The sequence below is a fragment of the Spea bombifrons genome, chromosome 7, assembly GCF_027358695.1.
Source record: "Spea bombifrons isolate aSpeBom1 chromosome 7, aSpeBom1.2.pri, whole genome shotgun sequence".
NCBI lineage: Eukaryota > Metazoa > Chordata > Amphibia > Anura > Pelobatidae > Spea > Spea bombifrons.
The window spans coordinates 46,724,758-46,868,936 of NC_071093.1; the positions used below are offsets into that span (position 1 = coordinate 46,724,758).

Sequence of the window (144,179 nt, forward strand, 5' to 3'; positions counted from 1 at the left end):
TCACTGATCCGGCTCCTGTCTAGATAACATTCATGCGACTTCTGGATTGTGTGAGCAGAAGGGTCGCTAGATCGGAGGGTCTCCTGTGACAGCCTCCATCAGCTCATCTGCTTTAACACAGGATTTACACCAATGCGTAAAGCAGGGAATCTTCGCTGTCGGAAATAATTACTCAAACCATAAGGTGTAAAAGCTGCCAAATCTTATTGGAAATAGCGTTCAGCGAGGGGGTCTGGGGTAACCACTAGACATGCCCACAGGAGCAAAATCGGTTTGGATGAAAGTTTTTTTAGTTTTTGCCGCATTTGTTTTCATTTCAGATGAAATTCAGAGGTCTTTTTTTATTCCAAAATGGAGGGGTCCCCAAGGAGGTGCAGCAGCAGTAGTAGCAGGGCACCGGGCCTGGGCAGGCATACTAAATATAATAATGCCTGGATTTGTCACCAATATTTACTTATCAATGGAGAATAATAGATGATATGATAGAAAGGTTATAGGTTAGGGGTAAATGGCCGACGGTCTTCATCAACTAGGAACAGGGATAAAATGTCTTCCGCAGCCCCTGTAATACATTACAGCGATCACTACAGCTTCTCCAATCCACTGTACAACAGGCGTCCTCCACACTAAAATAACCTCTTCATTAACGAGCATCAATCTCTGCCTCTGCTAAGCAGTCACTGTCTCACACTGCAAGTCCCATCAGCCTGTAACGGCTGCTATTCACAAGTTAAAATGGCGTCCGCACACATATATCTAACGCTTGTCCCCGCCCCTTATAAATGCCGATTGGCCAGAGTGAAGAAAGTAAGGGAAATACTCCCATAGGTTGTTGGACCCATCAATCACAGCCATAACATTTTGGTCACTTTTGGAATTCGTTTGTGTCAGTTTCGTGGGGGATCGCCCTCGTTTTCCTTGATTTCTACGAACGCACAAAACAGGCAATTTTTCTTAAAAATAAAGTTCGTATAAAAACGCAAAAAAAGTCTAATAACTGCAACATTTCTAATAAATCTTTGTAACCCCTACGTTAAACCGACGCGTTTTATCTGTTATAGAAAATTACAAAGTTGAACTAGAACTCCGCAGCCGGGTGTTGGCGCCCTTGAGGCCGCGTTGAAGGTGCTTCTTCAGGAAGCAAGTTGGGGAGCACTGGGAGGATAGATTGTCAGCTTCTATGAACAGGCTGCAGTTCGCGAGCATTTAAATAAGTAGATGAGAGTCTAGGAGGACGGGCAGGAAGCTCAGTACGGGTAACATCCGTAAAATTGTTAAAGCCAACCACTTACCTAACCGTTAACTACACCGAACCAGCTGGCACAGGCGTAAAACCGTAACACGGTAGAGACCACCGGCGTCTGATGCACGGCAGCCCTTGTCACGACTGTATTCACCAAGGCACAAGCCCACGGAGTGTCCTGCACTTAGGCCGAGGGGCTGTGCACAAGTTAAACCACTAAAGGTGGTTAACCTTTGCTCCATGCCAGCCCAAGAACCAAACGCCAAAGCCAGGGAGCGTGACCACCTTGCACCTCACTGGCACCCACCACAGCCAAGCACGCTCCAAACCAGACTGGACATTAAACAAACCAAATGTCCAAGCCAACAAAATACGAAACCCTCCCGAAAACCATCACCCCACAAGGCAGCAGACGCTCAATCGGGATACCTAATCAGCCAGGACTGCATCGACCCCAGGCGTTTCGGAGTCTCCCCTCTTTGCACCATCAGTGTGCTTGCCCCTTTTTTAGCGCTTTGAGTACTTGGACAACGGGTGGAATCCACTGCAGCCGTAACACTCGTGTTTAAAATGGCAGAGGGAACCCCACTTTCATTGACCTTCATTATATCTCCATCAGTAACCTTTTGGCATCCCAGCCAGCGACCCGGAGGCTGCGGTGGTGCCGGCTGTACCTGAGAATGACTGAGAATGTAGACGACCGGGAGCCATAACACACAACCACAGAGCAATGTCCTTATGATCCCAACAAAGCCCCTGCCTACGAGCCATCCTCTGCCTAAACTGCTTGTCATAATGCAGCCATGAGTGACCCCCAAATATACCATAAGGTTCCCCAATACAGTCCAGATAACAAAAGAGGCCGGAACGACGTTCAGGAGCTTTTTGGCCTATCACGCTAGCCAGTATAGCAAACGCCTGCAACCAATTTGCTGTCTTCCCCTTTAGAAGGCCGATCCAAGTAAAATTTCTCCAAAGGAAGCAGGGAAAAATCTCCACGTACTCCCCTCGGCAAATCTTTTCCCGAACCCCCTGCTTTAAATAAGTACCCAAAGACACCCCCACTGGGTGAAATCCCCCATCCAGAGCGATTCCCATTCTGAAAGCCAAGCCACCGAAGGCTTAACCGCAGCAGAGGAACCCACCCGCGACTCAGCAGAACCAGGAGGTCGAGCCCACCAAGCACCGCACCAACCTCCCTAGGGCCCCCACCTGGCTGGGTCCCTTGCACTACCTGGTGCAGAAACAGCAGACTGGTATAACCCCCATGCTCCCGCCGCAGCAGCCTCTCAAAACCTGGCGCCTGAATTTGCCCAGCAACTTCCCAAAGCCAGCCAACAGCTGAGAAAAAAACTGACGTAGAACCTACCAACGCACCAGCAGTGCCCCCAGAAACACAGATAGCATTCCCAAAAGACGGGACCGCGTGGCGCGGGGTTCCTCCTCTTCGTGTTGCAGCTGAGCACCGCTCACGAAGCCACTCGTCACTGCAACCACCGGACAGGGACCTCAGATCCATCAAGTCCATCAAGTTCAACCCTTCTACCTAACCTTCTTGATCCAAAAGAAGGAAAAAACCCCTAATTAAGCTTCTTCGAATTCTGTCATCAGAGGAGAAAAATTCCTTCTTGACTCCAAGAGGCAATCGGATTTCTCCTTGGATCAAGAAGCTCTAAAATATTAATATTATTCTATTTATAGCCCTGTATATCATGCCTTTCTAAGAAAATATCCAGACCCCTTTTGAAGGCATCTAATGTATTTGATAACCACCTCCCTTGGCAGTGGATTCCGTACCTTTACTGCCCTCCCTTTGTCGTCTATGAAATCCATGCTGGGAACCGCCATCACAGGAGTCTCAGGACCAGCAACACAACGCAGATGAAAAACTCCAAAAGCTGAGGTAAGTAAAATAAGACGAATGCTGACCAAGGCCAATTTTATTTATGACCTAGGTGGGGTGGGTTCACATATATGTAATATCAACCACCCCCTAAGGTTACAGGGAAGTTGACATGCTGCCCCTACCTACCACCCACTAGCTCAGGCTGTCAATCACTCCCCGAGGAACAGACCTCACACTCCCTTAAATTTGGGCTAGTTAGGGAGAGATCCGATTGGCACCCCCGCAAGTGCGGAAACACTGAGAGTGCCGGAAAAATCTCCCAAATCCCAGGAAAAACGGGACACAAATTGAATGTCACTATGCCAAGTGTGGCTGGAGTGATGTAAAGCCACCTCCACTGGGCTCTGGAGCGGGGGAAACATGTTCCCTGGAGTAAAGGATCGCGCTTCACTATCTGGAAGGCTGATGGACGGATCTGAGTTTGGTGGATGCCAGGAGAGCGCTCCCCATCGGCACACATGCCGTCTGCTGTAAAGCTTGGTAGGGGGGGTAACAGTCTGGGGCTGTTTTTCAGGGTTTGGGCCCCTTAGTTCCAGTGAAGGGTAACGTTAATGACACAGCAAAGGCATGGAGACAATTGTATGTTTCTGCAGTGTTACAAATCCAGTTTATCATTTCCTGCTGCCACCATGTGAGGGTAGCAGATAAGCGGAAAAGCCTCCCAGCAGAAGTGGTCGAGGCTAATAAAGTGAAGGAACGCATTCACATTTTCTATTACACTGGCACATTTTATGTTTTACTGACTACCTGATAATAAAATACTGGCAATGTGTCAGCCCCATACACATGACACAGAGCAGGAAAGCAGGGAATGGGATTTCAGGGAGACGCAGGACGCAGGGCCCAGGGGCCACAGCCGGATCAATCAGGAGCCTGGAGAGTTCTGTGGCTGTGAAAGTGAAAGTGAAATCCGGCAGTATTTCCAGGAAACGCCGCCGTGCTTCTTATAAATGGCCTGAGAATTGTTTATTGCCCCGCACCCAGCTTCAGCGAACACAGGGGGGGGGGAGGGGATATTTATATCCTTTCAATTTCTGGCGCATGCCGGGAGTGATCCAGATCCTGATCTAACACAACCAGACATTAACACACGCAATAACACACACTGACACAACCAGACACTCAACACTAAAACACATGCACACAGACACACACACTAACATCACCAAACACCCAGACACTCACACTAACATACCCACACACAAACACACACACTGACACAACCAGACACACACACAAACATCACCAAACACCCAGACACACGCTAACATATCAATATTAACAATCACACACTGCCAGACTTTCACACTAACATACCTAAACACTCATGCTATCACATATCAATCCAGACACTCACAAACAAACACACTCACATACTCATCCTGACACACGCACAGTCACACACTAACATACCCAGAGACACACACAGTCACACACTAACATACCCAGACACACAGTCACACACTAACATACCCAGAGACACACACAGTCACACACTAACATACCCAGACACACAGTCACACACTAACATACCCATACACACAGTCACACACTAACATACCCAGACACACAGTCACACACTAACATACCCAGACACACAGTCACACACTAACATACCCAGAGACACACACAGTCACACACTAACATACCCAGACACACAGTCACACACTAACATACCCAGAGACACAGTCACACACTAACATACCAAGACACGCACACAGTCACACACTAACATACCCAGACACACACAGTCACACACTCACAGTCACACACTAACATACCCAGACACACACAGTCACACACTAACATACCCAGACACACAGTCACACACTAACATACCCAGAGACACACACAGTCACACACTAACATACCCAGAGACACACACAGTCACACACTAACATACCCAGAGACACACACAGTCACACACTAACATACCCAGAGACACACACAGTCACACACTAACATACCCAGAGACACAGTCACACACTAACATACCCAGAGACACACACAGTCACACACTAACATACCCAGAGACACACACAGTCACACACTAACATACCCAGACACACACAGTCACACACTAACATACCCAGACACACAGTCACACACTAACATACCCAGACACACAGTCACACACTAACATACCCAGAGACACACACAGTCACACACTAACATACCCAGAGACACACACAGTCACACACTAACATACCCAGACACACAGTCACACACTAACATACCCAGACACACACACAGTCACACACTAACATACCCAGACACACAGTCACACACTTACATACCCAGACACACAGTCACACACTAACATACCCAGAGACACACACAGTCACACACTAACATACCCAGACACACAGTCACACACTAACATACCCAGACACACACAGTCACACACTAACATACCAAGACACACAGTCACACACTAACATACCCATACACACAGTCACACACTAACATACCCAGACACACAGTCACACACTAACATACCCAGACACACAGTCACACACTAACATACCCAGACACACAGTCACACACTAACATACCCAGAGACACACACAGTCACACACTAACATACCCAGACACACAGTCACACACTAACATACCCAGACACACAGTCACACACTAACATACCCAGAGACACACACAGTCACACACTAACATACCCAGACACACAGTCACACACTAACATACCCAGAGACACACACAGTCACACACTAACATACCAAGACACACACAGTCACACACTAACATACCCAGACACTCAGTCACACACTAACATACCCAGACACACAGTCACACACTCACAGTCACACACTAACATACCCAGACACACACAGTCACACACTAACATACCTAGACACACAGTCACACACTAACATACCCAGACACACAGTCACACACTCACAGTCACACACTAACATACCCAGACACACACAGTCACACACTAACATACCCAGACACACAGTCACACACTAACATACCCAGAGACACACACAGTCACACACTAACATACCCAGAGACACACACAGTCACACACTAACATACCCAGAGACACAGTCACACACTAACATACCCAGAGACACACACAGTCACACACTAACATACCCAGAGACACACACAGTCACACACTAACATACCCAGACACACACAGTCACACACTAACATACCCAGACACACAGTCACACACTAACATACCCAGAGACACACACAGTCACACACTAACATACCCAGAGACACACACAGTCACACACTAACATACCCAGAGACACAGTCACACACTAACATACCCAGAGACACACACAGTCACACACTAACATACCCAGAGACACACACAGTCACACACTAACATACCCAGACACACACAGTCACACACTAACATACCCAGAGACACACACAGTCACACACTAACATACCCAGACACACAGTCACACACTAACATACCCAGACACACAGTCACACACTAACATACCCAGAGACACAGTCACACACTAACATACCCAGACACACAGTCACACACTAACATACCCAGACACACACACAGTCACACACTAACATACCCAGACACACAATCACACAGTAACATACCCAGACACACACACAGTCACACACTAACATACCCATACACACAGTCACACACTAACATACCCAGACACACAGTCACACACTAACATACCCAGACACACAGTCACACACTAACATACCCAGACACACAGTCACACACTAACATACCCAGACACACAGTCACACACTAACATACCCAGAGACACACACAGTCACACACTAACATACACAAACAAGATGAAGCTCCAGAGCCCAGCATTGTTCATGTGACTGTACTTCATACAATGAACATACATGATATGACTACAACGGCCTCAAAATGATATAAAGGAAAATGTGTGTCTTCAGTAGCTGGAGGCTGATGTAAGAAGGACTTTTGTATCGTCTCCCCTGAAAACATTTCATAAAAAGCCACTTTTACTTCAGCGACGTGGACGATAATTAGATGATCTTTTTGTAATTTTTGAGGCACTTTTTTGCGCCTGCTTTGTTCAAAATGTAGCGCTATTATTATTTATTGTTTCATATAGCGCCATGAAATTCCGTAGCGCTGTACAATGGGTAGACAGGGCATAACAAGTAGCATGTAACATAACAAATTGACTAACAGAGACAACAGGTGAGGAGGGAGCTCAGCCAGCACGGTCAGCCTTTGTGCTGAATTCATACTCGGTGTAGATGCTGCCTTTGAACGGCCGTTTCAGTTTCATTTTTACTCAAAGAAGAAAAATGCAACCCCCCCATCCAAAAGCATTTATATAAACGAGTGAAGGCTCTGATCTCCGTACTGCACTCAGGGAGCCGAGGAGGTGAGTAGAGTCCGTGCAGAGCCGGCATAAAAAAATAAGCAATAGTTCCATTATTTATTTGATGATGTTATCTGTCTATCTTCTTTAATAAGTTAATATTTTGGTTAAATTTACTGACTGTGCCTTCAACATAAAACAGCATTTTCTGTAACCTGACTTTTTTTGTTCAAAAAAACTGAAAAATATTTGTTTATTATTCACTAAAGAAATGGCTTTGCTGTAAATAGCTCTTTTCTCGACACACATCCCGAGACGTGGTTTTGCCCCTGGTGGAGTCACCGGTTGGGGGGTAATTTCCCGGCTCTGGGGTCAGTTTGTTATAAATCCCCCCAGAGCTTGTGGAAGTGATGAAGTTGTTGCTGGTTTATCTCTCTCCGCAGATATCTGTACATCAGCTTCACCAAGATGGACCTTGAACAGCAAAAGAGCTTAATTCAAAATTTCAGCCTCGATAACTGCAAGCTCGGGAATCAGGGCTATCGGCGGGTGCTTCTGCAGCTCTTCGGTCTGCCGGGAAACGGCAAGTCGTCCTTCATCAACTCCTGCAAGTTTGTCTTAGAGGGGAAATACGAGCAGCACGCGGAGGCGAGGGCGACAGACGGTGGGTGCACCACAAGCAGAATCCCTCACAAGCTCACGGAAGTCATATTGATGGTGGATAATCGGGGCTGCCCGAAGCTCGACAGCTACGAGAGAGGAGAGATCTTCGCTCAGCTCGGTGAGTCAGGGAGATTTTCATTCAAAGTCCGGCGTCTTTCTGAGCTCCGATAGCTTAGGAAAAATTCCAAAAAATCCGGGTGGAAAAGGGAAGAAAATAATCATTAACTGAATTTTAAATACAAAAATAAAAAAATAATAATAATAAAAAAAATGTGGCTATTAAAATACAACTTCAAAGGTTTGTTGTCATTTCTGGAGCATTAAATGCGGATTTGGTTTATAATTTGAATAAAAAAGATTCAGCCGTCGTTACCTTACAGTAGCGTCAAAAACCTGACTCCGCAAATGACACAAAACCCCCTCAAAATGTGTCTTTTTAACTCTACATGAACTTATACACAGACAAAAGGGACAATTAATAACTGCCACGCAATAAATACTACATAGACCCTGGAACTTTCCTTCGACCGACAGAAGAATTTTAAGATTTTCTAAAAAAGAAAACAAATTGAAGAACAATTAAAGGTCAATTTTAATATTTCTAGAGCCTAGAATGCAGGAATTCTAGAAAACATGCATTTAATTTGTTGATAAAACTCTTTCTGGTTATTCTCAGGGAACTTGCTACCGCTCAACGAGGAGGTGAAATGGGTAAAAGATTTTAAGGAAAATACAAACCGACTGATTGTGGAAGCCTCAAAAGCCAATTATACGGATTTCATCGTCCCGATCTTTGTGCACAGGTGGGTGGTAGAGTGACAGACGCGCGTTATTTCCCCCAAAAATGAAATAAATATTATTATTATAATTAAAGATTCGTCAGGATATCTCCTTTAATAAACATTTTCATTTGTTGATCGTAAATGCTGTGACATTACATTGGTTTAATATTATTATCATTATTATTATTACTTTAATAATATGAATATACTCGTATCCTTTAACCTGCCCAAAGCTGTAAATGCATAATTTCTAAATGTGAAATAAATAATAACTTGAATCTCTCTTCATTCAGTATAAAAAATTCAATTGGCCAATGTGAAATAAAAACATATAGAGATTTTCTGGACAACGCAAGAAAAGTAACAGGTAAAAGTGCGGACTTGCTATTTTTCTGGAGGGGTGGGGGTGTTTGTTGTTTGGCGAAGGAAGGTGGTTGAGGTGGAGGACAGGGAGACGCAGGAAGAAAGAGGCGACAGAGAAGAAAAGGAGGGCAGGGAAGGGGTTGTAGAAGAGGTAGTCAGTGGGAGGGAAGTGACATGCTGGTGTGTGTGGGGGGGTAATTTTAATGACTTAAAGGACCAGCTTGACATGATGGGTGTGAGAAAATGTGTATTTAGGGCTCCTGGAGGGGCTAAATTATACTTAGCCCCTCCAGGGTAGGTATTCGTGACATTATATCCCCCAGGTTAAGTTAATTACCATCAACCCTCCATGGATGGGGGAACATTGTCATCCCCTCCCTTGGTTAATAGGGAGTCCTGGGGACCCACTTTTCTTTAAAGTACCTTTGTGTATGTTGGGGGGGGGTGTAATTTTGCTGGTGTACCTGCCCTCACCTGCAACTCACCGAATGTCACGTTACCTGCCCCGGCAACTTTATGTATACTTTTCACACTTCCAGGGATCAATCCTATTGCTGTCCTCACACATAAATCCTCCGGTAACCTGACCAGCTTGCAAAGCACAATGAAAGACATCGGATTGGATAAGATCTACGCAATCGAAAACTACACCGCGGAGGATCACCAGAAGGTGTTAGGGAAACACCAAGAAATCCTCAGCTTTCTCTGCCAAATTCTACAAGAAGTCAATTTCTGCATGGAAAGCGAGCGCAATCCAGAACGCGAACGCAATGAGCGCACTAAATTTGTCGTCAATTATCTTAAATCTGCAGACGACGAGATACGTCAACAAGAAATCGAGGAAAGAAATCGAGAAGTAAGAAGACTTGAAGAGAGATTGAAGAAGGAGAACGAAAGAGGCTTTCTTTCACGTTTGTTCAATTTCTAATGTAACCATTATATGCCGGCTGTCTTTAGGGCTTTATGCATTTTGTAAGAATAACCTTAAGCTTCATTGATTGGTGCTTTATGTGTGAGATGGCAGCCACACTGCTTAATGTGATAAGATATAAAGCCACTAAAATAATGACACCATTGTTATATATATATCCAATTAAAGACAAGAAAATCTCTCAAAACCAATTCATTTATTGAAAATGTATTAAAAACATAAGAAAAAAATCTGAAAAATAATAGTAAAAAAAACGTCCACAATGATCTGATTCTCCCCGTGTGTGAAATCGTTAGAAGTCAAACATAAATGCCCACGAAAGATACCGCGAGCTACATGGCATCGTCCAGGCACGACGCGGAGAAAGGATCTCCTGGCGTGTTACATGCATAATGACGCACTTTATCAGAGGCGACAGAGACATAATGTGGCCAATGAAATAGGCTGTCGCCGAATAATGAATTCATTAAACATAACAGATAAACATACATTAACACATACACAACACATACACATTAACACATACATAACACACATAACACATACATTAACACATATACAACATATATATACAATAACACATACATTAACACATATATACAATAACACATACATAACACATAAATTAACACATATATACAATAACACATACATATATATATATTACCACATACACAAGACATTTTTATTATTATTAATGTTTATATAGCATTGTGATCCCGCACTCACACAGGGCACCAAACAGCGCGGTCCTCTAGGGTATTAAAGCCACATCTCGGTGAGGTAATCAACCACCATTTATTTGTAATCCACGTATTCAGATTTTAACAGCATATACAGAACACAAATTCCTTATATAATTCCCTATAACGCCTCGCTCGACTGAGCACTTACTACATAGTCCTGCTGCTTCCAAACAAAACTCTCTCTCCTCTGTCCACCAGGTCAGGCTTTATTGCAGTCGGTGCAGCTGATCACTTGCAGCTGACCGGTGCATTGGAGTCAGCCTGAACACCAGCCCGCCCTACTCTCCACCCCAGGGGCCCATATAGAAACATATAATCTGGCGCAACCCCCCCAGGGGATATATATCATACAAAACCCTGCAAAATCGAGGGGTTCCACAACCCCCTGCACCTTGTTACACGCCCATCAGATTCCGTAGCGCTGTACAATGGGTGTCTACATTAACACATACACAAAACATACACATGTGTGTTTGTGTCTGAGTGTGTGTGCGTTATTGTGTTAGTGTGAGTGTCTGGGTGTTTGGTGATGTTAGTGTGTGTCTGTGTGCATGTGTTTTAGTGTTGAGTGTCTGGTTGTGTCAGTGTGTGTTATTGTGTGTGTTAATGTCTGGTTGTGTTAGATCAAAAATTAAAAGGATATAAATATCCCCTCCCCCCTGTGTTCGCTGAAGCTGGGTGCGGGGCAATAAACAATTCTCAGATCATTTATAAGAAGCACGGCGGCGTTTCCTGGAAATACTGCCGGGTTTCACTTTCACTTTTGCAGCCACAGAACTCTCCGGGCTCCAGACTGATCCGGCTGTGGCCCCTGGCCCCTGGGTCTCCCTGAATTCCTGTCACTCTGTGTCATGTGTATGGGGCTGACACATTGCCAGTATTTTGCCAGCAAGCCGGTAAAAGAATGATCAGGGAGTCAGTAAAACATTAAATGTGCCAGTGTAATAGAAAACGTGAATGCGTTCCATCACTTTATTATCCTCTACCACTTCTGCTGGGAGGCTTTTCCACTTATCTGCTACCCTCACATGGTGGCAGCAGGAAATGATAAACTGGATTTGTAACACTGCAGAAACATACAATTGTCTCAATGCCTTTGCTGTGTCATTAACGTTACCCTTCACTGAAACGGCCCCAGAATGTTACCCCCCTACCAAACTTTACAGCAGATGGCATGTGTGCCGATGGGGAGCCTTCTCCTGGCATCGGCCAAACCCAGATCCATCCAGACAGTGAAGGGCGATACGGGAGCCAAAAGGTCAAATCCAGGAATAATCGTTAGCGGAGAGAGTAAAGGTAACAGCAACAAAGTATGTAGATGACTCTTTAGAAGCACGCGGTTACCAATGAAATAGAATACATGGAGCCCAAATTCCATAGAGGGCAGAATTATCATTAATACCACATCTGACTGTACCCCTAAAACCAGCGCCCCTCTATGGCCGTATGAAACGTTCAGGGTGCGGGGCTGTTCACAATAAACATGCATTGTCTGCTTTCACTTTCATTATGACCCATGTAGAGAGAGGAGGGGAGCTGTCAAAAGAGACAGAAAATAAGAGAGAGAGAGACAGGCTAGGGGCGAAGAGCAGGAAAAGAGAAAAGACTGCAACCCCCCAAAAATCCGGTAAGTAGCCGTAGACCGGTACCTGAGATCGGGCACGCAGAGCCCCGGCGGTGAATTGAGAATTGCAGGAAAAATAGTTTATGTAAAGTGGCGGGAAACGGCGCCAGCGGCTGTCAGTAAAGAATAAAGGAGGAATAGGTGGTGGTTTTGTTATGAAAGATATCAGGCAGGTGCTCGTCATGTTATGGCTGATTGGTGTTCTGCCCCCGGCCGGAAAATGTCTTTTATTCTGTCAAAATTCCAGTACCGTTAGAAAAACGGTAATTCCGGAAATGTGGGTGATTATGGTAATAATAACATCACAAAATCTTTTATTGGAACGTTCTAGATGGTTCTCCAAGTCTTTAAGGCAATGGGTAATTTTTTTCTCATTCAGTTCGATATTACATTAAAACGTAAGAAGTTTAAATCCATAATAGAATTAGATCTCACCGGATCGTGTAACATTATCGCTGCAGGTGACCATGGACCCTGTCCCGAGGATGGTCAGTCCTGTCTGTCTGATCAAGAACGAGGAAGGGAAGACGTTGCAGGTGAACCCAGAAGCTGAGAGGATCCTGAAGAACATCTCCCAGCCATTGGTGGTGATATCCATTGCAGGACCTTATCGTTCTGGGAAGTCCTACCTGATGAACAAATTAGCCGGAGCATGCGGCGGTGAGAGCACTAATTCTGTGGCTCTAGTCCACGTGGAAGACAAACCCAGGCCTGGGACGTGGAGAGAGCGCTTATAAAGAATTAATAATGGAAAAAAATATTCCGAATAAAATAAGGGACCAGTAACCCTAGGCTCCCCTACCTGAGACCAATGAAAGCGCTCTATCTCTATGGTGACTCCATATATTATAACCCAATGTTTTCATACCTTAGGTGGGTTTTGCGTGGGGGACACGGTGGAGGCCAAGACTAAAGGGATCTGGATGTGGTGCATCCCCCATCCTGAAAAGAGAGACCACACGTTGGTTTTACTGGACACCGAGGGACTCGGGGATGTGATGAAGGTAAATTCATGGATGTGTTATAGCACTAAACCCAAATAAGGGTGCTGTGTAAACCCAACGACACCCCCAAAAATACACAACAAACAGTTTGTGGACATTTTACATTTTTTCCATTCATTTAAGATTATTTAGTTTATTTCTTCTATTGCACCAAACGCCCTTTGTGGCTGCCTACCCGGTACTAGTATGCGTCTCTCTTTCTATGGGGTATCTTCATTGACCCTGCAACCTGTGTTTCTTTTCAGATTGAGAAACAGAGTGAATTATCAATTCTGACCCTATCCGTGCTAATCAGCAGCACCATGATCTACAACAGCAAGGGGGTAATTGGCCAGGAGGACCTGGAGAAGCTGTAGTATCCTTCTCTGTGATTACAGATGGGCCGAACCAAGACATCTCAGTGTCAGACGGGTCATATTAATTATTTAGCAGTCATTAAGTATTGTATTGGTGGGATTGGTCCCTGGAGCTTAATGGTACCTAACTGCCCCCTATTCTCCAAAACAGCAGCTTTGAGGTGTTAAACTTAATTATTACTTCAAGACACAGATCATGACATCATCAGACCTCTGGCAAACAGAGAGCCAAACAGTATTTTGAATATTCTTGACCTATCTGGCTACTTTCTTTCTGTCATTCAGCGTCCGCTCTTCATTACTTTCCTTTTTAGAGCCTGGAGATGGTGGCAGAGGATCTACGCATAATTTTGAGCTTATAAAACGTGTTTCTAGAGTAATAACCACGTTTGTCTACATGGCTTCAGAAAGGCCACGGAACTTCCAGGCACCCTGGATACTAACTTTGGGTTTCTAGTCAGCATTGGAGTTATCTTGTGGTAGATCCTAAATATCCACCATTAGTGCAGCCTTTACTATGTTCCTTATATAATATTATAGCGCAGTTTCTGAGTACAGGGAATACCTGATGGACAGAGAGTCGAAGAACACCCAGGAAGATGGAGAAGGGGTAGAGCCTGAGGTGATCCCCCTTTTCATCTGGGTTTTGCGAGATTTTTCTCTGCAGCTGGAAATTAATGGCCGACCTTTCACTGAAGATGAATACTTGGAGAACTGCTTGAAGGACATACCAAGTACGCAGCGTTTGTTATAATATCCTGTCCCTATTCTGCCTTTTAGCATCATTTGCTTGTACCTACAAACTTTAAATGGAGAGGCCAGAAAACCTATACCAATTCCCATACAATACCTGATCCAAATATTTGGAAAGACGTTACAGCCGCCAAATTCTTGGGGAGCAAATCCCACATTCAGTGATTCTAGTTGGACCAAAGTTGCCATCCTAACCCCCAAACAGCCTGTGCCATCTTTGCCCTCAGCTTGACAGTGCCCCCAAACACCTGATCTGAGCCATCATTGACCTTAAAAAGGCTGTATTTGCCATCATTGCCCAAAACAACGTGTCTGTATCTTCTTTGCCCTCTTGCCCTCCTTCCAAAATATACCCTGACACACATATGTAAACACGCTTACACAAATTATACACATTTACTCATATTCACATTCATTCTAACACAGACTCCATCTCACCCCACTTAATGCAGCCTTGCTTTCACCAAGTGGTCACGTGACGTAACAGGATCCCGATACGTTCCTGTCTTCCCGTGCAAGTTCAAAATAGTTTAGAAAGGGCCCTACTGGCCTGGACTAAAGTGGTCCAGGTGGGAAAGCCCCTTTAGAGGGTCCCCTGTAGTTATGTCACTGAACACAGCATTTCTGGATTTTCATTTTCTTAAAAAAAATTAAATTGCTCATTTTGCAAGTTGCTGTCAGTGTGACTTCTCCTGGGAGGCTGCTCTACTTATCTACCACCATCTATTAGTAAACATATAAGTTGCCGGTGAGTGTTAAGATGTGAGGGCATGCAACGTCACTCGAGTCTGGTCCATCGAGTTAAACCTTAGCTTAACTGACCACTCCATGTTTGAGTGAATCAACCGCTTAATGAATTTACCCAGTATTTGGTGAACAGAGTCTGGTTTTAAAACAAAATCTAAAGGCCAAACCAGTGGAGGGTTTTAAATACAAGTGTCTGATCGCGCTTTGTTACGTTTAAACCGGTAATCTGTTAGAATGTAGAAGACAAGTGAAGGGTTTGGTGAAATGTCTCCCATATTTTGATGATATTTTTTATAAAGGGAGCTGCTGATATGTCCCAGGTAAAGAAAGACCCAAGCATTCAGAATAATCTATTTTGCCTCTCTATCCCCTGTAGACGCAAAATCTTTAAAGATGCAACAAAAAAACATGATCAGACAGTGTATCAGGGCGATGTTCCCGACACGTAAATGCTTCATCTTTGGGTCACCACCTCCGAGCAACCAGACCACTGAGCTTCGGCCTCCGAGGGACCTTAATGAGCAATTTACAAGAAAAACAGAGGAATTCTGTCAGTACATCTATGATAACGTCGAGGCCAAAACGCTTCAAGGAGGTCAAACTGTCACCGGATCGAGTGAGTCCAGAGACAAGATCAGCTGGCAGTTGGTGGGACCCAGCCTGGGTTCCTCATCGGGGTGATAAGGCGCTTGACCCAGGCACGTGCCTGGAAGCCATTTGGGTTAAAAATTTTGTATCTTCACCAAATTATGCCCCAAAACATTTTTTGCCACGTGTGAACTGTCCATGGGAAGTCATTAATATTCCAAAGGGTAAGAATTCATAAAAATGTTTGAGTGTCCCGAGAGTGAAAGATCACAATTTCTATTTTCTTGCATTTATAGAAACACGCATGGCTTCCCAGGGCAGTGAAACAAAAATGCATTGGCTCAGGGAACTCGTAACCCGGCCATCTACCGTACGCCTCACTTTATATGGTTATAATAAGCAGAAAAGTAAAGCCAATAGGATTCAGGAGATAAGCAGAAACGGTACATTGTAAGTTACTTTTTTCTGTTCCAGTTCTTTGGAAGCTGCTCCCGAAGTACATCAAAGCTGTAAAGAGCGGAGATTTCACTGCTTTGGAGACTTCTATAAGCTACTTGGCTGCAGAAAAAAATGAGAAGTGCATTAAATCGGCCACGAATCTATACGAGGAGAAGATGAAATCTAAGTCCGTCCACATGGAGAGTGAATTCCAGGAGCTTCATGACATCTGCATGAAGGAGGCCCTTCAGACCTTCCAGAGAACTTATTTTAAGCATAAAAAAGAGGAAAACAGAAAATATGAGGACGCTCTTAAGGTATGTATCCGATACTTTTACACCATATCCCCGGTGCCCAATACCAAGGTAAACTGATACGATGGGGCAAAATTATCTTTACAAGAACAATCTATCACATGCCATTGGAAAGTCTCTAATGTTCCGCCAGTCTCCAGTCATCAGGCCTCAGTCTGAACATTCAGTTGGTACAGTTTATTTTATAAAGGTGCTACAAACATCAAGTGGGGGGGTATAGCCCCAAGTACCAAAAAGCTGGGCCTCATCTCCTGTTCAGAGGCTAAAGGTTTAAAATTTACACAAAATACTCCCTGGGAGTCACAGACCAGATCCCCTCCCATCGACTGAATGACAAATAACCCTGAGGACATCTATGACCGTCTCCACCATCTGTCCCTTGATGTAAAGGTGGTTAGAGTGCTGAATAAACACTTTGGAGAGGTAGAGACCTCATCCCTCACGCTTGCAGCTCAGAGGTTAATGAACGATCTCACATCCACTCATCTCTTCTGTACTCGAGTGCATGCAAAGACTGATTTTTCAAATGCGATGTTGTGCGTCTGTGAACTGCACTTCTCCAATTTGTGTAAATTTAGTGCTTCAAAAATTGCATTTTTAGACAGTTCTCATGCACTCAGTTAACTGAATAGACCCCTAAAACCATGTGTTAATGCACCGCCTGGGGTCTTTCTGTTAGGCTGCTAAATGGTAAATAATTGAATGATGATTGAGATATCTTGATATGGCAAACATGCCCGTATTAAACACAGGTTAAATTTCATTATGGGTTGGGATAGTCTTTTAGTGCCATTTCATAAGTCCTTGTGGTTGCTTCGTTATTTGGCAGGCCATATTGATGGAGAAGAAAAACTCATTCTGGAAGCTGTGCGAAGAATCTTCATTAAAAGTCTGCAGTGATCTCATCCAACAACTGGCAAAACCACTGGAAAAAGCCTTACATGAAAACAAATACCATGTGGTGGGAGGACACGGTGCCTTCACTGAGGAGAAGAACAAATTTGTTTCCCGATATAACCAGGAATGTGGCAAACATGTTAAGGTACAAGGGATATGTATGAGTAATAATTCTAGTGACCAACTTTCACGCCACGTCAGCCTCCCAGACTTCAGGCCATCTCTTCCTGTATGCGAACACAAGGTCCACTGAAAGGTTTTGCAAACCTCTCCTTTCTTCTCTGGGACGAGTGGGATTAATTTCTGTCTTAAGGAGCACGTTGGCTAATTCAGTTTCAGGGTGGCCAATTGTTTCACGCTCAGGGGGTTTAAAAAAAATAACCCATTATGTCTGCTTTAACAGCATCATCTCCTTATTTCTCTTGATTTACAGGCCGAAGATGTTCTCCAAGCCTACCTGAAGACCATGGACAACGTGGAAAAGATCATTCATCAAACCGATACAAAGCTGTCAGGTGAAAGGGAGCATATGGCTTTTCATTTCTAGTTGTCTGTTGCACCAACATCACTAGGTGGCCACTGGTCTTAAAGTTCCAGAGTCGCCCCACCATTGTCAGTCTGGCGTTCTTTTGTTAAAATAGTCATGAGAGCGACTCCGTAGCATTAACTCCAAATCACTTTTAGTTTTTTTTCACAAACAAAAAACCTAATGATGATTTTGTGTTGTTTACAAAAATACACTTAAATCTACACTTATTCCATAAAAATATACTCAGGGGATCCTATAGTTCTAAAAAAACCCCATATTTATTGGAATCAGCTTCAGGTATTTCGATCACTCCAGAGACAAAGAAGAGAAAATACAAAGTGGACGATGTGGGAGACAGCGGCCAGCTCACAGACTACATCCGCAGCTACCAGCTGGAGAGCAAGACCCATCAGCGACTTCTCATCCAAGTCATTGGTTTTACCGGCCATGGGAAGTCGTCCTTTGTGAATTCCTGTCTGTACACGGTGCACTCCAAGAGCTTTGAGAACCATGCAGCCGAATGTTCGACTACTTTAAACAGAAGAGGCTACCAGCTGACGGAGAGCATCACTATAGCAGACAATCGGGGCTTCCACCCCATGGACTCCTCTGTGATGAACGAGATTTATGCTCAACTCGGTAATTTGGCTTTTTCATCCTTTCTCATTAAAGGGACATTCCAGCCATCGTGTGACCTTTGATGCATTTGCATGCCTGGGAGATTGAGCCCCTTGTTCTGGGATGCGGGTAGGAGAGTCCGCTGACATTGGTTGGCGGTCTCGCTAATGTCGGTGGGCAGTCTCACTGATGTTGGTGGGCAGTCCTGCAGACATCAGTGGGTGGTCCCTCCTCAGGACCCAGAGTTTCCCCGTATTCACACAGAGACATGGAGAATTATTGGATAATTGTAGGCTTCATGGACGGGGGTTGGGATTCTACGTTCATTAAAGGTAAGTGCTTGTTGTCATTTTAAAGAACGCTCACTCGTAAGGTACTTTAATACGCATTTTTCTTTGGCGAGGATGGCTGGCGCATTAAGCCGCCCCTTTGGCGCTGCTGTTTCTTTGCTAAGCTTTTTACAATTATTTAAACTATAAGTTCACAAACGCACGTTTAATGTATTCTTGAGGTTTCTTTGCTTTATATTTGCAGGTGGTTTTGTGCCACTGAATCAGCCCGTGATATGGGGTGAGAATAAACATTTGCCATTAACTTGGGCAAACAGCTCCGTACCTGACTTAGTGGTGCCCGTCCTCATCTGCAGGTAATTTCTTGTCTCCGTGTCTTATCTTTGTAACTAAGGACATTCAAGAGACTTAAGACTTGCATTTTTTGTAACATTCCAGAGCAACGTATTGTTTCAATAACAAAGAATTCCAAGAAATGAAACAATTCCTTAAAGACAGTCAGAAGATTACAAGTAAGTAGAGCCGAGAATTCTGTTCTCCATCACTGTTTCTTCTGTGTTAGACCTTCACGCAGCTCCTCGTCCAGTGGCAGATTATCCCCTGGGCACAGTGGGCACGTTCTTAGGGCATCGGAGGGAGGTAGTAATCTGTTCTCTATTGATCAGACTGTCTTGTGCACGCGGCCTAATGAGTTACCCAGGTGAAGCTATAGATGCAACAGTTTTAGTCTCTCTCTCTTCGTAACTAAGCTCTTCCAAACCCCTTATTCATTTTGTGGCCCTCGTTTGCACTTTTTCTAGTTCCATAATGTCCTTTGTATGGACCGATACCCAGAATTGCATATTCAAGGTGAGGTCTCACTACTGACTTCAGGAGGCAGATGATATCCTCCCCTCCCCCATTTTATACATACCGATATCTTATTGGCCTTGCGGCTGCTGACTGGCATTGTGCACTGCTGCCATGTCTGTTGTCTACAATTATTCTTAAATCCTTCTTCCCAGGGAGATACCATTTAAAGCGTATGTCGCATCGTTAGTATTTTTCCATAATGCATTCCTTTACGTTTATCTGTATTGAACTTAATTTTCCACGTGCCTGCCCAGTTCCCTCACCTGCCTGCCCAGTTCCCTCACATGCCTGCCCAGTTCCCTCACGTGCCTGCCCAGTTCCCTCACGTGCCTGCCCAGTTCCCTCACCTGCCTGCCCAGTTCCCTCACGTGCCTGCCCAGTTCCCTCACCTGCCTGCCCAGTTCCCTCACGTGCCTGCCCAGTTCCCTCACGTTCCCTCAGTTTATATAAGACTTATATAAGTCCTCCTGCAGAGAAAAAACCTCAGGGTTAGACTGCGTTAGCCTAGCTAATTTTGTGTGATCAGCAAACACTGAAATACGGCTCCCCATGCAATATAGGAGATCATTAATAAAGAAATTAAAAAGAAGAGGACCCGGGACAGACCCCCGAGGACTCTGCTTAATACCTGGGTCCAGAGAATTTTCTATTTACTCTTTGCATTGTTTCCATTCCACGTACATACATTTTCCCTGACAATTTATACAGTGGACGCAGATCCAGCGAAGGAATTTAAACATGCACAGGATAGGCATCGGGCTCCTGAATCTTGATAAGTGGATCAGCCTCCCAGCAGAGGTGGTAGAGGGTAATACAGTGAGGGGATTTAAACATGCATGGGATAGGCATGCGGCTCCTGAATCTTGATAAGTGGAACAGCCTCCCAGTAGAGGTGGTAGAGGGTAATACAGTGAGGGTATTAAACATGCATGGGATAGACATACGGCTTTTGAATCTAAGAAGACTGATTAAGGTCTTTACAGCAGAAGAAGAAACGGGCGACTTGACGGGATCTTGGTTTCTAAATCCCGCATAGTTGCATCCCTCTTATGCATAATGGAATCACAGGGAATCCCACACGCAAGAAACATATCTTTGCTGTATGGCCACCAGCAGTGTATCCGTTTTTTCCCAGCGGTACCTTGCGTTCCTAAAATTTCCTGTCCTCTTCCTTTCTGTCTCCCGTAATTCCCTCAATCCTCTCTGAGGCTCTGATGTCATCGTTTTTAGAGATCCTGCCATTTGTGGTTATAACCAATAAGCTGAGCGGAAGCAGTGACTACTTGGAGGGGCAGTTTTTCCAGATGGGAATAGAGAAAATTTACGCTCTGGAGAACTATACCGTCCAGGACCACGATCGCGTGCGGCAGAAACACCTGGTTTTCCTGAAGTTCCTCTATGATGTCCTGCAAACGGTGGATTTTATTTTTAAGTAGGATCCCCAAGAAAAGACAGAATAATGCGGTCACCCGATAATATACGTGTCATGGGAGCAAAGTTTTCAAAATGTGTCAACTAAAAACTGTATTCTCTGTTAATTGGGAGGACAACTACCCCCCCCATCGTGGGTGGGAGGTAATATATATATATATTGTGAGCTGGGATCATGTAACCACACAGTCTTAAGGTTTGATATACCACATAAGGCTAAATTATTTGTAGAATTGTAGTCCTTTTTATTAAAAGGTCTGTAAACAAACATAAATAAAACAAACAAAAAGAAAAGCCTTGCTCTCTGAGCACTTACTGACAAACAGCAACTAACTATCGTTGGACGGCTTACCCGCTACCAACAAAAACATTTAGCACAGACCTTTTTCGTTTAGGAACCGTTCAGCAGATTTGTTAGGAGAAAATGCAGTCTCACTCACTGCTTGTATGTTTCTCACCTGAATAACTCACAGGGCTCCTTTTTGTAGCAGCCCCCTGCTGCTCATTGGTAACAGGTGAGTAACAATCTGAGAGAACCAGAACTCCTGGACTGGCTTCATCACCTGCTGCAAGTAAACTGTGGAGTGGAGCACTGGCCCTCCCTTCTCTCCAAATGCTCCACCCCAGGGACCCAAACATAACTACAACATTACCATTATTTTGTTGGTAACAAAACATTCTCCCTGGGGTTATCGAACACATTGCACTGCAGTATTTTGTGGGAAATGTACATGTTATCCACCACCATGCCCTGTTCCCTGTCACAATATATATATATATATATATATATATATATACATGGTATATATATATATAATAGGCTGGGCAGCATGCATCCCATCCACACAACCCCCCCTTCCCTGTAAAGTAAAAAAAGAAAACCAAAAACAGAAGTGTCGAGTTAAACAAAAATGCAAATAATAATTAAACATTTTTAAATTCTATGTTGTTTCCATTATTTTTCACTGCAGTATTGTCAATACACATTCCCACTCGTCTAAAATAATGCTGGACTGCAATAGAGATGATGGAAAAAAACAGGCAACATACAGATTTATTAACCAATGAGTTGCAGAGTTGTATGGAGCGGCCCTAAGCGGTCAGAGGATGCATAACACCGTTCACGACTTGAATAGAAGTCTAACACTACTTGTGCAATGCTCCCTCTCACCACTTGGGGCCGCTGCTGCACAACAGTAAATAAACGCGTTTATCCAGTGAGCGTTTCATAATCACGTTCTCACAAATAACTGTTATGGCAACAGCTTATCAGTACCTGCTTTTGTGTCACATGACATTTGAGTGCTTCTGAGAAAATGGAACGGACAAAGAATGTCTTCACCTGATATCGAGCTCTTTCCTTTTAATTCATTGAAGGTAGTTCTTGTAGAATTTAGGGCCACCCCACAGCAGCTGTCCACTGGGGGTCCTCAACAGCTGCCACAGCCTTTCCGTTAACAATGCCAGTCTTGTGGCCTGCGCATGACCTGCGTGTCCTCACATCCCTTCACTCAGCAGCCGACAGGGGGTAGACTACAAATGGAGGAAGTGTTAGGGGACCTTCACCTCAGTCGCACATCAGGTGTTTGGGGGGACTGAGGGTCTCATGGTGGGAGGCTTGCACTGAGCCCCATTATGTGGAGCTAGCCCTGGTGATAACAGAGAAATGTTAAGGGCTTAGTTTTGGTAAGCAGAGAAGACAAAGGCCAACCAAATGGAAAAAAGGTGCAACAGAACAAAGTAGCCCTAGGACTTTCGCGGTGGTCACAAGATGAGACAAGCAGAGCCACAGAAAGGACGAACATCATTAAAGAATACGCGAGAACCAGAACAGTCTCCAGAATGTCCGAATGTTACACAGGAGGAAGCAAAGAGACACAACCTTCAAATTTCCCCAACGAGATAACAAGGTTAAAATCCAAAATAACGTCTATGAAAAAAATAAAGATAGTTTTATGGGATTAAGGATAAAAAATCTGGACAAAGTCTGCATTTTATGCAAAACAGGTTTGTCCGTCTGAACCTACAGCTCATTGAACACCTCAGCCTTGTCAATCTCCTGCGACAGTTAATCATTTTTATGATTTTATGTTACATTTTGTAGCTGTACCAGCACGGCTAAAAGGATCATTGAGCACTGTGCACGGCCTGGGGCCTTGATGGCACCTTTTTGTTTTGCGCTCTGCAATGTTTTCTTGCAGTTTCACTTTATTTTGAGAGGCTTGGCGGAGTTTCTTCACAGACATGCACTCACTGGAAAGGCCGGCTCCCAAACACTCGGCTTTTTGGTGGAGCGCGTAGGTTGAGCTTTTGGCTCCAGCGACTTCTCGCGTTTTCTCTTGGTTTTGCCAGGGAGGGATGGAAAAGGCTACGTAATATTTTGGGGGAGCAGAAGGGAAAGACAGGGTCCCGGTGTCTCCCAGGGCCGTCCCACTAACAAGAGAAAGCCAAGAGACATCTCAGGTTTTTACGATTAGATCGTGCCTGCGCTAACTTTCCTCTATGTAAAAATACTTACTTTCCTTTCCTCTTTTAGATTAAATCTTTAGACGCGTTACCATCGACAGCCGTTACTCTGCGTTATAAATAATATGCCGTTCAGCTGACCCGCTCCATAACATCTAATTATACACGTTAATCCGATACACCGTACACGCATAAACCGATTGTCATCACATTTATCCCGTTTATGAGGGCAATGAGGAACTAGTTGGGGAATAATGTAAACCTTTACAACGTTGGGCTTTAAAAGGAGGACTTTTATTTTCTTGTTGCTGAAGGCAGAGAACGGAGCTCCCCAGACATGAATTCTGTAAAGCCCGTGTCGGCCATGGAGGAGTTAGACGAGATGAAAAGTCAGATTTCCAACTTTAGTTTTGAAACTTGTAGTCGGGGATCTCAGGGTTTTACTCATCTGCAGATCCAACTTTTTGGCTTTTTGGGTCACGGAAAGTCGTCCTTTATTAACACTTGTAAGTACGTCTGGGAAGACGGGCTCTTCGTGAACTATACAAATGCAAAGATTTCCCAAGGAGGAGACACCAAGGCCAGGTTCTCGTATCCGGTCACGGACTCCATCACTCTGGTGGATAATCGTGGTTGTGCCACCATGGACGATTATGAGACGGGGGAAATTTATGCACAACTTGGTAAGTAAAGGTGGCGGTGAAGCCTTAAAGGGTTTTCATGAACACATGATCTAATTTATTAATCTGGATTTATTAAAAACACCTTTTGCAGCCTTTTTTATTACATTCATTTCATCTTCCTTTTTTTCGCACTTGGGATCCACCGGTAACACCAGTAATGCTTCCAAATTAACCCAACGGATCCAGATTTAGAGCAAATCTTCTTTTGTCTGAACTATCAATCCTTTTTTTTAGAATAATTTCCACGCTCCAGTTATTGCTCTAATGCTGGGGTTCATCACTTAGTGAACACGTCTTTTATATAAAGAGAGTCCATCGGATTAAAAATCATTGAAAGCCCCCCCCCCTTCTTGGTGAATCTCCAGCTGAATAAAAATCCCTTTTGTTCCAGGAAATTTGTTGCCATTTAATGACGAGGTTGAATGGAACAAAGGATTTGGAGTCGTGGAAAGGATTATCGATGCGGAAGATAAAATAAGCAAGTCGGACTTCATTTTCCCGGTGCTCGTGTACTCGTAAGAGAGTCGTTTTTGTTCTGTTTATCCTGGAGAGAAAGCTCCATATCTATCCAGGGAAATCCGAGGAACTCTATTCCTAATTCTTTACATTTTTATAGATCAGCCTCAGCGTTCTCTGAAGTTTTCTCTTCTCGCATTTTATAAAGAACGTCCCGGCCGCCCCGTCTAACTTTTTTTATTTTTACATTTTTTGGGGGGATTTTTATCTTTTTTCTCAATTACCAGATATACAAAATCTTCCTGTTTCTTTTCTTAGGGTTTCATCGTTGGACACATAATTCCAACGATGAAGAATGTAATACACTGAGACAGCTGCTTAAAAATGCCAGAGACCTGACAGGTAAATGTTTCTGACTCTTAATATCAACAATAAATGTAAATCGTAATTATCCCGGGAACCTCTGATTCTATAAAACAAATGTGGTCAGTTGGGTTAACTCTACGAGTTGCTGCTTCCCCTTCCATGTAATGGATGGAGAATGAAACTGAAATAATTACCCCTATGGTAGGCACAGAGCCCCTCTCATGCCTCCATTCATGCCTTGTAGGAGGGTGGCGTTCAATTATAATTAAATAAAGCCCACCTCTGCCCTCTCACCCCATCACTTGCCCCTCCCGCTAGGGGCACAGAAATGCTCAATACTCCCCAACCCAAGGGTTAATAATTTAATTACCCTCTACCCCACTGCACACAGAGGAAGAGGGATGACTACCTCCCTTGGGTAATATGGGGCCTAGGGGACTGTACTTGTTTTCTGCAACTACCCAGGGTAGAGTCCAACGACCAACTCACTTGACCCTTGATCACACATATAATCTACCTCTACAGCGTATGTCCCTTCTCACACTCTATCTAAAGCAGGATGTAATTCAGATGAAGAATGATGTCATAACGCACATTTTGTCTCCATAGGGATTTTTCCTATTATCGTTCTCACCCATAAGACAAGAGGAAATATAGCTGAGAAGGAGAGACTGTTCGAGGGCATGGGGGCAGAACGGATCTTTGCCTTTGAGAACTACACCCCACAGGATCATTTTAAAACACGAGGAAAACATGAAGACGTCTTGAAGTTTTTACTTGAAGTCATTAGGGATGTCCAGTTCCGAATGTTCCAGCCACGAGATCCAATCAACGAATGTAAAGTTCGGAAGCAATTTGTGTTAAAGCACGTGCATGCGCGTGAAATCAGAAACAAGGAACAAGAGATAGAAATTCAGAAGCAGTTGAATGAACAGAAAATTTACCAAGAACAGGAAAAACTTAAAAAGGCGCAAGAGGAACATCGACGCGAAATGCAGAAACAACGCATGCTGGAGCTACAGAGGCAAATGTTAATAAATACCGAAAACCAACCACAAGCAGTAAATGTGCCAAAAAGGAAAGCCAAAGGAACGAAAAACCAATGTAATTCGCAATAAACCCATCGACGGTCCGGCGGCGCTGCCAGAATCTGCCGCTCCCATTCGTTCAGTGTCTTTTTTCATTATGAGCTAAAAAATGTTGACTAAGCCTGCGCAATAAAGTCGTGATTTTATTTTTGTACACTTTGCAGGTGTTATTTTTCCTGAGAAAACCACGAGTGTCCAATCATTAGTGAGGCCCTGACGAATTTAAACGTTGGTGACGCTCCCTCGGGGAGTCTGGGGATCTGGCTCCAGCACGGCCATTTTCAGCGATTAAAAATACTAATAAGACCAGTGAAAAAAACCGGTGTGGATAAAAAATGGTGCCAGTCACAATAACGGAGTGAAAAAAGCTTGTTTTCATGAAAACAGCTGAGTGACCCCAAACTTTTGAATGGTCGTGTATTTATACCTAGCAGCCGGCCGTCGTTACAAGGAAGGCAGACGCAGCGGCCAGAGACGTCCCGCTACCCCCGCTGGTTCCTTTAACCTGAACCGACTCGGGTCGGGTTTGTAAATCCATTTTTCTCTTACTTTCAGAAGTTTCAGGCTCCAGATTTAGTGAGAGGGACCCCAAAACTATCCATCCCCTTTTTCCCACGTATTTAAAGGACCATTTTTTTAGTTATTAACGGTATCGCATCACAGTTTGTTAGTTACATATTGTTTATTGTAAAATAATCCTGATTCTGTAAAAAAAAGTATTTGATTTTGTTCGGCTTTTGCTTTTTTCGATTACAAAGACTTTCGCTGTTTTTTGGACCAAACGTTGTTAAAAACAAAGAAAAGAAAGCGAGGAATTTGTCTGTCGTGGCTCATAGATGTAGAATCTGAAATTCATTCCGAATTCATGCGCAGTCTTCGGTCTGAAAGAATTGTAGAATAATGAGAAGCAGAAACCTCTATCATTCGCTGTAGTTCCAGCTGTTTGATCTTTTTTTATTCCCACTTTGGCCAGAATGTCTCTTTCCTCCCCATCATCTCCTCACCTGCCCTCTACAGGCTGCTTACAGAATAGCTGTTACTCTCCTCCCAGAACTCGACTAATGAGATCATAACACTAAAAAAAATAAAGGTTTCGGGAAATTTGTTTCCTAGTAATTTCCACGGTCACCTTCCAGACCATCACACTGGCGCTCAAATAAGTCACTATGTTACAAAAAAAGTTCCTCCATGCGCAAATCTCTCACCCTGGTTCCTGGGTTATAGTTATCTCGGGACATGATGTTAATCTGAATCCCACCATCAGCCCTGAAATCAATGAGATTTCCTGTTGGATTAAAACCAGGGATCTAAGTAGCTACTGAATTGCACATGGGGTGCGGCCCCAGAGCGCGGCCCCAGAACGCGCTCTGGGGCCGCACTTAGCGATGTTTTCAGTTACAAGAGGTAGATGAGTTTCTCTCAGTCGCCAGAGATGTGTGGGGGGCAGAAAGCTGGGGCATATAGAATGTTAAACCCCTCTAAATCTTTGTGCATTGGGCTGTCTTTGGGGTAGAACACAATAAAATGATGTCATTTTTCTGCAGTGGGGGTAAAGAACTGGCCTCGGTGCAGCATATCGGTAGCAAATGTCCACCTCTGGCACATGGTTTACATCATGTCATCACACTCTGGCACTGAAAAGGTAACTGAAAACATACACAAGGCTTCACTGGATCCAGTCTGCTGGGAAGAGAGGCTGCACTGGATCCAGTCTGCCGGGAGGAGAGGCTGCACTGAATCCAGTCTGCTGGGTGGGGAGGCTTCACTGGATCCAGTCTGCTGGGAGGAGAGGCTGCACTGGATCCAGTCTGCTGGGAGGAGAGGCTGCACTGGACCCAGTCTGCTGGGAGGAGAGGCTGCACTGGACCCAGTCTGCTGGGAGGAGAGGCTGCACTGGATCCAGTCTGCTGGGAGGAGAGGCTGCACTGGATCCAGTCTGCCGGGAGGAGAGGCTGCACTGGACCCAGTCTGCTGGGAGGAGAGGCTGCACTGGATCCAGTCTGCCGGGAGGAGAGGCTGCACTGGATCCAGTCTGCTGGGTGGGGAGGCTTCACTGGACCCAGTCTGCTGGGAGGAGAGGCCGCACTGGATCCAGTCTGCTGGGAGGAGAGGCTGCACTGGATCCAGTCTGCCGGGAGGAGAGGCTGCACTGGATCCAGTCTGCTGGGTGGGGAGGCTTCACTGGATCCAGTCTGCTGGGAGGAGAGGCTTCACTGGATCCAGTCTGCTGGGAGGAGAGGCTGCACTGGATCCAGTCTGCTGGGTGGGGAGGCTTCACTGGATCCAGTCTGCTGGGAGGAGAGGCTGCACTGGATCCAGTCTGCTGGGAGGAGAGGCTGCACTGGATCCAGTCTGCTGGGAGGAGAGGCTGCACTGGATCCAGTCTGCTGGGAGGAGAGGCTGCACTGGACCCAGTCTGCAGGGAGGAGAGGCTGCACTGGACCCAGTCTGCTGGGAGGAGAGGCTGCACTGGACCCAGTCTGCTGTGAGGAGAGGCTGCACTGGACCCAGTCTGCTGGGAGGCTGCTAGCCCGGCTGGAGCACACTATGCTGTAGAGAAGCCCCAGCTGTCAAAACAGAACCATCTCTCTGTACAATGGGTCCGAATATCTGACCACAGAAGAACTGGCATGTAGGTCAGAGACACTCAGTGACCCCCAACACATAACAAGCGATACAATAAAGCACAGAATCTGTACAGAGGCAAAATTATTTGCAGCAATATCCTCACCGTGCGGGTGAATGAGGGTTAAAATCTTTTCCTTTTGTAAAATCTCCTGCCAACAACCACCCCAAATACGGCAGCCATGCCGGCAGCCAGCAACACGGACATCTTTTGTTTCTGTGGGAAACAAGAAAATGAAAGCGTATAAAGGGATTTCCGTAACGTCTTCTCCGTGATGTGAAAATTTGAGTAAGGGGTAGAAATGTTTCCAGGATCAGTGATCTCGTGTACTTACCCACTGGACCTGGGGGAGCTGGTTCTGTGCTGCGAAGGAAAAAGGGCCCTTTTAACACACGAAGGACAATAAAACCAGAGAATAAAGAGGCGAGGAAACGAGGGATTTGGGTCTCATTCACCCAAATCCACATTACGTGTCCTGGATAGGCAGGCTGCTCAATACACCCATTCATTTACAATCCATGTTTCAGGTGAGGGCATGGGAGTCCCCATTACCCCAAAAAGGCTCTGAAGGCCATTTAAAAACTGAATGAAAAAGAGAAACTTTGGAGGCTATGCATGTTATTTTGGTACCGGCATGGAAGGAGTCTAGCAGGACAAGTTGCTTGGATTCAGGTATTGGGTCTTTCTCTGTGTTGGAGAAGAGCAGGAGGTTACTGGCCCATAGGGAGATTTTGGGCTGATTCTGCAGGATTCGGTCTCTCTCCTCGTCATCGCTCTTCTCCAGGTCATCAACCACCACGATGACATTGGGCTTACCTTAGAAAAGAGAAACCTTTAGGTATCAGCTCAGCCCTAGGTCTGAAAGATTAAAGCGCACAATGCCTTTTAGGGTACCGGAGATCCGACCGCAGAGGCGGAGGGCGACTCGGGGACGCTGTCCTAGGTCTGCCCCAAAGGTAAACATACGCCGCTGACAGTGGACGTGATACGTACAAAATAAACATGGTGTCCGTAAACATTTCCAAAATGAACATTATTACAACCAAAAATCCTTGCAATGTTACTGTGAATGTCCAATCGTTTCTAACTCTTTTGGCTCTTGTTTGTGGGACTGATACTTGGTATTAATATATATTCACACGACGGATAAACGCTCAGCAAGCCCCCTTTTACCTAGTTCCTCGGAGAGGTGCTTCAGCTCCCTGTCATACAAGGAATCTGCCACGTCCGTGATATTTATGCGCCCAAAGCACTTTGTGTGGTAGAGTATCCCAAATGATGCATTTGCCACACGCGACTTCCATTCCCTGCCATTGCTGTTGGAAATGGGCAAGTAGGTGGCGCTCCCTACAAGCCCCCGGTAACGGTGGGACCGCAGGTGCTTTAGGAACCAGGCTGCGTGGCTCTCACACGCTCTAGATGTCACCAGGACGTCCAGCTTGTCTCTCGTCATAGTGATCCCTGGAAGAAAGGAGCAAGCGGAGAGCCGAGGATATTGAGGTGAAACGTCTCGTTCTTTGGGGGTTCCGGTGGAGCCGGCCGAGTCTCCCCAGATTTGGAGAAGACACTTTGAGTTTTATTGAGATTTTAGGTCAATGAAAGAAATCTTGTCGCCATAATCTTGGTTTATCACCCCAAATTACAGCTAACCCTAAAGTTACCCTAAACCTGCAAATGACCCCAAACTGAAGAGGACGTCAATCAAATGGCTCTAATATTGGTCATCATGGAAACCTTGACTTGTCATTGTTTAAAGATACACTTAATTGAGTCACCTGCTTTCAAGCAGTGATATCAACCATAACATATTGTGAGCCTTCTATATGATAACAGCGGAGGAGAATTGGAAGGGGGAAGACTGTGTGACCCTGAGAATCTGCCCCTTCACTGTGACATTGGGGCAAACCCTGAGAGTTGCCAGGCTCGGGGGGTCTTTACTTACCTCCTACCCTCTTTCCTGCTCTGTAAATGTTAGCGTTAGTAAAGCTGAAAGTGAAAGTCTTCTGGGGACATGGCGGGGATTAACTCTTCTGTTTCCTAAAGCTGCTGGTAAGACTCAGTCTGAGACCCCCTACCTCACAGTATCATGTTAGCGTAACATGGTGCTATTCCAGGAGGGGGTTTATATTTCACAGCACCGTGTACACTGTGTGCACCTATCTCTGTATTACACAGCACTGTGTACAATGCAACCCTGGGGCAGTGAAAGAGTTAGTGGGGCTGTACACACCCTTCGTTCCTGAACCAACCCTGTGAGTAACAATGAAAGTGAAAGCTGCACCGACACGGGGCAGAAAGCAGGCAAAAGGGACTAGCGAGACAGACAGAGAGAGTGAGGGAGCAAGACTGTCATTGGCCAAGACAGACATATTGGGACCAACCAGCAAAGAGAGAGAGAGACATAAACAGAGCGGGACGGATCCAACAAGGAGACGGATAAACTGAGAAAGAGACAGACAGAGACAAACTCGGGATTGGAGAGAACAGAATACCGAGAGACCTGCTGCCCTGACAATCAGCTGGATGTCTAGACGGTGAGGATTATTGATTGTATTTACTCAGAGCGCGGAGGCGTCACTCGGCTATGGCCGCGATGTCAAGTCGTGATGCGGTGTACAGGGACTCGCGTGAGTTAGCTCTTTGCTCAGTAGAGTATGTCACACAAACACCCCCCCAGAACGCATCCCCCCAAAATACCCCCTGCATTCTCCACGCACAGCACACACGTGTTACATACACACCAGGGCCCTTTGCATGATGTTTGCCTGAAAACATTGATCTCCTCAAACCTTCCTAAATTAACTCAGGGATCTTGCCCCATTAGCCCCACTGATGACTGTGACGTGGAACGGTCTTTTACTTACAGGGAAGAAGTGGATCCGCTGGGGATCAGCGTGGGGATCATCTCCCGCTCGCCTCACACTCACTTCCAGTGGTTGATGGATCTGCTCAGGTGGGGACCTTTCCAAATGATTGTGAGGGACGTGAAATATCTTACGATTACGGAACATAGCAGAGATGAGTGGGTGCATGAAGCCGGCCGGTGCTCCGTGGGAATCCTGTACCACAGTAACCGCCACAGGAGGACTAACATCACGCATGTGGATGGCGCATTATATGAGAAGGAGCTCAGACTTCTGTCCACCTGCTTAGGTGAGACTCATTCTGACTGATTTAAGTTTGTCTTTAGATTTCTTCAGATTTCGTATTTGCTAAAATGTGTTCACTAATCGGCCTGCTTTGGCGGCCACAGGTCCCGCGAGGGTTGTGGTCATGTTGGATGACGTGGATCTCACCAACGACGTGGAGAAGCAGAGAATCTTGAGAGATCAGCCAAGCATCAGAACCCTGGCCAGAGATCTCCTCCTCATCCCTAAAACTGGGAAAGAAGAAGCCATAATCCAGGAACTGAGAGAATTCTGCGCAGGCTTTAAAGGAGGTAACGCGCTCATTTTATCAAATTGTACACTTTGTTCTAATGAACCCGTTACGAAATAATAACCTTGGGGTACATCACCAGCATGAGCGTGCGCTCAATAACATACGGAGACGGAGGCGAAGTCCAACTCCCATGTGCATTAGCGTGAATTAGCATGTGCCGGGTTGAGTCACGTGACAGCGGATTCTACGGTGCCTTAAGCTTTTCCCTGGTTGAGTTAACTCTGACCACTTGAGTTAATGACTGATCACACAACTCCTTAGTGAATAGGCCTTAGAGAGACCGGCTACAGATACGGCGCATCTCTCAGTCCATGGTGACTGCGGTTGGAGTCAGAAGCCCAAAATCTTTCTGAAAATAGCTTAAGTTAAAACTCATAGTGAAAAAAAAACATTTTGCTCGATGGCTTCTTCAGCGGTGATCTGTTTTATTTCTGCTTCCAGGCTCTAATTTAAACCAGTTCCAAACACTCTTAGAGCAAGTAAATGTCCTGATACCAGAACGCACGAGACAACTGAACTCTCAGCCATCTGCATCAACGGTAGGTCCATCTCAGAGCGCAAACACTTTACATCATCCTTTCTTAACCAATAACCAATTCGTGTCAATGAGATTGTAGAAAAACACATTGTGAACTCGCGGGCCAGCTGAGGTTGGCACTCCTAGCATTCACAATTAGGAGATAATGGAAAGACAAGGGTCCACATGCTCAAGGATTCCAGGGGCTCATTTTCTTTGTTGCTGATTAATTCCACCCTAACAGTCTACAGGAGATTAGACAGTGTAAGGAAGGCAACTGCTGGTTCTTGGGTCAAGGATCCTTGAGAATTCTCTGAAATGTTTGCAGTTTCTTGATTTTGTTGATGATGAGCAGCTCTCCCGATGGGGCTGATCCAAGAAGCCATTAACCGGCATCCGGTGGATTCTGGTGTCCGGTAATATCCCTTATATCAGGACAAAACAATATTTATCTCCAGAGCTTTACTAGAAGTGTAGAGGTACAAAACAAAATGGAGGCTGAGGTCATGTGACTGTCCCAGCAGGCGAGGCTAAGAGGTTACAAAAACATGGACACCGGAGTAAAACTGGCTGATATGGGGCAATAACAGAAACAAACTCAACCCTAGCGTTACCCATCATCTGTATTTCATGGTAAATGGAATTTTCTTGAAATTCTTGCAGACGAGGACCTCTAAAGAAACATCTCCATCCTCTCAAAAGCACAGAATCAGCATATTTTCAAGATGCTGCGAGAGCCATTATCAGTGGTTGGCGGACAGACTACTGGGCACAGAATTTGAAGACGTGGTGGGGAATGTCCGCGCCGTCTACATTTCTAACAACTACTCAGAGTTTCTCAAAGAGCTCTCGCATTGCACATTGGCTATTTTGTATCACACGCTCCATTGGGGCCGCATTAATGTCACAGATGTCACCGATTCCTTATACGATAGGGAGCTGAAAGCCTTATCTCAGCGTCTTGGTAAGTAATAATGAAAACATAGCCTAATAAACCCAAACTTTAATGGCACTTTATACCAACAGCTACCAAGCAAGATGGTGGAGCCACCAGATTCAGAATTACTTACTAAGCATTCATTAAAATCCATCTGCCCTCGATATGGGGTCATATATAAAAAATATTCTTGATTCAAGCGTCTTTATGATTGTGAGATGCTTTCAGGCATTGCATAGCAATAAACATCTAACGACACAAGGAGAAGAGATGTTTGAGTTTTCTCGTCTTTGGGGTCTCTGTAGGTAAGGGGAACGTCATTGTGGTCATCGATCACCTGATGGACGTTAGCCCGGCAGAGAAGGACCGAATTCTACAGAACCAGCCGAGCATCGCAAGGTTTGCCAAGGAACTCTTCATCTTCCATGAGACGAAAGCTAGTAAACCTGAAAATTTGGAGGGACTGAGAGAAAGTCTGCAGGACAAAGGTTTGTTTAGAAGTTTTGGGGAATTTTTTAGGCCCAGTGATAATGTATAATATTCATTGGTCGATGCTTAAGAAGAATCAACTTCTAGAACTGAAATCATCTACAGTAAAGTATGTATGATTAATGAAAGTAAAGCCAATGAAGCAAAGGAAATATTTTGGAAATATATCATTTTTGTTTTATTTTACTATTATTATTTTTTTGGATAACCCTCTCACTCCCACATGGCGCACACCTTTCCGGCGTCAGGGGGAAGTCCTTTTGATATCTTGAGTAGGACCTTAAGCATTGGGTAGTAGGTGACCACTAAGGGGACCCGGTCGTTCCTCTGTGGCTCTTTGTATTTCGGGGGTTCCTCTCGCTGCATATTTCTTGCTCTCTGGTTCTTCCTACTGATGCACCTGATTTCCTCCATAGAACGGATACAAAATGACGATTTTATGGCCACTGAGAATCCAGATCAGGTCTCGATGATGGACGTGGAGATAAATCCAAGTCAGACTCTTAAAGGAAGAAAAGATTATACGGATCACGCGGCAGCGGAAGCCAAAAGCAAACGGGAGAGATCCGGTGAAAGCGAAGCGGAGCCAGCGGATAAATGTAAAGATCTCATTGAATTCACACAGAGGCTGATCGCCGGACACCGGGAGGAATGCTCTTTATTTATGGAGAAAAGTTTGGAAACGCAGCGGCAATTAGAAAGTGTATTGCGACAGCTCCGCGAGATCGATGCAGCGACGCAACAACACAACCAGGCAATGCAGCAGGGATACGCAACACACCCGATACAGAGAGAGGACAGCGCAATACAGGAGCAGAACGACACAATACAGAGACAGGGCTGCGCAATAAATTAGCTGAACAACACAATGCAGAGACAGGACCGCACAATAGAGAGACAGGACCGCACAATAGAGAGACAGGACCGCACAATAAGAGGAGCGGAGACACAGGATACATGAAGAGGGATCCAACGTGTAAAGAAGTGGACCGTGTGTGCAGCATATGAACAGAAATGTGTTTTTTTATATAAAGATCATATTGAGTTTTTAAGCGGCACTCAGCAGAGTACACATCATGCCGAACGTACACCGAGAAATCCACGAGAACAGAAATGTTTAATATCTGCAATGAACCCCCCCCCCGCAGGAATCTTCCAGACACCTAGTTATGCATCCTATCCAAAGTACTAAAAACAACTCCCATCACTTCCTATTCAACATGAGCTCAACAGCTGAAAAATAAATGGATTCGAATAAAATAACTTGCAGACTGTTTTTATTTTATTCTTTCTTTTTAATTCTAATTGGGTGAATTGCTTTTATTGGGGGGGGGGGCATTTGTGACCTCACAACCTCTGATCCAAGCATACTAGCAGGAAGCAGTGTGTTTTAGCAGCATGCTGAACGCAGTAGATCAGATGGCAGCAGGCTGGCACTTCAAATCTCTCGGGTCTGTTACCATGGTAATGTAACCCCTTTTTGGCACAGCTTGGTAGGGCTTCCAGGACAGACCACCATTTGGACTAGTTGTTGGCACTCAGTAACGGGGAATTGGTAAAACAACAGAAGTCCCTGGCTGCTGCAGCGCAGGTTCAGCAGCGTCACACAGTCCTAACATATATAACTAGTAACCCCAGCTCTCCCTCCGGGAAGCCGGTGCTCCCCCTGTCCAGGTACCTCCTGTGTCTCTGTGTCGGGGCCCTTGATGCAGGTAGCGCTACCCAGGAAAGAGAGTGTAACTGCTGGGGTATAGGTTAATGAGGTACCTCTCTTTAGTGTCTTCAGGCAGACCTGGAATGCTGTCTCTTTATTCTCCAGGCTGGGACTGATGCTTCTCCCCTTACAGATGTCTCTCTGGTATCACCTCACTGATGCTGTCTTCCCTCGCAGATGTCTCTCTGCAGCTCTGCGATCACCTCGCAGATGTCTCTCTGCTCTCCCCTCACAGATGTCTCTCTGCTCTCCCCTCCCAGATGTCTCTCTGCTCTTCCCTTAGAGATGTCTCTGTGCTCTTCTTTCACAGATGTCTCTGTGCTCTCCTTTCACAGATGTCTCTCTGACTGTAGGCCTGGAACTTGGGCCCTCTGCAGGTAACCTCAGCTCCTTCAGACTCACTCAGGATACTTTGGAGTGCAGCAGCTTGCTGACCGCCATGAGTTCAGAGCCAACAGGCTGCATTCAGGGCCTGTGAGCAGGAAGAGCCGCCTCAGGCCGCTGCCCTCCTCACTCCCAGCGCGGTTCTGGCCCTGTCCTTCCTGTTCTGGAAACTTCTATGGGGTTCCTCTCCTCTCACAGCAATCACACAGGAGACTGGCAGCTGCCGGAGACAACTTCTGATTGGCTCAGAGAAGTCCAATGACTGAGCTGGAGAAAAGGTCAGTGTCCATGACAACCCAGCTGCAGAGCGACCAGACAGAAGAATCTCAGCACCGGGTGAGAGTAACGCCGAGCGGCCGATCGCTGCCCGCGCTATAAGGCAGGTTGTGCGAATGTTTCTGATCTGAGCCTCAGGGTGATTAACCTTTTGTCTTTTAACCAAAAAAGCCTATTCTTACCCCCAGAAGAAGCCGAGTCAGCAACACTTTATATTTAATTTACACACTTTATATGCCATTTACACACTTTATATGTCATTTACAAACTTTATATTTAATTGTCACACTTTATATGTCATTTATACACTCTATATGTCATTTACACACTTAAAATTTAATTTACACACTTTATATGTCATTTATACACTTTATATGTCATTTACACACTTTATATTTAATTTACACACTTTATATGTCATTTACACACTTTATATTTAATTTACACACTTTATATGTCATTTACACACTTTATATGTCATTTATACACTTTAAATTTAATTTACACACTTTATATGTCATTTACACACTTTATATGTAATTTATACACTTTATATTTAATTTACACACTTTATATGTCATTTACACACTTTAAATTTAATTTACACACTTTAGGTGTCATTTAAACACTTTATATTTAATTTACACACTTTATATGTCATTTACACATTTTATATTTAATTTACACACTTTATATGTCATTTACACACTTTATATGTCATTTATACACTTTAAATTTAATTTACACACTTTATATGTCATTTACACACTTTATATGTCATTTATACACTTTATATTTAATTTACACACTTTATATGTCATTTACACACTTTATATTTAATTTACACACTTTATATGTCATTTACACACTTTAAATTTAATTTACACACTGTATATGTCATTTACACACTTTAATTTACACACTTTATATTTAATTTACACACTTTAATTTACACACTTTATATGTCATTTATACACTTTATATGTCATTTACACACTTTATATTTAATTTACACACTTTATATGTCATTTATACACAGATAATATCCAGTTGACTTTGATGTTCAGGACCGTTTATAAAGAGCGTATCTGATGAAGCCTTGAGCGAAACGCGTTACATGTGCTGACATACATGAGAGGAAGGACGAGTGTCTTATTGCTCCGAATACACGTCCGCATCCCAGTCACGGCAGAACGCGGGACGCCGCGAATCCGGAGATCGGAGATACACTGGACACTTTTTATTTTATTATTTTATTGATTCCATTGAGAAGATAAAATATATCATTTTCACCACCTCCGACTCTCATCTGGTATTTGGAACCTTACGGACCTGTTTATGAGAAGACTCCAAGGGGTTAACTGCAGGAAATAGGAAAGCTTCCTGGCTCCGGTCTATACGGATATACACGGGCTTTGGTGAAGCCCCACCGAATGTAAGAGTCCATTTCTAAGTTAGTTTTTTTTACATATTACGCTATTTTTGTTTATTCCATTTAATTTTCATGTGTGACCCCGACATACCGTTTGGAGCTTCTGACGTTACATCTTGCTGGCAGTATTATTACCATTTTTATTTCGCACTCATTGGGTGACGCTGGTGTTTTTTGTATAGTTTTATTCGTGAGAGCGTTCGCTTCCGGAGACGGAGCCGCTAGATATATACGAATACATGGATGGGCCGATTATTTACTCCTTCTCAAGTATAGGAAATACGCACAAGACTGGCCCTGACGGACAGGTGACCTTCTTCTTATCTTATTATTATTATTATTTATTGTTTTATATAGCGCCATCAAATCCCGTAGCATCTGCTGGGGCACTGAGCTGGTGGGGGCACGGCTGCCAGGTCTTCTGCTATGTTGGGAAGCCTTTATGTGTTTATGAGAATTTACACAGTGACTGGATCATTTCTGTGCTTCCACGCAACATTTTCTTTCTGTTGGACAGAACTGAATAGCGCACATTAAGTGTGTTCCGTGTTACTTTATTTCTGTGCTGGACTTGCCCCCCTGGGGTGGATGTTACCTGCTCCCCAAACCGTCCACACATAAGGGTTTAGAGCCAGGAGGTGAGGTAGGGGTGGAAGCCTTTAATCCAGAACTTCTGCCCTTAACGTGAGAAGAAGTTGTTTAAACACAGACTGCGGCGAATTCATGGAAAAGTCTAGAATTCCTTCCGTGAATTTTATTGTGAATTCAGAACAAAAAAAGAATTATAATTTTCAGTTAAACTATGAAATACTCACCTTATACCAGGTAAGAATACCGACAGCGTTCAAATTCTGACCTACCAGTCCCACATAAGTCTCTTTCTGTAGGGTAACCGCTACGGGTTCTTCTTCCTTCCACCACTGGACTAGGAGTCAAATCCAGCAGAACCTTTCTTTGGGAGACTGTTGGGTCGGTGAAGGGTTAACTCGGCCCAATTCATTCCCTTCCAATCAGTCCCATTTTAGTGAACCACCTCCCCTCTTTATGGGTTTCTCTGTCCCTTTCCTCCCCTCTTTATCCTTTTCAAGAACTTCTACATTTTCTGTTGGGGGGTCTCCTTAACCCACTACCCTACCTTCTTCCCCATTCCCCATATGCTGCTCCCTCTCCTCTGTCCCCAGGTCTATGCCTCTTGTTAGTGACCCATTGGTCACTATCCTTGGTCTGAGATCCGCCATCCTCGTCACCCTCGTCATCTTATCAAACCAGACCCTCCTGAGCTATGAAACACACTGACTGCTTACAGCGTACCTCACAAAACCAGTTCCCCTAAAATGCTGCATCTCTGTCTCATCTCATTTTATATCCAATAACGAGGCATTGGATGGGGGGTCCGGCTTAGGACAAGTCTGGTTCTCTCCCACGGGCTGATGGTGGCTACTACCCCTCCTCTTACCCCTGCCTGCTGCTTGTCTGAGCTCCTCAGCTCCATGGGATGCTCACCAACCAGTACCAGCAATGGGCATTTCCGGGGCATCTTGGATACTTAAGTCCAATAGACATCCAAGATTTTTTTATAATTTAAAAAACACACTTTATTATGTAATTATACCAATTAATTAATTTACGCACAACTATTCTCTGCAGCAAGTTTATTGAAACTTTTTCCGAACACACAGACTACTATACGGCACCCTTACTGTCTACATCAGGATTTCCCAGCTTAAAGAGGTGAGCGATGTCATACATTGCGTGTTACACGCTGGGTACCAATAATCACGATGATTCGTTTACTGCTTTACAGTTACTTTAGGTCTGAGACCCCGATTTTAATACTAATTACATCTATTCATTTATAGATATCAGTAAGCACCGGACACGTAACCTGATGCCCCGAGAGGGTAAAAAAACATTAATAAACCTCCATCTGTTTTTGCCTTCGTCTTATTACATCGATTTTATTAGGAGATGGTCAGAAGCATGGTCAGTAAAGTTGCCCCCATACAGGGCTGCAGGGTACGTGTGCTTATGGCCCAGTCTGCCAGGTTGCCGGTCCAAGTCTGCCCCCCATGTTCTCTTGACTTCATGTCTAGCAACACTGTGGCTTATTTTCTCCTAGAAACCAAGCGTAGGGCTGTCTTGATCTCTTGATTTCTCAGGGCATATATGATAGGGTTTACAGTCGGCGTCACCACTGTGTAGAGCAGCGAGAGGGTCTTGTTTACCAGCAGTAGATGGTCACTGGCAGGAACCACGTACACCATGATCATAGTAGCATAATATGTGGAAACAACCCCCAGGTGTGAGCTACAGGTGGAGAAGGCTTTCTCCTTGCCCCTGGCTGATGGTATTCTGAGGATACATTGGATTATACATCCATATGTAATAATAATGAAGAGAAATGGAAACAGGGTGGCTGCAGATGAGAGAAACGAGACGACTATCTTAATGGTGGTGGTATCAGAGCACGAAAGCTCCAAAATGGGGGCAAAGTCACAAAAGAAGTGATTAATAACATCACGTCTGCAAAAATGTAACCTCAATAGAAATCCCAACGTGACGGACATGATAATGAAGGCTCCGATCCAGCACATCAGCGCCAAGAGCTGGCAGTGCCAGGAGTCCATGATGGAGGTGTAATGTAACGGGTTGCAAATGGCCAAGAATCGGTCATAAGACATCACTGTCAGAAGGAAACTCTCCGTCACTGCGAGAGACCCGAACATATAAAATTGCATGAAGCAGCCAAGGATAGACATGGTGGCCCCGCGATTGAGCAGCACGTGAAGCATGTTGGGAGCAATGTTTGTGGTGAACAAGATTTCATTCAAAGAGAGATTGCCGAGGAAGAAATACATAGGAGAATGGAGGATCTTGCAAGACAGGACGAGGAGAAAGATCAGGAGATTTCCAGACAACGTCAGAATGTAGACTAAAAGGAAGACGGTAAACAGGACGGCTCTCATGTTATCAATGTCTCCAAATCCAAGGATAAAAACTTCATCCAGGTCCGTGAGATTTTGGGAGCCAAGCCATGGTAGCGGGGAGGGGACCATGATTCTCAGGATCTAAACTATTATGTCTGGACGGCCAGTAACATCTACTAGGCTTGGTCATTCAGACTTCCGAGAGCCTCCACTTACTGGCTGCAGTCTTTGTCACCCATTTCAGAGCCGGAATGACGGGGTGAGGATGTCGGATGCACTGAAGCCACAGACCCCCTTGGTTATTCATATGGTTTTGTTATCTTCCATAGATCTAAAAGGACAATTCACACAGTCATTTGTTAATTATTTTATTTAAATATGGGGAATGTCTATTTATCATTATTTTTTATTTCAATGATCAGACTCTGGACCCGTGCAGCTGCCGTCCGTCGCAGACACATGAGAGATCCCGGCCACTTCTCTAGCCTTAAAGTGGCATTGATTGGGATACATTGAAGCCCAAATCATAGGGAACCGAAGGTCTCTGATCAGACCTATGATAGAGGAGACGTTCCGTTTAATCGCGTTACTGCGTGTTCACAATGAAAAGGACAAAAGCGTGCACACTCTGATTCGTTTGCACATTCGCTACTTTATATAGAGCATCGAGCCAACGTGGCACCGAAGGAATAAAAGATCTCCAGTCCAAGCCAGTGGATATATTAAAATGCAACAAACGGATTTGTGAATCAATATGGACGCTTCCCTGACACAGCAGCAGACAGCATGGGAGAAGATGTAATGTAAGGAAGTTTACTGAGAGGGTGGTAAATAAGTGGAACAGCCTCCCAGCAGAAGTGGTAGAGGGTAATACAGTGAGGGTATTAAACATGCATGGGATAGACATACGGCTCCCGAATGTAAGACAAGACCAACAACGGATTCTTTTTTGAGTCTTCAGGGACCATGCGGTCCGAATGGGGCCGATCTGCCGGCAGAGTCCGAGTTTCTATGATTCTAAAGCGCTGGATTCAGTCAGTTACTGGACCTGAACTATTCGAATCCTGTTTCGTGTTATAAATTCTCCTTCTTAATTCTTATTTTTTTTCAGAAGCCATATTTTTTCATCTGATTGTATCAGCTGGAAGTCTAATTATTGTAAATGTACGATTCCTCCCCATCTGTATATTACGGGTTTCAACCTCAAATAGCAACTCTTACCAGGGGGTAACATGTAATTCCCCAGTAAAGTGCCCCGGCCCCCGGGAAGATAAGCAGACGGACCGAGCAATATTCACAAAAAATCTATATTTTATTCATAGGTTTTTACTGCTGAAGATAGAAATCAAACTGTTTTCAAGAACCAGGAGGAATCATTAATTTCAGGAATTACTGAAAAATCGCCGATGTTATAAAATGACAGCTTTTCAGACAAAAGAGGGATCTGTTTTCAGGAAACATAAAATGTATTAATTTTTATTTCATGTATAATTATTAACATTGCATCACAAATCATTGCCAAAAAAAGAATGAAATACAGCTCTAAAAAATACCGTAAATTCCTAATACTAATCATGTTAGGCATTTAATTTATTGAAGGGAAAAATTGTATCAGTAATTTTAAAAGAAGATTTGTGTAAAATATGAATAACTTAAAAGTATTAATATACAAAGAGATTAGTACCGAATTCCGAGGATTTCAGAAAATAAAATAAGAATCTGCGGAGAATTGGGTTTCCGTCATTTCTAATAATAATTCTAGAATTACCTTCGTTCCATTTAAGACGTTTTCCGGCAGCCGAAGACAGAGAGGACGTCGGAATAATATCTAAAGTCAGACAAACGCCAGCAAACACTCGAGGGTCACCCTTTTTATTCGTTACTGCGGTCTAATCGCTGATTTACGGTCTCAGTAATGAGAGTTTTTCACAAAATCCTGAGAGGTTTCCAGACAGCGTTCCCAGTGGGGATCGTTCCAGCTCCTGCCCCATCCCATGTAATGAAACTACACACACACACAGTAACACACCCTTTCCATCACTCACACCGGCACTCACACTAACCTTGCCTGGAGCCTTGAACAGCTCTGTTTAGAGAATTTTAGGGAAAGGGTAAAAGTGAAAGGCTCAGCACAGGGCTACCATATTGAGTCACAATAAAGAATATGGAGATGAGAGATGTTAATGTTCTGTCTAATCCACCTTCGCCCCCCCAAACCAATTGAACCCTGTCGTTGGTGGCCCACATCACCAATGACCACACTCTCCATCCACTGGTGACCTTCACTCCGTCAGCTCCTTAGACCTTCCATAACACCTTTATGAAGCATGAAGGTAGCCCAATTCCACGGGTGGTACAGAGGCTGCAGTGGCCCACACTAAACCACCGAACAAAGAAGTAGGAAGAAGAAAAAAAAGAAGAGGCACAGATATGAGGGAAGAGGGAGAATGCAAACAAAAAAAAGAGGCACCTTCATCCCGAGTCATTCTCCGAGTCCAGTACATGAGGAGAAGGGCCAAGGTCATCGATCGGCTCCTCCCTGGGCAGTCCCGTTCTAGTCAAATCTAAGCATGGCGTCCAGATTGCCAAGTATTTGTGCATCCGGCCTGTCGATGGGTGGATCATTTCATCTGTCACCCTGACCCTCTCCACCCTTTCGGCTTTCGGGTCTCTTTTTTGTCCATCCTTACACAAACCACAATGTGTCTGGGTTGCCCCGGTTTAATACACGGTTTCATTTATGTTAGGCTGTTTGCTAGTTTATTTTGTCTTCTGTCAGGACCCGCTGTATAATATAAGTATATATTTTAGAAATATGTGTTTTTAATAACTTTTCAGTGGATTCAAAATGAGCTTCCGGAGAGCCTTCTTCATGTCCGTGTTCCTTAGACTATAGATCAGAGGATTGAGGGCTGGTATTATGATGCAATAGAATAAAGCCAACATCATATCATTAACTGGGGACAGGTCTGACCCTAAACGGAGATGAACAAACATGGACGTCCCATAGAAGAGAAAAACAGAGGTGAGATGTGAGCCACACGTAGACAGAGCTTTGTGACGTCCTTCAGCGGAGTGGATGAGCATGATGGAGGACAGGATGTTAATGTATGAGCAAAGAATGAGAAGGAATGGGATTGCAGCCCCAACAACACAGACAACTAAGATAAAGAGTTCAAATTTGAAGGTGTCACCACAGATCAGGTTAAGCACAGGAGAAGCATCGCAGAAGAAGTGAGCGACCAGGTTAGAGCCGCAGTAGGGGAGGCTGAAAATATAGCATGTGTTCCCAAAAGACACCAAGAACCCAATCATCCATGATCCAGCCGTCAACTGCACGCAAATGTTTGGGTTCATCACATACATGTACCTCAGGGGGTGGCAGATGGCCATATATCGGTCAAAGGCCATCAGAGCGAGGAAAACACATTCAGATATTGCGATAGCAAAGAAAACAAACATCTGAGCAGCACAACCAACAAAGGAGATGGACCTCGTCTCAGACAGCAAGTCGTCCAGAACCTTAGGAACCGTGACAGTGGTGAAGAAGAGTTCAAGGAATGAGAGGTTCCTCAGGAAGAAGTACATAGGGGTGTGAAGACCATGGTCTAATGTAACAGTGAGAATGATGAGACCGTTTCCAAACAACGTGAGAACGTAGCCAAAGAGAAAGAAGGTGAAGAGAACGTTCTGAAGGAAAGGAGAAAACCCGGAGAATCCCAGAAGGATGAACTCAGTCACGTTGGTGTAAAAGATTCTTCCCATCTCCTGCTTCCCCCTTCCTCTGCGTCTTGATAATATGAAGGCTGCAGAGAGGACGGAATTCTTTACCGTAAACTAATTAGTTACACAGGATTTGCAGGTTTCATTGAAAAAAAGGAAAAATCAGGCTATACAAAAGAGGCCAGTAAATCCACATTTTTCTGGAATTATAAAACATTTCTGTTTTTCTGGATTTCAAAGTGGCAAAAAAATAATGAGGATAATTGTGAGAAAAACTATTTACAGAATTCACAGACAAACGGCCGTGTAACAGATTTCTAATCTTAAAGAATAAAATGTAAACAAAACCTGCTTTTATGCATTCTGTAAAGCTGAGCTAAATTTTCTATGTATTTCATCCTATTGCAAGTTTTTTTTTTATTTAAAATTAAACTATTTCTAACTCCAAATCATTTTCTATAAACGTTAAAATTATACAAAAAAAAGTAAGGATTTATGAAAACAAACGAAGAAATCCAAGCCATCTTATAATATAATTGTTACAAGAATGCGATGTAAGAATTATCTAGAAAATCAACTCACTCATATAATCTATATTATTAGAAGAGTCTTGGCTTTGAGGAGCCGGGCACGGTAGGTGCGGTGGGCACGGTGGGCACCTCTGGCGCACGGCCCGCGACGCTTGCAGGATCCCACCTTATATACCTGATTTATGGCGAAATATCGGCTTTGTTTTCTCCGTAATGAGAAGATTTTGCCGGATTCTCAGGAGGCGCGAACGTCAGGAGATTGACCCGTTTTACGAGTCCTCTGAAAATAACTGACAGTCTTTAAGGACAATAAAGTCCCAATCCACACAGGAGCCTTTTTTCCTCTAAAATAGTCTGAAAATAGCAGAATTTATAAGAAAAAATATAAAGATATGCAAAAATATAGTATGTTCATGATGTCTCCGGACATAAAGTATGGAAACATTATCCTTTATTCATCTTAAAAATCATATAATCCTATCTTCCTTTCAAATGCATGGATTTCGAATCTGATGAATTTATAAAAATGTCAAATATTTGTAAACAATCAGATCAAATGAAATGAAACCAACCCGCTTGTTTAACGTTTTAAATAGATGCCTTTTATATATATAGATAAATATATGTCTTATATATATATAGATATATAGATAGATATTATCAGACAATTACAAGGTGTCATCATTAGAAAAACCTCGCTTTTCGGGCAGAATTACCATTTTTAATGAAGTATGATTATTCTAAAAAGTAAATGTAATACAGCTTAAGCTTGATTAATGGAGATCTCCCGGCTCCTGCAATAAATCCTCGCGGTAATTCGCTGGACGCCTCCCGGCGGCTTTATCCCTCCCGGCGGCTTTATTCCTCCCGGCGGCTTTATCCCTCCCGGCGGCTTTATCCCTCCCGGCGGCTTTATTCCTCCCGGCGGCTTTATCCCTCCCGGCGGCTTTATCTCTCCCGACAGCTTTATCCCTCCCGGCGGCTTTATCCCTCCCGGCGGCTTTATTCCTCCCGGCGGCTTTATCCCTCCCGGCGGCTTTATCTCTCCCGACAGCTTTATCCCTCCCGGCGGCTTTATCTCTCCCGGCGGCTTTATCTCTCCCGGCGGCTTTATCCCTCCCGGCGGCTTTATCCCTCCCGGCGGCTTTATCTCTCCCGACAGCTTTATCCCTCCCGGCGGCTTTATTCCTCCCGGCGGCTTTGTCCCTCCCGGGTGCTTTATTCCTCCCGGCGGCTTTATTCCTTGTGGGCTGTCCTGAAAATACGCGGATAATTCTCAGAAACCAAGTCTCTGCGGTTTGCACATGCGCGGTGCGTGATTACACGGTTTGCACATGCGCGGTGCGTGATTACACGGTTTGCACATGCGCGGTGCGTGATTACACTGTTTGCACATGCACGGTGCGTGATTACACAGTTTGCACTTGCGCGGTGTGTGATTACGTGGTTTGCACATGCGCGGGGTGTGATTACACGGTATGTGCGGGGCGTGATTAAACAGTTTGCACATGCGCGGGGCGTGATTACACGGTTTGCACATGGCGTGATTACGCGGTCTCCACATGCACGGGGCGTGATTACACGGTTTGCACATGCGCAGGGCGTGATTACACAGTTTGCACTTGCGCGGTGTGTGATTACACGGTATGCGCAGTGCATGATTACATGGTTTGCACATGCGCGGGACGTGATTACGCGGTCTGCACATGTGCGGTTTATTTATTACGATTTATTTGTGTTGGGGGCAGGAAGAGAGGGGCCCTTTTCGGATAATTTCTCCGGGGCCCCGGCCTCTGTATGTCATAACGACTCGTTATGATTATTTTACTCACTTATCTTTTATTTATTTCATGCGTTATTCCCACCGCCTGCCTGTAGGGGCCGCCCTCCTAAACGGCGCGGATACTGCATGTTTTCATAAAATAAATAAATACATATACATATAAAAAACTTTATACACCGTATATTCCTCATACCAAAAACTACAAAAAATAATAATAATTCAAATTCAGAGATTTTAGATTCTTATGTATTTTCTCATCATGTCACGAAAATGCAGAAATAATGTAAATAATATCCTATAATATATTCAACAAAATAATCAAACTTAAGACATAATAATAATAATAATAAGTATAACATATCCGCTTCCAGGAACAGGGCCCCTCAATAAAGCAGCAAAGTCAATGTTTACATTTTTTATTTTCAATGGAATTTAGTACAAGAATTTCACTTTTTCACACTAAATTTTGTCCAAGCGAAAGCCCTCGTTCCCTCCCAGCGGTTTCACGACGAGCTTCACGAGCGCTCTCTTCATGTCCTTGTTTCTCAGGCTGTAAATCAAAGGGTTAATGGCGGGTATTACCATGCAGTAGAACAGAGTTATCGGCCTGTCGTTGCCGGTAGGCCGGCGGGACCCTAAGCGCAGATACATAAACATGGCGGTCCCGTAGAAGAGGATGACGGAGGCGAGGTGGGAGCCGCACGTAGACAGAGCTTTGTGACGACCCTCGGCGGAGCGGATGAGCGTGATGGAGGACAGGATGCGCACGTACGAGCAGAGGATGAGCACGAATGGGATGGTGGCCCCGGTGAGACACGCCATGAAGACGGAAAGCTGGTTGATGAAGGTGTTGGAGCAGGCCACGCTCAGCAGAGGGGGGATATCGCAGAAGAAATGCTCTAAGTGGTTGGAGGCGCAGTAAGGCAGGGTGAAGATGAAGGTGGTTTGTCCCAAAGACACCAGAAGTCCCGTAAGCCAAGACCCGACGGTCAGTTTATAACACAGCTTTCTGCTCATCACAGACAAGTATCTCAGGGGGCGGCAGATGGCCATATATCGGTCAAAGGCCATCACGGCGAGGAAGACACATTCAGTGACCCCGACGGCGAAAAACACAAACATCTGCGTGGCACAGCCGTAGAACGAGATGGACCTTTTCTGGGATCTGAAGTCACTCAGGACCTTGGGGATGGTGACGGTGGTGAAGAAGAGTTCAATGAACGAGAGGTTCCTCAGGAAGAAATACATGGGGGTGTGAAGGCCGCGGTCTAATGTGACGGTGAAAAGGATGAGACCGTTTCCAAACAACGTGAGAAGGTAGGCGGAGAGCAAGAAGGTGAAGAGAACGGCTTGAAGGGATTGAGAGAGGTCAGAGAAACCCAGGAGGACGAACTCGGTCACGTTGGTGCGAAGGACTCTTTCCATGTCTGAAGTCTCCTGAGCTCTCTCTTTAGTCACCCCGAGCATCGGTAAAAGTTACCGAACAGAAAGCGATTAGAGCAGCGAAAGCGAGCGTCACCGGAGCAGCGGGCCTGTGTTACCCCAACAAAAAACATTAAATACAAGCATTAGGATAAGGAAATCATATTGTCTCCTTCCCCCGCGGCCCCCGGGCCCCCGCGGCCCCTGTGACACGGAGCCGCTCTGTTTTACTGAATGTGACAGCCTCAGACTCAGATTATTTTAGGGCCGCACATTTTTAGATTTATGATAACGACACAAATACCCCGGCTGGCCAAAAGTCAGGAGAAGGTCCTCGCTGCGGAGATCCTGGAGGGTGAGGAGGGGGATGAATGGAGACGATCGACAGATTCCCCGCGCCGATGACTTCATAGAGTATAATATATTGTATTATCTCACAGCTGTACATGCGCATGCACGGGGGGCTTAGAGATAACTCCCTGCTTTAAGCCGCTCAGCGGAGGGGGTTGTTGTAATTTAGCGATTTGTACGAGCCGGGGCTCCTCTTTATTATTTTGGGGCGTCACGTAAGTATTTTAGGGATGTATAGAGACCTCTGATTAACCCTTTTTACTTGAATTAAATTACACAAATTATTTCATCTGAAAACCCCAAAATAATTAAATCCGCATTTCTAAGAAATCATTTGTTTCCTTCGCTTCGTTTTTTCTGGAATTCACAGATCACAGACTGTCACGGATCACAGACTGTCACGGATCACAGACTGTCACGGATCACAGACTGTCACAGGTATAACGGTCACGGATCACAGACTGTCACGGATCACAGACTGTAACGGGTATAACAGTCACAGATCACACACGGTCACGGATCACAGACGGTCACGGATCACAGACTGTCACGGGTATAACGGTCACGGATCACAGACTGTCACGGATCACAGACTGTCACAGATCACAGACTGTCACGGATCACAGACTGTCACGGGTATAACAGTCACCGATCACAGACGGTCACGGATCACAGACTGTCACGGGTATAACAGTCACGGATCACAGACGGTCACGGATCACAGACGGTCACGGATCACAGACTGTCACGGGTATAACAGTCACGGATCACAGACGGTCACGGATCACAGACGGTCACGGATCACAGACTGTCACGGGTATAACGTTCACGGATCACAGACTGTCACAGATCACAGACTGTCACGGATCACAGACTGTCACGGGTATAACGGTCACGGATCACAGACTGTCACAGATCACAGACTGTCATGGATCACAGACTGTCACGGGTATAACAGTCACGGATCACAGACGGTCACGGATCACAGACTGTCACGGGTATAACAGTCACGGATCACAGACGGTCACGGATCACAGACTGTCACGGGTATAACGGTCACGGATCACAGACTGTCACAGATCACAGACTGTCACGGATCACAGACTGTCACGGATCACAGACTGTCACGGGTATAACGGTCACGGATCACAGACTGTCACAGATCACAGACTGTCACGGGTATAACGGTCACGGATCACAGACTGTCACAGATCACAGACTGTCACGGATATAACGGTCTCGGATATAACGGTCACGGATTGCGGATGGTTATAGATTAAAGGTCACGGATTGCGGATGGTTATAGATTAAAGGTCAGAGGTTACGGACGGTCATTTCATTGGCCGGTACCTGTTATGGACGATGAGGTCGCAGATGGACAGCCTCGGATCTCACCGGGTGCGGACCGGTTTAGGCAAACTGATTGTTTTAACGGCGGAAGCTTCCAGGTGGACTCCGTGTCCTGCGGCTATAAACACAAAAATGTAATCGACTCAGAGCTCGTTCCAGCACCGAGTACATCGGGGGGACCGAGTACACCAAGCACACCGAGGGCACAGAGTACACAGAGTGCACCGAGGGCACAGAGTACACCGAGGGCACAGAGTACACCGAGGGCACAGAGTACACTGAGGGCACAGAGTACACCGAGGGCACAGAGTACACCGAGGGCACAGAGTACACCGAGCATCCTGACACCAACTATCAGCCCCCCCGACACACACGGCTCCGTCCTGGAGTACCACTTCCACCCATACCTGCCACACAGCCCACTCCCACTCACAGACACGGTTACCTACACCACAGGCTGCACGACGCAGCTCTCCCGCACACTGGGTGAGGTGTCCCCTGTATATCCTCCGGTGTCCCCCAGGGGCCAACTCCCAGGAACAAGGCAGGGCCCCAGCCCTTTACCCTTTCACTCCCAGGTCTTTTCTACAATAAGCGCTCTGTATGATTTAGGGATCGTTTCCGAGACGCAAACCCCCCGATAATCTGCCCCATGCCGGGGGCGACTTCATTTCACTTTTCTGTAAAAAGGAATACAAACGCCCACGCGCAGCTCACACTCCGTTCTACTTCCTGTCGCAGGCTCACACTCCATTCTACTTCCTGTCGGAGGAAACGTCTTACGAGGCGTCCGCTTCCTGTTCCTCTTAACGTGAATCTCTTATGGACCGGAGAATATTTACAGCTTTTGATTTTATTAAAAAACAAAACAAATTCATTTAACCCCTGATATATCCTGAGCAGGGGGCAGCAGTCTACCCCCATTAAACCGGGCCGGTTACAGGAGAGAGCTCTGATTGGTCCACTCACACGATGGAGTCGGCACAGCTTCCATAGAGTAAAAGGTGCTGCATGGAGGGGTCGGCTGGGGTGGCCCCCGGGTCAGACCTAGGGCAGCGCAGAGGGCAGATGCACATTATTTACCCCTGAACTAAAATTCAACATTTAAATATTGGAAGTTAGACTGCTGGAATCACAGATATCGGGATTATCCGTCAGAAAAAAACCTCAATGAAACTTTAAAAAAATCTTCAGGTTTTTGTCCGTATTTCACGTATTTTCTCTTAGTTCTCTCTCCAGTTTGTAGATCGTTTCTGATCCGAGCCGCAGTTATAAGTCAGACACAGAAAGGTGGAATCAGAGAAAGTTTACTGAAAAATCAGGCAAATTTAGACCAACCGGAGTCTACTTTCAGCTGGCGGCATTAACAGAGGGATCAGTGGCACGGCCTCCCAGCAGAGGTGGTAGAGGGTAATACAGTGAGGGTATTAAACATGCATGGGATAGACATACGGCTCCTGAATCTAAGACGAGACCAACGACTGATTAAGGTTTGAGTCGTTACAGCAGGAGAAACCGGACGGGGGCCGCCAGGGGCCGATCTGCCAGCAGGTTCCATGTTTCGGTGGGATGGAGTCGCTGGCCCTTTTTTCTTTTTTCTTTACAAAGTAGCAACAATCACGATGAACGCGATGAGCAGAATCCCGCCAATGACTCCAATAATGAGAAAGACGGCCTGTGAATCAAACGAGACGCTTAGCGATTGGTCCGCTTTCTGCCTCAGACTAAGGAGAGTCGTCTGCGGCTGAGTGTGCGAGACGCCGATAAGTTAAGTGAATACTCAATGTTGAGCTCGCAATCAGAGTGAAGACGATGGGGATGGAAACTTTATTTATCCCCCCTCGGCCGGGTCTCAGAATAAAGACCCCACATATAGTGGTTAATAAACCAGGAGCTGGCCTCAACGGTCTTCTTTTTAATCCCTTTATATTATTTCTCTTGTTTCGGATTCAATGATTCTTTGGGAATAATAAGAAAAGTTAAAGTTCCTTCTTTCCGGTTTTCATGTTAATTCTGCCGGCAGCCAGTAGCCGGACCTCGTTGGCGTCTAAGTTGATGGAGAACGTCGGGGCCGGTTTGGGGCCGATGTTTCTTATGGCTGGCATTTCAGAGACTTTGCAGTTATTTCTAAATGTATTAATTACCTTGTTGCTGAGATTTAATATCTTTCTCCGTTTTGGTGCCGCGGGCCCCTTGGAGTCGATGGGAATCACCTGCCTCTGAGACCAAAGAAAGGGAGAGTTAAATATGGAGAGCTAAAAGATCACGTGCGATGGACTTAAACCATTAATTGCCCTGCCGGTAGAGGATCTCAATATGCTCCTGCTTTACATGTCCCAGGAGTTTAAGGCCACCGATGAAGGACCTCAAAGGGCCACCAGACAAGTCTTTACCTCGGGCAACAGTTTTTTGTCTGGAGCAAGTAGCTTTATCTATATGGTTCTTACCTCTCTGAGGGCTTCTGAATCATCTGAAAACAAAATAACAGAAACATCTTAAGATGCCGAGAACTGAATTCAGCCTTTTTAACATCATTTGTCAGACGCAGGCTGTTGCTGGAACTAGAAATGAGGCTCTTCAGGCGGAGGATATTGGGGGAAGAGTCAGGAATATTACAGTTCTTTAGAAATAAAAGTTAAAAAGGTCTCTGGATAATGCTCCAGCTTGGTGGTCACGTAAGGAGGTTCTTCTTACCAATAGGGTGGAGGCCAGGAGATGTGTTGATAAGCAGCGGCTGATCAACCGTTCCTTGACCTGAAACGGAGAGGAACAGTAAATATTTTGTCCTCAAAAACCTCTGTAAAGGACGCGCCACAAACCTGCGTCCTTCCGCTGCTGGGATCTCCCAGAGCCGATTGCTGGCAGCCGGTGAAATGACTTCAGATATCAAATATTCAGATATTTTCGAGTCTGAGGCACCAAACACGTTAGGGTCCCAGGGCTTGAGACAATCGTGTTTATTGAGAATCGTGTTCGTGCTTCTTTTGGGGAGGAATTTGACTCCTAGAGAGTTAACGGATTCATAACCAGGATCAGATCCCGTTATCTCCACAGCCTTACCTTGTGCCCAGGACCCAGAAGACAGAGTGTCGGTTTGGGGACAATTATCAGAAAAGCTTCTTTCTGAAACTAGAAATACATAAAAGATGAAAGATGATGCCCCCCCCGATCCAGGCCCACCGACTCCTTCAGTCACCATCAGTTCTCCTAAACATGGGTTTTCAAAAAGGAAAGTATTTGTTTTCTCTTAAATGGATTGATGGGCGCCACTCATCGACATTTTCTCTACTAAACTACATTTAGAGAAGCAAAAGAAATTTAAACTCCGAGTCCCAATCAATGAAGTCCTATAATCAGGAATGTGCTCCTCACTCATGGTCCATGGACATTAGGTGGACTCCATCCCTCTGCCTTACCTCTTCTTCCATGGCTGTTAAATGTCGATGTTGTGATTTGGGAATCATCATCTGAAAAGTCTCCTAGATTTCAAGAAACATCATGATAAAAAAAAAAGCCAAATTCCAACATCTGTTGTTTCTCACCAACATTTGAAGCCAAAATCACAAAAACAAGATGTAGATGATACAAAGAATTTGCTGTGTTTTTTCAGGAATGCCATCCAAATATTCATTCACGTTCTTCATAACATTATTGGGAATTTACCTTTCTGGTCGGGGGAAATGATGTCCCTGATCTGTTTCCTCTTGCTCCGTATACTCAGATATTCGCCTTGCAGCTGCGGTGAAGTGGGGCGCTTGCTCCATCTTGGGTCGGAGCCGTACAAGTTACACGACTTCTTCTCCAAAGTGCTGATCAGGAAGAGCTCGCAGGCCTTGGTTAGAATGTCGTACTGCGTATTTAATATGTCCATCCTTTTGGCCTGGCTGCTGTCCTCCAAGTCATCCAACAAGACAATGACATTTTCCCTCCCTTTAAACGAGACCATAAGTGTTAATAAAGCCAAGGTACACCGGCCGGCAGGAATACGTTTACATCACGAGAAGACAACCCTTCAGTGGTGGGATCGATTTTAAGAGTAATTTTGAGGCAAAGTTCTAAAGGTTGAGCATGGAAACCATTGGGAGATTGTCCTACTGACTGCTCAACGTAGATACTTCTGCCATGATAGCTCTTCATATCTATGGCTCAATCCCTGAAAACCACAGCAGGACACCGAATGTTTCTTGGCCAAACCTCAAGATGGCCCCAAGAGTAGCAAAACCATTTGAAAACATCTGAGGTGAAGAAATATACAGAAGCTTCCGGAATAATGCTCCCCAAAACATCAACATCCACCTGAAAGCACCGGTTCAAAGAAAGCAATCTGCAATTTCAGACGCTACTAATTATTGAGATACCAAAACGACAGCATCGTAAAAAACGTTCTAGACTATGGACATTTCTGCTGCACGAAACATGTGTCTGCTCTGCACCGTCTACCCAAGCGCGACACGGAGGTCTGCGTCTCACCGAGAAGCCTGCACATTTTGTCTAATTCGTCATCGTACAGGGCATCGGCCACGTTGGCCACGTTCAGCCTGCCCCTGTGCTGCGTGTGGTACAGGATGGCGAAGGTGCAGCCAGACAGCTCACTCAGAAACTTGCTTTGGTTGTTGGTTATGGTGACGGCGCGGACCTCTTTAACCACATTGTGGAAAAAGGAGGACCTTAGCTGGCTGACCAGCCACCGGTAGCTGACTTCGTTGTCTCTCGAGAAAATCCCAACAGTTTTCTTCGTTCCCGTCATGTTCCTGCCTGAGAAAACGGGAAAATTCACCTTAAACAAACACAAATCCATCAACCGCATTCTCCTGACGTCCCCAATTTAAAAGCCCCCGTCTGAGGATTGGGGGTCCCGTCGCGCTCTATGCCTATACATTGCGAGTCCGGTCTCCAAGGAGCTGAATCAGTGGGACCCCCCAACGAGGCCCCCGTGCAAAGCAGACACATTCACACTGCGAGGGGCAACAATTGCCATTGGGGTACTTTGATGTAGTGGGGGGGGCTATACATGGCCCTATAGTGTGAGAAAACTCTGGCTTTGTTGTATGTACATGTTGGACATTTCAGCAGCGCCCCGGAACCTGTATAAGTCTCCAATTTACGGGGAAAATACTCTTGTTCTTCTTTTGGGACAGAAGTATTCATTCTGATTAGTTGAGTCGGTCAGGAGCTGGTTAACATTCGGTTAGTGATGAGAGTGATGGGAGTTGAAAAGTTCCCCGCCTTGTCCCAGGAGGTTTCAGGAATTTAGGTTAAACATTAATGACCTGATATTTAGTTGGGTTTAGAAGTTTATTAGAAACATAAAAGACCCATCTGGCCCCCGCCGGCCCCCGTTGGGTCGCCCTTTTCTCCTGCTGTAAAAACTCAAACCTTAATCAGGTCTTGTCTTAGATTCAGGAACCATATTCTAAACCTATGCTGTATTACCCTCTACCACTTCTGCTGGGAGGCTGTTCCATATTTGCTTTAACTCCTTCAGAGCAGCATGGGATTGGTCTGTGTGATACGCGCTGTCTCATGTTATAACGCTCCCCGACCGTCTCTCTGCTCGCAGTTTCTAGGAAGTCTCGGGGACAGACCTTTTCTTTCTTGCCGGATTTCCTTTCCATAGCTACCAGCTGTCTGGGATCTGCAGGAAGGAGTATTAAATCGGGACCCTCCCCATCTACTCGCGGTGCGGAGCTGGTGGGACGAGCGGCTTCCTATGACCCCAATCAGTTTATGGGTCGGCTCTGTACCTGAACCCCCCTCCTGGCCGAATTACTCGCTGTGGTTGCAGTCTGGATATTGTGACTCCGCTCCTGACCCGTCCATCGGATCGCTCTGCCGCGCGCAGCGTAGAGTAATGCCGAGTACTCCTTACCTGCCCGACCTCATCACCAGCGAGAGTCTCGATACGAACTTTGTTCCCTTCACACCCAGAGCTTCCCGGCGCAGCGAGCAGGAAATAAAACACTCTCTACATACCCCACGCTCTGCCTCGTTACCCCTCCTCCTCCTGCAATAACCCTCCGTCCCGATTCAGGGCCACGGAATCACCTCAGTGATACAGCGATCACCACGGTTACTGCCCTCCATGAAGCTCTATAGCATATGAGTGGGTCGGATGGAGCGCTCTGTGCATGCGCAGCTCACCTTTTCATAAACATCACATTCGCTTTTTCAATGACGCTGTGGTGAACCCCCCAGTAGGTCTGAGATACGGGGCCGCTGTAAGTCGGACCCCCATGGAAGGACTTTTTATCCTGTGTCGGGGATTCATCCGCCTTGACTGGAATCTCTCTGCCCAGAGAGCGCTCTTATCTCAGAGACACGAGAAGCCATTCCTCGTACATTTCCAAGACCTTCGAATAAAACGTATCGTCACCGAGCGCGCGCCACGCTTCCGATCAGAAAACTGTCAAGCGCTTTTATTTTAAAAATGTTACTTAAAACTTAGCACCTGCCAGCAGATCGGCCCCCGGCGGCCCCCGGCTAGTCGCCCCTTTTTCCTGCTGTAACGACTCAAACCTTAATCAGTCGTTGGTCTCGTCTTAGATTCAGGAGTCGTATGTCTATCCCATGCATGTTTAATCCCCTCACTGTATTACCCTCTACCACCTCTGCTGAGAGGCTGTTAAATTTGTCTAATTAAGTGGATCTCTGATACCCGCAGTTCTCACTGAGCAGGCTGGCCAGGGATCCGAGGTCGCGCATACATTTAGAGTCCAGAAAACAACTCTGAAAAATATTGTGTTTTATTGATTCATTAAACCAATAGGTCCCCATCGAGGCAGTGCATGAGACGCAAGGGGTTAATATTAATGGCGCAGTCACCGGTCCTGGATCCCTCTCGCTCGGTTTCAGATGGTTCCTGGTCAGCGCGTGTACTCTGGCTCCATCTAGAGGAGCTCAGCGCTTCTCCCACCACTGACAGCGACAAAAAAACTGCTGTCCTCAGCGCTTTGCAAAAAGAAATAAGTAATAGGAACAGTTATGATGTCATAAATGGGCTTATCATAATTAATGAAACGCGTCACATTCCTCCAGATTGGTTTGTTAGGGGCCCCGAGGATGTACAGGGGCCAAAGCAGCTGCTTAGTCTGAGTATGTGGCACCAGCTCCGCTCAAATACCCAACAGTCTGCCGCGGGCCCCTGTGCATTCTGGGGATTTCTCTCTCTATTTACAGGAAGTGAAGCCCTTCCGATGTCCGTCCACCAAACTGGGGGGTTTACTTTATATAAATAGATCTCAGAGGCTCTCTGTCCACACATCACCATTGAAGGTCTTCTTGCTACCTCCACTCTTCTGTTTGTGACGCCGTCTCTAAGCGCCGGGTGTCTTTGGCACGCTGAATCCGTAAGATTTGGCAAAAAGTTTTGAGATGACGCTCAGATATTCTTGGCACAGCTGATCGAGAAGGCAAATATTCTAGATTTGGTGACCAAAACTTTTTTAACAAAAAGTATTTTGGTTTGAAAAAGACCAAAGTCCATCAAGTTCCTCCCTGGTGTTCATCGAGAAGAAGCAAAAACCACGCATTGACGCAATTTCCAATTGTGCCTCAAAAATGGAAAAATTCCATCCTAACTCCAGAACGGCGTCTGATTTCTCACCGGAAAGTAAACACAGGTTACGGGGAGAGGGGTATGAAGCTCAGCCACAAATCTAAATTAAGGTTTCTTTGGCCAAATATCTGAAATGTATAAAGAGATCTAGCAAGGTTCCTAACAGCCTCTGGTCTGCAGAACCAACCTCCATTGTTACATTCCTCCAAGCCATATTTACTGTCCTCGCAGAGCCTGGCAGATCCTGAGAGTTGGGTTTGGTGCGGAATGATGTTTCTTATCTAAATTTTACTATTTTTACTATAAAAGCCACGGAATTGATAGAAGACAAAAGGCGTCCTTTATCTACGTGCAACAAATATCCTCCGCACGGCTCTTTTCAGAGCAGATTTCAGTTCCTGGTTTCTCAGACTATAGATCAGAGGGTTTAACAGAGGGATAATCACCGTGTAAAACACAGACACCAGCCTGTCCTGCGCAAAACGATAGCTGGTGTCGGGGCGGAAGTAATTATAGACCAGGGTGCCATAAAATATGAAGACCACCGTCAGGTGGGAGGTGCAGGTGGAGAACACTTTAAGTCTCTTGTCCTTGGCTGGTATCTTAAAGACAGTGGTAAATATGCTGACGTATGGAAAGAAAGTCATCACCAATGTGGCCAATCCTAAAAGGCCACCGACGAGAAAAATGGCCATGATATTGATGAACGTGTCCGTGCAAGAGAGCTGCAGCAGCTGGGGGAGATCACAAAAGAAGCTCTGAAGGATATTTGGCCCACAAAATGTCAGCCTCAGTAGGCAAAGGGTTTGCACTAAAGAACAACCCAACCCAAGGAACCCGGCGCCGGAGGCCAACTGGACACACACTTTCTGGTTCATTATTTGCATGTAATGTAAAGGGTGGCATACGGCAATGTACCTGTCGTAGGACATCATGGCCAGGAGGAAGACCTCTGAGATGGCAAAAAAGAGGAAAAAAAAGAACTGGGTAATGCACTCTGCGACGGAAATGAGTCTTCTCTTGGTGAGTAAATCAAAGAGCATTCGAGGGACGGTGGTGGAGGAAGAGCAGAGATCCAGACAAGCCAGGTTTCCAAGGAAGAAGTACATGGGGGTGTGAAGGTGACCATCGGTGAAGATCAGGTAAAGGATGAGGAGATTCCCAGAAAACGTCATCAAGTAAAAAAATAGAAAGAGCAGGAAGAGCGGAAGCTGGGCCTTCGGCAGATTGGAAAGTCCAGAAAGATAGAACTTGGACACCGTGGTTTGGTTCTCCATCCAATCTCCGACGTTTATTTGCCTGAAATGGGAAATCAAGCAATGGCAGATTGAGAAACCCCGCACTCAGTATCAGATACACATCAGAGGAGCAATTCAATAACAGAAAAGGAAGCACGGCGCGGGGGTATATCGAGGGGCATTAGCAACGGGAAAACTCGGTTCTGCCCCTTTAGAGATAGACTCGTGAGGACAGTTCTGGAGACACCATCTGCGGAGAGTTCAGAGGAGGCCACTAAATCGGGGAACAGTTTGCAGGATAAAAATGATCAGGAAAGGCTGAGGGGTCTCAATATGTCCAGCTTGGGGGAGAGAAGAGAGACAAAGACGAAGGAGAGAAGAGAAAGAAAGGGGGTGGGAGAGAGAGAGAGAGAGAGAGAGAGAGGGAGAGGAGAGTGACCTTTAAATACATAGTGATTTAACAAAGGACAGGAGGAACGTTCATTTCAAAGGCTCAGAAATGTTACAATCAGAGACCAGAATCTAACATTCGAGGGTCGGAGGCTGAGATGGAATGGAAGGGAGTTTTACTTACTGAGAAGGTGGTGGATAAGTGGAACAGCCTCCCAGCAGAAGTGGTAGAGGCTAATAAAAGTGAGGGAATGTAAAAGTGAAAGGCATAGGCATAAGTGGCTAGACAGGCTGACGGGGCTCATATGCCAGTGGGTTCTGGGTTTCTATCCAGAAAAGGTGCCAGGGATGAGAACATGCGCCGAATGACAAATAAACATAACAAGTTTTGGAAATGTCATTTTAATTCCAGGTTAAATCTGTGGCCTAAACATGTATATGACAGAACTACATTGCTGGGCCAGACACAGACCCCCCCCCCCCAGACTCTTGGCCACATTCAGCCTGGGCGTTCGGGCCATGGTTACTCCTGTGGGGGAAGTGTGGGGGTCACTTTGGGGGTCACTCGTAAAAATGCAGGTTGAAATGTACCAAGACTATCTGCTCACACCACGGGAGGCCCAAGAAGTGATGCTGACCGCTGCTGGAAGTGATTTCGGGGACAGGAGGATCCTGGGTGATCTCTGGGAGCGACTACAGCTCTTGGCGAAGCCGTTACAACGTAAACCAAAAACAGCTGAAAGTTTTATCGAAAAGGGCGAAAAGCAAATTATTAAAAAAAGAGGACATAAAAAATAATAATAAATAATATTAATAATTAATAAAATATAATGAATAACAATAAATAATAAAATAATAATAATAATTAATAAAATATAATGAATAACAATAAATAATAAATTAATAATAATAATTAATAAAATATAATGAATAACAATAAATAATAAATAAAATAATAATAATTAATAAAATATAATGAATAACAATAAATAATAAATTAATAATAATGCTGATAAATTGTTTGGCCAAAGAAAGAAGAACGTTCTGCATGAACACCGGATTTATTGAAATAATTATTAAAAGCGCAGGCTCTGGATTCGCTTCCGGTCCCCGTCGTGGCTGTGCCGGCCGCTGACAGAATGCGACACGGGATGGAGGGGCTTTAACGGGGGCAGCACGGCAGGAAATAACGGAACCGGGGGGATTTCCGTTGCAGTCGTGTTCCGGGTGTCCCCTGATTTCCGATCCTTCGTGGTCGCCGATGTTTATTTTATGTGAACGATGACCCCGATTCCACCGATATGACCACAATAAATACGCCCTTTGATCACTCACCTGTCATACTAACGCATGCGGGCACGCAGCTCCCACGCAGCTCCCACGCAGCCACCACGCAGCTCCCACGCCTGCACAAACACGCAGCGGCTCCAGGAAAATCCTAACATTTATATATTTAGGGAAAACCTAAAGGGATTTATTTCAGCGGAATCGCCCAGCTGTGAAATAAGACGTTTATAATCCTCAGAGAGAATCCCACTCAGGGACTCCTTCTGTCCGCTAACCGGAGACAGAAAACGGGGAAGTCTATTCACTAAAGTGCAAGAGCGTGCGAGACGGGAAAAATGGGAGGCCAGGCAGCCAATTCACTGAGGTTGTTGAAGACAAAGTGACTCAGAAGTCCCCCCCTTACATAAACATTAAAACAGCTTTGGATGGACCTCATGTCCCTACCTGGGGGAATTAGATAAAGAGGGGTAGGGTTTTTTTTAACTTTACCCCCCATCCCATAGGCCAGGAAGAAGGGGGTCAGAGACGCACAGGATGGTCTCTGCTTTCCTCTAGGGAAGCCCCCTATTCGGGATATCAGTTTATCATTCTTAACATTCTTATCATTCGGGGGCGTTTCTAATTTGGGAAGGGAATTTGTTGCCCGGTGCCCACATTCACGCACACTCTCTCTCTAGCGCTCTCTATAGGCACCGACCACTTCAGCTTTCGCATTTTATTCTTCATCGTCTTCTATCTTTTATCTTCTCTCTTCTGTCTTCTTCTTCATCTCCGCGAACATAACCCGGAGGTAACTTCCGCCATTTCACTTGAAATCAGGGCAATAGAAACATAGACAGTGACGGCAGATAAGAACCAGTCGGCCCGACCTCTGAGTTCTTTCCTTTAGTACCGGCCCTAATCCTATATCTAGCTTGGCCTTCATCACGCTAGGTATGGTAATATGACGGTGCATCTGGGGACATCTTCTGGGGATCATCGCAAGCACCGACATATCACCCTGAGTTCAAGTGACGGTGAAATGAAGGCTTTTAGGTGACATCCTTTACCCATTTCTGAAATGCCATCTGTATTCAAGCAGGGATACCATCTGTGATATAGCAGGGAGAAATGCACCGTCCTGGATGCTCAGCTATTATTATATCAGGGGAGAATATGAAGGAGTCGGCTCGAGACTGTGTGGCCCCGAGAATCTGCCCATTTACCCCGAGACCCTGTGATTGGGGTAAAAACCCTGAGAATTCCTTCACACGTTTACGCATACGTCAGTGAGATGGTTGCTGATTAAGTGCTCCAGGAGGCCAGGGTAATCCAGCAGATTACTGGGAGAAGCAGATCCCCGGAGAAAGAAGAATGGAGAGGTAGAGAACAAAAGAAAAAGAAGGTGGTAGACACTGAGAGAGCGTGAGGGAGCCTGAGAGAGGGTGAGGGAGTCTGAGAGAGAGTGAGGGAGCCTGAGAGAGAGTGAGGGAGCCTGAGAGAGGGTGAGGGAGTCTGAGAAAGGGAGAGACAGTCTGATAGAGTGTGAGGGAGCCTGAGAGAGGGTGAGAGAGCCTGAGAAAGGGAGAGACGGTCTGAGAAAGGGAGAGACAATGTAAGAGAGAGTGAGAGAGCCTGAGAGAGGGTGAGAGCCTGAGAAAGGGATAGACAGTCTGAGAGAGGGTGAGGGAGCCTGAGAGAGTGTGAGGGAGCCCGAGAGAGAGTGAGGGAGCCTGAGAGAGGGTGAGAGAGCCTGCGAAAGGGAGAGATGGTCTGAGAAAGGGAGAGACAATGTAAGAGAGAGAGCCTGAGAGAGGGTGGCAAAGAATGAGTGAGAAACAAAATTGTAATTCAACTAAAAATTCAGAGCTTTCAGCTTGGTTTCCATTTGTTTTTACGGGAATTAGGAGCTGAGTGCCTTATTGTATAACGTGGCTCCTTCGCAAAAGGCAGACAAACTTTGGGACCCAATCCATGCAAAAAAAAAAACATTAAAGAGCGGGAAACGATCTAAAGACACAAAGAACGGCACAGAAAGATTCTATACTTTTAATTGTTGCATTTCGCAGAGATGTTTGAGGTATATAATAAAAATACTAATAATAATGATAATAATACTACTACAAATAATAATGATAATAATAATGATAATAATGATAATAATAATAACGATAATAATAATAATGATAATAATAATGATAATAATAATGATAATGATAATAATGATAATACTAATAATGATAATAATAATGATAATAATGATAATAATAATGATAATAATAATGATAATAATAACGAAGGCATCTCATTAAAGCTTTGTTTGATTTTTAACAAGCAGGGACCTGCGGCAAAAGAGTCACAAGATGGCCCCAGAATTACTAGAAATGTACACTTATAAAACACCTTGGTCGAGAAAGATTTAGTGATAATTCCACAGGGCCCCCGGGGCCCCCGCATGTAGAGAGGGGCAGAGAACAGCATCCTGAAGCTAGGGATCATAGGACAACTGCCCCTCTGATCTAGTTGTTACCCCAGATTCTGGGTACAGGGGGCAGATAACGATTGTGGATTTCTTTAGTGGAAGGCTCTGCACCGTATTCCCAGATCTACAGATGGACCCGTTCTCACACCGGCGATCAGCCCCTCGGTTTGGCTTCATGGTCCATCCTCTGATCAGATGGTATGGACTTCGTACTGATCCTTACACATGGCATTTTATGCAAGGCTTTCCCCAGGGCTTCCTTCAGATCTTTATTCCTCAAACTGTAAATAAGGGGGTTTAACAGAGGCGTAAGGATGGTGTACACAACGGACACCAGCCGGTCGTCTGAAAATGAACTTGGGGCAGGACGAAGGTAGGTAAAGATAAGGGTACCGTAGAAAATAAAAACCACCATCAGATGCGAGGTACACGTGGAAAATGCCTTCAGCTTGCCCTTTATGCTCTTTATTCCACTAATGGTTCTGAAAATATGAATATACGGAACAAACGTGATTCCCAGAGCCCCCGATCCCATCAGTATACCGACCGCAAACATCACCAGCACGTTGATAAAAGTACTGGTGCAAGAAAGCAAAAACAGCTGCGGCAAGTCACAGAAGAAGCCGTTAATGGAGTTTGGCCCACAAAAGGTTAATCTCTTGGTGCAAAGGGTATGAATCAGAGATGTGAGGAAGCCAGTAGTCCACGCTGCGGACGCCATCTGGCCACAGAACTTGGGGTGCATTATTTGAATGTAATGCAAAGGCTGGCAGATGGCGACGTATCGGTCGTAGGACATCGCAGCCAACAAGTAAAGCTCAATGCAGACAAAGGAGAAGAAGAAGAAGAACTGGGTGATGCAGGCGGACAGGGCGATGGTCCTTTTCTTAGAGAAGAAGTCTGCAAGCATTCGAGGAGAAGTGACAGATGAGTATAAGACATCTATACAAGCAAGATTACTCAGGAACCAATACATGGGCGTGTGGAGCCGAGGGTCACTGAAGATCAGGAAGATGATGAGGACGTTCCCCACCAGGGTCATCAGATAAACCAGGAGAAAGAGCACAAACAGGGGGATCCGAGACCCCGAGGCTTCAAACAATCCCAGGAACAGAAATTCAAACTCCTTGCTCTGGTTCACCGACCACATGGTGTCTTTATATCTGCCGCAGAAAACAGGAGCAACCCAGACAGAGATGTTAGGAGACTATGAGCCGGACACGTTCATGCATCGGTTTAGAGAGAATATAATCCCTCGTCTAAAGAAGGTGCGCACAGTTAGTGTCTTATATGTGCCATGCTAGATAAGTATGGATTACATGACAAATCCACCTTAAAGGATGAAAAACACAATGAAAACTTTAAGTTTAGGAAATGCCGTGGTTTCGGAGCCGGTATATCCAGCGGGATCTTTTATAAGAGAAGGATCGGTTACGTTAAAAATGCTGATATAACCGGGTGGAGAACGTCCAACACACAGACCACAATACACCAAATAAAATGAAGTCATGAGCACCATCTGTTCCACAACGACACACTTTCATCTACCCCAGAAATGAGGAGATATTGGAATACGGGTGGTTTTTAGCGTGTTTACCCCAGCCCGGACACACCTGCCCCAACAATGATACAACTGGGCCGAAACATCTCTCCTGGTCACCCCTGAGAAAGTGTGCAGGTATAAAGAACGATTGGTAAGGGGCTTTTATGAACAGGACTCAGTGGACAAAGGTTTGTGGGGAGAAAATGGAAACTCCGGGTGAACTGTATGAAAACTCACCTGCGATTTAAGGATTTATGTTCCGAGAGTCTCTGGCCTTTGATCCTGGTTTTAAATCTAGAATAGTTTTTAGAACTCTACCTATGATAAATGTCTTTATTTTTTATACTATTTCCCTGTATTTAGAGACAGGAGATGTGTTGGTGTCTGACCTTTGGTGGCTTTGGTACTTTTGTTTTCCGGAACTTGCTGATTCAGGGAGGGAACCTCAGATATAAATGAAAGACGTCTCTTCAAGTGATTTGGAATTCAGCATCTGTTTAATCGACCGATTTCAAGCCACCTTTTAAATGCTGTCACCAGCCCGGCCCAGGGGCCTCATTAAGGCAATGTATGATTAGATACAATCTAAGCCTCCGAGGCGTCCGGTCTCAGGGGGTTCCTGCTATTTATGTTGTTCCTGGAACGTGCTTGCATCCAAATGGATTTTAGAGACTAAAATGAAGCCTTGTGATTGCTTACGGTCTCAAGGGGACCGTTCTACGGGGATCTATGGCTCGAGTTTGCGATACTTTACCATTGGTTTCATGAAATGTCCACTCTTTGTGTTATAATAGCTGGAGGTCTTGAGATGAATCCGAATCCTCTTCAGCTTGTGTTTTGCCCAATGTCAGGCTGTAGCTTTAAAGGAAAGAGTGAACATTTACCTTATAATTATCATTCCTTTGTGAGCAGACGGCCCCGCATATCCAGCCATCCACCACACTCAGTCAGACGGCCTCTGGTCTTAAAGTGCATGGGCCACCTGGTCATTGCCAGTCTGGCTGTGAAGGATTTTATGCGGGATTTTCTTTGTAGGAATGCACAACCCTCAACATTTCTGGTGCCCAAATCAAGGAGTTACATAGATGAGTTTGGGGAGTAAGGAGCCCAGAGTGTGGTTCTTATAGAAGAAAGTGAGGTTCTACAGGAGATACCTGGGACTGTCAGGGGCCTTCAGAGAGCCAATAATGTTCAGTCTGGGTTTTTGGAACAGAGAAAGGAAATCAGGGAAAAAGCAGAAAGTTACAAATCTGTCTTAAGAAACCTAGGAACGTTTCTACAACGTGCCTTTTTTCAGAAGACATTCCCGCTAAAAAGTAAAGATGCTGTAAGACGAGGGCACAGGGCGGCACAGAGGCTACATGCCCCTCATTTAGTGGTTTTTAATCACGGGTTGGGGATGGAAGCTGGGGGTGTATAAGTTCCATACCCCACCAAAGCCATTTTACCCCCAGTGCACACAGGGCAAAAGAAAAGCGAGACAATTGGATGGTAGGTGGTGAAATCATCAGCTTCTTGCTTTTTAAACCGGTATCAGCTCAGCTTCTCCCAGGGGCGTACCTAGAGTATTTGGCACCCGGGGCGGATCCTGTATGTGGCACCCCCCCCACACTTTAAAACTACCTGGCCGAAACTGAATATGACCCCCCCACACACACCATAAAAAAATCTAACACTTTTATTTAAAGTAAGTAACACACCAAAATAGGACAAAACAATTAAATAACTATATATATATATATATATATATATATATATACATATAATTGTTAACAGCAATCACATTCCTATCATGCCCAGGTATACCCAGATTCCAGGAGGCACTCGCAGACTTGGCATGATAGGAGTATGATTGCCCTATCTACCCCTTCTCGCTCCCTTCTGCCCTATCTACCCCTTCTCACTCCCTTCTGCCCTATCTACCCCTTCTCACTCCCTTCTCCCTATCTACCCCTCCTAACTATCTACCCTCTCCCTCTTTGAAGTTCACTTACCTTTCAGGAGTCCTGCGGTGGGGTCCAAGGCCTCTGTCTCCCAGCTCTGCCACTGTATGGAACAGTATAGAGTGATGGGAGTTATGATGTACTTTAGAGCATAATTATATAATGAAAAATACATTGGAAATGGTACAGCATAACACCCATCACTCTCACACACTTACCAATCCACACATACCAATCCACACATACCAATCCACAAACACATACCAATCCACACACATACACCAATCCACACATACCAATCCACACACATACCAATCCACACACATACCAATCCACACACATACCAATCCACACACATACCAATCCACACATACCAATCCACACACACATACCAATCCACACACACATACCAATCCACACACATACACCAATCCACACACATACACCAATCCACACACATACTAATCCACACACATACCAATCCACACACATACACCAATCCACACACATACACCAATCCACAAACATACACCAATCCACACACATACCAATCCACACACATACACCAATCCACACACATACTAATCCACACACATACACCAATCCACACACATACACCAATCCACACACATACCAATCCACACACATACACCAATCCACACATACCAATCCACACATACCAATCCACACACACATACCAATCCACACACATACACCAATCCACACACATACCAATCCACACACATACACCAATCCACACACATACACCAATCCACACACATACTAATCCACACACATAGCAATCCACACATATACTAATCCACACACATACCAATCCACACACATACCAATCCACACACATACACCAATCCACACACATACACCAATCCACACACATACACCAATCCACACATATACCAATCCACACACATACACCAATCCACACACATACACCAATCCACACACATACCAATCCACACACACATACACCAATCCACACACATACACCAATCCACACACATACACCAATCCACTCTCACTGTATGCTTTCCTACCTTTCCTCTTTTCTCCTTACAGCTCCTTTTCCTTCTCTTCGCTCCTCTTCTTCAGTTCTTCTGTCTTCTCTATCTTCTTCCGGGTCAGAGGGCATGGACAGCGGTGGGCGCGGCTTCAGTGTTGTGCGCCGGAATCTAACAACAAACCCCGGCGCACAACAGCTGTTGCCGCGCGGATCGCAAGGGAGCGGTATCGGAGGTCTTTAACAGACCTCCGGCTCCCTTGAGTGATTTTAAGCCGGGTTCAAGGAAAATCCTTGAACCGGCTTAAAATCACTCAAGGGAGCCGGTGGTCTGTTAAAGACCTCCGATACCGCTCCCTTGCAAGCCTGCTCCTCCAGCGGCGGACATTACTGTCCGTCTCTGGAGGGGTGCCGGGTGCCGGCAAGTTGGCACCCCCTGATGAGCGGCACCCGGTGCGGACCGCCCCCCCCGCCCCCCGCTAGGTAGGCTACTGGCTGCTCCTGGCCTCCAGAGGTAGTTTAGTGAATAGCCCTAATCGCAGGACGCATGCACCGCCGGACACGTTCCCGCAGACTGGACGGGACATTTCTCTCGCGCTCTCACCAGGCGCTGGCGCTCTCACAGCCGTTTAGGTTACAATCGTTTTATTGGGCTTTAATCTATTTTTTTTTCATTGTTCTGTCTCTTTTGACCAGAATTCCTTTAGTAGCAATTATAAATATTATTTCTTTCTGTTAAGATAACAAATAGTAAAACCTCCGGAATAAATCCTGAAAAATAAATGTAGAGTTCAAAAAGATTGTTACAGAAATCAGAGCTAAAGTGAAAATAATTACAGTCCCCGCGAGCGCATCTCAATTATTAACGAAGAAAACACAAAATGTATGATTTGGAAAAAAGGTTAAGAAAATGAGCAAAAAAATGAGGTAAATGGACGGGACAGTGAATATGGCGTCCAAGAAGGATGAGAGATCTACGCCTGAATCCTATTATTATTTATTAATCCTATCGATTTCATTTTTTTATTATTATAATGATTTGATTATTTATTATTCCTATTGATTTTATTATTATTATTATTATTACTACCAACAAATGATGAAGCGCTGTACAAATTAATTGAGGCAGTTAAGACACATAACAAATATACATTAATACATACAGACACATCAGGAGTTATTATTACTGATATGATTTTATTGTTATTATTTGATTATTATTATTCGTCCGTCTCTTTGTGCAGTCAGTACAGACGCGCTTAATTCTTATGAAGTTATTGTAGAAAACATCGGGTTATTCCCAAACCAATTCCCCCCGGCGCTCCCAGCTTCTGAGTCAAAAGTTCTAAAAGTTCTATTAAGCGATTCCCACTTGCATCATTCTGCGAGCCGCGGTAATGGGTCCCACCTCACGGCCCGCCGCGTTCCACTGGGACGGACTGGTAATGAGCTGGCGGACTGGAAACCCTCTGCTGATAATTAATGTCGTCTCTGAACAACGACATGGAAGCCGAGGAATTATTTTATTGTCAAAAATGTGACATAAATGTCATGACGCGGAAATCATAACCAGCTGCAGACACTTTGGACAATAAGATAAACAATAAGATACATAAAGAAGGACAAATACAGGATGAGAAGACAGTCCAACTCCTGGGAGCGTGCACTCTGTTGGGAGGTTAAGGAGGGATAATGTGAGTGTAGTGAGAGGGATGTAGAGAAGTCAGGGGCCGGAGATCTCAAGGGTGAGGAGGATGGATGGTTCCTGGCTGAAGGTATTAGGAGGGTAGACTGTAAGCCATTTAATGTAACACTAAACCCCATAAGCCCACAGGGCCCGGCAGGGGCCAATACTGAGAGTGGGGTACTTTATCTCTAGGAAGCCACGTGTCTGTCTGCCATTAGGAGCCACGTTTAGGACTTTGCCTTACGAGTTACATGCAGTCTTTACCTGTAGATGTGTGGGGCACATTCTATGTGAAGAGAGAACTTGGGGTAAATACTAGACTTCGTATTTGGGCGAACATGAAAAAGAACACAAAGGGTGCATTTTCTATTGGTCGCTCGTACAGACCTTTGACTCCTGGAGCGAGGAGACCAGTAGTTTCCCCAGGCCGAGTTTCGGCACCAGTATTTTCAAGGTCCGTACGAGCGACTCTATTGGTTACCAGCAGGGGGCTCGTCCATAATCAACCAGTGAAGAGCAGACCTTTACAATCCTGGTGCCAAAGCTGCTGTGTATAGTCACCAGGTTAACCCCGTATTAACCTCTTCTAAAAAATAAAAAAAACGGCAAAAAACGAACACGAAGAATCTCGCTTTTCTGGGAAGGTTTTCTGTAAGTTGCCCGTTTCTAGTCGTGTCGTCAGAGGGGCTCCCGCCGTGCGAAGGACCTGTTAGTTACTGTGTCTGTAGGACTCTCTGCTGGTTGCACAAGTCCTCTCACTGACACGGTTGGCTCATCTCCAGCGGATGAGTCACGTTACTAGTGTTCGTGGCTCGGATATTTGGAACGCGTGTCACGAGTGACGTTCAATTAATATTATGTAAAAAAAAAAAAACAAGTTCTTCAAGTTCCTCCATACGGACAAGTCCTAAAAATGCTCTAAAGGAACATCTGCTTTACATCAAGTAACGTATCCATTCATCACAAAATTACTAGTAAGGACGTAAAAAACAAACTATATACTGTTGGATGTTTAATCATCAAATGACCAACGCAGAAACATTCGTTTAACAAATAAAAGTCCACCTTTCATTCTTTCTTCATCCACCAGACCAACGACGTAGAGGAGGGGCATCCACTAGTACCGTGCAAGTAATAGTCCAATCACCTCGCTGGGGTAAATGCACCTCCAGAGAACGAAAATATCTAGAAATACATAACACAGTTTGACAACCAAAGTCCCAAATGAATCACAAATGTACTTGTTTTAGAAATGTTGAGATTTGAGGACAAACTATTTTATCTTCTCAGATGCAGAAATGCCACTTTAAGCAACAGGAGAACTGATGGGGGACACTTTCACTCACTGTGCATTTTCTATAATGTTTATGAATGTCCTTGGCATTTTAAGAGTTAACCAGTGGTTAAACATAGCTCACTTGACCTCTCAATTTCCTCTTTGAAGACTCCATGCAAGGCCAGTTTCATGCTAGATCTGTTCCTCCATCGCCCTACCAAGATGTAGATGTACGGGTTGAAGCATGAGTTGACAGCTGAGCAAAGAGAAACCACAAAGTAGGTGAGGACCTTAATGGGTCCTGTGGGGATAATTACAAAGAAAAACAATAACCTCATTAGTCTCGCTGGCACTAGCGAGACGAGGAACAAGATAACAGCAGCTATGATAGCGATGTAGAGTCTTACAGGTCTGTTGATTGAGGAAGACCTGCAGATCTCCCACAGAAGGACGGAACTGGTCATGATCATTATGATGGTCACTATAACGTACAACACAGACGTGATTATGTAGATGGTAGATCGATAGTCCTCAAACACAAATTTCTCCAGTACTGTTATGAGAAGAGACAGTGTCCACATTACCACGCACACTACAGCGGACAGGTGCCTGGGACGCCGACACCTGTACCAGATGGGGTAGTAACCGGAAAGACATCTTTCGGTGCTGAGAGTGGCGAGCAGGAAGAGGCTTGCGTTAAATCCGAAATTATTCACCAGATCCATCAAAATAGAGAAGACTTTGTCAGCTTCGTCTGCTGTCTGCACCCCGTTCAATAAGCAGAGAAGGTAGACAGCGACCGAGCCGCATCCAACCAGAAAAATGAAGTCCGCCACAGCCAGGTTGAGTATGTAGACAGTGGACTTGTTCCTATTTGCGCGACGGCAGAGGTAGCTAATGATGATCCCATTTCCAAACAAGCCAATGACACTGATCAGGACAGAAAGGAGACTGAGGGCTATCCTTGTATTTTTAGTGTTAAGTTTGGAGGCATCGGTATGTGGTGGCGGCTCAGTTGTGTTTAGAGACATGTTGAAGGACATCGTGTAACTCTCCAGATGTTGCTCTCACCCTGTATAATGGGAGCAGATAAATGAAAGTGTTAACAAATGGATCCAAGTTTACTCAATAATTTACAGGCAGCGATGGGGAAACAAACCAAGAATGTCTGCACCAATCCCATCAGTGGTTCTACAGGAATTCCGTGTAAAGTGCATCATGTAAACCAGTTAGGTTCTAAACAATAACCAAGGAAGAGAAAATTCTCCTAACAGAGATCTGAATGTGTCTCTGATGGTGCCACTTACCCTCGTGTCACAAAGACTGGAAAGTGGGCACAGTAATTCCATTAAATCTGCATCTCGGTATATGTTGGGCACACCTTGACCATCCAAGCTCTGTCTCTGACCCTCCATGGGACACAGAATCCTTCAACAGCTGAGTCGAGACAGAGAAAGCTTATGACGAGATGAGTGGGAGAAGTTCTGAAGTGGGGCAAGAAATCCGAAAGAACGGGGAGATCCATGGCCAGAAGTGGCAAAGGGTATGGAAGTCACTGGGGAGCAAAGGAGAGCCGAGGGTCGGTGAAGAAACAGAGAAAAGACCAGGAAAGATGGTAGAGAGGGAAGGAAAGAGAATGGATGGAAACAAGCAGAGTCCCAGCGAGAAGCTGAGAAATAACTGCAGAAAGAAAGCAAGTCCTACCACGTTCTCCTTGGAACCGAACAGAGAGGGAAAGGGATTCTCCACCATCTCAGGACGACCAGATTCACTCTGATATGAAATGTTTGACGAGCCCAGCTTCGTTTTCTCATCACGCCTTCAAGGCGTATCTGGGGCGACATCTCCATGAAGAAACCTCACGTAATTATCCAAAGTATTCCGCTCGGCATGCAATCCTCGCGATGAGGGTTAAAGCGCCAAGAAAATTTGCATTAATTATGTAACAGTTTTTTATGGACGCAGAGAGAGAAAAAAGCCAACAACTAGACAATTTTTAGAGTCAATTAATAACGAGTAACGACAATAAGCTGAAAAAAAGACAAAGGAAAAGTGCAAAAACCCTTTCAAAGTATACTTTAAAAACACTCAAAAGGGTGGTGTTACCATGACAACAAACACATCTGTTGGCGCGAATATTTCTGTTACGGGTGAATTAGGTATAGAGCCGTAGACAAGGTTAGGTGATCCCTTTATTGGGTAGCTGAACTATAATAGATTGCAAGCTTTCTAGACTATCTAGCTCTCTTCTTCAGAGGCAGCATAGATAATACGCAGGAAGAAGAGACAAAACAGGATATGATAATAATTACAGCTTTCTTTAACCTCTTTGTGACCAATGACGTAACAGGTATGCCACGGAAAACTGTCTCTAGACCTCCAACTTCATGGGTTAAAAAGCGCCCCACATCTACACGTGGTGATTGCAGGGTCTGTATTTCAGCATATTCCCTGCGTTTCCGTGCATGTGATCGCTGCTACATCCAATCACATTCACAGATACGGTCAGATGACAAACATTCCCTGGTGGATTTTCTTTTACCTTACCCTAAGGAGTTCATTTTTAATCTGCACATATTGGGTACTGGGTAGTTAGGGTGGGGGGTAAGTGGGAAATTTGATAAGGTTAGTTTTAGGGCTAGGTTGGATGTTAACCCCGCCCCCTCAAAAATTAATGGAAATTATGTTATGAATATTGGGTGGTTTCCAAATTAAAATAATTTAACATTTTTATTTATAAAAAGAAAGGCTAAAATACATTACTTTTCCCCCAAAAAAATATATGGGTTCACTTAATGAGAACACCCTGGATTCCGTTGCTCCTGGACGTTTATTTCGCTGTCTCCATCGGGTCGATCAGATGCTGAGTTGCGATTTTCATTCGCTGAACCCGGGGATATTGGTTCTTCGTGGTTCTTGTGGTTGCTCCGTACTCCTTCTTGCCGATATTTAGAGAACGCACACTAGAGGAGAGAGCGGAGAAATCGCTTCCTGAGAAAGGTTCCATCTTCCATCAGGATTCCGCATCCTTACCTTGTTTGTGGCTGAAAGTGGACTCAGCGGTTTAGCGCCAGGATCAGCGGAATAATTCGGTTTAGGAAGAAACCGCCTTCTGACGCATTCCGTGGGACCCTGTGATTTGGCGGCAAGGAATACAGATGATGAGCGCAAGACCTGCTGTCTCTTATTGTGGTCGTTTAAAAGGCTTTTTTGACTCTTTTTGTTTTTTGCGATTTGTACATTTGTTCTTCTGCCAGACCTTTTGGCCTCACGGTGGGAGTTGGAGACCACTGCTTATTCCACTGAGGAAATCCGTGGCCGGCTGCCGGAGATAAGTTCATCGCGGATGCCATGACGGGATAGGATAGACTTCAAGGCATTTGCTAAAGAAGTGGCTTTAACCCTTTCCTTCCGGTGGAATTAAATGTTCTCCCTTCTGAAGACAATTTCTTCCATGGCATGTAACTCATTCCAAAATGGCTTTTCATTTCTGGTACGCGCTTCCTCTCTACGTGGCCATCCTTAGTTCCTTACCTTACGGTTTTGGTCAGATTTTGAATGAAGCGGTCTAATTTCACTAAGCTTTACATCACTTACTGGTTAATGCTTAAGATAAGAGTGCAGGTTTTCTTCCAAATCCCATTCATCTGCTTTGAATGTGGCTGAAGGCTTTTTGCTTTCGCTCACTAGTGGTTTATTATCTGTCCTGATTGTTGATGTATTGATGGAAGTCATTTCATTCTCTGCTTGTGCGTAGCTGCGCTGTGTAGGAGTCATTGACTTGGACGCATGAAGAACCCAGGTTGGCCGTCATCCATAAGCACGACTGTATGGTGAGAGCTCATTCCAAGTCCACTGGCACGGCTTGGTATTCACCCAGTTTGGTGAGAGAGTCCCTACCAGGTCCTTTACACTGGACTACGTGCGGTTGGACCACCAGACTGAATGATGATCTTCAGGGTCCTCTTGCACACTTGGAGGAATGGAGGTCAATCAGATTGGTGGTCCTTGGAGTGCAGCTAGGAAATTCCATCAAAATATCTTCCAATAACAGAATCGAAACTATCTTGGTATAAAACTTCCCCAAATCTTCATTGGAATGCAACGGAAACATCGTACAAACGTGTCACTCAAAAATACTACGTGCCAAATTCTAAACATGACGTAGACCTCAATTCCCGCGTCATTTCATTTGCATTGAGAAAGCAGCGCCTATAGAAATAGTCTCATAGCAGATAATCCCATCACGAGCCAATAGAGGGCACGCTGCGATACAACAAACAACCAATGAGTGATGCTTTGCAATACATCTTCGCAACCAGTAGGTGGCACTTTAACAAACTAACCTCAAACAGTAAAGACACAAATTATTACAAAAATGTGTACTGAATCTCCTGGATCTATACATACTCTATATTAATATATATTATATTATATTATTATTATATTATATTATTGTTATATTATTATTATATTATTATTATATTATTATTATATTAGATTATTGTTATATTATTATTATATTAGATTATTATTATATTATTGTTATATTATTATTATATTATATTATTGTTATATTATATTATTATTATATTGTTATATTATTATATTATATTATTGTTATATTATATTATTATTATATTGTTATATTATTATATTATATTATTATTATATTATTATTATATTATTATTATATTATTATTATATTAGATTATTGTTATATTATTATTATATTAGATTATTATTATATTATTGTTATATTATTATTATATTATATTATTGTTATATTATATTATTATTATATTGTTATATTATTATATTATATTATTGTTATATTATATTATTATTATATTGTTATATTATTATATTATATTATTGTTATATTATTATATTATTATTATATTATTATATTATATATTATTATTATATTATATTATTGCTATATTATTATTATATTATATTATTGTTATATATATATATATTGCAGTCTGCATGCATTTTACTATGTACATCATCCACAGTCATCCACGCCACTAAGGCTCTTATTCATCTAACACGTTGACTATTCTCTACCAAACTGCTATTTTTTAACCCTGAATTCTCAGCTACGCAGAGGCCTCCGGGAAGTCAGGCCCAGTGACGAAGGCGTTACACGCATATTTTCACACTTTCCCCATATGGAACCGCCTCCTTGTCCACATCCGGCCCTCTCCCTCCCTCTCAGTTTACCGAAAGCTCTCCCACCTCCCCTCTCATCACAGGAGCTTACAATTCACTGCACTGGCTGTCAGGACTCTCTCTAGCCCTCTAGATTGTAAGCTTGTGAGCCAAGCCCTCTGTACGCTTCTGTGGGGCAGTCTCTTTTCCAGAATGTAAATGTAGGGGAGGGGAGGATTTGTGGCCCCTGGCTGGGTCCGGGCTGAGTAATCAGGGAACAGAGATAAAAGCTGCCCCACATGAGTAAATACTATATTAAGTAGCTACATGCAGCCAACATACGCCACGTCGCAGCCTACGGTGTAAAGGTCACTTTAATCTTCATGTCACTAAACGCCTCACTCGCAGCTTTTTATACATAGTAAACATTTTCAATGCTGCCCTAAAAACAGGTGAAAAAGAGATTATCCAAGGTGTGACCATAAACATTCAGCAGTCATAACAGTGCTGGCTTCAGGTCAGGAAGGGGTTAAAAAAAGGAGGAGGGGGGCGAGGGGAGGGGGCGAGAAACTTTCACTTTCGTTACAGAAAATTCAGAGAATCTCCAGCCGGAGAAAGAGGAAGACCTAAAACTAACATGGTATGTGCTATACAGGGGCAAACACGGACGGAGGTAATACAGAGAGCGGGTACATGAACTGGGGTAATACAGAGAGCGGGTACAAGAACTGGGGGTAATACAGAGAGCGGGTACAAGAACTGGGGGTAATACAGAGAGCGGGTACATGAACTGGGGGTAATACAGAGAGCGGGTACAAGAACTGGGGGTAATACAGAGAGCGGGTACATGAACTGGGGGTAATACAGAGAGCGGGTACAAGAACTGGGGGTAATACAGAGAGCGGGTACAAGAACTGGGGGTAATACAGAGAGCGGGTACAAGAACTGGGGGTAATACAGAGAGCGGGTACATGAACTGGGGGTAATACAGAGAGTGGGTACAAGAACTGGGGGTAATACAGAGAGCGGGTACAAGAACTGGGGGTAGTACAGAGAGCGGGTAGATGAACTGGGGGTAATACAGAGAGCGGGTACATGAACTGGGGGTAATACAGAGAGCGGGTACATGAACTGGGGGTAATACAGAGAGCGGGTACATGAACTGGGGGTAATACAGAGAGCGGGTACATGAACTGGGGGTAATACAGAGAGTGGGTACAAGAACTGGGGGTAATACAGAGAGCGGGTACATGAACTGGGGGTAATACAGAGAGCGGGTACATGAACTGGGGGTAATACAGAGAGCGGGTACATGAACTGGGGGTAATACAGAGAGCGGGTACATGAACTGGGGGTAATACAGAGAGCGGGTACATGAACTGGGGGTAATACAGAGAGCGGGTACAAGAACTGGGGGTAATACAGAGAGCGGAGAGGGGGTATCTGCACTGCTAATGTGAAGGGACAGAGGGGTAAGGAGGGCACGTAGTCGCTGGGCAGGGGCAGGAGAATCTGTTCAGGTGACGCAATGATTGGATTTAATGGCGTTGCGTATATTTGAATCAGGGATCCTAATTTTGGGGCAAATTCCCCAGGTTTAGGGGAAGGTGGTTGGGCTGCCGTGCGTTAGACGCCCCGGGATTGGATGTTTCTTATGGTTTTTCCAGGTCCTGCAGAACATTAAACGCTGGCCTTTCAAACTCTACGATTTCTGCGTCTGGGTTTGGTCGTTCCTCCTCTCCCGGTTCAGCCTCAGCCTCGTCAGCACCAGGGTGGTCGGCGTCTTCTCGCGTGACGACTGCTTCCCGCGGCTGGTTGCTGAGTTGCAGTCACAGAATGGAATCATCAGGGAGGTCAGGATCTGCCAGATCACCAACGGCGGGGAGCAGAACTTCCGAGGCTGCGTCTCCCGCTGCGATTTCGCAATCCTCTACCACTCGAAAACAAGAGGCAGGCTGAATATCGCCGACGTGACCGACGCGCTGTACGACAAGGAGCTGCGCTATCTGTCTACACAACTAGGTGAGATACTTGAATGAAGTAGCGTCCGGTTTCGGTACCTCTTTTACAAATAAAACAAGAGACGCTTCTTTATTTCAAAATTTTATTAAACGTCAGAATGGAATTATTTAATAAAAATAATAATTTAATTAAAAATAATAATAAAACTTAAAATAACTTCAGCACCGCGACACTCAACCTTTATTAATATGTCACAAAGTGTCAAATATTATAAACACACAAATTTGGCACAATATATATCAACAATTTATTGTCAAAACGAAAGACAACATAACCAATTGTAACCATTTAATAACCAAATTAATAACCTGCTGGTATGGGCGTGTCCACCTGTATCTCTGCTGAAACTGCCGGCGTCCCCTAGCGCGGCAGTCACATGACCATACGATTCACAGAGGCGCATGCCCCTGGAGTGTCCTGCACTTACACCTCTGTGCACCACAAGTAGCCGCACCTAGAGGGTTAACTCCTGCACCGCACCAGCTTAACAAAACCAGAGTACCCGGCGAATGCCAAAATTAGGGGAGGGATGGGCGGGAAAAATCTCTTGAAAATAATTGCCCCTATAGGCCACAACCCTTCCTTATATACCCCCCAGGGAGGGTAATTACCCCCTCCCTTCTGGCCCTGCACGTGCCACCAAACTTAACTCTTTCAGTGCCAAAATTTCCGCTTAGTCATGCCTTAACCCCTTAAACCGGCTTGACCATGGGTACCTCGTCCGCACTACATTCATGTGGCCCCTCTGTCCAATTCTTTCCCTCCGGGGCTGTTCTTTACTAGGACCCCCCAAATGTGAAACCCACCATTCATGTGGCCAACCTGCCATGGGACTTATAAATGCCCTGAGCTGAAAGAATTGGGGTGTCTTGCTCCGTCCCAATGTAAATATACGCAGAGGAACACAATGTACACGTCCATCCCGGCCCTCACTGTGTCTGATGGGAATATTGGGTCCGTTATGTGTTGAGCGATAATTCAGGGGCTTGTGTTTAAAGGCAAAGACAACGTGGTTGTTGTGGCCGACGATCTGGAAGACAGCAGCTCGGAGGAGAAGGAAAGGATCTTGAGAACGCAGCCGAGTCTTCAGGAATATGCCAGAGATTTGATTCTCATCAGTAGAAAGGAGAAGGAGCTTCAGGTGACCACAACTTCCCGGGACCCGGTGGGAGAAAAGCTGCGTCATCTGCTGACGCTCATCGTTGCCACCAAGCTGCCTTTCTACATCATCAAGGAAGGTAAAAAACAAAATACTAATCCAAGGGGCTATATCTTCCAGGAGGCCATTGGCTGCTAAATACTGTACACGACGATGCCTGGCGGCCATCTGAATCCGGCCAATAGACGCAAACTAAAAGAAGGGAAAAGCCGCCATAAAGTTACATCGGTGGCACCACCGGCTGTGCCGTATTTATCTTCCGCATTACTCAGGTCTACCCCAGGGCAGCAGCACAGCCACCCCCTCCATGCTGAGGTCCTTAATGCTAAGTGTTGAGATATGATGTCATATGCCTTTGCTCCGCCTTTTAAAGATGTTTGTCGGTAGGGAGTAACCTATGGAGGCTGTGCCTGCACGGTCCTCCGCGGCACTCCAGGGCTGCTGGATTATTATTATATGGCGGAAGGGCTACCACCGTCCTAGACCTGCCTTTGTCGGACTAGGTCAGAATATCCCGCTGACCATCAGGCACCAAACCACTAGGGATCTGCCCAGTTTGCCTGATATTTACAGAGCTTATCTCCCCAGCTCAAGCGAGCCACATCCCACAAACCCTCCACCATTCCCACACCCATTACAGCGCGACGACACACTCTGAGGGAAACGTTTACATCCCGCTTCATTACTAATAAATTCAGGCAGAACCTCATCATGGAAACGTCAGGACAAGAACTGGGCCGTCTCACCCCGAAGGGGCAGATGAGAAGCAGCAGCTGGATCTTATCTGCCCCTGGGGTATCTAATGTTTGAATGTTTGTGCGTGGTCTGCATTACATATCTGATTTCTTTCCTCACAGACAAGAAGCTGAATGTAATCCTCGGGCTTGTGGTGAGTAAAGCGTAGAGCGCGACCTACTGGGATCTTCTGCCTCTTTTCATGGGAAATTGATAGAAGAGATCTCCTAACACGGGGGCGATGGAGAGACCTCCCCAGGAACCCTAACATTCCGTGGGGTTCACACACTTCAGTGCAATGGCTCCACAGCACAACATCACTGGAGGGGCACCTCGCGGCGGGGCGACCGTTCCCAGCTGTATTGTGTTTTTTTTTCTTGCAGAGAGATGTTGTGATACTCCCCGTCTCGGAGCAGATTCAGCGCAGGTTTCCATTGGCACTGGTAAGGAAAAGAATGGGGGAGGGGAGAGAAGCCCACCAATCCCTGTTACTTCAAAGCTTGTTTAGTAAATCATGTGTCAGCATTTGTGATGTATGGGGCATCATGTGATATATGCAGTATCCTGCTCCCAGGGTGCACTGCATGGGGTATCTTGCCCCCGGGGCACTGCACGGGGTATCCCGCTCCCAGGGTACACTGCACGGGGTATTCTGCTTCCAGGGTGCACTGCACTGGGTATTCTGCTTCCAGGGTGCACTGTACGGGGTATCCCGCTCCTAGGGTGCACTGCACGGGATATCCTGCTCCCAGGGTGCACTGCACAGGGTATCACACTCCTAGGGTGCACTGCACAGGGTATCACACTCCCAGGGTGCACTGCACGCGGTATCCTGCTCCCAGGGTGCACTGCACGGGGTATCCCGCTCCCAGGGTGCACTGCACGGGATATCCCGCTCCCGGGGTGCACTGCACGGGATATCCCGCTCCCAGGGTGCACTGCACAGGGTATCCTGCCCCCAGGGTGCACTGCAGGAGGTAGTTTGCAGTGTGTAGAGTCAGTGGGTTGCATGTGGAGAATGTAAGTTTGGCGTCTCTGGGTGGTCCCTCATGCCCGTGATGGGTATATTGTCCACCGTCTGGGATCCGGCCTGCGATCTCCTGACATCTTGCGATCGTATTTATGTCACATTTATATCGGGTCGAAACAAAGTTCATTCCCAACGCTTTTACGTTTCAGGTTTATGGGCGGATGAAGCCGATCGCGAGGGACTGGAGGATGAATGAGGAGCGGCCCTAGTTCTTGCAGGTTGGGTCGGCAGCTCTCCGCAGCTCTCCCCAGCTCTCCGCAGGAGGCACATTTGCTGCGCAGGAATCATCCGGCGTGGAAAGTATTAAACGGATCCAGTTCTTTGTTGTACCCTCCCTGTGACCCTTCCGGCATCCAGTGCTGCTGATAACCCATCTCCTCCGGTGCTCTGACTGCATCAGTGGGTGAAGCCGGACCTGAGAATAAAGGATTATTCGCTTAGATTCTGTTATGAAATTTGTGTTTTTATCGATCTGTGATTGGGGGAAAACGTGTGGGGATTCTGACTACAGGATCTGACTACATCATACGAGCACTGAACACACCGCACATACACACTGTGCACACTGCATATACACCATACATACACACTGCATACACCGCAAATACACCATACATACACACTGCTTATACACCATACACACACCGCATACACCGCACATACACACTGCGCACACCGCAAATACACCATACATACACACTGCTTATACACCATACACACACCGCATATACACACTGCGCACACTGCAAACACCGCAAATACACCATACATACACTGCGCACACTGCATATACACCATGCATACACACTGCATACACCGCAAATACACCATACATACACACTGCTTATACACCATACACACACCGCATACACCGCATATACACACTGTGCACACTGCATATACACCATGCATACACCGCAAATACACCATGCATACACCGCAAATACACCGTGCATACACTGCGCACACTGCATATACACCATACATACACACTGCTTATACACCATACACACACTGCATATACACCATACATACACACTGCATACACCGCAAATACACCATGCATACACTGCGCACACTGCATATACACCATACATACACACTGCATATACACCATACACACACACTGCATATACACCATACACACACACTGCATATACACCATACACACACACTGCATATACACCATACACACACCGCATACACCGCAAATACACCATACATACACACTGCATACACCATACACACACTGCGCACACTGCTTATACACCATCCATACACACTGCTTATACACTATACACACACCGCATATACACCATACATACACACTGCTTATACACCATACACACACTGCATACACAGCAAATACACCATACATACACACTGCATACACCGCAAATACACCATACATACACACTGCATACACCGCAAATACACCATACATACACACTGCTTATACACCATACACACACTGCATATACACCATACACACACTGCATATACACCGCAAATACACCATACATACACTGCATACACCGCAAATACACCATACATACACACTGCATACACCGCAAATACACCATACATACACACTGCTTATACACCATACACACACTGCATATACACCATACATACACACTGCATACACCGCAAATACACCATACATACACACTGCTTTCACACCGTACATACACACTGCTTATACACCATACACACACCGCATATACACCATACACACACCGCATATACACCATACACACACTGCATATACACCGCAAATACACCATACATACACACTGCATACACCGCAAATACACCATACATACACACTGCATACACCGCAAATACACCATACATACACACTGCATACACCGCAAATACAACATACATACACACTGCATACACCGCAAATACAACATACATACACACTGCATACACCGCAAATACACCATGCATACACACTGCATATACACCATACATACACACTGCATATACACCATACACACACTGCATATACACCATACACACACCGCATACACCGCAAATACACCATACATACACACTGCTTACACCATACACACACTGCGCACACTGCTTATACACCATCCATACACACTGCTTATACACTATACACACACCGCATATACACCATACATACACACTGCTTATACACCATACACACACTGCATACACCGCAAATACACCATACATACACACTGCATACACCGCAAATACACCATACATACACACTGCATACACCGCAAATACACCATACATACACACTGCTTATACACCATACATACACACTGCTTATACACTATACACACACCGCATATACACCATACATACACACTGCTTATACACCATACACACACTGCATACACCGCAAATACACCATACATACACACTGCATACACAGCAAATACACCATACATACACACTGCATACACCGCAAATACACCATGCATACACTGCGCACACTGCATATACACCATACATACACACTGCATATACACCATACATACACACTGCTTATACACCATACACACACTGCATACACCGCAAATACACCATACATACACACTGCATACACCGCAAATACACCATACATACACACTGCTTATACACCATACATACACACTGCTTATACACTATACACACACCGCATATACACCATACATACACACTGCTTATACACCATACACACACTGCATACACCGCAAATACACCATACATACACACTGCATACACCATACACACACTGCATATACACCATACACACACTGCATACACCGCAAATACACCATACATACACACTGCATACACCGCAAATACACCATACATACACACTGCTTATACACCATACATACACACTGCATACACCATACACACACTGTGCACACTGCTTATACACCATACATACACACTGCATATACACCATACATACACACTGCATATACACCATACATACACACTGTTTATACACCATACACACACTGCATATACACCATACACACACTGCATACACCGCAAATACACCATACATACACACTGCATACACCGCAAATACACCATACATACACACTGCATACACCGCAAATACAACATACATACACACTGCATACACCATACATACACCGCAAATACACCATACATACACTGCGCACACTGCATATACACCATACATACATTGAACACACCGCAGCTACGCCCGAGGTGAGAACGGCTCTCGCCTCACCCTTCTTCCGCCCCTGCAGCGTGGGACAGAGGTAGGGACAGACGGGACGGCGGGACTGTCACACACACTGCATATACACAACATGATTAAGGTTTGAGTCTCTACATAAAGATAAACGGGCGACTAGACAGGCCGGATGGTTCTGGGTCTCTATGTGCTTACTCAGGTACACAGATTATTGGAGAACCAATCAGCGAACAGAGTCATAGCTCTGAGCAGCCAATCAGAAGCATGGTGCTTATTGACCTGCAAAGATTAGTTTAATTATTTTACGTTTATAACCCAGTTTGTGCTTTCTCTATAAATCGGCCTTTATTCACAAGACGACTGGTAAAAAGTGAAAAGCGTCGCGCATGCTGGAGAGTCGAGGGATGTGAGTTAGAGAAAAGATTCATTAACCTGCGAGTCCCTTTTATACATTTAATAAGATGAGTTCAATAAATACTTGACTGCCCCCCTCTTCTCCATGTAGTGAGCAGGCGGGGGTTAATAAAATAACCTGCTGGGGGGTATATTGCCATTGCTGCCTCTGCCACAGACACCCTGGTTTCCTGATCTCTCAGGACTTTCCACAATAAACTCGGGCCTCTTGGCCGCCTCCTACTGAAGCTCCTACCTAAAACCTGACTTTGACTCGTAACCAACCTGCGTGGCGGATCTAAACTCCTATCATGCGGAGCCAGCCTCTGACAATAGTCTCTGTACCTGCTGTAACACACACCACCGATATAGGCAGACCGGCTCTCAGCTCCTATTACCCTCAGGCAGCTACATATATTACATTACGGGGCTAGACACAGTACGGTCTGTCCCTCAATGGGTTAAGTTCCTGCCATCCTGCATCACGCCAACCCCATCACGCTTTCACTTTCTGTATGACTCCGTGTCCTGCAGCAGCCGCAAAAACATCAGCTTGATCTCTGCTTCATGCTCGGCCTGCGAACAGGTGAGTGATCGGACCTGATATCATGCACGGCAGGGCTTGGCTGAAATGTGCAGCGCTATCTCTGTGTTACCGGCAGCTGTGGTGGGCAGGACCCCCGGGGATGGCGCCAACACAGCGGGCGAGAAGAAGCATATTAATGGTCGACACCATCTCTGGGTTTACAGGCAGGGTGAGCGGTGCTGGGGCAGAGCCTTCCTTCATAGCCCAGGGGGGGTCTTCACACATTGGGGTCGCACCTTGGGGGGCTTCCTATGCATGCAGGCGAACCCCTGACTCTCACAATTATCACGAGGCATCCCGTCACGCCGCCCGCTGGCTTCAACATGTCTTTTAACAGAATTTCCACCGGTTTTCAGGTCTGTGGACTGCGTCTCGCCATCAACACAAAGACCCCGATGGATCCAGCCGGGCACCGAGGTAACAGCTAACAACCCACCGACAAACCGCAGTCCTCCCGAACCGAAGGTCAAAGGGACAGCTTAAGAACCCTAAAAATAAAGGGACAGCTTAAGAACCCTGACTCAGCATGAAGGCAGAAAAATGCGCTTGGTCAGCATTATCACTAAAAATAAGAACCACACTCACCTTCTCCAGGTGCTGAAGCTCCAAAGCCGCAGCGCACCACCCCGTCCACTGCTTCGAGCCGCCAATCCCTGTGCAGGAAGTCAATGAAACCACCTAATGCACACAGGGGGTCTTGGTAGACCTCCAGGAAATCTGTTTTTAGGTGGAGGTGAATCCTTGCGCATGCATACTGCTGAGAAAACGATGTGTTCAATCTGCGAGTGGGGATATCGGAAGATCAGAACCCAACGCCGACTCGTCTGCCGCTGTCTCTTAATTGATAAAATGATGATTATTTTGTTTTTACGGTTATTTTCTGTGTCTGCAGAGTCCGGGTCCCAGTGGAGTTTACTCTGCCGCATAGCGGTAAGTTCTCGCCTGTGACCCTACAGCATCTGGGGGCTCTTCCCGCAGAGGTCTTCGCTGGAATATATCAGTGTGGGGGCGCATTTTCTAGTGTCCCAGGTGGTTGCCTCTTCATGGACCCCAACCTCTCAGTGTTGGACCGGGGCAGGCCACCTAACCATAGAGGGGAACAGCTGGGGCATTAACTGTATGTTCAGCTGATCCACATCATCATTTAATAACAAGAGAATGAGCGCATGAGGAAACCACATGTTATACATGTTACAGGCTGTAGGCCAGAAGTCCTACATCCCGCTGGTTGATATACACTGTAGGTCACCCCCAATGACACCTCCAGGAGGCAGTAGCCACGGCTCCCACACAGGTCTCTGTATTACCAAATGGCATTAGCATGGGATTGTGTGTTACCGTGTGGCATTGGCGTGAGTGTCTGTGTCACTACATGGTGTTAGAGTGCGTTCATGTTAGTATATGATGTTAGCATGTGTTAGTGTACAGTGTTAGAGTGTCAGGGATGAGCCTAGGGTTACTGGTGCCTGGGGGAGGGGAAGAGAGTGGGAGTGGAGGAGCGGGAGAAAGTGTGTGTGTATGTGTACCTGTATAGTGTTAGAGTGAGTGTGTGTAACTGTATAGTGTTAGAGTGAGTGTGTGTAACTGTATAGTGTTAGAGTGAGTGTGTGTAACTATATAGTGTTAGAGTGAGTGTGTGTTACTGTACAGTGTTAGAGTGAGTGTGTGTTACTGTACAGTGTTAGAGTGAGTGTGTGTAACTGTATAGTGTTAGAGTGAGTGTGTGTAACTGTATAGTGTTAGAGTGAGTGTGTGTTACTGTACAGTGTTAGAGTGAGTGTGTGTTACTGTACAGTATTGGGTGAGTGTGTGTAACTGTATAGTGTTAGAGTGAGTGTGTGTAACTGTATAGTGTTAGAGTGAGTGTGTGTAACTGTATAGTGTTAGAGTGAGTGTGTGTTACTGTACAGTGTTAGAGTGAGTGTGTGTTACTGTACAGTGTTAGAGTGAGTGTGTGTTACTGTACAGTATTGGGTGAGTGTGTGTAACTGTATAGTGTTAGAGTGAGTGTGTGTAACTATATAGTGTTAGAGTGAGTGTGTGTTACTGTACAGTGTTAGAGTGAGTGTGTGTTACTGTACAGTATTGGGTGAGTGTGTGTAACTGTATAGTGTTAGAGTGAGTGTGTGTAACTGTATAGTGTTAGAGTGAGTGTGTGTAACTGTATAGTGTTAGAATGAGTGTGTGTAACCGTGAGTGTGTGTAACTGTATAGTGTTAGAGTGAGTGTGTGTTACTGTACAGTGTTAGAGTGAGTGTGTGTTACTGTACAGTGTTAGGGTGAGTGGATGTTTGAATGGCGCCAATATTTCCAGGGTCACCCTTGTGCAGAGATGCTTTTATTTTTCCATCTGATTGTACCGTTTTTGTCTTCCCGCAGAGTCACTTTTGTTTTGCCGCCATCTTGATTTTGTTATTTCCACTGAGCATCTTGGGCGTCCTGATTCTGTGCGTTTTTCATAAGGTGCCGTAAGTTCCTTCCTCCTTTGTTCTGTTGACAGACGTGTTTTATGTCAGGTTCTGTTTCTGGATGAAGTCCCCGGTTCCGTGTCGTATCTCGCTGTGCAGTAACTGTACGTCTTGGGCCTGGTTTCTCCGAAGTCTTTACTGTCCGTCTCCCCGATTTCTTCACGTAGATTCGTGCTGCTCCCTTGGTGGTGGGAATATTCTCTCGTTCCTCCGAGGAAGATTATAAATGGCTGACACAGGAGCTGTGGTCAGAAAACTTCAAAGGCTCAGTTAAAGAAATAAGACCCGTCTGCATATTTAACAACGGAGCGAGGCAGTTCAGGGCTGAGGTGGAGAAATGCGACTTCGCCATCCTGTATCACACAAAGAACCGCGGGAGACTCAACATCACAAACGTAGAGGACGCCATTTACAACTATGAGCTGAACTACTTATCTGACACGTTAGGTGAGCACCAAGAACACGCGCAGAATATTCCCCATTCCCAGACAGTCTGAGACGTCCACTGATAGGACACGGCGCACTGTGGGGTCCTCAATGTCAGGTGGAGGCATCACAGCTGATTTTCTAAAGCAAAAGTCCCTCAATCCCCTGATTTTGTGCGTTACTCAGTGCTACACAGGCTCGGTATCTGGCTGCTCACAGGGAAACACACTGATGCCTTCAACTGCAACCCTTGCCAGGTTATCCCTGAAAGGAACAGGCAGTGCATTGAAATTAGCACCGCAAGTCGTCCTTATGGTGTGTTTTGGAACAGACACACAAGGGACGGGATTGCAGGGGTAACAGGTGAATGGCATTATTACCTTTCCATGAGGCCATGGACAACCTTCATGGACATGTGATGTCAATGATAAATGCTTTGCTCATCAGTGACATCACTCACCTCCATACATTATGTGATAAGCACAGCCCAGAAGAAGTTTTTTTTGTTTGAGAATCACCCGGTTTTGCCTCATTCTTTGGTAAACAGGTGTTTGTGACCCCCCCGGGAGTCCGACAGGTCTGAGCCAATGGCCAGTGCCTTTATAACTGATATAATATCACGGTTTATGTAGAAATAATGTGAGCTGAGGTTGTTTACCATTTATTAAACGTCTTGCTTTGAAGGCCGCGGGAAGGTCATTGTGGTGGTTGATGACCTCGATAACAGCGGCGAGGAGGAGAAGTTGCGTATCCTGCGCGGTCAGCCTGACATCAGGGACCGGGCGCAGGACCTGTTTCTTTTCACCACGGCGGATAAGAGGAATCCACATTTACGGGAGAGAAAGCTACATGAGATGAAACGCGTGATGAGTTCAGGTACCCGAGTGTCCGCAGAGGGCAAACTCATAGGTTCAACCTGCGCACAGAGATGCGTTTTAAAGCAAATTACCCCAATGAGTGAGATTATTGTGTGCGCTGCTCATTATTGTACAAATACTGATATCCATAGGATAAGCCATTGGCGCTCTCAAAGATCGTGCTGGAGGAGTCCTAATTGCCCCATAAACCCGGGCAGCGCATGTTGTGCAGCTGGTGTTCCCCTGTATGCCTTTGTTTTGGGCTCTGTTACCTACAAAATACACCCAAAATACTCGTGTGCATCCCCTGTAGCTACTGTATACGAGGCAGCATTTTACCCCCTGCCCATCTATATGCAGCCCCTTTCCTACCCTCACCATATACATGACTTGTGCTTTTTACCCCAACAGGTTCCATTAGCACGATGAATCTCTGTGATGATCTGGTAAGAACATGGGGGAAATCAGGGGAGGGCTGGTGGCATTCAGCCCAGGGGCAAGTTCAGCTGGGTGAGCCGGTAGTAAAGCAGCCCTGGACAGCTCTATCTGTATTTACCAGCGGAAGGCGCAAAACCCAGGCCTCTCCAGAACGCATTTCTACAAAAGGAGAACCAGGGGAGCCGCCATTTTAATTCCTTCAGACTGTAGGCCCCCTTGTGTATACACAGGGTATTGCAAGTAGAACACAACTATGCTCCTGGCCTATATTTTTAAGGGTAGAAGTGTCTCCGATGCCCCAGCTGTCCTGGGTAGAAGTGTCTCCGATGCCCCCAGCTGCCCTGGGTAGAAGTGTCTCCGATGCCCCCAGCTGTCCTGGGTAGAAGTGTCTCCGATGCCCCCAGCTGTCCTGGGTAGAAGTGTCTCAGATGCCCCAGCTGCCCTGGGTAGAATTGTCTCCGATGCCCCAGCTGCCCTGGGTAGAAGTGTCTCCGATGCCCCCAGCTGTCCTGGGTAGAAGTGTCTCCGATGCCCCAGCTGCCCTGGGTAGAAGTGTCTCAGATGCCCCAGCTGCCCTGGGTAGAATTGTCTCCGATGCCCCAGCTGCCCTGGGTAGAAGTGTCTCCGATGCCCCCAGCTGTCCTGGGTAGAAGTGTCTCCGATGCCCCCAGCTGTCCTGGGTAGAAGTGTCTCTGATGCCCCAGCTGCCCTGGGTAGAAGTGTCTCTGATGCCCCAGCTGTCCTGGGTAGAAGTGTCTCTGATGCCCCAGCTGTCCTGGGTAGAAGTGTCTCCGATGCCTCCAGCTGTCCTGGGTAGAAGTGTCTCTGATGCCCCAGCTGTCCTGGGTAGAAGTGTCTCTGATGCCCCAGCTGTCCTGGGTAGAAGTGTCTCCGATGCCCCCAGCTGTCCTGGGTAGAAGTGTCTCTGATGCCCCAGCTGCCCTGGGTAGAAGTGTCTCTGATGCCCCAGCTGTCCTGGGTAGAAGTGTCTCTGATGCCCCAGCTGTCCTGGGTAGAAGTGTCTCTGATGCCCCAGCTGTCCTGGGTAGAAGTGTCTCAGATGCCTCCAGCTGTCCTGGGTAGAAGTGTCTCCGATGCCCCAGCTGTCCTGGGTAGAAGTGTCTCCGATGCCCCAGCTGTCCTGGGTAGAAGTGTCTCAAATGACTCTCATGTCCCATCCAGCCAGATCCCCCAAACTCTGCATGAACCACAGAACCAGAAGCTGCATTAATATCATAAAATTGCCAATAATGACATCATTGTGTTAATGTGTGTTTTCCAGAATATCTGTGGGAGATCCAGCAGCTTCCAGTACGAGGTAATCTTGGTCTGTTCCCCGGCTGCGTTCACGGAAAGTCCACACCACGTTCCCTGAGCACAGAATTAAACATTTTTAGAATAGTCAATTGTAGCAGCAAAAAAAAACACATTAAACCAGGTTTAATTGGTAAAAGTATCTATCACGCTGCGTTCGGGAAAAGAACATTGGATGGAATTTCCTGACATTGCGTCCGTCTACACAGTCTGTCCGTGACACAACACGTGGCAGATTATACACGGGGGGCTCAGGCCAGTGCGGCCTTCGGGAGGAGATCCTGACGGCCCCTGTTGTTAGAGGGAGCTGAGGGCCAGAGGTGGAGATCGCTGATACATAACATGGCATGAAGACAAATGTCAGAGACCGTTTCAGTCTAGATACACAAACATTTCACTCAGTGGACCAGCCGGTGCAATCTATTCTGTCCGATTAACCAGAGCAGTAACGGAAATCCTGTTCCTTTTACAGCGGCTTACCTTTTGAGCCCACATTGTCTGCCCCAGGAGACGTGGCCCCTGTGTACCGAGAGACCCTGAATCAGTGATGGAAAAACTCGTCCTCCTTTACATGACAAAGCGAGGACATCTTCAGGATCCCAGGACAGCCCTGAGCCCTACAGCAGGAGATGCACAAAATAATAAAGATATTCTCTAAATAAACAACATAAAACTGCATTGTGTGTTCATTCACAAGACTCTTTCTTGATGGAATTTCTAAAACTTGCATTTGTCGCTGAAGTAGTTGAGGGGCCAGAGAGGCCTGCTTGGTTGAGTTTGAGGTAGAAGAACTTGACTGGCCGCACAGAGCACCGGCCTCTTTGGGATGAACTGGAAGAGAGGTTGCGAGCCGGGCGTCTCGTCCAACATCAGCCCTGACCTCACAAACGCTCTACTGGATGAACGGGCAAAAATCCCACAGAAACGCCCCAAAATCTTGTGGAAATCCTTCCCAGAAGGGCGTAAGCCGTTATATCTGCAAAAAAGGGGACCGTCATCATGGGACAATGTTTCTGTATTTAGAATGTGATGTCATCAGAGCTCCTGTCGGTGTAATGATCCGGTGTCCCAATACTTTTGTCCATATAGTGTATGTTTGTTCTCGAAACAGGGAGGTGTGATATACTGTATGGGTTCATTCATCCCTCCTCTAGGGACCCCCAAGAACGTCACACCTGAGCCTCCTCACTGCCGGGGGACTCCTTGCTGAGTGACTCAAAGCTGAAGAACGTCTACGGTGAATGCACAGCACACATGACAGGATTTCAGATGTTTATTCACCTCCACGTCTGGGGTTTTTTGCTGGGTATAGATCTCTGGAAATGCATGTGGTGACGTTTCCAGCTCATGAGTTTGCATCTATTCAAAACAGACGACGCGCAAGCATAAAGAAATGATGAAGATCCGAGTAACAAACCTCACATGGACCCATTGATCAAGAGAGAGTCAGAAGCAGATCACAATGGATCCATTCATTGAGAAAGTCATCTTTTTTTCAGTGATCGCTGTCTTGTTTTTTGCTGGGGTTTTCAGCAATGGCTTCATCATGATGGTGAATTTTGTGGACAAGATAAAGGGCAGAAGCTTGAACGCAGTGGACCGCATTTTGGTGGCCCTCAGCATTTCCAACACCAGCTTTTCTTGTATCTATGGAGTTTATATTTTTTGTGAATTCTTTTGGCTGAGGTTTCATTTTTTTTATTATGCGTTTCCAGTTCTCTTTGCTCTGACTGTCTGTGCTACAACGTTCAGCTCGTGGCTCTCTGCTGTACTTTGTGTTTTCTACTGTATCAAGATTGTAAACTTCAAGACACGATACTCTACTTGGCTGAAGATGAATATCGACTCTGCATTCGCTTGGCTCATACTTTTTAGTTTTGCTCTTTCTCTCTCCAACAGCCTCCCGATGATATGGTCCTTTGAGAGGACCTTCCAAGAAAACGCTACAACTCCCAACAGTACCTCTGGGGGTTTTGTATACAGGTTAGACCCACACTACTACATGTCATTGGCCACTAACACTCTTGTGAGTGTATTGCTTGTAATTTTCAGTACAGTCTCTATCATGTACTCACTCCATCAACACACCTGTCACATGGAGAAGACTAAAGTACAAACAGACGTGTCTCTGAAGGTCCACCACAGAGCCGCCAAAACTATGTTGTCCCTTCTGCTCGTCTACCTTGTGTTTTACGTGGCAGTCATCTTACTCTCTTTGCTTCCTGCTGACAGTACGGCCATTTGGATCGTTCTGTGCCTTAGTGTCTCCTTTTCCCCAGCACAAGCGGCCATACTTATTCTGGGAAGTCCCAAGCTACGAGACACGTTTCTAAAAATGTGCTTGGTCTCAAAAACTAAAGAATCTGTCCTCTTGGTATAGTTTTACGTGCATTCATTGGTTTGATTTCACACATGGAGAATTATATCGTTAGTTTTGTATATATTCAAACTCAGTGTGAGAGGAGATCACGTAACAGATACCAATTTACTCCAAAATAAACAGAATTCACCATCTGGAAACACACAGAAGAACATTCTTCATTTTAATATCAGTCACGCAAATCTTCCCGAGTGAGCGCTGAATACATTTGTTTAGATTTTGCATATATTCAAACTCATCAATGAAGAGAAGAAGAGACCAGTCCGCTGGCAACTCTCTGCAGAGGAAACATTGAACAGTCGCAGGACCATTAAAGTCCCATCGCCAGGAATGGAATCGCCGGCCGTCAGCCCGAGCACCGCCGCTTGTCTTACTCTTCTAGGAATGGAGGGTGTAACGGGGATAATTGCCCCTACTTTTATTTTATTTCTGACTCTCCGTGGACTTTTAAAAGGACGGAATATGAGCACCAGTGATAAGATCCTTACTGCATTGGGCATCTCCGATATCTGTTACACTGTCTCCCATTTTGTATACATATTTGGTCTGTTGTATTGGCTTGAAAACAATACAATTCTCCTTGGTATAGCCTTGTACAGCATCACGTCCTCCTCCTGGCTCACCGCCTGCCTCTGCTTATTCTACTTCTTTAAAATCCTTAATTTCCGCTGGGCTTTTCTCTCGTGGGTTAAGATGAAGATAGACGCCGTGGTGCCCTGGCTGATACTGGTGTCAGAAGTGGTGTCCGTCTGTAGCAGCGCATCCTGTATGTTACCCAATACATTCCAGAAAGCCTCTTCCAATGATCTACCGAGGAACATCTCCACCAATGAGACCTCCAGAATACTAAACCTATCTTTTACAAAGCTTGTAGTTTTAATGAATTTGACTCCCTTTTTAATTGCATTTCTGGCTACATTCAGTACAATTACCGTATTTATCGGCGTATAACACGCACTTTTTTAACTAAAATATGTAGCTGAAAACCTACCTGCGTGTTATACGCCGATAAATCCTAGAGCCAGTGGCGGAACTACCGGGGTCGCAACTGCGACCGGGCCCTGGAGTTCTGCCAGTCAGGGGGGGCCCAAGGGGTGCCGAGCGGTTGCTGAAGACGACCGCTCGGCAACTCTCGGGCCCCCCTGACTGACAGAAATCCAGGACTCCTCTGCTGGCGGCCGCCGCCTGCCTCAGCCTCAGCCGCCGACCTCAGCCTCAGCCGCCGCCGCCTGCCTCAGCCTCAGCCGCCGCCGCCTGCCTCAGCCGCCGCCTCCTGCCTCCGCCGCCTGCCTCCGCCGCCGCCTGCCTCAGCCTCAGCCGCCGCCGCCTGCCTCAGCCGCCGCCGCCTGCCTCAGCCTCAGCGCTTCAACTCCTGTGTTGGAAGCGTGAGGCGTTTGTCTCGGGTGCCGGCGCTCAGCAGTGAAGCGCCGGCACCCGAGACAAACGCCTCACGCTTCCAACACAGGAGTTGAAGGTAAGTGACCGGGGTGGTGTTAGGGAGAGAGAGGGGAGATCCTGAGAAGGGGGGTTAGGGTGTGTGTGTCTGAGTGTGTGTGTCTGAGTGTGTGTGTCTGAGTGTGTGTGTCTGAGTGTGTGTGTCTGAGTGTGTCTCTGAGTCTGTTTGTGTGTGTCTCTGAGTCTGTTTGTGTCTGTGTCTTAGTGTGTGTCTTAGTGTGTGTGTGTATGTCTTAGTGTGTGTGTGTCTTAGTGTGTGTGTGTGTCTTACTGTGTGTGTCTGAGTGTGTGTGTGTGTCTGAGTGTGTGTGTGTCTGAGTGTGAGTGTGTCTTACTGTGTGTGTGTCTTACTGTGTGTGTCTTACTGTGTGTGTGTGTGTGTCTTACTGTGTGTGTGTCTTACTGTGTGTGTCTTACTGTGTGTGTGTGGTTTCCCAGATAGCAGTGATTCTGATAAAGTTTTTTTTGTTCAGTTTTTTTGTTCAAAAATGGGGGTGCGTGTTATACACCAGTGCGTGTTATACGCCGATAAATACGGTACGTACTTAAAACTCCACAGTTATAGGATGAGGATGAACATGGGGTCACATGGCGGGGCCAACCTGAAAGCTCATCAAACTGCCGCAAACTCAATGATAAGACTACTGGTTTTATACTCAATTATTTATTTAACACTAATTTTATACTGCTTTGGGTTGTTCCCAAAATTTAGTGTTGGGTACTGGATGAGTCTGATAATAAAAATACATTCCTTCACCCCAACGCAGTCGGTTCTTCTCATCCTCGGGAACCCCAAAGTGAAGGACGCTTTGAGGAAGACGCTCTGCTTTTTAAGATGCTCTAAAGATTAACTTTGTCGTAGGCGATGAGCTCATTTTTAGAAAACATTTAGGTAAAGAATGGGCAACTTTAATGAATCTAAAAAAAAGAGGTATTGATTGGTGGGATGGAAAGATGGCTTCAAACAGGCTGATAAGTCCAAAGGGCCGGTCAGAGAGCTGGAAATGAATTTAGAAATCTCTTTACAATACGTGAGAATATTGGTAAATCTTTTGGGAGGAATGAGTGTTTTCTGAATCATTACATTTTAATGCCCCCCCCCCCCCAGTCTGTAGGTAGTGAGACTTTATATTCTAGGACTTTTATGTTAAAATGAATCATCTTCTTTGTGTTTTATTAAAGTTTATTAATGTACAACATCATGTGGGAAGAGGCATATTTATTGCATGCTCTTCTTGGCCAATAATACCGAATTCGCTCGATTATAAGACAAGGAGCATTTGCTCTGAAAAATATCCCTCATTTAATATTCAAGGACCCTGAATCCTACCCAGTGTATCCTCACTTCAGAGTCCACAAAGAAACTACATTTCCCAGCAGGCATTTCCTAGCAGGCAGCGCTGCAGGTGAAGGGAAATTAAGGAGCTCCAACTAATCTTAATTATTAAATGGCTTTAAAATGCCAGAGAGAGAAAAGCTGGCAGCCTTCATTCATGCACTGGCAGTGGGGAGGAAAAAGAGTTGTTCTGAAGGTAATCCATTGGGCTGAGGCGTCGTGCGCTTCAATGAAATGCACTATACGTCACCTCACTGAAGCGGAGAAAACTCGAAGGAGGAATCAAGGTCTCTGTTTCTACTGCGGACAAGCGGATCACCTCCTACGTACATGTCCGTTACGTCCGGGAAACGAAAAAGCTTAGGGACCAAAGGAGGAGAACCCCTAAGCATTAAGAACAAGTCTCCTCCCCAACGCATGTTGATACCCATCTCGCTTAGGTGGCTAGACCACTCTGGGGCGGCTGGAGTGTTTCTGGACGAACAATGGGCCGTACAACATGGGCTACCACTACGTCCCAAAGAGACTCCTTCTGTGGATACTGCTGTTGACGGTACCCTCTTAGGTCGGGGAGTGGTCACCCGAGAGACCAGTCCACTCTCTATGTTCATTGGGGCAACCCACAGAGAAACCATCACGTTCGAACTGATACAATCACCTCATGTCCCCTTGATACTGGGGTTCACCTGGCTACGGCTACACAATCCACACATTGACTGGGACAAAGGCGAGATACTTGCATGGAGTCCTTCTTGTCACCGCCTTTGTTCTTTACCTTGCACAAGGGTGAATCTCGTTCTGGAAATCAAGCCTACAGACCCCAAGCTTCTAGTGCCGAAACATTATTGGGACTTTCTGGATGTATTTTCCAAGAGACAGGCGGAACGCCTACCCCCTCACAGATCCTATGACTGTGCCATAGACTTGTTGCCAGGTACCACGCCTCCTTGTGGACGCACATATCTCCTGTCTGAGCCAGAAAATGAGGCTCTGGAATTATACATTAAAGAGAGCCTGGAGAAGGGCTTCATCCGACCCTCCTCCTCACCAGCAGGGGCTGGATTCTTTTTTGTCTCCAAAAAGGAGGGCTCCCTTCGGCCATGCATAGACTATAGGGGACTAAATCGTATCACCGTAAAAAAAACGGTATCTTCTTCCGTTAATCACTGAGATCTATGACAGATTGAAGGGGGCTACGGTTTTCACCAAGCTCGACCTAAGAGGGGCATACAACCTAGTACGCATTAAGGAAAACGATGAATGGAAGACCGTCTTTAATACGAGATTTGGTCATTATGAGTACCGGGTGATGCCCTTCGGTCTATGTAATGCTCCTGCCGTGTTTCAAGCCTTTATCAATGACGTGTTCCGAGACATGTTGCTTTCCCACGTGGTCGTCTATCTCGACGATATCCTTGTATATTCACCGGACATCATAACTCATCGTATGCATCTACGTTCAGTTCTGCAGAGACTGCGTGAGAACGGTCTCTATGCCAAAGCCGAAAAGTGCGACTTCGAAAAGAACAGCCTCTCGTTCCTCGGGTACATCATCTCCGCTAACGGCCTCGAAATGGACCCCAGCAAGTTGAAGGCTATCCTCGATTGGCCTATCCCCCATACCGTAAAGGCAGTACAACGCTTTTTGGGATTCGCCAATTATTATCGGCGCTTCATACGCAATTATGCCTCCATCGCAGCGCCTATCATCGCCTTTACTAAAAAAGGGGCTAATCCCAAGTACTGGTCTGTGGAGGCTGTGAAAGCCTTCGAACGCCTAAAACATGCCTTCTGTTCAGCCCCCGTTCTGCAATGACCAGATCCTGCTTTGCAATACCTGCTTGAAGTAGACGCTTCAGAGACCGGTGCGGGGGCTGTACTTTCTCAACGGAATCCAACAACCTCCAAGTACCACCCCTGTGCGTTCTTTTCCAAGGGCTTCTCATCCGCCGAACGTAACTATGACGTGGGAAACAGAGAACTCCTCGCGGTCAAACTGGCCTTCGAGGAATGCCGTCACCTACTCGAAGGTACCAAACTGCCTGTTGTGGTCATGACTGACCACAAGAATCTACAATATATAGAATCTGCTCGACGTCTGAACCCTCGGCAGGCCAGATGGGCCTTGTTCTTCACCCGTTTTAATTACGTCATGACATATCAGCCCGGAAGTAAAAACATCAAAGCAGATGCTCTCTCCCGTCAATTCGACAGTCATCGGGACTTCACCCAAGATGAACCCATCATTCCTGAAGCACGCATCGTCTCTTCCTTATCGTCTTCCGTGATGCACCGGATTCGTATGCAACAGGCGCACATCACAGCGTCCCAACGACCTCCTTCGGGACGGCTCTACGTCTCCCAGCAGTTTCGTGCTGCTGTTTTCCACTGGGGTCATAACCCACCACTAGCCGGTCATCCTGGAGCACGCAAGACCGAGTACCACATCCGGAAAACCTTCTGGTGGCCGTCCTTAACACGTGACGTCAGCGCCTTCATTGCCACCTGCCCTCAATGTTCTCGTCACAAATCCATGCAAACCCGGCCTTCTGGTTTACTATTGCCTCTTCCAGTCCCAAGAACCCCATGGACTCACATCGCTATGGACTTCATTGTCGACCTTCCTGTCTCTCAAGGGTTCACTACCATCCTCGTTGTGGTTGACAGGTTCACTAAACAGGCTCACTTCATTGCCCTACGCAAGCTACCCACGGCGTCCCAGTTGGCGGATGTGTTCATCAGAGACATGGTTCGTCTGCATGGTCTGCCGCTCCACGTGGTGTCAGATAGGGGTCCCCAGTTTTTATCCAAGTACTGGAGAACCCTTTGCTGCAAGTTAGGTATCCGGACACATCTGTCCTCGGCTTATCACCCGCAATCGAACGGCCAGACAGAGCGCACTAACCAGACCTTGAAACAATACCTGCGCTTACACGTCAATGAACGCCACGACAACTGGTCTTCCCTGTTACCCTTGGCCGAACTGTCCTACAACAACGCTGTCCATGAATCCTTGCTTTGATCGCCGCTTTTTGCTGCATTTGGATACCTTCCCGTTGTCCTGCCACCTCCTGCCGCCTCTCGCGGTGCCACCATCCCTGCCGCCGAGGAACGGGTCGCTGACATGCGTGCCCATTGGAAAGCTCTCAATGACCAGCTGGTCAAGGCCCAAGCCCGCAGCAAGGCTGCTGCTGACAAGCATCGTGCTGCGCCTCCCCACTACAGGGTTGGCGACTATGTATGGCTATCCGCGCGGCACACCGCGCTTCGTCAACCCAGTAGGACACTGGGTCCCCGATTTCTCGGTCCCTTCCGCGTCGTATCAATGAGGTTGCCGTGTCCCTTGCTCTGCCTCCTTCCATGCGTATCCCCAACTCGTTTCACGTGTCTCTCCTTAAACCCTGCGTGAGTAACCGCTATTCTGTGGCCCTTCGTCCTCCTGCCCCTGTCCGCGGCCACGAGGAGCACGTCGTCCGCCGCGTGCTCGACTCCCGTTGGCACCGCGGCTCCCTACAGTATCTGATCGACTGGCGTGGGTACGGTCCGGAGGAGCGGACCTGGATTCCTGCCCGTGCTGTGCACGCGCCTCTCTGTGTCTCCCGTTACCATGCCCGCTTCCCTCTCCGTCCCGGTCCTTCGCGCCAGGAGCGTGCTCCTGGGAGGGGGGGTTGTGTCATGCCTACCTGTCCGGCTAGCGTCCCTCGGCGTTCCTCGCGCCCGTCCTCCTCGTGTGTTGCCGTGCGTGCGGCGCGCACATGAGGGGGCGTGCGTGTCGAGCAGGCACGCCTCCCTGCCACTGACAGTCCTGATCGGGCTGCCGCAGCATGTCAGCGGCAATCGGAGAGACGATCCGCCGCTACATGCTCGCGGCACCCGACCAGTACCTCTTCTGCCTGTGTGGCGCCGCCGCGTCGCTCGCGGCGGCAGCACAGGCAGAGAGGACATCGTGGTTAGCCGCCGCAGGCATGTCGGCGGCGATCGAGTGTTCGATCGCTGCTGCATCTCCACGGTGGCTGTCTCCTTTCCTCTCCTGCCTGTGTGGCGCTTCCGCGTCATTCGCGGAGGTACCACAGGCAGGAGGGTTTGTTTTGTTATTGTTGCCATCGCGACGACGCTTCTCTTGCGCCGGTCGCGATGACGTCATCGTACCTGCTCTCCCGCCATTGGTCCTATTTAAACTTCCTGGTCCTGTGTTTCCTTGCCCGTTCAACGAGTCCATATCATTGTTCTCAGGGTGTTTGTTTCTCTTGTGCCTTTTGATTGCTATTTATGTGTACCAGACCTTGGCTATTGTTCTTTGACTACGATCCTGCGCTGCCCGTCCCGACCTTGGCTATTGTTTTTTGACTACGCTCCTGTGCTGCCTGCCTCGATCCCGGCTTGTTTATCGGATTTACTCGCCATTCCTGCATTGTGGGTCCATCACCTGTGGTGCCTGATCCAACGTAACACATACTATATACACACACATACTATATACACACACATACTATATACACGCACATACTATATACATACACATACTATATACACACACATACTATATACATACACATACTATATACACACACATACTATATACACACACATACTATATACACACACATAATATATACACACACATACTATATACATACACATACTATATACACACACATACTATATACACACGCATACTATATACACACACATACTTTATACACACACATACTATATACACACACATACTATATACACACACATACTATATACACACATACTATATACACACACATACTATATATACACATACTATATACATACACATAATATATACACACACATACTATATACATACACATACTATATACACACATACTATATACACACACATACTATATACATACGCATACTATATACACACACATAATATATACACACACATACTATATACACACACATAATATATACACACACATACTATATACATACACATACTATATATACACACATACTATATACACACATACTATATACATACACATAATATATACACACACATACTATATACATACACATACTATATACACACATACTATATACACACACATACTATATACATACACATACTATATACACACACATACTATATACACACACATACTATATACATACACATACTATATACACACACATACTATATATACACATACTATATACACACACATACTATATACACACACATACTATATACATACACATACTATATACACACGCATACTATATACACACACATACTATATACATACACATACTATATACACACACATACTATATACACACTATATACCCCGATCAGCCTCAGCATTCTGCGCACTGACAGGTGGGGGGAATCACACGGGGTGCCCCCTGTTAGAAAAATGCTTATGTTATCATAAATATTATTGCTGACAGACAGTAGAAAATGTCTAGTCTATGATATATCACGAGTTGCGCCAACATATCTACTAAGAGGCGTAGCCTGCTTAAAAAGTAACCAATCAGAATGATGCATGCTATTAGAAGCAGATAAGAAGTATAAGAAGTTATATAAACCATGTAATCCAAATACGTAATCAGACAACGCTTCGACTTTTGTGTGTTGTGTGCCTTGTCTCGATTATGGGCATGATCTAAATAAAGGAAAAAAACTTTTTCTGAGGAGAATTCGACCATTAATTCAACCAACACCCCCCCCCGGGCGGGTATCAGGTGCGGGATCCCATTATACAGGAGAAACCGATAAAGGAACCGCTCCAAACGGTAACGGCTGTAAGAAATAATCCAGGCGGCAGACAGGAAGGCGGAAAATGGGGCAAAAAACGGGCCAAAAAGCAAAGTTGAAAAGGACAGACAGGCAGCAGCAGAGAGACAGACAGTCAGACAGACAGACAGTCAGACAGACGGACAGACAGGGCCGGCCTGGGACTGAAAAGCAGCCCTGGAAACGTTTGGAGAGCGGCACCCCTTATACACACCCGAGTCACACGATTTACCGTACAAATAACTCTAAAACATTCTTTTTATCGCATTATTTGCATTAAATGCCACAAAGCAAAGTGTTAAACGGCCCCAATAAATGAAATAAATTAAATAACGGAATCAAAACATTTCCTACTGCAAACATTTTTAGGTGAAAAAGTTCCATTTTATTCAGAGATCACATTATTCTTCACCATATTCTTGTAAGAAACTTTTATTTCTTTATTAATTCATCTCAACTATTTTTCCATATTTAAGAAAAGCTATGATTGAGAAAAATAGATTTTTTTGTTTTTATGACCTATTTGTCAACCTGCCCCCCAGATATGCACATCTGCCCCCAGGCCCGCCACTCTGCCCCCTGAAATCCCTTATACCCCCCTATATGCCACTCTGCCCCATGATATGCCTTTTAACCCCCTCTATGCCAATCGAGCCAATACGGTATATATACACTATTACCTGTTCACATTCCCTGCTGTACCCCAAGTCTGGGTAAATAATCGGGGTACCGCGTGGCTATATCCTAAATCATAGCCGTACCACCAGTCATACATCCATTAATTGTATCATTATTTGCAGGGGAGGGCTGGCAGCCTAAGGTCTGGGGGGCAAGTGAAGTGGCCCATTGTGCCACCGAATCCGCCCACCATACATGCCCATCTTTTCCTGATTTTCTAACTGTGTGTAGTACACAGCAGCAGGGAAATTGGGGACAGAGGTGACACTGGGAGGGGCTGATTGGGCACAGAGCTGACACAGAGCCGGCGGCATCAGCACCCAGCGGCTGTTTAGAATAAATGTATTTGTTTAGTCATACATATAATATATATATTTATTCAGACTCAGTTGGAGGGAGAGGAGACCACCTAACATTTATTGTCAAAAAAAAACAAATTTACCACCTCGGAAATTCTTACACAGAAGACGATTCAGTTAGAAACTTCCCTCATTTTAATATCAGTTACGCAAATCTTCCCGAGTGGCTCCTGAACTCTTCTGTTTAGATTTTGCATATATCCAAACTCATCCATGAAGAGAAGAAGAAACCTAAATAAGTGAAAACTATATAATGCGGGCTGAGCTGCGGGCGACTCGCTGAACATTCATTGTGTTCCTAAGTCGCTTGTCGAGAGGAAACATTGAACAGTCGCAGGACCATTAAAGTCCCATCGGCAGGAATGGAATCGCCGGCCGTCAGCCCGAGCACCGCCGCTTGTCTTACTCTTCTGGGACTGGAGAGCGTAGCGGGGATAATTCCCACTGCCTTCATTTTGTTTGTGACTCTCCGTGGACTTTTACAAGGACGGAATATGAGCACCAGTGATAAGATCCTTACTGCTTTGGGCATCTCCAATATCTGTTACTCAGTCTCCCATTTTGTATGCGTATTTAGTATCATTTTTTGGCTTGGAAAAGACCCATACAACCTCCTCGGGGGACTCGTGTACAGCATCACGTCGTGCTCTTGGCTCACCGCCTGCCTCTGCTTATTCTACTTCTTTAAAATCCTTAATTTCCGCTGGGCTTTTCTCTTGTGGGTTAAGATGAAGATAGACGCCGTGGTGCCCTGGCTGATACTGGTGTCAGAAGTGGTGTCCGTCTGTGCCAGCGCAACCTGTATGTTACCCAATGGATTCCGGAAAGCCTCTTCCAATGATCTACCAAGGAACATCTCCACCAATGAGACCTCCGAAGTAGGAAACATCGGTCTAACTTTTGGCCAATTTATATTCTTAATGACTTTGACTCCCTTTTTTATTGAAACTTTAGCTACATTCAGTACAATCACGTACTTAAAACTGCACAGTTATCAGATGAGGATGAACATGGGGTCACGTGGCGGGGCCAACCTGAAAGCTCATCAAACTGCCGCAAACTCAATGATAAGACTACTCGTTTTATACACCATATTTAATTTGGTATCAATTTTCTTTAGTTTAGATTTTTTCCCAAAATTTAGTGTTGGGTACTGGATGAGTTTAATAATAATGTATTCCTTCACCCCAATTCAATCTGTTCTCCTGATCCTCGGAAACCCCAAAGTGAAGGACGCTTTGAGGAAGACTCTGTTTTTAAGATGCTCAAATTATTAATCTTGTGGTGGGCGATGAGCTCATTTTTACCACATCATTTAGGTAAAGAATGGGCAAAAGTTCAACTTTTATTTACCCCTTAATGATAAAGCCGTACAAGTACGGGCTCAAAATGCATTGTTTTCACTGGGTTTAGGGACCACCCATTGTCCTTAAGGGGTTAATCTGAACAAACATGTATAGATAGGATGGAAACTCGGCCTCACGCAGGCTGATGAGTCCAAAGAAGCTATAATGAAAATAGCTGCTTCTGCAAGTCTTTCCTAATTCAATACATTATTGGTTTTAAATAATAGAGAGATTTTAGGGAGTGGAAACAATTTATCTCTACGAGTGTGAACTCCGCCGGTTGCTGCACGGCAACTGCAATTTTATGGTGATCGCCTAATTTCATGAAAGTTCCTTTTCCCTCCGAACCCGGATTTATATCTACAGGAACCGGCTGGACGACAGCGTGGCGGTAAATTTAATGCTTCTGTTATTCTGAATAGAGGAGATTATCTCTGTTTGGGGAAATAATAGATTTATTGTATAAAACGGCTTGTGAGACCGCAGCTTATAACCCGTGATAATGACAATGATGGAAAAGGGATTTTTACCCGGAATAAAGAATATTTTTTTGCATCTATTTAAAGCTCACTAATACTCTAGAGATAATATCATATATATTAATATTTAAATGATTGAATGAATACCATCGCTACGGAATAATACAGTGAGATATGGGGATCTTTCCGTTACCCTTCTAATGATTATCTTCTCTTTTATTTCTGGATGCTGGGAGGACTGGGAATGAACTGGTTTGAGATTGACTCACGTTATATATATATATATGGTGATGTCATTGTGATAAGTCAGAGATTTGCTGCTTCACCTGTCGGATCCATAAACCAGATTAAGTTATTGTACCGGTACGTGTGGCACCGTCTCTCGGGACAGATAATACTGGGGGTAATTGCGGGATGCGCCCGTGAAAATCTCTTGCACTGATACCTACTTAGCGGCCTGGTCTGAGGAACAGAAAATGTGCGAAGAAGATGAAATTCCCCACTGGGAAGAACTATCATTTTCTCAATCCTAGTGAACTGAGCTGGCATACGAAGCAAACGTATAAAACGGACTTCTAATCGGAAGCCAATCCCATTAATCCGTCTCGGTGTTTCTGATTCGGGAGGATTTATGTAAACCAAAGCCAGCCCTGTAAAAGTGAGCAATCAGAGAACAGCCAGAGTCATTTGCATGCAGGAGCCACCGATAATAATCAGGGAACCGCTTCCTTCCATCACCAGATGTCCGCGCGTCGATGCTGAGTGAAGGACTCAAGTCAGAATAAGGAAGGTTTGCAGAGCGAGCAGATAAAGGTTGACTTCTTCTCTTCAAACCGCGGCTTGTGGAAGGACCGAGCGAACGATGGATCCCAATGTCCATGCAGCGTGTCTCGTTGTCCTAATCTTGGAAACCATTGCAGGGATTATCATCGATGTTTTTACCTTGCTGATTATTATCATTGATGTCCTCAAAGGGCAAAATCTCAGCCCCACCGATAAAATCCTTATGGCTCTCAGCATTTCCATTTTGTTTTACGCCGTCACGATTCCTGGGAATTTTTACCAACATCCTGACCCCTACGCTTCTTACGTCCTCTTCACTTTGACCATGTACAGCATCACGTCCTGCTGCTGGCTCACCGCCGGCCTCGGCTTCTTTTACTTTATTAAAATCATACATTTCACATCTGGTTTTCTCTCTTGGTTTAAACTGAAGATTGACACAACTGTTCCTTGGCTGATAATGGTGGTGGAAGTTTTGTCTCTTAGCGGCAGTCTCATTAGCCTCCTAGCTTATCACAACTCTCAAGATTATCTGTCCTCTACAAACACATCAATGATCCTCTCAAACTCCACGATGCCAAGAACATACCTGACTAGGTTTACAACCTATAACATTGTGCTTTTTAGCAATGTTCTTCCCTTCCTAATCATGACGATCACAATCCTGGGCACCGTTGGCTTCCTTCGCCTTCATGTCTCCAAAACGAGGACAAACAGAGAGACATGTGTCAGAGCCAATCCCAAATCCCACCAAAATGCTGCCAAAGCTATGACGAGACTCTTGCTTTTCTACTTAATATTTTATTTGGATGTTTTTGGATTTCTTTTCCAAATCATTCCCCAAACCCCTGTGTTGTATAACCTGCACCTGATAGTGATATTTGCCTACTCCCCGGGGCACTTAGTTCTTCTAATCTTTGCTAACTCTAAAATGAAGAAAGCCTGGCAGCAGACATGGGCGCTGCTCGCATGTCCAAACGTCTGACGGGTCAGGCTTCGACCAATACCATGCATGTTATATAAAACCTAATGGCTTCTCTTATAGGACCTACTTAGGAGCCTTGTGGAAGAAACTTCATTCAAATAAAAATAGAGGTTTTACGGCAGGTAGTAAAATAGGTCGGATGGAAAGGTCCCATTGTTCTTTTCTCCACAGATCATCCGAAGCCCTGCTGTCTCTTCTGCTTCTCTAGCTCTTATATGACGGATGACAAGCTGTTCTTTCTTATATGTGTAATGCAGACTTTTCGATGTAACGCTGTGCTTTAACTTCTATTTTTTCCTCCTAATAAACTGTTGAAAGATACAGATGTAGAATTATCTCTCTCAATCTCAAATGTTAAATTAAAAAACATTTATTAGAACCCCTGAGAAATGCTTGGGAAGCGCATCCTTCTACGTAGAGAGACATTTGGGTCCGAGCTCTTCCTGATTGGAACTCACATAGACATTTTTTGTGTGCAGTAACTATATCTGTTCAGGTTTTGCATCTTTCTAAACAAATTCAAAAAGGGAACAAAAACCTAGGTAATAAATGATCTGTAACCAGCATAAGTCCGAGTAACTATATATGTGAAGATTTTGCATCTATGCAAACAAGTTGAGGGAAAAATAAAGCATGGAACAGGTGAAAAATTTAACCCGGATCCAAAATATGTGACCTTCTTTTATATTCAGGCTGCCGGGGCTGAGCAGCTGGTGACCGTCTGATCACATATTGTATTTCTCAGGGAGATATGGAGACAGGTCTTTCTGTTTGGCCGTTAGACTGAGAAGAACGGGATGAACGCCCCATCTGCAGGAATTGAATGTCCGGCTGCCGGCCCGAGCGCCGTGGCTCGTCTTGACAGCGTAGCTGGGATAGTTAGCAATGTCTTCATTTTATCTGTGGCTCTCTGTGGACACTGGTGGTGAAATCCTTGTTGTTTTTTGCATCCAATGTCTATTACGCTGTCCTTAATCAAAAGGCTCTATGACATTTTGTTGTAAAGGTTGTGACAAACCCTGTAGCGTGAGGGCCATACATGTCACATTTAGGGGTCCTAAGCACGGTCCTCTAGGGCAATCAGAGTCAGGAACTCCAGCTCCCAACTGGAGCCCTCTCTACCGGTACGATGCTGGCCCAGACTGACCAGCCTAATCACCCACCAACGATGCCTCACTTGGCTCAGGGATGCTCTTCTTCAGGGCCTCTCCTTGCCCTGGGAGCTCAGGGAACTTCTTCTTCCCCCAAAAGTCTCCCTGATTATCAGGCTCCTGGTTTTTTTAATGCCCAGCACCTGTGCCTGATGCCGGCTCCATAGGAATCCCGGACCGGATCCTGCAGATTTCTAGCCACTTGGAAAAGCTGGCATGGATTTTCCACAGAATGGGGGGAACGGAGCATTGCATAGCAATAGCAGCTGTACCCAGATGCCATGCCAATCAACTCCCTGGGGTTCACAGTCTCACAAGGTGTATGCATTGACATCAGTATAGCCATGTATGACATCATGTCCTCGTCTTGGCTCAACGCCTCACTGTCTCTGCTTATTCTATTTCTTTAAAAGTCTACATTACCTCTGGGATTCTCTCTCGTGGGTTAAGATGAAGATAGACGCCGCGGTGTCCTGGCTGATATCGGGGAGAAGCGCTGTCCATCTGTAGCAGCGCATCCTGTATGTATCCTGGGAAGCCCAAAACTACAAGAAACCTTTATAGAAAATATGCGCTCGGTGCCGAAAGCGGAAGAATCCCGTATAGTGCTTTTCACACTTCTCTCACGTACATTCATTGGTGTGATCTTATATTTTACATTCAGTTGGAGGGAGAGGAGATCACGTAACAGATACTGATTTACCCCAAAATAAACAGAATTAACCATCTGGAAAATTCTCACACAGAAGAGGATTCAGTTAGAAACATTCTTCATTTTATATCAGCAGATCTTCCCGAGTGGTTCCTGAACTCTTCTGTTTAGATTTTGCATATATCCAAACTCATGAAGAGAAGAAGAAACCAGGTGAAGATGGTAATCTGTATCCAAAATAAGTCAGCTCCACAGGCGACTCTGTGAACGTTCATTGTATTCGTAATTGGCATGCCCAGATGAAACAGTTACAGGAGACACTGAGAAGAATAGAATTAAAGTCCCATCGCCAGGAATGGAATCGCCGGCCGTCAGCCCGAGCACCGCCGCTTGTCTTTCACTACTAGGACTGGAGATCGTAGCTGGGATAATTCCCACTGCCTACATTTTGTTTGTGACTCTCCGTGGACTTTTACAAGGACGGAATATGAGCACCAGTGATAAGATCCTTACTGCTTTGGGCATCTCCAATGTCTGTTACATCGTCTTTAATATTGTATATGGATTTGGTATTATTTTTTGGCTTGGAAAAAATGAATACATTCTCCTTGGTATGGCCATGTACAGCGCCACGTCCTCCTCCTGGCTCACCGCCTGCCTCTGCTTATTCTACTTCTTTAAAATCCTACATTTCCGCTGGGCTTTTCTCTCGTGGGTTAAGATGAAGATAGACGCCGTGGTGCCCTGGCTGATACTGGGGTCAGAAGTGGTGTCCGTCTGTAGCAGCGCATCCTGTATGTTACCCAATGGACTCCAGAAAGCCTCTTCCAATGATCTACCAAGGAACATCTCCACCAATGTGACCTCCGAAATACTAAACATCAACCTAACTTTGGCAAAATGTGCCTTTTTAATTAATTTGGCTCCCTTTTTAATTGTACTTTTAGCTACATTCAGTACAATCACGTACTTAAAACTCCACAGTTATAGGATGAGGATGACCATGGGGTCACATGGCGGGGCCAATCTGAAAGCTCATCAAACTGCCGCAAACTCAATGATAAGACTACTCGTTTTTTACACATTTTTTTATTTGGTAACATTTTATATTCTTTTGAGTTTTTCCCAAAATTTAGTGCCAATTACTGGATGAGTCTAATAATAATATATTCCTTCACCCCAACTCAATCTGTTCTTCTCATCCTCGGGAACCCCAAAGTGAAGGACGCTTTGACGAAGACGCTCTGTTTGTAAGATGCTCTAAAGATTAACCGTGGGCGATGAGCTAATTTTTACCACATCGTTTAGGTAAAAAATCTTTAGGTTATTTATCTGAGAAAACATGTTTTGATAGGATGGAAATTCAGCTTCAACCAGACAGATAAGTCCAAAGGGTCGGTCAGAGAGCTGGATGTGAATATCTCTTATACAATACGCGAGAGAATCGGAAAAATCATTTGGGGGGAATGTGTGTTTTCTGAATCATTACATGCAGGCAGTAAGAAATTGTGCCTTTTTATTCTAGAACTTTGGAGGATTAGACCTAATTTTGTTAAAATGAATCATCGTTTTTGTGTCTCATTCAAGTTTATGAATATTGAATATCATGCGGGAAGATACACATTATAATGCATGTGCTTCTTGGCCAAAAATAAATAAATAACTTGTGACGGGAACTACCCTGGGCTGGAAACACAAGGATCCAGGCTTACGGTTGGGATGTGTCAAGGAAACCCCAGAGACTCGTACTTATGGGGGTAGGTTTGGGAGGGGGGGCGTGGCAGATTCATGGGGAAGCTCCCTTCTCAGTCACCCTGTGTGTTGAGTTTTAAAGAGGTGTCGCTCAGGACCCCAATGCTCGATTAGGAGAATATTTGGACAAGAGACAATGGGGACCACCAGCTATCCATAGACACTCGGGTTGTAAGAATAACCATTAAGAGGGACCCAGGGCAATGTGTTTAATGCTCCCCAGACAGGATTTCCACAGGGGGTCCCAGAGCTAGGCACCAGGGACTAGTTGGATTACAAAAAGACTCTTGTGTAGTATCCTGAGTTAATGGGAAGGCCAGATGAGGAACAGTGTTTGAGTTTTGTGTGCACCTAATAAAACAGTTGTGACTAGTGACTGGGGGAATTGGGCTATAATCATTGCTCTGTGGGATCTGTGGTTTGTGTGGTCCCTGGCTGGTGGGGTTCCTGAATATCGTCCCGGGCTAAGGAAGTATTACCCGTCACATTATCATTACTCGGCTTCATGTGACAATCTTGCTGAAACCAGTGGCGCAGAACAAGCACAGAATATTCCCCATTCCCAGACAGTCTGAGACGTTCACTGATAGGACACGGTGCACTGTGGGGTCCTCAATGTCAAGTGGAGGCATCACAGCTGATTTTCTAAAACTGAAGTCCCTCAAGCCCCTGATTTTGGGCTTCCCTCAGTGCTACGCAGGCTCAGTATCCTCACGCACTCACTGTTGTTCCATGCACAGTAAGTTTGGTCATTGTGGTGGTTGATGACCCCGATAACAGCGGCGAGGAGGAGAAGTTGCGTATCCTGCGCGGTCAGCCTGACATCAGGGACCGGGCGCAGGACCTGTTTCTTTTCACCACGGCGGATAAGAAGAATCCACATTTACGGGAGAGAAAGCTACATGAGATGAAACGCGTGATGAGTTCAGGTACTCGATTGTCCGCAGAGGGCAAACTCATAGGTTCAACCTGCGCACAGAGATGCGTTTTAAAGCAAATTACCCCAATGAGTGAGATTATTGTGTGCGCTGCTCATTATTGCACAAATACTGATATCCATAGGATAAGCCATTGGCGCTCTCAAAGATCGTGCTGGAGGAGTCCTAATTGCCCCATAAACCCGGGCAGCGCATGTTGTGCAGCTGGTGTTCCCCTGTATGCCTTTGTTTTGGGCTCTGTTACCTACAAAATACACCCAAAATACTCGTGTGCATCCCCTGTAGCTACTGTATACGAGGCAGCATTTTACCCCCTGCCCATCTATATGCAGCCCCTTTCCTACCCTCACCATATACATGACTTGTGCTTTTTACCCCAACAGTTTCCATTAGCACGATGAATCTCTGTGATGATCTGGTAAGAACATGGGGGAAATCAGGGGAGGGCTGGTGGCATTCAGCCCAGGGGCAAGTTCAGCTGGGTGAGCCGGTAGTAAAGCAGCCCTGGACAGCTCTATCTGTATTTACCAGCGGAAGGCGCAAAACCCAGGCCTCTCCAGAACGCATTTCTACAAAAGGAGAACCAGGGGAGCCGCCATTTTAATTCCTTCTGACTGTAGGCCACTTGTGTATACACAGGGTATTGCAAGTAGAACACAACTATGCTCCTGATCCATAATGTTTAAATCTCAAGAGCCCGGGGGCCGTTGACAGCCCTCCTATATTTTTAAGGTACTTTATTTTGTTTCTTGGGAAGGAAAACCAACAAAAGGGATATATATATATATATACAGAAAGCTCTCTCAAAGGACGGTCAGCACTCCAGGTCTTTACGTTAACAACTTCTCTTTATTCAAAGTCGACGTTTCAGTCATTGCTGACTTTCTTCAGGACATACATTTGAAATAAGATAAACATATATTTATAATAAAATAGAAAGAGAACTCACCAATCTGAAGTGAGTGGGTGTGCTGAAATCGGCGTGTCAATGCCGTTAGTGAGCATGTGTGTGATAACACCGCACATACCCGGAAGTGCAGTGTAGCATTATTGTGTTCCGGTTACTATAGTAACACAGTTTGTTCGGTAGTGTTTTAAAGTGATGTGAAATATGTTCTAAGGCTCCTGAGAGCTCGTTATATTACATTTAAAGTTCTATAATGTGCAAATATGATCGGGGATGAACTTTAGCAATACCAACTCACTTTAAATCACCATTATTATTATTTTAAAATGGACAAATCAGTGGAATTTTGTCCATTTAAAAATAATAATAATGGTGATTTAAAGTGAGTTGGTATTGCATGATGCATTTGCAGGCACCTTTGTAGTGCTGCATCTACAGACATGCATGGTTTTTAATGTGATTTATTTATGTATTTTAATAATAAAAGTATATAATGCTTATGTTAGGGGTTAATACCTGGGAACATACTTGTACTGTCACTTTACATTTTGGACTAGTTTTAATTTTGCACATTTGCTATTTGCGCCATATGCATTATTTGCAGTTTATTTGCACACTTCATTGCACATTATCAGTACTCTTTGATAGTATGTCTAGCAAATAGACTTAGATTTACTACACTGCACATTGTAGATATATTTAACATCTAAAGTTCATCCCCGATCATGTTTGCACATTATAGAACTTTAAATGTAATATAACGAGCTCTTAGGAGCTGTTGAGATATAATCTGAAAGTGCTCTCACAGTGCTATAGCCTATGTGATACATTGTATGGTTAAGATCAGTATAAATAAAGTTTATGTTGTTATCTCCTCCTTCCTCCTGAACAGGAAGAGAAGCAGTTAATATTTTTCAATAAAGACACAGAAGCAAGGAGTACCTGTGTGTTTTGCCTCCATCTTTATATATATAAATTTCTTATATACCCGGTTATCCTATCCTAATAATTCAAATGGCAGCAGGTTATGGGCCCAGGAAGGATGCAGGAAACCGATGGAGCAGACTTTGCTTTGATGGAGATGAAAAGAATTATGAACTTTGGGAGAATAAGTTCTTGGGACATCTGAGGTTAATGAATCTTAAAAAGACCATTCTGAATGTGCCTGCAGACACTGAAGATGAGGATGAAGATAACAGTAAGAATGAAGAAGCATATGCTGAATTAATTCAATTTTTAGATGATAAAAGTTTGTCCCTGTTATGAGAGAAGCAGCTGATGACGGAAGAAAAGCACTTCAAATAGTGAGAGACTATTATGCAGGAAAAGGAAAGCCACGCATAATCAGTTTATATACTGAACTAACATCTCTACAGAAGGCTGTAAATGAGAGTGCAACTGACTATATAATACGTGCAGAGACAGCCGTTACAGCTCTGAGAAATGCTGGAGAAACATTAAGTGACGGACTGTTGATTGCAATGATTTTGAAAGGTTTACCTGAATCATTCAAACTATTTGCCATCCACATTACACAAGGGGATGAAAAAGTAACTTTTGCAGAGTTTAAAACACAATTGAGAAGTTTTGAGGATACTGAAAAATACAGCAGCAGTGCAATTAATGATAATATATTAAAAGTGAGTAACACAACTCCAAGATTTAAAGAGAGAGAGAATCCTAGCATTGCTTGTTACAATTTCGGCCAAAAGGGACACAGGGCCAGAGCGTGTTCAAACAATAAAAATAAAGGTCAATCGCTGTGGTGTAGCCATTGCAAAAGCTCAACACACAAAGATGCAAATTGCAGACTCCTAGGTAATAAGTGGGGCCAAATCCTGTTAATAACTAATACCCTAAATGCCCCTGACACAGAGCAGGACTGATGGGCTATGAAACATTCTATGATTAGATTTAAGCTGATTTGAAATATAACCATTAATAAACACAAGAGAGTCTACACAATCTGTCCGTGAAAAGATTTAACAGCACAGCGCGTGGCAGATTATACACGGGGGGCTCAGTCCAGTGCGGCCTTTGGGAGGAGATCCTGACGGCCCCTGTTGTTAGAGGGAGTCGAGGGCCAGAGGTGGAGATCGCTGATACATAACATGGCATGAAGATGTTTCCAAAAATATGTGATTGGTCTTGAAAACGTAAGACTCTGCCCTCTTGGTATAGTGCTATTCACATACACACTCGCTTTACGTACATTCATTGGTTTGGTAGAATTATATCGTTAGTTTTGTATATATTCAAACTCAGTGTGAGAGGAGATCACGTAACAGATACTAATTTACTCCAAAATAAACAGAATGAATCACCTGGAAACACACAGGAGATTCGGTTAGAAACATTCTTCATTTTAATATCAGTCACGCAAATCTTCCCGAGTGAGCGCTGAATACATTTGTTTAGATTTTGCGTGTATTCAAACTCATCAATGCAGAGAAGAAGAGACCAGTCCGCCGGCAACTCTCTGAACATTCATTGTTTTCATAAGTGGCTGGGAGAGGAAACATTCAACAGTCTCAGGACCATTAAAGTCTCATCGCCAGGAATGGAATCTCCGGACGTCAGCCTGAGCTCCGTGGCTCTTCTAGGAATAGAGAGCGTAGCGGGGATAATTACCACTACTTTTATTTTATTTGTGACTCTCCAAGGACTTTTAAAAGGACGGAATATGAGCACCAGTGATAAAATCCTTACTGCTTTGGGCATCTCCAATATCTGTTACACTGTCTCCCATTTTCTATACATAGTTGGTCTGTTGTATCGGCTTGAAAACAATACAATTTCCCTTGGTATGGCCATGTACAGCATCACGTCGTGCTCTTGGCTCACCGCCTGCCTCTGCTTATTCTACTTCTTTAAAATCCTAAATTTCCGCTGGGCTTTTCTCTCGTGGGTTAAGATGAAGATAGACGTCGTGGTGCCCTGGCTGATTCTGGTGTCAGAAGTGGTGTCCGTCTGTAGCAGCGCATCCTGTATGTTACCCAATGGACTCCAGAAAGCCTCTTCCAATGATCTACCAAGGAACATCTCCACCAATGCGACCTCCAGAATACTAAACCTATCTTTTGCAAAGTTTGTAGTTTTAATTAATTTGACTCCCTTTTTAATTGCATTTCTGGCTACATTCAGTACCTTCACGTACTTAAAACTCCACAGTTATAGGATGAGGATGAACATGGGGTCACAAGGCGGGGCCAATCCGAAAGCTCATCAAACTGCCGCAAACACAATGATAAGGCTACTCATTTTATACTTAATTATTTGTTTAGCAATAATTTTACATTGCTTTGGGTTGTTCCCAAAATTTAGTGTTGGGTACTGGATGAATCTAATAATAATACATTCCTTCACCCCAATTCAATCTGTTCTTCTCATCCTCGGGAACCCCAAAGCGAAGGACGCTTTGAGGAAGACGCTCTGTTTTTTAAGATGCTCTAAAGATTAATCTTGTTGTGGGCGATGAGCTCATTTTTACAAAAATATTTAGGTAAAGAATGGGCAAAAGTTCAACTTTTATTAATCTGAAAAACATGTATCGATGGGATGGAAACTCGGCTTCAACCAGACAGATAAGTCCAAAGGGCCGGTCAGAGAGCTGGATGTTAATATCTCTTATACAATACGTGAGAGAATCGGGAAATCGTTTGGGAGGAATGTGTGTTTTCTGAATCATTACATTTTAATGACCCCCCCATTACCTACTTGTCCTACCAGCCATTACAAAGAAGTTATTTGCTCTTTAGCGACCAACATTTGAAGACTAAGATGCTTTAAAAGTCTCCCGAGCGTTCCAGACTTTGTAATTCTACGTCTCACTGTATGAATGTCAGTCACTGATGTCGGATATTTTAGGTTAGAAAACAAGCGTAGTATATTTTAGCGGAATCACAGCCAAAGAAATAAACACAAAATGGAGTCAGAGCCAAAGAAATAAACACAACATGGCGTCAGAGCCAAAGAAATAAACACAAAATGGAGTCAGAGCCAAAGAAATAAAAACAACATGGAGTCAGAGCCAAAGAAATAAACACAAAATGGAGTCACAGCCAAAGAAATAAAAACAACATGGAGTCAGAGCCAAAAAAATAAACACAAAATGGAGTCAGAGCCAAAAAAATAAACACAACATGGCGTCAGAGCCAAAGAAATAAACACAAAATGGAGTCAGAGCCAAAAAAATAAACACAACATGGAGTCAGAGCCAAAAAAATAAACACAAAATGGAGTCAGAGCCAAAAAAATAAACACAACATGGAGTCAGAGCCAAAAAAATAAACACAAAATGGAGTCAGAGCCAAAGAAATAAACACAAAATGGAGTCAGAGCCAAAGAAATAAACACAAAATGGAGTCAGAGCCAAAGAAATAAACACAAAATGGAGTCAGAGCCAAAAAAATAAACACAACATGGCGTCAGAGCCAAAGAAATAAACACAAAATGGAGTCAGAGCCAAAAAAATAAACACAACATGGAGTCAGAGCCAAAAAAATAAACACAAAATGGAGTCAGAGCCAAAGAAATAAACACAAAATGGAGTCAGACCCAAAAAAATAAACACAACATGGAGTCAGAGCCAAAGAAATAAACACAAAATGGAGTCAGAGCCAAAAAAAATAACACAAAATGGAGTCAGAGCCAAAAAAACAAACACAAAATGGAGTCACAAATTATTTGAAGGACTTTTTTCTTTTTCTATTTATTGTGAACAAAGAAGCTTTAATGAAAATAGCTGCTTCTGCAAGTCTTTCCTAAATCAATAAATTATTTGTTTTAATAATATGAGAAATTTTAGTGAGTGGAAACAACTTATCTCTACGAATGTGAACTCCGCAGGTTGCTGCACGGCAGGACCAATAAAACGGCTTTATAACTGAGGAGGTATTAGAGATAAACTATCCCGCCGCGGGTAAACAGCGGATGTTTTCTTAACATTATTCCTTAGACCGGAGCGTCTCGGGGGTGAATAATGGGAATAAAATGATGTAAATACGCTATGAAATTTCTAATTATAATGAGTAATATCCATGATTCTGATCTCCTCCCTAACCTCTCCTCCCATGCCTCTCCTCCCTAACCTCTCCTCCCATGCCTCTCCTCCCATGCCTCTCCTCCCTAACCTCTCCTCCCTAACCTCTCCTCCCATGCCTCTCCTCCCATGCCTCTCCTCCCTAACCTCTCCTCCCATGCCTCTCCTCCCTAACCTCTCCTCCCATGCCTCTCCTCCCATGCCTCTCCTCCCATGCCTCTCCTCCCTAACCTCTCCTCCCATGCCTCTCCTCCCTAACCTCTCCTCCCTAACCTCTCCTCCCTAACCTCTCCTCCCATGCCTCTCCTCCCATGCCTCTCCTCCCTAACCTCTCCTCCCATGCCTCTCCTCCCATGCCTCTCCTCCCTAACCTCTCCTCCCATGCCTCTCCTCCCATGCCTCTCCTCCCTAACCTCTCCTCCCATGCCTCTCCTCCCATGCCTCTCCTCCCATGCCTCTCCTCCCTAACCTCTCCTCCCTGGCCTCTCCTCCCATGCCTCTCCTCCCATGCCTCTCCTCCCTAACCTCTCCTCCCATGCCTCTCCTCCCATGCCTCTCCTCCCTAACCTCTCCTCCCTAACCTCTCCTCCCATGCCTCTCCTCCCATGCCTCTCCTCCCATGCCTCTCCTCCCATGCCTCTCCTCCCTAACCTCTCCTCCCTAGCCTCTCCTCCCATGCCTCTCCTCCCATGCCTCTCCTCCCTAACCTCTCCTCCCATGCCTCTCCTCCCATGCCTCTCCTCCCATGCCTCTCCTCCCATGCCTCTCCTCCCTAACCTCTCCTCCCATGCCTCTCCTCCATGCCTCCCCTCCCATGCCTCCCCAATGCCTTGCTTATATGTGGTTTGAATAATGATGTCAGTCTATTGGTCTTCACCTAATTGGGTAAACATGCGCACTAAGGTCTTTACGTCGAAACCCTATTTCAGGTGGTTGCTGTGCGCATGCTGTAATGCCCTTTTACAGTTACAACTATACCATGCATTAACAAGTTACTCTCCTATCTATAGAATGCCTGTTCAGCAAATCCTTCATTCCATATTTAAGGTCAAGGAAACCCTGAAATCTATTAATATATCTCAATGATCATTTATTTATGAACAATGGTTACATATCTTTGACTATTGCCTATGCCAATAATTATATATGGTCCTTTTATATTATTGGGGTTAGAAGAGATGTTAAATGTGTTAGACTCTTTTACAGGATAGGCATCTCGGATAGGGGATAGGCATCTCGGATAGGGGATAGGCATCTCAGCATAGGGGATAGGCATCTCAGCATAGGGGATAGGCATCTCAGCATAGGGGATAGGCATCTCAGCATAGGGGATAGGCATCTCAGCATAGGGGATAGGCATCTCAGCATAGGGGATAGGCATCTCGGATAGGGGATAGGCATCTCAGCATAGGGGATAGGCATCTCAGCATAGGGGATAGGCATCTCGGATAGGGGATAGGCATCTCGGATAGGGGATAGGCATCTCAGCATAGGGGATAGGCATCTCAGCATAGGGGATAGGCATCTCAGCATAGGGGATAGGCATCTGGTATAGGGGATAGGCATCTGGTATAGAGGATAGGCATCTTGGGATAAGGGATAAGGGTTCCACCTGAGATTAGGGTAAAAACCCAGGAACTCAGGGGCAAAACTACAAGAGTTGATTATTTTCTGGTCTCAGAGGTCAATCATTCAGGACGGAAAATGTGAAGAAAAGGTGCTTTTCTTGATTCCTTTTTGGAGAGACAGCGCATGTTTTCAGTCAGAGGCCGCCAGTCTTTAGCAAACAGTCACAGCTTCTAGAAATTAGGGAGCAGAAATCTCAAAAGGGTATAGGAAGGGAATCATAAAAGGCATATACAGGTTCCGGGCGCTGCTGAAATGGCCTTCAGGTACATACAGCCGACCCTCCGCTAATCTTTTTTCTTATATTGCTGTCACCGACCCTATAAGTCTATGGGTCGGTCACTGGGATGCTTAATGTTGAGTACCATAGGGTGGACAGGTCGTCTTTTGTCAACAAAGACTTAATTGGTTCACGTAAGTCTTCCATGTAAAGCATATTTTTAGGGGAGAAGAAGTGGGCACAGAGTGGTCAAGATTACCATTGGTTTCACTCACTGTGTCCATCAGGTGGGAGCCCTTACTCACTCTGTAAGATAAAGTAATATTTCAAATGTGCCCCCCCCCCGGCTTCCATTGTTTGACATTCTTTTACAGTTGCCCATGTAGTTCATGAGGAGGAAAAAGCTTTCTCATTTCCCCAGTCTCTATCAAGTGCTCACTCTATAGACTTATCCATCAGATGAAGAAGGACAAGAAGATGTGTCCATGGACATCTGCATCAGAGCACCCAAAACTATGCTGTTCCTTCTCCTCTACTTTGTCTTTTAGGTGGCAAACGTCTTCTCTGCCAGGTCAGGATTTCACACTTGCATGGCGCTACGTCTCATTTGCCCAGTAATGTCTATTATACTTGGTATACATATTTGGTATTGAAGAATGAGGAATTCCACCCTCCATGTAGGTCAGGCAAGCTGTTGTAATTTAGAGATGCAGAATTATTTCAAATCCGTTAGAACGCAGCAGGAACTCCTGGAAACCGCAGGCTTTTGCGTAGAGTGGGATTCAGTTACAGGCATCTCTTGATTTGAATTTAAACACAAATCTTTTTTTGTACAGTAACCAGATATGTGTAGATTTTGCATATATGCAATTATCTTATGGGAAAGTTTTTAACCCAAATGCAAAATGTGTCAGAGTAAACTCCAGATCCTCTTTATATTGAGGCTGCTGGGGCCGAGCAGTGGATAACTGCCTGACGTCGTATTCCTTACCGAGTTACTGAGAGGAGTCTTTCCATTTCACAATTAGCCTGAAAAGAAGAGAATTAAAGTCCCACCTGCAGGAATGGAATCGCCGGCCGTCAGCCCGAGCACCGTGGCTTGCCTTACTCTAATAGGACTTGAGACAATAGCTGGGATAATTACCAACATCTTTATTTTATTTGTGACTCTCCGTGGACTTTTTACGGGACAGAACATGAGCACCAGTGATAAAATCCTTGTTGCTTTGTGCGCCTCCAATGTCTGTTATGCTGTCATAATTTCAGTAAACGCATGCTGCGAAATGTTTCTCTTTGACATTTACATGGTTTCAGAAAGCGCATGCGTCCTCTATGGTATAATCGCTTACAGCGTCACGTCGTGCTCTTGGCTCACCGCCTGCCTCTGCTTATTCTACTTCTTTAAAATCCTACATTTCCGCTGGGCTTTTCTCTCGTGGGTTAAGATGAAGATAGACGCCGTGGTGCCCTGGCTGATACTGGCGTCAGAAGTGGTGTCCGTCTGTGCCAGCGCATCCTGTATGTTACCCAATGATCCATCAATGAACATCCCATCCAACGAGACCTTGGGATTGCAGAAACTAAATCTATCTGTAATGAACTTTGTCCTCTTAAATAATTGCCTTCCCCTCCTTACTGGGATTGTAACTACATTCATTACTGCTGGGTACCTAAACTTGCATGGTCATAGAATGAAGAAGAACACGGGGACACCTGGCAGCAGCTCCCTGAAAGCCCATCAGACTGCCGCAAACACAATGATACGGCAGATGATTTTTCATGCAATCATGTATTCGGAATTGATCGTTCTTTTTTTAGATTTGTTTACAAAGTATAGTCTCGGGTACTGGATAACTGTAATAATTCTCTTCTCCTTCAGCCCAGGTCAAGGTATCCTTCTGATCTTTAGTAATCCCAAATTGAAGGCAGCCTACGAGAAGAGAACCCGCAGCCTGCCATGTATTAGGTTTATGAATATTACACAGCAGTGAGGATGAGCTTGTGCACTTCTAATGTCCAAACATGACAAAGTGACTTAATATATCTACCGTATTTGCTCGATTATAAGACGACCCTGATTATAAGACGACCCCCCAAAATCTAAATATTAATTTAGGAAAAAAACAAAAAGCCTGAATATAAGACTACCCTATAGGAAAAAAAGTTTTACTAGTAAATATTAATTCATGTAAACAATATTTTCATATTTAATAAAAGCTATGATTGAGAAAAATATATATTTTTTTATTTCCTTTTATTTTGCCAACCTGCCCCCCCAGTTATGCACATCTGCCCCCAGGGTTGCCACTCTGCCCCCAGAAATGCCTTATACCCCCTATTTGCCACTCTGCCCCATGATATGCCTTTTAATCCCCTATATGCCAGAGTGGCATATAGGGGGTTAAAAGGCATATCATGGGGCAGAGTGGCATATAGGGGGTTAAAAGGCATATCATGGGGCAGAGTGGCATATAGGGGGTTAAAAGGCATTTCTGGAGATATATATATAACTGCTAACAGCAATCACACCCCTATCAAGCCAAGGCAGCCAGTACATGCTGGAACCTAGGATGATAGGTGTGTTTGCAGTCACAAAGTTTTCTGTGTCCACTAGATGGCGCTTATGAGCATAATTGTCAATGTATTTTATTCCCATAATGCATTGTTACAAATCACTTACATAAAGGATTGAATGGTCTTGTCATCAGAAGTCATAAAGTTATCTCTGAGAATCATAAGCCATCTGATTAAGAAAATTCAAGATACAAACCCCTCTCTTAGTTCACAAGCAGGCAAAAGTGGTATGTAGGTGTATTTCTGTCTAATTATGAGTTTCCAGTCATGTGTTTTTTGATGTAATTGACTGTATGTCTGATGATTTGTCTTTCATATTTATCTTTATTTAGTTCTACGGTGTTGATGTAAATGTCTTAGTTGGAACCTGATATGTGCATTAAACATCTGTGAGATAAGAACCTCAGCCTTCTCATTGTGACTAAGGGCGGCATAATAGGAGTGTGAGTACAGCCTCCCTATGCCATGCTACCACCACCACCCTTACACATCCATACTAACACACACTCATTCACAAACATTTAAATACTCATTCATTCCATTAATTACATATACACACACATTAATCACAAAAACCCTCCCCCACCCCCTTACCTGAACTGCAGATCTCCCACTCGAAGACTTCTGCAGGGGCCCGCTGTGCGTGCAACTTCTCTGGCCCCGCCCCCAGAGGAAGGAGGGGGGAGGCAGAGTTTTGTGACACGCTGCTAGCTTCTTGTTCTCCTGCTGCTCGCGACCAAAGCCCGGTAAGTAGCATGGCCCCATTTTGAGGTCTGATTAGAAGACGACCTCGATTATAAGACGAGGGGTATTTTTCAGAGCATTTGCTCTGAAAAAAACCTCGTCTTATAATCGAGCAAATACGGTAATTTCTCCAACACAAACTACCCCTTAGGTTTCTTGTCTACTTACATTTAAAATCCCATAATGTTTCGTTATTTCATCATCTACAGCGTCACTTCCTGCTCCTGGCTCACCGGCTGTCTCTGCTTCTTATCCGCTTTCTCTCTTGGGTTATACAGAGATTAATGTTGTTGTCCCCTGGATGATAATAGTGGCAGATTTGGGGTCCTAAAGCTGACTCTTGGTTTATAAACCATTCTTAGGCCAAACGTCCTTCAAAAACTCTTGGCAAACACAATAACAAGTAGGAGCTCCAATACATCGACACTCGTGACCATTTCCAAATAATGATGTCACTACTGTGTGTACTATGGGCTGCCTCAAGCTACATCCAGTAGTCCACAACCCCATCAAAATTCAGCAAAGACTATGACTTTTTGCTTAACTTTCTATTTAGTGGTCGGTGTAAATCGTACTTTTAGATCACATGTGCTACTTTCTGAGTTTGGTGGACAAATAAATTTCAGAGAAGCATCTGGAAGGATATGATGAAAGATAAGGAAGGCATGCGACATGGTATGTCCGACAGCCGGTCCCAGCCTGGTATTACTCAACATCTCTGCAGGAGGGATTTAAGAGTAAATGAATCAAGAAATGTTAAAAACAACATCAATATTTAGAGGAATAAAAACATACAAATATTATACAAAACAAATATTATATAAAAAATATTATATGCAACCTCGCACAGCTAAACCAAGAGCAATTATTGCCTGTGACATCATATGGGCTACAGACTGACATCACAACTCGTGGATTATTGGCTATGGCTTGTAACACTACATCGTGATTCATAAGTTTGTCTTTCTGTGACATCACAAACAAGAGATTAACTGTTATTAAAACCTGTGACATCACAGTCTGACATGCTTTGTGATGTGTCCTTCCTTCCATCTTCCCTTTCCTTTATATGTGTCGTTTACCAATAAAACATTTCTGCAACGCTTTTATGTTGTTTTTAGCTTCATAGTTTTTTTTCATAAAGTATTATCTGCCAGTTGGCGTCCAGGGGACAAAACTTCTAAGTAGATTCTACTATTTGTCCTGCGTTTAGAAATTAATAGAAAGTAGCATTTTGCTATTTCAAAACCATTTTTCCCCAAATCTGCTAATTCTGCCCTCGTGTGCCATTTCAGGTATCTTTGAAGCCGGACAATGCAATCTGCCCCATCAAACCATATGTTTTTGAAGGCTAGACACCCCTGGGTATTTAAAATGCTGGTTTTTTTTAACTCTTTCCATTGACACATTTTACCACCAGCCTTTGTCAATATTTGCAGCAGTATTTTTGTGCATTTTTCCTACGCACGTTGTACTTAAGGTATGGGTTTACAGCTCGTGGAATATTTTCCTGTCACACAACACCCCAATAGGTGTTCAGCAACATCTCCTGAGCACAGTGATACCCCCCATGCATAGTTTGTTTGGGGGTTAATTGGGGGTCACATTTTGGAAATTTGACAACCTGCCCTGGTGTTAATTGGGACATTGTTCAAATGACCCCATCCAATCATACATTTTTTAAAGTACCTGTGCCATACAACGCATCTACAGATCCGTATCAGATCTTTGCTCACAATTCCACGGTCACATTCACCCCCCCCCGTGTCTTCTTTCTGTATCCTCAATGTGGAAAAAACAAATGAAAAAACCTGAAATAAAAAGATGTGTTTAAAAGAAGTACCTGTGCCCAGGCCCCGTTTGGTACATCTTTGAGCACGGCCATTTCAATGCGCCCCCAAAAAATCATACATTTTTGAAAAGTAGATTGGTGCACCTTAACCCTTTCACACTGGACATGCCAGTATTTTAACTCTTTCCATGCGAGAATTGTTATTAGATAGCTGGGATCTATTGATTTGCATGGTTGAATGCAGTACCTGCATTCAACCTGCAAGGGGAGCCAGAGTTCTCAGGAGGGTCTGGAGAGACCCTCTTGGATACGTTGCCAACTTGTTTATTTTTTGAAAGGACGCGTCGCCATCTTGCAAGTGGCAAAATCTCGTCGCTATTGAGGCATTTCAGCTATTAGACTTGCATTTAATCAATGCCACCTATTTTGGGAAATATTCACTTACATATTAACCCCTTAAGGACAATAATGTTTCTTTAACATTTTTCGGTGTTGCTGTTTAGCTGTGATTTTCTTCTTTCTCATTTCGTGCTCCCACACACATTATATATTGTTTTTTTTCAGGACAAACAGGGCTTTCTTTAGATACCATTAATTTTATCATATCATCTAATTTACTATAAAAAATGATAAAATATGGGTATTTTTTGAAAAAACCTGCTAAATAGATTCTACTATTTGTCCTGAGTTTAGAAATACCCAATGTTTTATGTTTTTTTTGCTTTTTTCTGAAAGTTATGGGGCAATAAGTACAGGTAGCGTTTTGCTATTTCAAAACCATTTTTTCCAAATCTGGTAATTCTTCCCCCCATGTGCCATTTCGGGTATCTTTGAAGCCGGCCAATGCAATTTACCCCATCAAATCATATATTTTTAAAAACTAGACACCTCAAGGTATTTGAAATGCTGGTATTTTAACTCTTTCCATGCACTAATTTTACCACCAGCCTTTGTGACACTTTATGGTAATACAATTTTTTGTATTTTTTTCACACACGTTGTACTTCAGGTATAAATTTATTGCTCCTGGTATATGTCCGTGTCAAACACCCCCCCAATATGTGTTCAGTAACATCTCCTGAGCGCAGTGATACCCCCCATGCATGGGTTTGTAGGGTTATTTGGGAGGTAAAAGGCCGCCTTTGTGAGGTGTGCATTTTTTGCCATTTAGACATCTGATCCTACTGCCCCCATGACCCATATCTGGAACATCTTTGAAGCCGGCCAATTCAATTTACCCCATCCACTCATGCATTTTTTTAAGACTAGACACCCTATGGGCATATATTTTAACTCTTTCCATGCGGGAATTGTAGGACTTGCTCATTAAAAACTTTTTTTTTTGGTGACAGTGGGGGTTTTTAAACATTACCATATTTGTTTTTTGAACAATCATTTTTTTTTTATATATATATATTTTTTTTTTACTAATCACTCTGATTAGTGAGCTGGGCTCCATTGACCTTGCATGGTTGGATGCAGTACCTGCATTCCACCTGCAGGAGGAGCTCGAGAGTTCTCATAGACCCTCTGTGAACTCATTCAGTTTTTTATTGTTAATGGCATCCCGTGAGTGGCGGCAACGTCATTTACAGGATGGCACTCGTGGTTGCTCTTTGGAGCAATCACAAGGCGATCGGGGTAGGGGGGTTGTGTTGCTGGCGTGCGTCGATATCGAGGCGTCAGCAACACAGTTTATGCTGAGGAAGCGATTCCGATCGCTTCCTGTTTTAGCCGGGCTTTCCTTGTGAGGCTTCCGTGGATGCTGCACAGCCGCCGGTCGCAGCGATGCAGCTATTTAACGGCAGCCCGTACAGGCTTTGTCGTTAAGGGGTTAAGGGCCAATGTATCAAGAAAGCGTGAAAAAAAAGAAAAACAAACAGACTAAAAACTAACTAAAGCCAATGGTTTATGGCCAGCACCCAACATGATCACGATGATAATATTTTTTATCTATCAAAGCGATGACTTATTTTGGAAATTAGGTTTAAACGATCAAGTTTCATCTTTTCCAAGGTTTGTGTTAGTCCGGGTCAAACCAAACAAAGGCCATTTCATGTACTCTTAAGGATTAAGGCGTTAAAGGAAATTCTTAGATCCAGCTGGTTATTGTAAATGTATCTTTATCTGTCGCCATATTTTTTTCATGTTCTGGGCAGACATCCTCGGCTCGTGAATTCCAAGGCTTCAGAGCTTTTATTACATTGGAATAACTCCCTGGTGTGCGAGTCCAGTCTCCGTTTTCTATTTCCCCCCATTTGAATTCACGCCCATGGATATTTTTTTAGTAGTAACTCTGTATCATTATATTTTGCATGCATCCAAATTCAGTCAGGCGTACAACTGAGGTATCATCTTCATTCAAAAAGGACAGTGTTTATCTGCATGGAAACAGCACGGAGGGTGCATGGAGGCTTTCGCCAGCTGGTTGAGGTCCAGAGACAGAAGATCCATCTCATACCTTATTCCTGAGAAGGCATTAGAGGATATCTTAAGCCAGCAGAACCATCGGATGTGAGAGGATAACCCAAGCCGCCTCTGCAGGAATGGCTTCGGTTGCCGTCAGTATAAATGCCTGGCTCATTGTACTGGGACTTGAGAATTTAACTGGAATAATGACAAATCTGTTCATCCTATCTGTGATTCTTTTCATTTTTTGTAAAGATGGAAATATAAGCACCAGTGATAAGATCCTCATTCCTTTGTGCATTTCCAATATCTCGTATTCCTCCATCACATCAGTCAACTTGGTCACTTGGATTTATTGGACTAAATTTAATGCTGGCGTAAAAAACATCTACGTTATCTCCTCTCTTAACCTGTTCAGTTTCACGTCCTCCTTCTGGTTCACTGCCTGCCTCTGCTCATTTTATTTTTTTAAGATAATACATTTCAGATGTCGTTTTCTCGCTTGGATTAAGGTGAAGATCGACGCTATTGTACCCTGGCTGATACTGGTGTCGGTAGTGGTATCTTTCAGCTCCAGCTTCTCCTCGATGTTACCCTACATCACGAGGCCATCTAACGTTCCACTAAATGTTTCTTCTAATGCAATAAAACCTGTAGAGAGCACGACGATGAACACTGCCTTCATAGCGATGGCCTTCCCCATCTTCATTGGAATAGTAACTACTTGCTGCACCATTCGGTACCTGAAACTGCACAGCTGTAGGATGAAGATGAATGCGGGGCCGTTTGGAGGATCCAAACTTAAAGCTCATCAAACTGCCACAAACACAATGATAAGACTTCTCGTTTTTTACAAAGTCATGTACCTGGAATTAATCATTTTTTTCTTTGAATTTTTTCCAAAATACAGTTTAGGGCACTGGATGACTCTACTAATGCTGTCCTCATTCACGTCAGTCCAATCTGTCCTCCTGATCCTCGGTAACCCCAGGCTGAGGGAGGTGATGGAGAAGACTGCCCGCTTCTTGGCACGTTCTGGGTTCTCCAAAATGATACGGAAGTGACTAATATCCAGGCGTTTGTAAAAAAGTTTAAATTCCGCAAAGAACCATCGGATCGCGGCATTGGTTTTGCAAATTCTCATCCTTCGCCGCTGAGGCAGGATTTTGAATTCTGTAAAATGGTTGAGTTGTATGTTACGTAGTTACTACACAGTTATCTATCCTTAGAAAGAATAATGTTTTTGGTGTTTTTTCTAGCCTCAACCAACAACAATAATGGGCTAATAATAAGGGTATTTTTGATCCCGGGAACGGGATTTGTTGGTTGTAGTTGTAACTTACCCTTGTCCCTGCTGGGGCATTATTTTGGAGTTGTTTTTTCTAGCCTTAGTCATATAAAAGCACTGGCTTTGCTTCTTCATTGTGTTCTATACATATACGATATGAAGTGTATTTTAATCTGTAACCGTCGTTATTTGGTGTAGATCTGCTCTACTATGTCCTTTGGGACTCGTTTGTGTTTTGTCTTTTACAACATTTCCCCTTATTACGAGAGAAAATAAACTGAATGAACTTTCAGAACTTTCAATAAATCATTGTGCATACCAATAAATATTCAGAATGTTCTATGAAATGTTCTGAAAGTTATCACGCTTGTTAGATATTTAGAATTATTGAAGTCCACCATATTTGGATTTAGTTGGACAGATTTGGAATTACACTGATCTTAAGAATTTGAATATATCCAAAACCTACCCTATACAAGAGGCAGGCACCGTGACGGGGATTATTCACGTGACATGAAAACGTTTTAAACAAGGTCACGAAACCACAAGTAGATCTGAGGCGCGACTGGACGGAATTCTGAGACGTTCCTCGAAGGGACCCTGACCATGGATATGGACTCTCTTATAAAGAGCGTGTGCACTGTTGTCCAAGCCCTTGAGAGTCTTACTGGAATAACCCTTAATGCTTTCATTATCGGTGTCATTTCTCTTGGTTTTCGTAAGGGACGAGACGTCGGTAACATCGATAAAATCCTTTTTGCTCTCAGCCTCTCCAGCGCAGCCTACGCCTTCACGTTTCTTGCCTTCTTATTTCTCACAAGTTATAATTCCACTGGCGGTACAATATTTCTCGGTTATTTTGTCACCTTCAGCGTCACGTCCTGCTCCTGGCTCACCGCCTGCCTCTGCGTCTTCTACTTTATTAAAATCATACAGTTCACTTCAGGCTTTCTCTCCTGGGTTAAACGGAAGATTAATGCTATCGTCCCCTGGATGATAATGGTGGCAGAAGGGGTGTCACTGAGTTGCGTCTTGGTCCATAAGGAATTTCAAGGCCAGCTGTCCTTCATGAACTCATCAGCGCAGCTCTCGGCAGCATCGGGAACGAGCTCCACCAGCCTGATGTTCTTGGTTACTAACTGTTTAGCCTTTCTAATTGTGACGGTCACCACACTGTGCACCGTGGGCTACCTCCGGCTACACATTCACCGAATTAAGAAGGGGACGTCCGGCAGCCCACAATCTCATCAAAATGCAGCAAAGACAATGATAAGACTGTTCATTTTATACTTAATATTTTACTTTGTGTTTATGACTTTTTACTTTCAAGTCGCCCCCCCAAACTCCTGGTGGTTTCAGGTGAATGTAATGCTGGGGATATCATTTAGTTCGGTACAATCGGTCCTTCTGATTACGGCCAGCTCGAGGCTGAGTACGGCGTGGCTGCAGCTGCACCGGGCTCTGAGATGCCTTAAAACTTTATGAAATATGTTGGCTTTTTATAAATGTACGAGAATATACACAATGCTAAACGCCGGTTCACTTATTACGACTTTTATTATCATCACTGCTACTTTTCAGTTTGGAAGATATATAAGGTACAGGTGTGTGAGTGGACATGTGTGTGTGTCTGCGTGGACGTGTGCGTGTGTCTGCGTGGACGTGTGCGTGTCTGCGTGGACGTGTGTGTGTGTCTGCGCAGATGCATGTCTGCGTGGACGTGTGTGTGTGTCTGCGTGGACGTGTGTGTGTGTGTCTGCGTGGACGTGTGTGTGTGTCTGCGTGGACGTGTGTGTGTGTCTGTGTGGACGTGTGCGTGTCTGCGTGGACGTGTGTGTGTCTGGGCGGACGTGTGTGTCTGCGTGGACGTGTGTGTGTGTGTCTGCGCGGATGCGTCTGTGTGGACGTGCGTGTGTGTCTGCGTGGACGTGTGCGTGTCTGCGTGGATGTGTGTGTGTGTGTGTGGACGCGTGTCTGCATGCGCCCTTCTGTGTATGGGGGAATTTGGACGCAGTTTGTGCCTTTTTTGACTGATTATTTGTTTTGTAAATGATTTATTGCGCAGCACAGGTCTCCTATTAATTCTGCATCAACTATTCTGTGATCGGCATCAATAACGGCCCCAATACGTATCTTCTGTCCTTAATCATCTGCAGACCTGTAATGGGGTGTGTGGGGGGGTAAGAAGAAGTGAAAAATGGGGTAGAATGAGTAGTCCCACCTACCTAAACAAACCAATATTAACTGTTTACCCACAGGCAGAAAATCTCCCCGTGGCATCACAGACCCCCCCCCCATTACACAAATGAACTGAAACTGTGAACCTCAACATGCGAGCCGGAGCTCTGTGAGTCCAACGAATTATAAGAATAACAGGAATGTGATATGATTATTATGTGATATTATTTCTACGGGGCAAATCCATTCTATATAATGAGACATCAGAATAGGACCGATTTAGGAGGTTAGCCATAAAAATGAGTGAGATCCCACGGAATCCGCGCACACTCAATTCTTTTTCAAAGCCTCTTATTGAGGCATGAATGTCACGCTTTACGGACATAATTATCGCTTGGGACCCCATTACATCAAAGTACCCCAGTTGTGGATAGTCTATACTCTGACCTGGCTAATCAATGGGGTCGCACTGCCTTTAACCCCCTGAGTGCTGCTAATTATCAGAAATGTGTAATATTCCCTGAGTCACATGTTCTGTTTCATAAAAATCTAGAAAATGTAACTTTATTCTAAGAAACAGACGGTTAAAGAAGTTGTAAAGTACTGGCCCTGCTAAATCACTTGGGGCTCCGTCTCGTTGTTAATTGTGTAATTACTTTGTTTATTGGACTAATTGTATTTCACACATTTTGCTTATCATGAACACTTTGAATGTCAAGTGCAAGGACTTTGCAAAGCAGGACGAGCGCGCGGTGACGCACAAAATCAAATGTCTGCCAGAACGGCAACACAAAATCTGCGTGGTTTGCATCCCAAACAAATCAGATGATTCAGGACGTGCGCCACCTGCACCAGGGCCGGACTGGCCCACCGGGATACCGGGAAATTTCCCGGTGGGCCGGCAGGTCCGTGGGCTGGGACCTGGGACGGGCTGGGACCTGAGCGGCCGCTGGGTGCTGATGCGGCCGGCCGGCGCTACTATAATACTTTTTTCTTAATTTAATATAGCAAGCTGGTCCGGCTTGCCATATTAAATTTTAAAAATGTATTATAGTATCGCCGGCCGGCCGCATCAGCACCCAGAAGCCGTGTGCGCTGGCCGCCTAGTGATGGGAGCAGCGTGAGGGGTGAAAGCTCCGCCCCCTCGCACTGACCTTTCACCCCTCACGCTGCTCCCATCACTATGCAGCCATCAGACTGCTGGGAATGTAATCTAAACGGCCGGTGCGTGCTGATGCCGCCGGCCGGCTCTGCTTTAATACTTTTTTTTTACTTTATATGGCGAGCCGATCCTGCTTACCATATAAATAAATAAAAAAAAGTGTTAAAGTAGCTCCGGCCGGCGGCATCAGCACGCACCGGCCGTTTAGATTACATTCCCAGCAGTCTGATGGCTGCATAGTGATGGGAGCAGCGTGAGGTGGAAGCTCCGCCCCCTCGCGCTCAGACTGCTGCAGCACCGGATGTCAGGTCAGTGACTTCCTGTCAGGAGAGAGAAGAGAACGGTGTGCAGCTACCAGAGGACGGAAGTCAAGAGAAGTAGAAGGTGAGTAAAGTAATGTATTTTTTTGTACAAAATGTATAATATTTTTTTGAATGTGTTAAAAACAAAAAAAATCGGCATGTGTGTGTGTATGTAAGTGTGTCCCCCTATATGCCACTCTGCCTCCAGAAATGCCTTTTACCCCCCTATATGCCACTCTGTCCCATGACATGCCTTTTAACCCCCTATATGCCAGAGTGGTATATATGGGTATAAGGCATTTCTGGATGCAGAGTGACATATAGGGGGTTAAAAGGCATATGATGGGACAGAGTGGCATATAGGGGAACATAAGGCTTTTTTGGAGGCAGAGTGCCCCATGATATGCCTTTTAACCCCCTTTATGCCACTCTGCCTCCAGAAATGCCTTATACCCATATATGCCACTCTGTCCCATGATATGCCTTCTAACCCCCTATATGCCACTCTGCCATATAGGGGGTTAAAAGGCATATCATGGGACAGAGTGGCATATAGGGGTATAAGGCATTTCTGGATGCAGAGTGACATATAGGAGGTCAAAAGGCATATCTGGAGGTATAGTGGCAAAAAGGGGGTTAAAGGCATATCACGGGGCAGAGGGGCATATAGGAGGGTTGAGGCATATCAGGAAGGCAGAGTGGCATATGGGGGTTAAAAGGCATATCATGGGGCAGAGTGGCATATAGGAGGGTATAAAGCATATCGGGGAGGCAGAGTGGCATATAGGGGGCATAAGGCTTTTCTGGAGGCAGAGTGCCCCATGATATGCCTTTTAACCCCCTTTATGCCACTCTGCCTCCAGGAATGCCTTATACCCCCTATATGCCGCTCTGTCCCATGATATGCCTTTTGACCCCTATATGGCAGAGTGGCATACAGGGGGTTAAAAGGCATATCATGGGACAGAGTGGCATATAGGGGGTATAAGGCATTTCTGGAGGCAGAGTGTCATATAGGGGGTTTAGGGGGTTAGAAGGCATATCAGGGGGGCAGATGTGCATAACTCGGGGGTAGGTTGGCAAATAAAAGGAAAAAAAAAACATGTCTCAATCATACCTTATATTAAATATGAAAAAAAAATAGTCTACATGAATTAATAAAGAAATAAAAGTTTCTTACCAGAATATCGTGAAGAATAATGTGATCAGTGTTTTGTTCCACTGAATAAAATGGAACTCTTTCATCTAAAAATGTTCGCAGTAGTAAATGTTTTGATCCCATTCTGTGTAATGTATTTCATTTATTAGAGCCTTTTAACACTTTTGCTTTCTGGCATTTTCATACAAATAATGAGATAAAAAGAATGGCGAATAGTGTGAGTCGGGTGTGTATAAGGGGTGCGTGTGGTTAAAGAGCGCAACCGTGAGATAAACTATATGGGGCTGGTCTCCAAATTTTTCCAGGGCTGCTTTTCAGTCCCAGTCCGGCCCTGACCTGCACCCCCAGCCACGGATCCAGCGAGTGCGTGACACCGATACACACAAACAACAACACATTTCCAGGGTTAAAAGTAAACGCTGTAAATAAATATATTCATTTATCAACTGTGAGTCTTTGTAATTTATTTCACTTGTAATGAAATTTACACATTTTGCCAATGCGTACGAATCTCCAAAAACAAGGCAAGACCACCGAAGCAAATGAAAATGAAGCAAAGAGCTCAGAATTTGTGTTCGAATTTTGCGAGCTCATTTGTCTTCATTCGCATCTCCGAAGGCTATGATATCTTGGTGAATTTCCGCAAATTAGCCGGGCTTTGGGTGAAATCCTCTCCCCTGATTCAAGAATCGGGGGAAGGGTGTGCAGAGAAGCGCTCCCATGAACTTCCTCAAACTTCCCCTGATTGGAGGACACTCCGGCAGCCATTTTTGCTGAAGTTTACCGGGAGGTCAAGTTTACCCGCAGAGATAAGGACAAAGAAAAAAGATATGACAGTAGAAAGAAGAAGAGCAAAAGATGAAAAGGATGCTACAGAACAAAAGAAGTTGGGGAGAAGGTGGGGCAACACTTATAGAGCATGAGAGAGTGAATGAAAGTATGAGAGTGTGAATGAGAGTATGAGAGTGTGAATGAGAGTATGAGAGTTAGTGATAGTTAATGTGGGCATCGGACAACTCATTTGGTTTCCGAATTTAACCTCATCAAATGGGCAGGAAACAAAGGTGAATCGGCAGAAAAGGAGCCAAATATTTGAATTGTTTTTGGCCCATTTGCACATGTCTGGTATTTATTACTCTAATGCTCTACTTAAAGAGCGTCAGCAGGTTCCTTTAGGCTGTCCTTAGCTGAAGGTAATTAGAAGAGGGCATATATTGTAACCATGCTATTAGATTTTCTTTGGGTTATTTATGTTTTTATAAGTTCCATATATTCTTGTGGATCATTTTAGTATTACCCCACACCCTGTGACCATTCCCCACTCCCCGTGAGCCCCATGGTGCCTACTTGACCACCTGCATGTCCCCTCATCAGAACAATAGGCACCTTCCCCACGGGTCCCCTGTCTCCACCTGTCCAGGTCAGAATCTATTAAAGTGACATTCGCCGTTCCCTTCGAAGGCTCGTGATCACTTTGTCTTTTGTGTAGAAAAACCCTGTGATCACTTCAGAGATGTACCTTATTCTGAGGACCGTGGCAGCTGTCCACCTGTGGCGTGCGAGGAAGGCAGCAACGGTAGATCCCTGATTCACGGTAGATCATTTTATTATCTCAAACATTCCTTCCATTCATGTGTAAGACCTACTTAGTCTGAGATGTCTGAGGTCCTGAAAGCTCATGTGTATCAACTTCAACTAAGGACTTCATCTTCTCTTATATGGACAAACATAAGTCATACAGGTACAGAAGGAGATGGGGGCCATCTTCCAATCTTTAAGGACAGAAACTCAAGGCACCCAAGGTCGGTCGTAACCAAAAACAGACTTACTTACTAACATAAAACGGCTTGCAGGCAAAGTAGGTGTTACAAGAAAGAGGGTCGGCTTTATATGCCCCGTCCATTAATAGGGAACGCAAACAAAAAAGATGTGGAGAAACGTATTTCCTCCAATCAACAATGTAGTTGTATGTACTCGGGTCTGCGGGTGACCCCCGACGAGCTGCTGGAAACTTGGACAAAATAGTCTGCAAGTGGACCCGGTTTTGTCCCAAATAAACACCTCTGTTTATTTTCATAAAGGTCTTAAAATCTTTAGCGCTGCCTGCGTCAATGCAGACAAAACCGAGGGTAAGGAAATTTTTGCATCATTTGCATTTGTGTTAATCTGCAGATTAAAAAAAATGACTCCCTTTATGACATCATCAAGGAGATGATCTAGTGTTATAAAGAGGCATTAAGATGTCTGTTGCAGAAGGAACAACGACTGCGCGGAGCTCATCATTTATCTGCTTTCAGCCTCTTGCCATTTATCACGAAGAACATCTGAGTAAATCATACCCCAGGAGATTTTGGCCAGCCCGGCACACGACTCCAAAGTCTGTATGAAGATAAAATGGGATTGGATAACATTATCATTCCACCTTTTGTTGATGTGTTTCTAATTATCCTCGTAGCTGAGTCATGCGCTGGAGTATTAACCAACTTCTTCATTGTGTTTGTGAATTTTAAGGCCTGGATAAATGGCCAGACTATGAACTCTTCGGACCAAATTGTGGTGGCCCTGGCTGTCTCAAACACCGGCTTCTCGTGTGCAAATGCAGCCACCATAATATGTGTCGTTTTTTTCCGTGATATTCTCTTTATTGATGTTGTCTTTTATATCATATATTCCATAATGACGTACAGCATCTTCTCCAGCTCTTGGCTCAACGCTTGGCTTTGCTTGTTCTTCTGCTTGAAAATAATCAACTTCAAACATGGCTGCCTTTCATGGATGAAGATGAAGGTCAGCCTTGTGGTTCCTTGGCTGATACTGTTGTCTCAAGCGATTTCTCTTATCAGCTGTCTCCAGCTGACATGGACAATTACGAAAGTCTATGCTGATAATTCCACCGCTTCCCTCGATGCAAACCAAACAGCAAAGATAACTGGCTACCAAATAAGTCCTCTGTACAATTTTTTTTCCTTGAGCATCAACTGTTTTGTCCCATTCCTGGTGGTGATGATCACCACAGGCCATATTATTTGCTCTCTCTGCTCACACACCCGTCACATGCAACAGAACATGGGAGAATCTGGGGCCCCCAATCTCAAGGCCCACCAAGGAGCTGCTCGCACCATGACTTCCCTTCTTGTTCTTTACCTCGTCTTCTACGTAGTGGAAGTGGCTCTTGGCTTCCTCTCAATGATTAGCCCCTGGTACTGGGTTTGTTTTGTCATCATTTCATCTTTTTCCACAATTGAGTCAATCTTACTTATCACAGGGAACTCCAAACTGAAGCAAGCGAGTGCGAAAATACGGAAGCTCTGCGGAAATAATGGTTAGAATGTGTTACAGTGTCCAGCGGCCATTTCCACGGGCCCAGGTCACAGCGTGGCTTGTATCTCAGTGTGCGATATGGACTTACCCAACGTGTTAGCCTGCTGCTACACTTACAAGGTGTGATGAGTGCTGCGAGTGTTACGCACATTAAAGTGATTTTATATTGGACTACACTACACACAACTTCCCATCCTCGTCGGTTCATTTTAGCCACTGATAGGTATAGAGGATAATATAGGTATACGGGATAATATAGGTATACGGGATAATATAGGTATACGGGATAATATAGGTATATGGGATAATATAGGTATAGAGGATAATATAGGTATACGGGATAATATAGGTATACGGGATAATATAGGTATATGGGATAATATAGGTATACGGGATAATATAGGTATATGGGATAATATAGGTATAGAGGATAATATAGGTATACGGGATAATATAGGTATACGGGATAATATAGGTATATGGGATAATATAGGTATACGGGATAATATAGGTATAGAGGATAATATAGGTATATGGGATAATATAGGTATACGGGATAATAGGCTATTTAGTACCTTCTCAAAAGTGAAAACACATTTTCATGATCTGTTCAAAAGTGCCACTCAGTAAGGCGTTTACCGGGACAGTTTGAAAGAGAATAAAAACAAATGTCCACGTTTACCCACTGAGTTACCCACAAACCAGGCCGTTAATGGTTTCCACCTAACAAAGGAATACCCGGTCTCGTCACGTTTGCATTCATGCAAATGTTGGTTGATCTTTCTGTCTGTGGCTTCAGGCAACAAAACCAAGCAGCCTGAAGCCAACTAACAAGTCTGAGAGGATTATTATCGGGAAGAAGAAGGATACATAGGGAGCTTGGAGACTATTATATCATATATCATTAGCCTTTTTCACACAGACATGAATCCACTAACCATCCTTTCTGGTATCATAGCTTTGGAGATACTCTCTGGTGTCCTTCTTAATCTGTTTATAGCTTTGGTCTGCAGTAAGGAATGGGTTACTCATGGACACCTGGGTCTGAGCGACCAGATTCTTCTTATTGTTGGATCTTCAAATCTCGTCCTGGCGATCCTTCACACCTTTAACTATTTGTACTTTTTCTTCATGTACCATCTCAGCTTCTCGGGGCAGCTTCAGAAGATAGCTACGTATTTTGCTTTCGTGTCCTCCATCTGCCTCTCGTTCTCGACTGCTTGGCTCTGTATCTTCTACTGCATCAAGGTCGTCAAGTTACAGATTCCTTTTGCCACATTCTTAAAAACACGGTTCCCCAAGATGTTACCGCGCGTCATGTTGCTGTCAATGGCTGGATCGGCTCTTCTTTGTAGTTTTGTAAGTCATTATTACTTTAGGAACGATGCAGCCAATCACACGCTGGAAGCTGGTCATGGGAGCATCACCGCCATGAAAACGGACTCTCTCTACTACCTGTTCTTGTTCTTTGGCTTCTGCATCCCCTTCGTCCTGGTGATCGCTGCTCTGGCCGTGACTATAAGATCCCTCGTCTTGCATATCTTCAGAATGCAGCAGACCCTGCAGAGTGTTTCCCATCTTCACACTCACGTCGGTGCAATAAGGACCATGACTCTGCTGATGGGCCTCTACATCTTCTATTATGTGTCTCAGGTGCTACTGGCTTTGGACGTGTTTTCGGAGTTTTCTGGTTGGGGGTATTTGTGTGTGATTACCCAATATGCGTACCCAGGATTAAAAGCCCTGCTTCTGATCCTGGGAAACCCCAAACTGAGACTAAAATGCACACGTCGAGCGTCAATGAATATCAGGTGACCTCTGACTACAAACGGTTTTAGGAGATTGCATTCGTGTCGTATTCATCTATCGGCCGTTCCAATTCATCTCTTTGTAAAGAGCCGTGAAAAAAAATATTTTAGGAAAAAAGCTTGTGGAGAGCAGATATAAAACGTAATGAGGTATTTGAGGTAGAAATACCCTGAAACAGGTCACAGGAGGCTTGGAAGGACGGTGATTGTTTACTAAAAGGACCTTCATAGAGTTATAGATTATATTAAATAAACTTTTTATAGTAATGCATGTAACGGGGAGGAGATGTTCTACAAATGAGGGAAATCTTCATGGATTTTTTTAATGTTGTAACAAACAATTCTGCGGTTCATTCATCCCCATAAAAAGTAATAAAACCCTGCGTGTGAAACGGTTGGTGTGAAAATCTTGAGATTAGAGAATCATTCTGAGATTAAACGAGGATATTGAACCTTAAATTACAGGCAAAAGAGGAAGTCTTCCCGTTTGGTCTCTGGTCTATTGTTCTAGATTACATTTTTACTACTTTTTTACATTTGTTTGTGGAAAATTGACAATGGGGCCGTTGGATGGACGATCATTGCGTGTCGGTTATCCCACTGGCTCTCGGTACAATATCCTTGAAATCTCTCCGGTCTTCTCAGTAACACTCTAGCCTGCAGGAGGAGACTTTCCTTGGGGCAAAACATTGAGAACCGAGGGCTTTGTTGACGGGCCCTTAAAATATAATTGCACATTACTTTATTTTAAGACACTCAACCCAACTAGATTGTGAATGAGGGGCAGGCATAGCTTGGGGGTCCATGCCTTCCATAGGGTTTTGCTTTAGTATATTTAACCCCCTATTCCCATGACCAGGGGACGGGGTATACAGGGTAATAAACCCCTCAGGGTTCTTTCACTGTCCCCCACATGGAAGCCGATCATCAACGTCCCTTATGAGTCCCTCTGCGTCAGCGTTTTGGGTCCTCCCAATGCCAAGCTGACCCCTGAGCAGCCGTTACGAAGGGCTCCCTTGCCGGTAATATTCTCCTGGTGTCTCCCCCTCGGTACTGGTTTCCCCTGATGCTCCGTGACGCCTTTTGCTCATTACAGACTCTAATACTCGGAAATTCAAAATCACGACGAACCTTCAGGAAGCTTTATCACTGTCTGCGGTACGGGGCACCTTACATAGTTACATAAATACATAGTTACATAGTTACATATATATATATATATAGTTACATGGTTACATACATATAGTTACATATATATATAGGTACATAGTTACATATATATAAATATAGTTACATAGTTACTTATATATATATAGTTACATAGTTACATATATAGTTACATATATAGTTACATATATATAGTTACATATATATATAGGTACATAGTTACATATATATAAATATAGTTACATAGTTACTTATATATATATAGTTACATAGTTACATATATAGTTACATAGTTATATATATATAGTTACATATATATATGGTTACATAGTTACATATATATAAATATAGTTACTTATATATATATAGTTACATATATAGTTACATAGTTATATATATATAGTTACATATATATATAGTTACATAGTTACTTATATATATATAGTTACATAGTTACATATATAGTTACATAGTTACATATATAGTTACATATATATAGTTACATAGTTACATATATATATATATAAATATAGTTACATAGTTACTTATATATATATATATATATAGTTACATAGTTACATATATAGTTACATAGTTATATATATATATATAGTTACATATATATATAGTTACATAGTTACATATATATAAATATAGTTACATAGTTACTTATATATATATAGTTACATAGTTACATATATAGTTATATAGTTACATATATATATAGTTACATAGTTACATATATATAAATATAGTTACATCGTTACTTATATATATATAGTTACATAGTTACATATATAGTTATATATATATATATAGTTACCTAGTTACATATATATAGTTACATAGTTACATATATATAGTTACATAGTTACATACATATAGTTACATAGTTACATATATATAAATATAGTTACATAGTTACTTATATATATAGTTACATAGTTACATATATAGTTATATATATATAGTTACCTAGTTACATATATATAGTTACATAGTTACATACATATAGTTACATAGTTACATATATATATATATAGTTACATAGTTCCATATATATATATATATACATAGTTCCATATATATATATATAGTTACATAGTTACATATATATAGTTACATAGCTATATATATATATATATAGTTACATAGTTACATATATATATATATAGTTACATAGTTACATATATATATAGTTACATAGTTACATATATATATATATAGTTACCTAGTTACATATATATATATAGTTACATATATATATATAGTTACATAGTTACATATATATATATATAGTTACATAGTTACATATATATATAGTTACATAGTTACATATATATATATATAGTTACATAGTTCCATATATATATATATAGTTACATAGTTCCATATATATATATATACATAGTTCCATATATATATATATAGTTACATAGTTACATATATATAGTTACATAGCTATATATATATATATAGTTACATAGTTACATATATATATATAGTTACATAGTTACATACATATAGTTACATAGCTATATATATATATATATATATATAGTTACATAGTTACATATATATATAGTTACATAGTTACATATATATATAGTTACATAGTTACATATATATAGTTACATAGTTACATATATATATAGTTACATAGTTACATATATATAGTTACATAGTTACATATATATAGTTACACAGTTACATATATATATATATATATATATATATATATATATATAGTTTTATAGTTACATCGTTCATAAGGTCGAAAAAAAGACCGAAGTCCATCAAGTTCAACCCTTCTACCGAACCTTCCTATTCTTGATCCAAAAGAAGGCAAAAACCCCTAATTCAGCGACTTCCAATTCTGCCATCAGGGAAAAAAATCCTTCTTAACTTCTAACGAATGTCAGCAGATGTTGTGGTCTCACCAATGAGCTCATATAAAATAATTACATTTACGAGTAACAAATCAGATAACGAAAAAGTGCCCTGATCCCGACACCCCCATTAACACACCGGTCGCTTCCCAAACTCTACCCGTCTACTCCTTTACACATCTATACAGAGAAACATCACATGCCATAGCAGAGAAACACCATTCTAGACTGCCCCATTTCTGAAGAATTACCCTGGAGCCTTATCTCGCGCATGCCTTAACTCCTTCACTCAATTAACTTCTACCACCTCCGCTTGAAGACTATTCCATGCATCAACGACCCTCTCTGTAAATTAATATTTAAACCCTGCCGTTATATTCTAGAAACCTGTTGGCTTCTTCTAACCGATCTGTCCATTCATTTATCTGTTTATCGATGCTGATTGATCCGATCTGTTTATCGATGCTGATTGATCCGATCTGTTAATCGATGCTGATTGATCCGATCTGTTTATCGATGCTGATTGATCCGATCTGTTTATCGATGCTGATTGATCCGATCTGTTAATCGATGCTGATTGATCCGATCTGTTTATCGATGCTGATTGATCCGATCTGTTTATCGATGCTGATTGATCCGATCTGTTAATCGATGCTGATTGATCCGATCTGTTAATCGATGCTGATTGATCCGATCTGTTTATCGATGCTGATTGATCCGATCTGTTTATCGATGCTGATTGATCCGATCTGTTTATCGATGCTGATTCAGCCGATCTGTTTATCGATGCTGATTGATCCGATCTGTTAATCGATGCTGATTGATCCGATCTGTTTATCGATGCTGATTGAGCCGATCTGTTTATCGATGCTGATTGATCCGATCTGTTTATCGATGCTGATTGATCCGATCTGTTTATCGATGCTGATTCAGCCGATCTGTTTATCGATGCTGATTGATCCGATCTGTTTATCGATGCTGATTGATCCGATCTGTTTATCGATGCTGATTGATCCGATCTGTTTATTGATGCTGATTCAGCCGATCTGTTTATCGATGCTGATTGAGCCGATCTGTTTATCGATGCTGATTGATCCGATCTGTTTATCGATGCTGATTGAGCCGATCTGTTTATCGATGCTGATTGATCCGATCTGTTTATCGATGCTGATTGATCCGATCTGTTTATCGATGCTGATTGAGCCGATCTGTTTATCGATGCTGATTGATCCGATCTGTTTATCGATGCTGATTGATCCGATCTGTTTATCGATGCTGATTGATCCGATCTGTTTATCGATGCTGATTGAGCCGATCTGTTTATCGATGCTGATTGATCCGATCTGTTTATCGATGCTGATTGATCCGATCTGTTTATCGATGCTGATTGATCCGATCTGTTTATCGATGCTGATTGATCCGATCTGTTTATCGATGCTGATTGAGCCGATCTGTTTATCGATGCTGATTGATCCGATCTGTTTATCGATGCTGATTGAGCCGATCTGTTTATCGATGCTGATTGATCCGATCTGTTTATCGATGCTGATTGATCCGATCTGTTTATCGATGCTGATTGATCCGATCTGTTTATCGATGCTGATTGATCCGATCTGTTTATCGATGCTGATTGATCCGATCTGTTTATCGATGCTGATTCAGCCGATCTGTTTATCGATGCTAATTGATCCGATCTGTTTATCGATGCTGATTCAGCCGATCTGTTTATTGATGCTGATTCAGCCGATCTGTTTATCGATGCTGATTGATCCGATCTGTTTATCGATGCTGATTGATCCGATCTGTTTATCGATGCTGATTGATCCGATCTGTTTATCGATGCTGATTGATCCGATCTGTTTATCGATGCTGATTGATCCGATCTGTTTATCGATGCTGATTGAGCCGATCTGTTTATCGATGCTGATTCAGCCGATCTGTTTATCGATGCTGATTGATCCGATCTGTTTATCGATGCTGATTGAGCCGATCTGTTTATCGATGCTGATTGAGCCGATCTGTTTATCGATGCTGATTGATCCGATCTGTTAATCGATGCTGATTGATCCGATCTGTTTATCGATGCTGATTGATCCGATCTGTTTATCGATGCTGATTGATCCGATCTGTTAATCGATGCTGATTGATCCGATCTGTTTATCGATGCTGATTGATCCGATCTGTTTATCGATGCTGATTGATCCGATCTGTTTATCGATGCTGATTGATCCGATCTGTTAATCGATGCTGATTGATCCGATCTGTTTATCGATGCTGATTGATCCGATCTGTTTATCGATGCTGATTCAGCCGATCTGTTTATCGATGCTGATTCAGCCGATCTGTTTATCGATGCTAATTGATCCGATCTGTTTATCGATGCTGATTCAGCCGATCTGTTTATCGATGCTGATTGATCCGATCTGTTAATCGATGCTGATTGAGCCGATCTGTTTATCGATGCTGATTGATCCGATCTGTTTATCGATGCTGATTGATCCGATCTGTTAATCGATGCTGATTGATCCGATCTGTTTATCGATGCTGATTGATCCGATCTGTTTATCGATGCTGATTGATCCGATCTGTTTATCGATGCTAATTGATCCGATCTGTTTATCGATGCTGATTCAGCAGATCTGTTTATTGATGCTGATTGATCCGATCTGTTTATCGATGCTGATTGATCCGATCTGTTTATCGATGCTGATTGATCCGATCTGTTTATCGATGCTGATTCAGCCGATCTGTTTATCGATGCTGATTGATCCGATCTGTTTATCGATGCTGATTGATCCGATCTGTTTATCGATGCTGATTGATCCGATCTGTTTATCGATGCTGATTCAGCCGATCTGTTTATCGATGCTGATTGATCCGATCTGTTTATCGATGCTGATTGATCCGATCTGTTTATCGATGCTGATTGAGCCGATCTGTTTATCGATGCTGATTGATCCGATCTGTTTATCGATGCTGATTGATCCGATCTGTTTATCGATGCTGATTGATCCGATCTGTTTATCGATGCTGATTGATCCGATCTGTTAATCGATGCTGATTGATCCGATCTGTTTATCGATGCTGATTGATCCGATCTGTTTATCGATGCTGATTGATCCGATCTGTTTATCGATGCTGATTCAGCCGATCTGTTTATCGATGCTGATTGATCCGATCTGTTAATCGATGCTGATTGATCCGATCTGTTTATCGATGCTAATTGATCCGATCTGTTTATCGATGCTGATTCAGCAGATCTGTTTATTGATGCTGATTGATCCGATCTGTTTATCGATGCTGATTGATCCGATCTGTTTATCGATGCTGATTGATCCGATCTGTTTATCGATGCTGATTCAGCCGATCTGTTTATCGATGCTGATTCAGCCGATCTGTTTATCGATGCTGATTGATCCGATCTGTTTATCGATGCTGATTGAGCCGATCTGTTTATCGATGCTGATTCAGCCGATCTGTTTATCGATGCTGATTGATCCGATCTGTTTATCGATGCTGATTGATCCGATCTGTTTATCGATGCTGATTGAGCCGATCTGTTTATCGATGCTGATTGATCCGATCTGTTTATCGATGCTGATTGATCCGATCTGTTTATCGATGCTGATTGATCCGATCTGTTTATCGATGCTGATTGATCCGATCTGTTAATCGATGCTGATTGATCCGATCTGTTTATCGATGCTGATTGATCCGATCTGTTTATCGATGCTGATTCAGCCGATCTGTTTATCGATGCTAATTGATCCGATCTGTTTATCGATGCTGATTCAGCCGATCTGTTTATTGATGCTGATTCAGCCGATCTGTTTATCGATGCTGATTGATCCGATCTGTTTATCGATGCTGATTGATCCGATCTGTTTATCGATGCTGATTGATCCGATCTGTTTATCGATGCTGATTGATCCGATCTGTTTATCGATGCTGATTGATCCGATCTGTTTATTGA

The 144,179-nt window shown here is 44.5% G+C and overlaps 13 protein-coding genes and 2 long non-coding RNA genes across 15 annotated transcripts; 7 read left to right on the forward strand and 8 right to left on the reverse strand.

Annotated features, from left to right (window-relative positions):
• Nucleotides 1–7,481: 7,481 nt before the first annotated feature.
• Nucleotides 7,482–10,471, forward strand: LOC128501185 (uncharacterized). Its single transcript, XM_053470580.1, has 5 exons — nucleotides 7,482–7,531; nucleotides 7,912–8,249; nucleotides 8,808–8,934; nucleotides 9,207–9,280; nucleotides 9,816–10,471. The coding sequence occupies exons 2-5, from the start codon at nucleotides 7,937–7,939 to the stop codon at nucleotides 10,202–10,204; spliced, it is 903 nt and encodes a 300-aa protein (XP_053326555.1). The 5' UTR covers nucleotides 7,482–7,531; nucleotides 7,912–7,936; the 3' UTR covers nucleotides 10,205–10,471.
• Nucleotides 10,472–12,466: 1,995 nt separating this feature from the next.
• LOC128501146 (guanylate-binding protein 3-like) lies at nucleotides 12,467–21,539 on the forward strand. The gene is made up of 13 exons (XM_053470521.1): nucleotides 12,467–12,580; nucleotides 13,039–13,237; nucleotides 13,451–13,581; nucleotides 13,827–13,936; nucleotides 14,478–14,671; nucleotides 15,814–16,053; nucleotides 16,500–16,780; nucleotides 17,607–17,819; nucleotides 18,108–18,189; nucleotides 18,519–18,842; nucleotides 19,356–19,467; nucleotides 19,550–19,623; nucleotides 21,194–21,539. Exons 2-13 carry the CDS (start codon nucleotides 13,045–13,047, stop codon nucleotides 21,397–21,399), a joined length of 2,160 nt encoding a protein of 719 aa, XP_053326496.1. The 5' UTR covers nucleotides 12,467–12,580; nucleotides 13,039–13,044; the 3' UTR covers nucleotides 21,400–21,539.
• A 5,577-nt stretch (nucleotides 21,540–27,116) lies between these two features.
• Nucleotides 27,117–29,323, reverse strand: LOC128501217 (uncharacterized). Its single transcript, XR_008355025.1, has 2 exons — nucleotides 29,185–29,323; nucleotides 27,117–27,334 (listed from the first exon to the last, which is right to left on the reverse strand). It is a non-coding gene; the product is annotated as an uncharacterized LOC128501217 (long non-coding RNA).
• Nucleotides 29,324–40,374: 11,051 nt separating this feature from the next.
• On the reverse strand, nucleotides 40,375–41,325 carry LOC128502295 (olfactory receptor 11A1-like). The gene has a single exon (XM_053472058.1). It carries the CDS (start codon nucleotides 41,323–41,325, stop codon nucleotides 40,375–40,377), a length of 951 nt encoding a protein of 316 aa, XP_053328033.1.
• A 2,694-nt stretch (nucleotides 41,326–44,019) lies between these two features.
• Nucleotides 44,020–44,961, reverse strand: LOC128502296 (olfactory receptor 10A4-like). The gene has a single exon (XM_053472059.1). The coding sequence runs from the start codon at nucleotides 44,959–44,961 to the stop codon at nucleotides 44,020–44,022; it is 942 nt and encodes a 313-aa protein (XP_053328034.1).
• Nucleotides 44,962–47,639: 2,678 nt separating this feature from the next.
• Nucleotides 47,640–48,718, reverse strand: LOC128501177 (olfactory receptor 10AG1-like). Its single transcript, XM_053470573.1, has one exon. The coding sequence runs from the start codon at nucleotides 48,697–48,699 to the stop codon at nucleotides 47,692–47,694; it is 1,008 nt and encodes a 335-aa protein (XP_053326548.1). The 5' UTR covers nucleotides 48,700–48,718; the 3' UTR covers nucleotides 47,640–47,691.
• Nucleotides 48,719–51,646: 2,928 nt separating this feature from the next.
• On the reverse strand, nucleotides 51,647–56,099 carry LOC128501179 (uncharacterized). The gene is made up of 9 exons (XM_053470575.1): nucleotides 56,031–56,099; nucleotides 54,826–55,106; nucleotides 54,019–54,285; nucleotides 53,772–53,834; nucleotides 53,416–53,484; nucleotides 53,050–53,109; nucleotides 52,803–52,825; nucleotides 52,500–52,574; nucleotides 51,647–52,030 (listed from the first exon to the last, which is right to left on the reverse strand). The coding sequence occupies exons 2-9, from the start codon at nucleotides 55,100–55,102 to the stop codon at nucleotides 51,956–51,958; spliced, it is 909 nt and encodes a 302-aa protein (XP_053326550.1). The 5' UTR covers nucleotides 55,103–55,106; nucleotides 56,031–56,099; the 3' UTR covers nucleotides 51,647–51,955.
• Nucleotides 56,100–58,169: 2,070 nt separating this feature from the next.
• LOC128501183 (olfactory receptor 1019-like) lies at nucleotides 58,170–59,187 on the reverse strand. The gene has a single exon (XM_053470578.1). It carries the CDS (start codon nucleotides 59,185–59,187, stop codon nucleotides 58,252–58,254), a length of 936 nt encoding a protein of 311 aa, XP_053326553.1. The 3' UTR covers nucleotides 58,170–58,251.
• Nucleotides 59,188–63,440: 4,253 nt separating this feature from the next.
• On the reverse strand, nucleotides 63,441–64,436 carry LOC128502297 (olfactory receptor 1019-like). The gene has a single exon (XM_053472060.1). It carries the CDS (start codon nucleotides 64,434–64,436, stop codon nucleotides 63,441–63,443), a length of 996 nt encoding a protein of 331 aa, XP_053328035.1.
• A 6,433-nt stretch (nucleotides 64,437–70,869) lies between these two features.
• LOC128502298 (mas-related G-protein coupled receptor member H-like) lies at nucleotides 70,870–71,812 on the reverse strand. Its single transcript, XM_053472061.1, has one exon. The coding sequence runs from the start codon at nucleotides 71,794–71,796 to the stop codon at nucleotides 70,870–70,872; it is 927 nt and encodes a 308-aa protein (XP_053328036.1). The 5' UTR covers nucleotides 71,797–71,812.
• Nucleotides 71,813–74,583: 2,771 nt separating this feature from the next.
• Nucleotides 74,584–81,292, forward strand: LOC128502299 (uncharacterized). The gene is made up of 6 exons (XM_053472062.1): nucleotides 74,584–74,637; nucleotides 77,578–77,932; nucleotides 78,931–79,170; nucleotides 79,949–79,980; nucleotides 80,210–80,269; nucleotides 81,006–81,292. The coding sequence occupies exons 1-6, from the start codon at nucleotides 74,584–74,586 to the stop codon at nucleotides 81,063–81,065; spliced, it is 801 nt and encodes a 266-aa protein (XP_053328037.1). The 3' UTR covers nucleotides 81,066–81,292.
• Nucleotides 81,293–84,987: 3,695 nt separating this feature from the next.
• Nucleotides 84,988–85,966, forward strand: LOC128501218 (uncharacterized). The gene is made up of 3 exons (XR_008355026.1): nucleotides 84,988–85,040; nucleotides 85,397–85,457; nucleotides 85,933–85,966. It is a non-coding gene; the product is annotated as an uncharacterized LOC128501218 (long non-coding RNA).
• A 446-nt stretch (nucleotides 85,967–86,412) lies between these two features.
• On the forward strand, nucleotides 86,413–91,216 carry LOC128502300 (uncharacterized). Its single transcript, XM_053472063.1, has 7 exons — nucleotides 86,413–86,433; nucleotides 87,420–87,503; nucleotides 87,676–87,955; nucleotides 88,619–88,810; nucleotides 89,203–89,237; nucleotides 90,512–90,547; nucleotides 91,016–91,216. The coding sequence occupies exons 1-7, from the start codon at nucleotides 86,413–86,415 to the stop codon at nucleotides 91,028–91,030; spliced, it is 663 nt and encodes a 220-aa protein (XP_053328038.1). The 3' UTR covers nucleotides 91,031–91,216.
• A 36,610-nt stretch (nucleotides 91,217–127,826) lies between these two features.
• Nucleotides 127,827–128,758, forward strand: LOC128502301 (taste receptor type 2 member 40-like). Its single transcript, XM_053472064.1, has one exon. It carries the CDS (start codon nucleotides 127,827–127,829, stop codon nucleotides 128,703–128,705), a length of 879 nt encoding a protein of 292 aa, XP_053328039.1. The 3' UTR covers nucleotides 128,706–128,758.
• Nucleotides 128,759–136,266: 7,508 nt separating this feature from the next.
• Nucleotides 136,267–137,157, forward strand: LOC128502303 (taste receptor type 2 member 40-like). The gene has a single exon (XM_053472065.1). The coding sequence runs from the start codon at nucleotides 136,267–136,269 to the stop codon at nucleotides 137,155–137,157; it is 891 nt and encodes a 296-aa protein (XP_053328040.1).
• Nucleotides 137,158–144,179: the final 7,022 nt, after the last annotated feature.

Bases quoted from the DNA above. Each gene is read 5' to 3' on its own strand.
- LOC128501185 (XM_053470580.1), top strand. From the start codon at position 7,937: ATGGACCTTGAACAGCAAAAGAGCTTAATTCAAAATTTCAGCCTCGAT. The intron at 8,250-8,807 runs GTGAGTCAGGGA...GGTTATTCTCAG, and splicing joins AGAGATCTTCGCTCAGCTCG to GGAACTTGCTACCGCTCAAC. The intron at 8,935-9,206 runs GTGGGTGGTAGA...CTCTTCATTCAG, and splicing joins GTCCCGATCTTTGTGCACAG to TATAAAAAATTCAATTGGCC.
- LOC128501146 (XM_053470521.1), top strand. From the start codon at position 13,045: ATGGACCCTGTCCCGAGGATGGTCAGTCCTGTCTGTCTGATCAAGAAC. The intron at 14,672-15,813 runs GTACGCAGCGTT...TATCCCCTGTAG, and splicing joins CTGCTTGAAGGACATACCAA to ACGCAAAATCTTTAAAGATG. The intron at 18,190-18,518 runs GTGAAAGGGAGC...CGATCACTCCAG, and splicing joins AACCGATACAAAGCTGTCAG to AGACAAAGAAGAGAAAATAC.
- LOC128502300 (XM_053472063.1), top strand. From the start codon at position 86,413: ATGGTGTTAGAGTGCGTTCAT. The intron at 87,504-87,675 runs GTGCCGTAAGTT...TTCTTCACGTAG, and splicing joins TTCTGTGCGTTTTTCATAAG to ATTCGTGCTGCTCCCTTGGT. The intron at 87,956-88,618 runs GTGAGCACCAAG...CTTGCTTTGAAG, and splicing joins CTACTTATCTGACACGTTAG to GCCGCGGGAAGGTCATTGTG.
- LOC128502298 (XM_053472061.1), bottom strand. From the start codon at position 71,796: ATGTCCTTCAACATGTCTCTAAACACAACTGAGCCGCCACCACATACC.
- LOC128502303 (XM_053472065.1), top strand. From the start codon at position 136,267: ATGAATCCACTAACCATCCTTTCTGGTATCATAGCTTTGGAGATACTC.
- LOC128502296 (XM_053472059.1), bottom strand. From the start codon at position 44,961: ATGGGAAGAATCTTTTACACCAACGTGACTGAGTTCATCCTTCTGGGA.
- LOC128502299 (XM_053472062.1), top strand. From the start codon at position 74,584: ATGGTGAGAGCTCATTCCAAGTCCACTGGCACGGCTTGGTATTCACCC. The intron at 79,981-80,209 runs GTGAGTAAAGCG...TTTTTCTTGCAG, and splicing joins ATGTAATCCTCGGGCTTGTG to AGAGATGTTGTGATACTCCC. The intron at 80,270-81,005 runs GTAAGGAAAAGA...TTTACGTTTCAG, and splicing joins GCAGGTTTCCATTGGCACTG to GTTTATGGGCGGATGAAGCC.
- LOC128502295 (XM_053472058.1), bottom strand. From the start codon at position 41,325: ATGGTCCCCTCCCCGCTACCATGGCTTGGCTCCCAAAATCTCACGGAC.
- LOC128501177 (XM_053470573.1), bottom strand. From the start codon at position 48,699: ATGCTCGGGGTGACTAAAGAGAGAGCTCAGGAGACTTCAGACATGGAA.
- LOC128501179 (XM_053470575.1), bottom strand. From the start codon at position 55,102: ATGACGGGAACGAAGAAAACTGTTGGGATTTTCTCGAGAGACAACGAA. The intron at 54,286-54,825 runs GTGAGACGCAGA...TCTCGTTTAAAG, and splicing joins CAAAATGTGCAGGCTTCTCG to GGAGGGAAAATGTCATTGTC. The intron at 53,485-53,771 runs GTAAGGCAGAGG...ATGTATTTCTAG, and splicing joins TAACAGCCATGGAAGAAGAG to TTTCAGAAAGAAGCTTTTCT.
- LOC128502297 (XM_053472060.1), bottom strand. From the start codon at position 64,436: ATGTGGTCGGTGAACCAGAGCAAGGAGTTTGAATTTCTGTTCCTGGGA.
- LOC128502301 (XM_053472064.1), top strand. From the start codon at position 127,827: ATGGATATGGACTCTCTTATAAAGAGCGTGTGCACTGTTGTCCAAGCC.
- LOC128501183 (XM_053470578.1), bottom strand. From the start codon at position 59,187: ATGGAGAACCAAACCACGGTGTCCAAGTTCTATCTTTCTGGACTTTCC.